Source organism: Eretmochelys imbricata, chromosome 14 (genome assembly GCF_965152235.1).
Source record: "Eretmochelys imbricata isolate rEreImb1 chromosome 14, rEreImb1.hap1, whole genome shotgun sequence".
Classification (NCBI taxonomy): domain Eukaryota; kingdom Metazoa; phylum Chordata; order Testudines; family Cheloniidae; genus Eretmochelys; species Eretmochelys imbricata.
In genome coordinates, this window is record NC_135585.1 from 31,203,923 (window position 1) to 31,348,101 (window position 144,179).

At 48.4% G+C, this 144,179-nt stretch overlaps 1 protein-coding gene and 1 pseudogene across 2 annotated transcripts; one reads left to right on the top strand and one right to left on the bottom strand.

Annotated features, from left to right (window-relative positions):
- The first annotated feature begins 13,805 nt into the window (after positions 1 to 13,805).
- LOC144275010 (C-type lectin domain family 2 member D-like) lies at positions 13,806 to 73,441 on the top strand. The gene is made up of 4 exons (XM_077834087.1): positions 13,806 to 13,955; positions 18,086 to 18,259; positions 19,210 to 19,313; positions 73,291 to 73,441. The coding sequence occupies exons 1-4, from the start codon at positions 13,806 to 13,808 to the stop codon at positions 73,439 to 73,441; spliced, it is 579 nt and encodes a 192-aa protein (XP_077690213.1).
- Positions 73,442 to 100,369: 26,928 nt separating this feature from the next.
- LOC144274485 (butyrophilin subfamily 1 member A1-like) lies at positions 100,370 to 122,468 on the bottom strand (annotated as a pseudogene). Its single transcript, XR_013347887.1, has 7 exons — positions 122,097 to 122,468; positions 118,145 to 118,492; positions 114,903 to 115,187; positions 113,246 to 113,320; positions 103,883 to 103,903; positions 102,921 to 102,953; positions 100,370 to 101,615 (listed from the first exon to the last, which is right to left on the bottom strand). The product of XR_013347887.1 is annotated as a butyrophilin subfamily 1 member A1-like (transcript).
- Positions 122,469 to 144,179: the final 21,711 nt, after the last annotated feature.

Consider the following 144,179-nt stretch of genomic DNA (forward strand, 5'->3'; position numbering starts at 1 on the left):
AGGAGCAGGGACTTGTCTTAGCTGATGCTGCCAGTCCGTAGCAGAATTGCTCTCAAATGCGCTACAGACCAGCAATTGTTCACAGTAATTATGCAGCAAGTATTTGAGAAGAATTGGATTGTTCGAGAGGATATTGAACTGCTCCGAGACAATGAATGGAGAGCAGCATCCACATTGGTCAGACATATAACTGGTTGTGACTTATTTGCTTGGTCATAAAAGAGAACAACAAAGACCAGAGTTTCCTCCCTGTCAATAGCTCCCTCCTCAGCCAATCAAGGTTGAGACTTTGAGGGGTGGGAGGCTAAGGGTTCTCATTAAATAGCCCAAAGAATGGCCCTGGTCACCACCGAGGCGATCATTCTTGGAGCCCTATTCCAGTCTCACCTCTCTGTGAGGGCCTCCCACAACCCCCCCGGACCCCGCTCCACACACAGAGCTCCTGGTGGTGGGAGGAGAGCAGAGGAAAATGACAAAGGAAGCAAGAAGAGAAAGGTAGGAGGGACAGAGGAAAAGGGAAAACAAAAAGGAGAAAAACCAACGTCCCCAGTGATTCTAAGGGACAAAGTCCTAGGTCGGAAATAAAATACTTCCCCCACAATCTAATGTTTTCCTTTCCTAAAAATCAACAGGCACCTGATGGATCAGACTGAAGAGGTTCCAAACCTCTCCGAGGCTCTTACCTTCTATACAGGGATGTCTGTTTTCGATCAAAACCACTACAAGAAAAGGAGAAAACTCCGAAGAGGGTCCTCCTTGCTCTCACGAATGTGAAAGTGAATGCTTTCTCAGTCCTCCAGGAGAGACCTCGAGAAGGAGATGTGCTGAAGCAAAGCCACAGGGATCTCCGAGCTTGCCCCTGTCCTGCACCCCTGTCCTGCCTGGCTGATGTCAAGATCTCTCTGTGAGATCATCGCCTCCCCGCCACCTTTGTCCAATAGGCTGAGGTCCTGCCAAAGGCCCTTGTGATGTCACTGCCACACCCACCCCTCCCCTGCAGTGCTGATGTCCTGCCCCTGTCCAGCCACATTGGATGTTTCAGCCGCTTCCCCTGGATCACCCCACTCAATGACTCTTCCTTGTGGGGATGACACCGACTACACAGTAGAACACAGAGCTTCTTCCCCAGGCCGCAATTAGGTTTTCACAAGTTAGTTGACTTTGTGGCCAGAAGCAACCGTTAGAGCATTTAATCTCATCCCCTGCGTATCCTAAGGCCTTCTCTATGTCAGAAGAGCTGGGCTTTTCTTTTACTCAAATGTTTTCCAGAAAGGCATCTAGATGGAGAATCTATCATTTCTCTTGGCAGTTTGTGCCAATGACGAATCACCCTCTTACAAATCCGGGTCTTATTGTCATTATACTTTTTCTGATTTCTGCTTCCATCCATGGGGTCTTGTCATGCCTTTCTCTGCTACATAAAAGAGCCCTTTTATACTCAACATTTTCTCTCCATGAAGTCAAGCAACTCACCCCTCATTTGTCTTTTGTGTATACTAAACAGATTGAGCTTTTTCAATGTCTCATTAGAAGGCATCATCCCCAACACTCAATTACGAATCTTTTCTGTACCCTCTCCAATTGTTTTAACATAATCTTCAAAATGTGGACACAAGAACTGGATTCAACATTCCAGCATCAGTCTCACCAATGCTCTTTCACTTCCCTTTCCATTCTCACTACTCTATCCAGCCAAGAATGGCTTTAACCTTTTTTAACACAGTTTCACATTGACAGACCGTGCTGAGCAGCTCGTCCTCTATGGCCCCGAAATCCTTTTCAGGGTTGCTGCTTTCCAGCGGATTGTCCCCCATTCTGTAGGGTGCCACCTGACCCCTTTGTTACTGAAGCTATGGGGTTGCATTTGGCTTTATTAAAACCTAATTATTTCGTAAGTATTTTAGAAGAACTAGCCCATTAGAGAGAGAATCCTGAATTACTCCGAGACAATGAATGGAGAAAAGCAGCAAGAGCAATCAAATACATGTTTGGTTATAGCCTATTTCCTTGGTCTGAAAAGAGAGTAAGGAGGACCTGAGTCTCCTCCCTCACAATAGTCCCAAGCTCCCCCAATCAGCATTGAGACTCTGAGAAGCAGAAAGGTGAGAGTCCTCACCAGATGTCTCGGGTCACCACCGGAGGGAGTCACTCTTAGAGGACCATTCCAGCCACATGTCTTTAGGAGCAACCCCCCATCCCCAACTCCACATGCACAGACAGGTCCTGGTGGTGAAAGGAAAGCAGGGAAAAGGACAAAGATGCAAGAGAAGACGAGAAAGGAGGGAGAGACAGGAAAAGGGAAAACAAAAAGGAGAAACCCCAGTGTCCCCAGTAATTCTAAGGGACAAAGTCCTAGGTCTGAATTAAAATGCTGCCCCCACAATCTAGTGTTTTCCTTTCCTAAAAATCAGCTGGCACCTGATTGATCAGACTGGTCAGGTTCCAAACCTCTCCGAGGCTCTTACCTTCTATACAGGGATGTCTGTTTTTGAGCAAAACCACTACAAGAAAAGGAGAAAACTCCAAAGAGGGTCCTCCTTGCGCTCACAAATGTGAAAGTGAATGCTCTCTCAGTCCTCCAGGAGAGACCTCGAGAAGGAGACGTGCTGAAGCAAAGCCACAGGGATCTCCAAGCTTGCCCCTGTCCTGCACCCCTGTCCTGCCTGGCTGATGTCAAGATCTCTCTGTGAGATCATCGCCTCCCCACCACCTTTGTCCAATAGGCTGAGGTCCTGCCAAAGGCCCTTGTGATGTCACTGCCACACCCACCCCTCCCTTGCAGTGCTGATGTCCTGCCCCTGTCCAGCTACATTGAATGTTTCAGCCGCTTCCCCTGGATCATCCCACGCAATGAGTGTTCATTGTGGGCTCAAGCCGAACAAAGTAAAACATCAGAGGCTTCTCCCCGTGCTACGCTCAGTTTTTCATAAATTAGCAGACTTTATGGACAGAAGAGACAATTAGAGCATGTCATCTGACCCCCTGCATATCACATGCTTTCTGGAGAGCATAGGAGCTAGTTTTTGACTACACACGTTCCAGAAAGGCATCTAGTCTTCATTAGAAGACATCAAGAGGTGGGGAATTCCCACCACTTCCCTTTCTAGTTTGTTCCTTTGGTGATTCATCCTCACGGTTGAATATGTGTGCCCTCTTTCTAATATGAATTGGTCTCTTTTGAGTTTCCAGCCACTGGGTCTTGTTATTCTTTTCTCTGCTAGATTAATGAGCCCTTTCATACCCGATATTTTCTCTCCATGAAGTCACTTCAACACTTCAATGACGTCACCTCCCGATCTTTTTTATAATCTAAACAGGCTGAGCTCTTTCAATAGCTTATTTGCAGGCATTTTTCTCCAGCCCTCAAAACGTTTCATTGCTTTTTGTTGCCCCATCTCCAATATTTCCAAATCGTTTTTCAAAGGTGGATGCCAAAACTGCATGCAGGATTCCATGATCAGTCTTCCTCATGGTTTCAGAGTAACAGCCGTGTTAGTCTGTATTCGCAAAAAGAAAAGGAGTACTTGTGGCACCTTAGAGACTAACCAATTTATTTGAGCATAAGCTTTCGTGAGCTACAGCTCACTTCATCGGATGCATACTGTGGAAAGTGTAGAAGATCTTTTTATATACATACAAAGCATGAAAAAATACCTCCTCCCACCCCACTCTCCTGCTACTAATAGCTTATCTAAAGTGATCACTGTCCTTACAATGTGTATGATAATCAAGTTGGGCCATTTCCAGCACAAATCCAGGTTTTCTCACACAGACCCCCACCGCACACACACAAACCCACTCTCCTGCTAGGAATAGCTTATATAAAGTGACCACTCTCCTTACAATGTGTATGATAATTAAGGTGGGCCATTTCCAGAACAAATCCAAATTTTTTCATGCTTTGTGTGTATATAAAAAGATCTTCTACACTTTCCACAGTATGCATCCGATGAAGTGAGCTGTAGCTCACAAAAGCTTATGCTCAAATAAATTGGTGAGTCTCTAAGGTGCCACAAGTACTCCTTTTCTTCCTCATGGTGTGTCACCTCCCTATGCTCCTCACTGCTCTTTTCATCCATCTAATGATGGCTTTAGCCCTCTTCACCACAGCATCACCCTGGGTGCTCATGTTGAATGGCTTGCCTAGCATGGCCCCAAAATCCTCTTCACAGTCAGTGCTTTCCTGGATACACTTCCCCACTCTGTAGGTGTGGCCTGCATGCTTTGTCGCTAGCTATAGGACCCTTCCTTTGGTTCTTTTCCAACTTGTTTTCTTTGAATGGCTCCACTTTATCAAGGGATCCGATTGCTCTGTGTCACTGCCCTCTCCTCATCATTAATTACCACTCTGCTACTATTTTATCACTCACCAATGTTAGCAGCAGTGATATTTTATTTGGGTTGCAGTTCATTGATATTTATTTTCAAGAATTAGTCCTTGAGAGCCTCTTCATATCCCTCGTGCCCATAACCTGCTCCACACAGCACAGTGAGAAAAGGCCGCCCAGCCCAGCTGTGCCCTAGGGGCTAAGCACAGAACAAATGTAGGAGCTTGTGTCATCCATAGCTTCTGAACAACATGTGGGGGTCATCAGCTTACAAAGACACTCTAGACCGGTAGCATAGACAGGCCCCAAATGTATCTAAGTGTCCCGCCTTGAAAAACAGAAGACAAAAAAACATAACCTTGAGTAGCTTTATTTTACAGTCGTGGAAACTGAGGCACACAGAAGCAAAGAGATTCGCTCATGGTCAAAAAGTCAGGAATAGAAAATGGCCAATCTGCTGATAGTCAGTCCTGGGCCCTAGCCGTGTTTGTCCTGGCCTCTCTGCTTCAGCTCCAGTAACAACCCGAGTGGAGGTTTTCTTCCTCTCCGTGTCCTTTAACTTCACGTCACTGGAGAAGAAAGATTGCTTCTGACCAGCTGGCTCTAATGCTTAAAAACCTTCATTTTTTTCTTTCGCTAGGAGGATAACGCTGGACGTTTTCTCTCATTCACTTTCCTTTGGAATAATTTCAATCCAGTCCAAAGGATTTCCTTTTCCATTGTGTCTTCAGTACCTTTCCTAGCAAACAGTTCCTGTTCGAGCACAGGTTTCCAGTTTCAGGCTGTCCCAGGGGGAGATAGCCATGAAAGGGGTAGTAGCTGAACTGAACCTATCCCCAGGTGAAGGGAATAAGTGCAGGGGTCACATGGGAAGGAGCAGCATGTAACTAGGATCCAGGCCTGTTGGGCGATATAAGAACAGCCTCTGCTCAGCCAGGAGAGAGACCCGCAATGGGAGCAGGCCTGGGAGGGGCTTGGATAGTCCTTTCAAGTCAGTTTCGGTACACAGTAGGGGATGGAACAGCCAAGCTGCTAGGGTTGGGAGCTGGGCCTCCTGGCAGTGTCCAGGAACGAAAGCACAGCACCTGCCAGGAAGGGAGTCCCCACAGAGGGACACCGTAATCTCCCAGGGAGGGAAAAGGCTCTCACTGCCATTTCTTAACCTCATGGGGTGTTCTCCTGCTCTGCCAACCCCACCCCTATTTCAGCATCTCCAGGTGCCTGAGGAAGCAGGCACCAGAGGCCATCCTGCAGCTGGGACAGAGATGGAGGTTGATGACCTACCTGCCCGTGGTAACCATGGTGCAGGACAGCCCTCAGGACATGCGAATGCAGCTCCAGATCTGCAGAATGCACCTTCCCTTTGCTGGCACGAGACCTTGCAGGTTGCGGGAGGTGAGACAGGCACTAACTTTTGGTAACCCTCAGTGGGATCAGAGGGTAATGGTTTGTAGAAAGTGGTGTTGGAGAGCTTTACAAAAACTAGGCAAGCCATTTACAACACACACTTTGTTTCTCTACAAAAGAAAAAGGACACTAAACTATCTAAACTACTACATGCCACAAGGGGTCACAACAGTGGTTCCCTTAACCCACCCAGCAATATTGTTAATGTCTCCAACTATACTCTTAGCCCAGCAGAAGAATCTGTCCTATCTCGGGGCCTCTCCTTCTGCCCCTCCACCCCCACGAATAAGATACCATTCTGTGGTGACCTAGAATCCTATTTTCGATGTCTCTGACTCAAGGAATATTTCTCACACCTCTGAACAACATACTAACCCACAGAGAGCTTCCTACCAAGACGACAAAAAGAAGGATTCTGGGTGGACTCCTCCTGAAGGTCGAAACAACAGACTGGACTTCTACAGAGAGTGCTTCCGCCGACGTGCACGGGCTGAAATTGTGGAAAGCAACATAACTTGCCCCATAACCTCAGCCGTGCAGAACACAACGCCATCCACAGCCTCAGAAACAGCTCAGACATCATAATCAAAAAGGCTGACAAAGGAGGTGCTGTCGTCATCATGAATAGGTCAGAATATAAACAAGAGGCTGCTAGGCAGGTCTCCAAAACCACTTTCTACAAGCCATTACCCTCTGATCCCACTGCGGGTTACCAAAAGAAACTACACCATCTGCTCAAGAAACTCCCTGAAAAAGCACAAGAACAAATCCACACAGACACACCCCTAGAATCCTGACCTGGGATATTCTATCTGCTACCCAAGATCCATAAACCTGGAAATCCTGGACGCCCCATCATCTCAGGCATTGGCACCCTGACAGCAGGATTGTCTGGCTATGTAGACTCTCTCCTCAGGCCCTATGCTACCAGCACTCCCAGCTATCTTCCAGACACCACTGACTTCCTGAGGAAACTACAATCCATCGGTGATCTTCCTGAAAACACCATCCTGGCCACTATGGATGTAGAAGCCCTCTACACCAACATTCCACACAAAGATGGACTACAAGCCGTCAAGAACAGTATCCCCGATAATGTCTCGGCAAACCTGGTGGCTGAACTTTGTGACTTTGTCCTCACCCATAACTCTTTCACATTTGGGGACAATGTATACCTTCAAGTCAGCCGGATTGCTATGGGTACCCGCATGGCCCCACAGTATGCCCGCATTTTTATGGCTGACTTAGAATAACGCTTCCTCAGCTCTCGTCCCCTAATGCCCCTACTCTACTTGGGCTACATTGATGACACCTTCAACATCTGGACCCAAGGAAAAGAAGCCCTTGAGGAATTCCACCATGATTTCAACAATTTGCGTCCCACCATCATCCTCAGCCTGGACCAGTCCACACAAGAGATCCACTTCCTGGACACTACAGTGCTAATAAGCGATGGTCACATAAACACCACCCTATACTGGAAACCTATTGACTGCTATACTTACCTACATGCCTCCAGCTTCCAACCAGGACACACCACACAATCCATTGTCTACAGCCAAACTCTACCATTCAACCGCATTTGCTCCAACCCCTCAGGCAGAGACAAATATCTACAAGATCTCTAGCAAGCATTCTTACAACTACAGTACACACCTGCTGAAGTGAAGAAACAGATTGACAGAGACAGAAGAGTACCCAGAAGTTACCTACTACAGGACAGGCCCAACAAAGAAAATAACAGAACGCCACTAGCCGTCACCTTCAGCCACCAACTAAAACCTCTCCAATGCATCATCAAGGATCTACAACCTATCCTGAAGGACACCCCATCACTCTCACAGATCTTTGGAGACAGGCCAGTCCTTGCCTACAGACAGCCCCCCAACCTGAAGCAAATACTCACCAGCAACCACACACCACACAACAGAACCACTAACCCAGGATCCTATCCTTGCAACAAAGCCCGTTGCCAACTCTGTCCACATATCTATTCAGGGGACACCATCATAGGGCCTAATCACATCAGCCACACTATCAGAGGCTCGTTCACCTGCACATCTACCAATGTGATATATGCCACCATGTGCCAGCAATGCCCTTCTGCCATGTACATTGGCTAAACTGGACAGTCTCTACATAAAAGAATAAATGGACACAAATCAGACGTCAAGTATTATAACATTCAAAAACCAGTCGGAGAACACTTCAATCTCTCTGGTCACTCGAACTCAGACCTAAAAGGGGCAATTCTTCAACAACAAAAAACTTCAAAAACAGACTCCAAGGAGAGACTGCTGAATTGGAATTAATTTGCAAACTGGATACAATTAATTTAGGCTTGAAGAAAGACTGGGAGTGGATGTGTCATTACACAAAGTAAAACTATTTCCCCTTGTTTATTTCCCCCCCTACCGTTCTTGTCAACTGCTGGAAATGGCCCACCTTGATTATCACTACAAAAGGTTTTCTTCACCCTCCGCCCTTCCCCGCCCACCCCTACTCTCCTGCTGGTAATAGCTCACCTTTCCTGATCACTCTTGTTACAGTCTGTATGGTAACACCAATTCTTTCATGTTCTTTATGTATATAAAATCTCCACACTGTATTTTCTATTGCATGCATCCGATGAAGTGAGCTGTAGCTCATGAAAGCTTACGCTCAAATGTCTTTGTTAGTCTCTAAGGTGCCACAAGTCCTCCTTTTCTTTTTGCGGATACAGACTAACATGGCTGCTACTCTGAAACAGTGTTAGTCTTGCAGATGCAGACTAACACGGCTGCTACTCTGCCATGCCTCCACCCACTTTAACCCAAAACAAACTCAGGTTTTGGGTCAAAGGGGGTAGAGGCATGGAAGAGAGTATATAGTGAACAAAAGATTGATTTTAAAAGTGTCAGAACAATATTGTGAAAACAGGAAATTCCTAGTCTTGACAATCTTTCACAAAAAACCCTTGCATTCCAAAAATAGTCACTTTTCTACAGAAAATCCTTCCTTTGGAAAAGATTTTCAACCGTGTCTAGAAATTGCTCCCAGGTCAGTGTCTCTCTGAGCGTGGGCTGCACTCATTTGCCCTCCCCTTCCCCTGGGGATGTGTATGAAGCACTAGTTAGAGGGGTACAGAGGAGGTATAAATAAAGATGATTAGGTCTTGACGAATACACATGTGGAGGGTGTGGGGGGAGAGAGACATGACTGATTGTATTGTCCTGAAGTAGTGAACAGCTTCCAAAGATTTGGTGAATGCTTCTCTGGGGGTCTGATTCTGCAAACCAACTTCCAGGAGCATCAGATGTGCATCTGACAAGGCCCTGCTCCCTCCTCATGTCCAGGCCACTTGGCCAGTGGCTTGGCATGAGTAACTCTGATGCTGGACTACCATTTTCCTACCCCTTCCTCTATGTGCATTGTGAGCAGCTGCACTGCTGCACATCCAAGTGGCGAAAGAACCATCAACAGGCTTCACTCTTCTTCACTCTCTGGTCACGCAATTACAGACATGAAAGTTGCGATATTACAACAGAAAAACTTCAGAAACAGACTCCAACCAGAGACTGCTGAATTGCAATTCATTTGCAAATTGGATACAATTAACTTAGGCTTGAATAGAGACTGGGAGTGGTTGAGTCATTATGCAAGGTAACCTATTTCTCCTTGTTTATTCCTTCCCCCTCCCCCCCACTGTTCCTCAGACATTCTTGTTAAACCCTAGATTTGTGCTGGAAATGGCCCACCTTGATTATCATACACATTGTAAGGAGAGTGATCACTTTAGGTAAGCTATTACCAGCAGGAGAGTGGGGTGGGGGAGAGAAAATGTTTTGAAGTGATAAACACCCATTTTTTCATGGTCTGTGAATATAAAAACATCCTCACTGTATTTTCCACTTTATGCATCTGATGAAGTGAGCTGTAGCTCACGAAAGCTTATGCTCAAATAAATTGGTTAGTCTCTAAGGTGCCACAAGTCCTCCTTTTCTTTTTGCGAATACAGACGAACACGGCTGCTACTCTGAAACCTGACTACACAGAGTGCTGTCATTTGCACAAAGATAAAATGGAGAAATGTTGTGTGTGTTTAACCTCTTTCAAACAGTGGGCTCTTAAATGTTGCAAATAATTTCTAGCTCAACCAGAAGTTAGGGGCTTGAGGTAGGAGTCTCCCAGGCATTGTCTTCACTGCAAAAGTGTGTTTACACGGAGATAGCTAACTTGATGTAAAATCCGAGTAGAGACATAGAATAGAAACATAGAATATCAGGGTTGGAAGGGACCTCAGGTGGTCATCTAGTCCAACCCCCTGCTCAAAGCAGGACCAATCCCCAATTAAATCATCCCAGCCAGGGCTTTGTCAAGCCTGACCTTAAAAACTTCTAAGGAAGGAGATTCTACCACCTCCCTAGGTAACGCATTCCAGTGTTTCACCACCCTCCTAGTGAAAAAGTTTTTCCTAATATCCAACCTAAACCTCCCCCACTGCAACTTGAGACCATTACTCCTTGTCCTGTCCTCTTCTACCACTGAGAATAGTCGAGAACCATCCTCTCTGGAACCACCTCTCAGGTAGTTGAAAGCAGGTAGTATCAAATCCCCCCTCATTCTTCTCTTCTGCAGACTAAACAATCCCAGTTCCCTCAGCCTCTCCTCATAAGTCATGTGTTCCAGACCCCTAATCATTTTTGTTGCCCTTCACTGGACTCTCTCCAATTTATCCACATCCTTCTTGTAGTGTGGGACCCAAAACTGGACACAGTACTCCAGATGAGGCCTCACCAATGTCGAATAGAGGGGAACGATCACGTCCCTGGATCTGCTTGCTATGCCCCTACTTATACATCCCAAAATGCCATTGGCCTTCTTGGCAACAAGGGCACACTGCTGACTCATATCCAGCTTCTCGTCCACTGTCACCCCTAGTCCTTTTCCTCAGAACTGCTGCCTAGCCATTCGGTCCCTAGTCTGTAGCTGTGCATTGGGTTCTTCCGTCCTAAGTGCAGGACTCTGCACTTATCCTTATTGAACCTCATCAGATTTCTTTTGGCCCAATCCTCCAATTTGTCTAGGTCCCTCTGTATCCTATCCCTGCCCTCCAGGGTATCTACCACTCCTCCCAGTTTAGTAACATCCGCAAATTTGCTGAGAATGCAATCCACACCATCCTCCAGATCATTTATGAAGATATTGAACAAAACCGGCCCCAGGACCGACCCCTGGGGCACTCCACTTGACACCGGCTGCCAACTAGACATGGAGCCATTGATCACTACCCGTTGAGCCCGACAATCTAGCCAACTTTCTACCCACCTTAGAGTGCATTCATCCAGCCCATACTTCTTTAACTTGCTGACAAGAATACTGTGGGAGACAGTGTCAAAAGCTTTACTAAAGTCAAGAAACAATACATCCACTGCTTTCCCTTCATCCACAGAACCAGTAATTTCATCATAGAAGGTGATTAGATTAGTGAGGCATGACCTTCCCTTGGTGAATCCATGCTGACTGTCCCTGATCACTTTCCTTTCATGTAAGTGCTTCAGGATAAGTGCTTCAGACAAGGCACAGGTGGCTTTAACCTCTGTGTCACTTGTCCAGGTAAATACCAGGCTGAGCGTATAGCATACCTGGACTAGCTACATCAAGGTAAAAGACACCTCTCCCTCACCTCTACTAGTACTTTACATTGAGTTCGCCAGCTGAGTGTAAACACATACGTTTTGAGCTGGGAGGTTGATTTTGTTTTGTTTTGTTTTGCTGCTTTTTGGTGGTGAGGGGGGAGGGCACTGAAGCCATAATAGTGACATTCTCTAGCCTGTGTTATTTGTATTACTGTAGCACATAGGAGCCCCAGTCATGGATCAGGAACCGATTGTGCTAGGTGCTGTACAAAATAGTACAAAAGACAGTCCCTGCCCCAAAGAGTTGACAATCTAAGTATAAGACAAGAGACAAATGGAGACAGACAGACAGGGGAGTGCAAGGAAATAATGAGACTGTATCGGTCGGTATGATAGGCAGTGGTCTGAGCGCCCCAGGAGACAGGCTGTTGAATTTTTGGTAGACACCAGGGCAAAGAAGAGCTTTGATTTGGGAATTGGAAATGGATAATGAGGTAGGTTTGCAAATGTTTAAGGGGCTCTCCTTCCGAGCATGAAGGGCATGCGGCAGAAAGCATGAAGGTGGTTGTCTGAAAATTTAACAAGTGGGTGTTGCTGGCAGCATGGACCGCTTGGAGGTGGGAATCAACACCTTGGTACAGTGAATGAGAGATGTCCGGTTGGGAGAGGACAGTATGTGAAGGGCCTTGAAAGAGAAGACAAGAAGCTTCTGTTTGATGCAATAGAGAAGGGGGAGCCAGTGGAGGGATGCAAAGAGGGGTGACATGGTGAAAGCAGTGGGCTCAGAGAATGATCCTTGCAGCTTGCAGCAATATTCTGAATGGAGATGAGCTGGGGAAGAGGGAAAAGAGAAGCATGTGGCTGTAACTGAGATGTCATGTGATCAAAGCCTGGATGGCAATTTTAGCTGTGTGGATGGAGAGGAAAGGCTGTATCTTAGAGATGTTATGCAGGAAAACACCACAAGACTTAGGCACAGCCCTGGATGTGAGGACCTAGAGCAGAGGTGGGCAAAGTACGGCCCACGGGCCACATCCAGCCTGCGGGACTGTCCTGTCGGCCCCTGAGCTCCCAGCAGGGGAGGCTAGCCCTAGGTCCCTCCCCGCTGTTCCCTCGCCCCTGCGGTCTCACCTCACTGTGCCGCTGGTGCTCTGGCCTGCTGCTCCTACCGGGCAGCGTGGCTGCAAGCTCCTGCTGCTCTGAGCAGCGTGGTAAGCGGGTGGGGGGTGGGTTGGATAAGGGGCAGTCAGGGGACAGGGGGCAGTTGGATGGGGTGGAGGTTCTGGGGGGGGCGGTCAGGGGATGGGGAACAGGGGGGGTTGGATAGGTGTGGGAATCCCGGGGGGGGCTGTCAGGGAGCAGGGGTGTGGACAGGGGTTGGGGCACTCAGGGACAGGGGTTGGTTAGGGGATGGGGTCCCAGAGGGGGCGGTTAGGGATGGGGGTCAGTCAGGGGGCGGGAAGTTGGAGGAGGTGGATGGGGGTGGGGGCCAGGCTACTTGGGGAGTCACAGCCTTCTCTACCCGGCCCTCCATGCCGTTTTGCAAACCTGATGTGGCCCTTGGGCCAAAAAGTTTGCCCACCCCTGACCTAGAGAGAGGTGTGAGTGGAAGATGACAGGTTATGGGCCTGAGAGACAGGCAGGATGCTGGCGTTGTCCACAGCGATGGAGAAAGGAGGTAATAGAGAGGGCTTGGACAGGAGGGGAGAGACAGAGAGCTCTGCTTTAGCCATGTTGGGCTTGAGCTGACAGCTAGGTAGGCACAAGGAGATGTCCCAGAGACAGGCTGAGGTGTTCATTTGGCCAGCAGGAGATGGGGCTGGTGCAGAGAGGGAAATGGGTGAGTTGTCAGCATGGAGAGGGGAGTTGAATTTGTGTTTACAGAGGAGACAACCCAGAGATGAGGGGCAGAGGGAGAAGAGAACAGAAGAGGGAGGCTGGCCATAAACCATGTCACATTTACTGGTTTGTTTGTTTGTTTTTTTTCTCAAGACCTCCCCGCTCCTTGTCACACACTGTTACACCGAAACAAACCAGTAAGGACCCTCCCCGCCCCATGTGTTTATATACTATTTGGTCAGCCCCAGGGGACCAAGGACAGAGCCTATGGAAGGGCCCCGGGGAGCTGGCAGGAGGGGGAAGCAGCGATCAGAGGGGTCGGGGGTGGGGGGAGCAGGGGAGGGCAGAGGGAGGACAAGGTTTCAGGAGGAGGACGGGCAGGGGGGGCAGGCCAGGGAGGGCGAGGACTGAGCCCCCGATCGGAGCTTTGCCCGGGGCCGGGCGGGACGCCGCTCGGGCACCCGGCCAGCCCGGGAGAGAGGGGGAAGGTTTGTGGGGAGCGGAGCGGCAGGGAGTCCAGGGGTTAAATGGAGGTGGGGATGAGGGCGGGGATCGGCCGCTGTTGCGGTGACCCCCGGGCACGGACGTATCCGCTGTTCAGACCCACGTGGGAATGAAGCTGGCGCGGGGGTCACAGGGAAGCCGGTCGCTCTTCGGTCGCTCTGCGTCTGCGAACTCACTCGGCGGGATCCACTGCGAGCCCGCCTGGCTGCTGGGACCTCAGCTCCTCCCCGGGCTGCGGCGCTGGGCGCTCTTCCTGGGGGTGAGACTCCGGGTCCCAGGGGTCCCTGCCCGGGCCGCGGGTGGGTGGGTGGGTGCTGCTGGCTGCTCGGCGGTGGCTGGCTCGCTCGCTGCACGGCGGGGTTTGCGGGACGGTTCCAGCCACCGCTGGACTGGGGCGAGGGGGGACCACGGGACCGAATGGGGAGGGGGAGGGGCCGGGGCTCGGGCCCAAATGGGGGGCGGGGCTCAGGCTCAGGGACCAAATGGGGAGGGGGAGGGACCGTAGCCCTAATGGGTGGCAGGGCTCGGGCTCGGAGCTGGGGACCTCATGGGGGGCGGGGCTCCGAAGGGGGGCGGGGCTTGGGCGGTGTCTGGGGACCGCATGGGGAGGGCAGTGCAGTGGCAGGGGCCAGTCCTTGGCCGAAGGGCTGGGACTCTGGGCCAAAGGGTGGTGATTCGGGGGGCAGGCCCTGGGCCGAAGAGCGGGGGGGGGTTCGGGAGAGCCCCCCCGGAAGGGAAAGGAGGGGCTGGGCAGAGGAGCGCTGGACACTGATTCAAGTCCCCCCTTCAAGGAGGGGGCTGGACCAGGGACAAGGTTGTTTCGAGCACCAGCCCCTCCCCTTCTGATATCCGACTCACACTTACTTCTAGGAGGATTGTGTGAGTGAGGAGGGTCTTCTCCCCCACCCCCCAGCTGGGTGCCTGTCACGGGTAGGAGGGGCCCGTAGGAGATCAGGTCTCTGAGGCCCTGGGGGCAGAGGGGCCGATAGGAGTTAAGGGGTTTTAATCATCATGGCACCGCCTTTGGCAGGGGGTTGGGCTGCTGGGCAGGGAACAAGAAACCACAAATGGCCTCCCCCACCGCTGACCTGTCCTGCTTTGTCCGTCTCAGGTTCAGATCGGCTGGAGAGTCTGGAGCAGGGACGGGGAGCCAGGGCCAGGACCTCTGCCTCGGCTTTGCTGCTGCCAAATCGGACCCACTCAGACCGAGCGGAGCCGACCCCAGCCCAGCACCTGCAGCAGCGTCTGTGGCCTGAGTGTCGCTGAGAGCAACAATGGGGCCAGCAGCTGGGTTGCTGAGAGCGAAGAGCCGCTGTAGGAGTTGTGTGTTAATGGCAATGGACACCTGGAGACTGGAGGGAACCCAGGTAATGGGGCATCTCTGCCTGGGGGCAGGCTGGAGAGAGACACTGAGACTGCCTGGGGTGCTGGAAGGGGGCGTGGCCCTCCCACTTTTTGTCACTGGCCCCGCCCCTCCCCCTCCTCTTCCCCCTGAGGTCCCCCCACCCCACCTCTGGCTGGCAGCTGGAGTCCAGGCAGTTGCAGGGAGCCGTGGATGACCCTCCACTTGCCTGGGGTGGGGGGCTCAGAGCAGCCCCAGGTCCGTATCCCTCCCCCCAGGCTCCCTGCCCAGAGCAGGGGGAGGGTCTGTAGTTCCCCACAGCTGCGTCTTACCATGGCCCGGCTGCTGCTCTGAGGCCCTGCTACCCAGCCAGAGCCGGATCTTGGTAACAGCCCCAGGGTAGCTCTAGGGAGACATGGAGCCTCCATCTGCCCTTGGTGGGGGGGTCTGCCTGACCCTCTGGGCTCCCCTCCCAGAGTGTCTGACAGAAGGAGCAATCGACAGAACGGTGCCTGTTCCAGGGCAGCTCCAGCCCCGGTGCTGTCAGTGAGACGTGTCCTCCCAGCCCTGCCTGACGGGTCTTTCTGTTTCAGACCCTCCTTGGAACTGCAAGAAAAGTCCAACCCGTAGAGTTGTCGTTGCACTGACAGTTGTATCGTCTGCTTTGATCGCTGCCATCATTGCTCTGGCAGGTGAGTTCCCAGCTTCCGCCCCGCTCCCTTCCCCTCCATCTACGATCTCCGTGCATCCCATTCCCCCGTGACCTACCACAGTCGCTCTCTCCTCCCGGCCTGTCTGGCTTCTGCCCCTGGGACAGAGGATTCCTGGGGGATCTTCCTCACCGACCCTCCTCCTGCTCCCTCCCAGACCCCTGCACCTGGGCACTCTCTGTGTCGGGACGATCTGACTGACATTAGCCCCCCCAGCCCATCTCTGAGCACTTTGGACCCAAGTCGCCTTTGCCATGCGCCATGAAACAGTCCCTCTCCAGGGTGTCCAATGGGACAGGGTGCAGTGCATCCCTGAGCCCTTTGCCTTCCCTGTGTTGCTCTGAGGTTACCAGCCTGGCCTTCCTGGATCTTCAGGTCACGCCTGTGGCCGGGCGGCAGGTGCTGCCGTGTTACTGAAATGAGCCGTAGAAGTCAGTCGAGACCCCTCCACCAGCGCAGTGTGGAAACCCCCCAATCGCTGAGCTTGGCCATGAAGGGTCCCGTAGCACCATTCACACCCCCGGGCTGCCCAGACAGACAGCGTGTGCTCGTGCAGAGGGTGTCTGTTTGCCGTGCACATGAACCCTGCTGTATCCCCCCGTCGTCGGGGACAGGGCATGCTGGAGACTGTTGGGGATGGGATTTCTCTACTGCCCTGGGATCTGATCACTGGGCCCCAGGAGGGTTTAGCAGCTGGCAGAGGGGATTGAATCCAGGTCTGTCTGCATTAGGAATCCTCTGTGCCGATGTCATGACATCCGTGCAGTTGAATTGGTGCAAACCGCTAAAGGAGACGCACTGCACTGGTGCACAAAGGAGCTTGCCTTGGTGCAGTTTGCTGCAGGAAGTTACCAGAGCGAGCCGCACTGCTCCAGCGCATCTCCAGGAGGTGTTTGCCCTGATGTCACTGCATCACTGTGATTATACTGGTGCAGATTGCTCTGATACAGATGGACCCTGAATCCCAGCTCCCTGCTGTAATGGCAGGCTATTGCAATGGGCAGCATTGGCTCTCACTGTGTAAGGTGGGAATCTGTGAGCTTAGGGTTGGTTACACACCTGCAGGTGCAGGGAGCTCTGCAGAACATGTGGCATCTGACCTGGAGATGGATGGTGGAGACAGCCTGTGCCATCAACTGTTAGTCACTGACTTCTCTGCTCAGTTCAGTAGGGCAGGGGTGTGGGCTACCGTGCACTGGACAGTGAAATCTACAGGGTCAGACATGCCTTGTGCGTGAGGTGAACACATGCTCATTTTCTGATCACCGCTGCCACGTTTCCTAACTCTTCCAGACCTAGAGTGTCTGTTCCTCGCTGAGCGCCAGCCACATGAGAAGGCTTGAAAACCAGCTACCGAGTTACTGTGGTGCAAACAAAAGTGACGTGCTCAAAAACATCTGGAGGGGTTTGAGTCCGACTCCTCTCAACTAGACAGGTCTTTCAAATCCTCTTTGTTGTCACTTATGGGTGACCCCACTGCTGCTCTTTCATGGCTCTGAAAGGGTTACACTGCCGTGAGGGCTTCCAGAAAGTGCCTTTCTTGCTGTTGTGTTTGGGGAGAGAAAAGTCTGCAGGTAGGAGGTGAATTAAGTTCCATCATTCCTGGCCCACAGTGCAACAGGTCGCTTCCGGTTGCTGTGCTTTCTGGCGCCCCCTTGTGGCTTTCATGGCCCTGCGTGAAAGTTCCCAAGTTCTTCTCAGTTGTTCACCTGCTGTTTATTGCGAGGTTGAACGTCCAGCTGTTGATCTTGTGCCTGGGGTGAAATGCTCTGAGCTGTGTCAGTCCCTCGCAGGCTGGGAGTGTCCCTGGAATCCTTCTTGACAGGCAAATTTACAGTGACAAACGTCTCCGTCCCCCTGCGTCTGATTGCCATGGTCCAGCCCCAGCTGGGGGTCCCAATGGGCTTGGCAAGCCGGTCAACTGACTGCCTGTTTGGCCACAGTCAAATACTCCAGCGAGAGCCCTGGGGGTAGGAGGCAGCCTGCCTTTCGGATTGCGTCTTGGAGCCTCACTTGTGTTTTCCGGAACCTGGTTTCATTGTTTTGCCTTTTTTTTCTGAGCTAAAATAACTCAGTGAAGTACATTTTTTAAAAAAAAAATTAGGTAGATCCGTATCTATCGAAAGCTAAACCTACTGGAGAGAATGACGTCTTGCTCTTTTTTGTTCCTGGCGGGAGGTAACCAATTCTGATAAATTTGGTATTTTAAAATATCTGACCACTCTTTGACAGATTTGACTGCTCAGTTGACCAATTTTTGTACCAGTCAAATGCCCAATTCTAGGTGTAACTCTTACCCTCCATGTGACTGTCTCATTCTCAGTACTGACATCTCAGCTTTCATCAGCTGATCTGTGCCCCCCTGCTGGCCCCTCGTGCCCGGACGGCTGGATGGGATACCGAGGGAAATGCTACTATTTCTCAGAGACGGAAGGGAGCTGGACCGACAGCCGGAGCCGCTGCTGTGCAACGGGTGCCTCCCTGGCTGGAATCGACAGTGAGCACGAAATGGTGAGAGACTCTCGAATTGCCATACACTGATCTTGGCACAGTGGTGGCTGCTGCAGTAGGACCTGGGCTCTGCCCCGTGGGGTGAGGAGCAGCTCTGAGCCCTCCCGTGCTGGGAGGCCAGAGTGAATGAACTTCCAGCTGCTGAACGCCAGCCCTGGCTGGGCCCAGGGCCCTACTGTCTGTGTGTGATCACAGGGATTTCCCATTCTCAGCTGCCTCCCTCCCCAAATAGGGAGACAGCTTCTGTCTAGGGCAGGGCTGGCTCAGGCATCTCCTGGCCTGCTGGCTGCTGGAGTGGGACTGAGAACCCAGCCAGTGCTCCTGTTGTGGGGATGGGAAAGGAGCAGCCAGCCGAGGAGGCGGGGGAGGAGGGGATCCTCTCACATTGACTTCAGCTTGACTCGCTCCCACTTCAGCTTGACTCGCTCCCTCCTCCTGCCTTGCTGTGGTGAGCGGGGGCTGATCTGTGAGAAGAGACGTCTCTGCAGAGAGCTCAGACCCAGCAGCTGCCCCCAGCCCAGGGGGACTTGGGGTATGGGTGACTGGGAGCACAGGGGTGGGGCTGCTCTGTGCAGGGGGAGGGTTAATACTGCCTGGGTGATCTTGTACTTTGCAAAAGGCAGAGGAACACCCCCCCAAAAAAAAAAAATAAACTGAGCACTCTTCAATATGGGGGGAGGGATAGCTCAGTGGTTTGAGCATTGGCCTGCTAAACCCAGGGTTGTGAGTTCAATTCTTGAGGGGGCCATTTAGGGGTATGGGGCAAAAATCTGTTGGATGATTTAATTGGGGATGGGGGTGGGACTAGAAGATCTCCTGAGGTCCCTTCCAACCCTGATACTCTATGAATATGCAGCTGGGATTCTCTGCGGCACAGAGCCCTGGAGGGGTGGGGGTGGGGAAGCACTGGAGCTGGGGCTGATACCTGCTGTCCCTCAGCTTTCTTGAAGGCATTCCTGCTGCGCCATCAGGGTGTCCAGGACCACTGGATCGGCCTCCGGAGGGAACAGGGTCAGCCCTGGAAATGGACCAACAGCACCAAATTCAACCACCTGTGAGTCTCTCTCACCCCTCTGTACTAATTCCCTGGGCTTGGGATTCTGGTGTCTGAGCTGTTTGAGTTCAGGTAGATCCACCATTCAGTGCTAGTGAAACAACCAGACACGACCCTGGTCAGTCTAACAAATTCTCTCTGTCCTGCTGGGGACTGTCCATTCTCCAGGACCCCTGTGGGCTGCTCAGCATAGAGGGTCAGGAACAGTCAGCGGTTCTGCAAAGCCCCCGCTGTCCTGAGCTCTGCTCCTGAGGGGCTGGGAGAGTAGCTGCTCCGCACTCAGGCCTGCACTGTGGAGAACGGCTCCCCTGGCTGGGACTGGTGTGAAATGCCTGGCCTCTGCCTGACTGCAGCTCCCTGGCTTCTGTGTTGCAGGTTTCACTTAAGAGGAGGAGGTGACTGCGTGTATCTGAACGACGAGAAAGGGGTCAGCAGCTAACGGTGCTACATGGGAAGACAGTGGATCTGTAGCAAACCTGAGGTGTATGTGATGGTGTCATCAATATAAAGGGAAGGGTACACACCTTTAAAATCCCTCCTGGCCAGAGGAAAAATCCTTTCACCTGTAAAGGGTTAAGAAGCTAGGAGAACCTCGCTGGCACCTGACCAAAATGACCAATGAGGAGACAAGATACTTTCAAAAGCTGGAAAGAGGGAGAACATCCAAGGGGTCTGTGTCTGTCTGGGTGAGGCTTTTGCCAGGGACAGAACAGGAATGGAGTCTTAGAACTTAGTAAGTAATCTAGCTAGATATGCGTTAGCTTATGATTTCTTTAAATGGCTGATAAAATAAGTTGTGCTGAATAGAATGAATATTCCTGTCTGTGTGTCTTTTTGTAACCTAAGGTTTTGCCTAGAGGGGTTCTCTATGTTTTGAATCTAATTACCCTGTAAGGTATTTACCGTCCTGATCTTACAGAGGTGATCCTTTTCTTTTTACTGTTTCTTCTATTAAAATGTTTCTTTTCAAGAACTGAATGCTTTTGTCATTGCCCTAAGATCCACGGGCTTGGGTCTGTGGTCACCTATGCAAATTGGTGAGGATTTTTACCAAACCTTCCCCAGGAAGTGGGATGCAAGGTTTTGGGGAGGATTTTGGGGGGAAAGACGTTTCCAAACAACACTTTCCCAGAAACCCGGTTAAACATTTGGTGGTGGCAGTGGAAGTCCAAGGGTCAAATAGTTTGTACCTTGGGGAAGTTTTAACCTAAGCTGGTAAAGTAAGCTTAGGAGGTTTTCATGCAGGTCCCCACATTTGTACCCTAGAGTTCAAAGTGGGGAAGGAACCTTGACAGATGGGAAAAGAGACTGCACTGGAAAGGGGCTCGAAATGAGACTCCTAGAAGTGAAACTTACACAACTCACACCTACTTGAACGAGCCAAGATCTCAAAATCAGGCAGTGGGGCCCTCAAGCAATAAGTGTGTCTTGTTTAAACTCGTTTAAACTTCGTATTCGCCTTCTTCTTTTGAACCTTTTAAACTCAGGGTCACGTTGTCAAGCTTTTCTCTGCAGCTGAGAGGGAGTGATCTCATGAGAAGGAGTCTTTCCTCATTTCCCCAGCATGTGGCTAAGGGAAGGCCTTGTTCGTTTAGACTCCAGAACAGCATTTCTCAAATGCAGCCAGCAGCCGATTGTTTTGCAGCCACAAGAGCCTCCAAAGTGCCCCAACTATCGCTCAGATGTTAAGTATTAAAGGTGTCTTCTAAATGCCATAAATCCTCATGCGTGCTCCCTTTTAAATAGTACCATGCCGGCAGAGCTGAGCTACATAGGTGTGGTTTTCTTTCAAGTCACAAAGTGTATTCTTTGGCTAAGAACATAAGAACGGCCATACTGGGTCAGAGCAAAGGTCCATCCAGCCCAGTATCCTGTCTGCCGACAGCGGCCAACGCCAGGTGCCCCAGAGGGAGTGAACCTAACAGGCAATGATCAAGTGATCTGTCTCCCGCCATCCATCTCCACCCTCTGACAAACAGAGGCTAGGGACACCATTCCTTACCCATCCTAGCTAATAGCCATTCATGGACTTAACTTCCATGAATTTATCCAGTTCTCTTTTAAACCCTGTTATAGTCCTAGCCTTCACAACCTCCTCAGGCAAGGAGTTCCACAGGTTGATTGTGTGCTGTGTGAGGAAGAACTGCCTTTTATTTGTTTTAAACCTGGTGCCCATTAATTTCCTTTGGTGGCTCCTAATTCTTGTGTTATGGGAACAAGTAAATAGCTTTTCCTGCGTCACTTTCTCCGCACCACTCATGATTTTATAGACCTCTAACCACTGTGTTTACATCTCATGTTATTGTAGCTCTGTAAGTGGCTATGGGCCATCTCACTGCATGGTGTTTGGGCAGGTTGCGATTGTTCATGGGGGTGGGGAGGGAGGTGAAAAAGGTAAAATGTGACTGGGTATCAGAAAGTATTTCAGATAATCTAGTGCCAGAAAATGACCTTGAATGTGACAGCAGGTGGCTCCTCTGGGACCTTCTGCTAAGAAAAGCAAAACATAGAAAGAAAAAGAAACACTTCAGCACCAGGGGGAAAGGCAGTTTCCTGTGTTTCCGAAGCCATCTGATTCCATTTCTGAACAAGTTGCAGTGTGAGAGAGAAATTCATCAAATTGAAATGTATGTCGTGCAACGTCCCTACAGCACTTGTGCAAGGAAGTTGAACCAAATTACTACGGTGAGCTTCAGAGGCGCAAGCTGTTAAATGATGCAAAAACCAAGCTGAAAAGACAACAGCAACGGCTCAGATTTTGTTGTTACTGTTATCATTATTATTACTGGGCTACGTTGATTGGGTTTTTTTGTCTGTGAAAGAAACTTTGGACATATTGGCAGATACATTCTTTCGTTATTAGTCATTATCCTTTCTATTATATAAAGCATTTTTAAATTTAGTTCAGAATTGTTGTACAGCTGTCCCCCTTTGACCAAAAAAGCAAAAGAACAACAAAAAAGACAAGACTGTGCAAAGCACTGGTTTGTTCTGTGCTTAGGTCCAGTAAAGATAAGACACAACTGTACCTTATATTTATTATTGAGTCTGCAAAAAATCCCTATGTAAATATGCACATGTAATTTATTTTTTGTTTTTCCTACAGTTAGTTCAGTATTGTCAGAGCCTCATTCTGAGACTGCCAAAAATTTGTGAGAACCCCAGCTCTAGAAAGTGTTAGAAAACAAAATCCTATGTAACCATTACTTTCCAGTATTTGCAAAAAGAAAAGGAGGACTTGTGGCACCTTAGAGACTAACCAATTTATTTGAGCATAAGCTTTCGTGAGCTACAGCTCACTTCATCGGATGCATTCAGTGGAAAATACAATGGGGAGATTTATATACATAGAGAACATGAAACAATGGGTGTTACCAGTATTTATTCACTCTCGCTTGCATCTCTGCTCTTTGATAATAAACTCATTCCTGTTCTCTGTATATCTAAGTGCTGGGTTCTCAGTAGAGTGGTTGGCCTGAATTGAATCTTACAAGCTGCTGTGGACCGCGCCTGTGGGATTAGAGTCACAGTTCTGCATGTGCTCCGGGGAACGGGCTGAGCACTCCCGAGGGACGCTCAGAGGCTTTGGGAGTGTCTATCACTAACCTGTTCACAGAGAGCGAGGCCTGCAGGGGGCTGGAAGGTCAGGCTTGCGCTGCCAGGGGTGGTAGTTTGAGAGAGCTGACCCACGGCAGGCCTGGACAAGGCTCCCCCAAAGGTGCCTCGTATGCCTGCTATGGATCACTCAAACGGGCAGACGTCCCCGGCTCATTCCACCCCTGCACCCCCCAGGTACAACCCGCACAAGGCATTCGACCAGGGTGAGGAGAACACCTGCAATGCCCTGTCACCTGACGTGCTGAATTTGCCTCTGAGCCCATTTTCCCTTCCAGCTTGGGACTCCAGAACCCTGCCTTGTTGAGCCAGACATGCTTGCCAGCTGCAAACACAGACCCAGGTCTGGGCCACACCCCCAACGCTGCAGACTTTCACCCAAAACTGCTCAGCAGGTCACCTGTCTCCAGCACCCAGCTCCCAATGGGATCCAAACCCCAAATAAATCTGTTTTACTCTGTATAAAGTTTATACAGGGTAAACTCAAATTGTCCACCCTCTATAACACTGATAGGGAGAGATGCCCAGCTGTTTGCTCCCCCAGGTATTAATCACTTACTCTGGGTTAATTAAAAAACAAAAGTGATTTCATTAAATATAAAAAGTAGGATTTAAATAGTTTCAAGTAATAACAGACAGAACAAATAAGTTACCAAGAAAAATAAAACAAAACACGCAAGTCTAAGCCTAATACATTAAGAAACGGAATACAGATAAATCTCACCCTGAGAGATGTTCCAATAAGCTTCTCTCCCAGACTGGACTCCCTCCAGTCTGGGCCCAATCCTTTCCCCTGGTACAGCCTTGTTCCAGCTCAGGTGGTAACTCAGGGATTTCTTATGACTGGCAGCCCCCTTTGTTCTGTTCCACCCCCTTTGATATCTTTGGCACAAGGCGGGAATCCTCTCACGGTCTCTCTGGGTTTCCACCCCTCCTTCTAAATGGAAAAGCACCAGGTTAAATATGAATTCAAGTATCATGTGACATGTTCACATGTCCTGTGAGCCCCCCTCCATTCTTTCAGGACTGGCCCGCACGTATGCAGTGAAGGCTTGCAGGTGAACAGAGCCATCTACAGTCAGTTGTCCTAGCTAATGGGAGCCATCAAGATTCTAAGCCACCATTAATGGCCCACACTTTGCATAACTACAGTTGGACCTCAGAGTGATATCTCATATTCCTAATTTCAGATACAAGAATGACACATTCATCCAAATAGGATGAACACACTCAGTAGATTTGTAAGGTCTCATTACAAAACTTATAGAGACCTTTTGCATAAAGCATATTCCAGTTACATCATATTCACACTTAAACATTTTTATAAAGCTTATGAAGTGCAATGTCACAGGGTCAATACCCTCAGAGGATACCTGCAGATAGAGGCTTCCCTGGCAGGTGGAAAGGCCTCAACTGCCCTGCTTCCCATGGCCAGAAGGCATTGTAGTGCAGCTATTCTCAGCTTACCCGGGCCTATGTGGAGCGGAATGTACATTAGAGCAGCCCCAAGGCTGCTCTGACTTAGACCTGGTCAGCACAAAGCCTGATGATCATTTGTCTACTCTCCGATCAGCACGGGCTGCCAGTGAGTTGGCCACCCAGGAAGCCTGGCCCTTCCCCTTGTCCCTGAGGTCCTGCCACTCCCCTTCTGCCCCCCTCCCTCTCCTTCTACCTACCTCTCCCCCGCAGGAGCCCAAAGCACCCTCACCACAGCCCACAGCCCCAGCACTAGACGGCAGAGGTCGGGGGGCGAGACCCCAGCCCCGGGGCACTGCAACCTCAGTGCCCACAGCCCCATGATACCTGCTGCCCATGCTGATCACACTGTCTGGTTTGAGATTTGATGTACGTTACCCTATTGTTCCCGTATCGTCTCCAAATCCCAGAGCTGTTGGCATGAAGACACCACTGGATACGGAACATTCATTCATTCCTAAATCTGCTCAAAGTTTGTAAGTGCAAAGAAGAAAGGAATAATAAAATATATATAAGAGAACCCCTGAGATGCCTAGCTCTGTAAACAGTGAGAGGTGAGGAAGCCCCTCTCGTGTGGGTGCATCGTAGGTGCCATATGCACACCCAGCACTTCTCAAATCTGAGATGTTCTAATCCACATCCATCTCCTTGCCCTCCCATTCCCCCATCTCCTCCACCTCCATCTCCTCCATGTCGCTGCTGTCAGGGTCGTCCTGGGTCTCCGTCGGAGCCCTGGCTTTTGGGCTATCTGCTGCTCCATAGAAATCCCTGGCAACATCTCCCATTGGCAGCTGCAATGTGATGTTCACAGCAAAGTACGAAGCATGGTTGAAATCTACAAGCGCAGAGCCCCGCGGCTGGGTTAGAGGCCAAGTGCACAGAGGTTTGTGCTGCTCATGCAGGTGGAGGGATGAAGGCAAAAACATCAAACTAGGAACCGAATTGGACAACCATTTCACTGTAGACAAAGATCTCATGCGCCTCAATCCCGACCAGCAGCTCCCTGCTAGCCCAGTTTTGTCAATACTCCTCAGTCCCACCCCAGAGCCCCCTGCGGTTCCGGCCTTAGGTCACCCCAGACAGCTCTCTTGATTCTCTTCACTCCTTCTGTGGCAGATACAGGATACACAGCGGGGCGGTGTGCGGGTTTCCTTGGCACTCACTTCGAGTGAGCTCCATAACTCAAGGCTTCACCGTTCATTAGTAACACGCCAATTGCAACCCCACACCAGCCAAACCCATTCGCAGCGCCAGCAGGGCTTCCTTTCTGTTCCTTACCCACCTTACAATTCTTGTACTGATCCCCGTCTTCTCTAATTTAGCTAAGAATTTCCCACGTGATACCGTATCAAATGCTTTACTGAAGTCCAAGTATATTAGATCTGCTGCATTTCCCTTCTCTAAACAACCAGTTCTCAGCTCAAAGAAAGAGCTCAGGTTAGTCTGGCCCCATCTACCTTTGGTTCCATCCCCTTTTCCATTTACCTCTGTTGGAGACCCCAGGGCATGGCCACTAGTTAAGTTGAGGGGATGGAAGGCCATAAGGGTCGAGGAGGTCTCCCTGCTAAAGGCCTAAGGGCTTCTTCTCAACCCCCCTTAATAGAATTTAGGCCTGGCTGGTTTGAGTAAGCTCTCTTGCTCTTAAAACAATGTTGCAGCCCCAGACAATGCCCCATAATGTAAGGTTTGCTGACACCAAGTTAAAGATAATAGGAGAGAGAGCTACAAGGCCAGACAGGATGTGCTGGTTCTTTAAGTTGCTAGGAATGCTTGTTAGAGGTTGCAGGAAATAAACATTGTTCTAACCCATATAAGAAAGGCAGAGTATTTGTGCAAAGTTTTGATTGGCTGATGTGTAGTGCAGTAGCGTTAAGGAATATAAAAGTGTGTGTAATGACCTGCTCTGATGTGCAGGATTTGAGATTCTATTCTCCCTGTACCTTGTTTGCAGATGCAAATAAACTTTTCTGCTTCTCCACCCCGTTGTGATTATTGAGTGACGCACACCGGGTAACGAACCCCCCCGCTGTTGTTCGCCTCTGGCACTGGGTGCCGGCAACAGCTTTTGGAGTCCCAACGTGGGGTGACGAGGATGCAATTTAGCCTTGCCCAGATCCCTTCTGGAGGTCGAGGATTGCAGCGACAACCGACGCCTAGCACACACCGGTGAGTTCATTGGGGGCCTCAGAGGAGACGCAGTTTGATCGACCCCGGAGGGCACGACGGTGCAACGCACTCACATAGTGGAGAAGCAGCTGTGGGAGACGGTGAGGAACCGGTTCCTTGGATATAGGGGAGGAGCAGCTGCGGGCGATGTTGGGGAACCGGTCCCTTGGATAAGGTAGGAACCTTTTGAAATCCGGATTATATGCTCTGTTGGAACCTGGGGACGCCCAGAGTTACCCTGTAGGTATGGGACAGGAACAGAGCACCGGAGGTACAGTACGATGCATGCCCCTAGAGTGTATTTTAGTAAATTGGAAGCTATTTGGATCAGATCCAATGGCTAAGGGTAAATTGAAGCAAATTTGTATGGTTCACTGGCCTCAGTACCAATTAGAGGACCAAGAACAGTGGCCTCCCAGAGGATCACTAAATCATAATACAATCCTCCAGTTACTCCTGTTCTGTCAGCGAACGGCGAAGTAGAATAAGCATTTGTATGCTTACTTATTTATAACCTTATAGTCTCGTACTGATATTTTACAATGCTGTAATTTAACCCCGATTGGCCCTGTAGGAATTAATGTCAGTCCCCGGATCCCCACCCCAAATGTAATGGCAGATCCGGTGTCTCCTTCGGCCCCTACACCCAGACAGAGCGAGACTCAAAGTAAGATTCCTAGTGAAGCTCATAGTGAGGTTCAGGCTCCATCTGCTGGATTATACCCGTTACTTACCAAGACTAAAATCGCCCCTAATGCAATAGAAAGGACAAGCTCTTACCATGCAGGTCTATACTCATGCACCTTTTAATCCTATGGACCTGGCCGCTTTCAAAGCACAGGCTGGAGAATTTTCTATCAACCCAAGCAAGTTGGTATCGGTTTTTGAGGGATGTCTTAGCAGCTACAAGCCAGGCTGGGATGATTGTAATGTCCTTCTGCAAACATTATTGACTGAGGTTAAACAAGAACAGGTCATAGCTAAAGCAAGGAAAAAAGCAAAAAGGCGATATGACCAAGACCGTAACAACGTCCCGATCCCAGATAATCAAGTTCCTATAAAAAATCCTAGGTGGGACCCAAATGACAATCAGGCTATGACCCACCTCACCTCCTCTAAGGAGCTGCTACTGTATAGACTCCGTCACGCAGCTGTCAGATAGAATAATTAAACTAAACCATAGAAGGTAGTGCAGGATCCAAAGGAAAGCCCTGGAGCTTTTTTTGCAGCGCATTCGAAACACGACCCAACAGTATACCAATGCAGATCCTAATAATCCACAAACTGAGGCAGTTATTAAAGGAGTATTCACAAGTAGGGCAGCCCCGACATTAAGAGAAAGCTACAGAAAAAGGAGGATTTGATAAGTATGACCATGGCACAGATTTTGGAAGCAGCAAATCAAGTGCATAGTTTAAAAAAAGTAAAAAAAACACAGCGCGCTTCTCTCCAAGGGGAGCTTGAACAGGGCCTCCAGCCCCAGCAGGAGGAAGCGTCTGCAACAGCCCCCGGGACCCAGCACAGTGACACCCCTGACCCCAGTGAGCTCCCCTGGGGCAGCAGCAGCCTGAGGGGAGAGAGGGAGAGAGACACAGCAGGGGAGAGTAATGGGATAGTTCTGGTTTTGCACCGTGCAGCTAGGGAGAGCTCAGCTGAGCACCCAGGGCAGGCAGGGTGTTAGGCAGCAGGCAAGGGGCTGACAAAAGAGGAACTAGAGAGTGCCTGAATCCTGTACAATCCTCTAGTAAAGCTCAAATCTTGACCGCCTCAGGAAGCAAAGCATGGCTCGGAAAACTCTCCTCCCATTGCAAAGCCATTCCAGAGTTGTTAAATGAATCTCTAACCAGCTCTGTTGATCGTCTGGTGGAACTGCCCATGCACCGTTTACACCACCAGCTTACTGCGCTTTCCTAGAGTCAGGTGATGGTGGGCTGGCCTTAGTTTTTGGTGAAGTTGCCGCCGATCTCGCCCGTTCCTTTTGCGCCTCTGACATGCCGTGGGTCGGGGTGTTTCTGGGGCTCTTCCTTCCAGCCCGCCCCTCTGGGTTTTTGGATGGCACTTCAGGTAAGAGATTCCATCTCCCTTCTGGACTGTTCAGTGGGGCTGGAGTCCTAAGCAGAAAAGGGGAGGCGGAGGTGTGTTGTCTGGGGGTTAGAGAAGGTAGAGCTGGGGCGGGGGGGGTGCATGGCGGGGGGCAGCTGCAGGGCCCATGTGTTCCCAACACCTCCGCATGCCCCTTTCTTCAGGCCCTGTCCCGCCCAGGGGCGCTGGAACAATTTGTACAGTGAGGGGGCAGAGAGCCACTGAGCCAAACTGTAAACCCTGGATAGGATGGAAACCGCTTCAAGCCGGGGGAGGGGGGCGGCAGCCCCGCTAGGTCCAGCACTGGTGGTCCTGCCCATGTCGATTTTACAGAAAATATTTGGGGGCTTTTTTGTCCAGTTTTTTTATTTTTATTTATTTATTTGCAAATCCCCAGCTGCTGGCTGAGCAGGTGAAACTTAGAGACGCAGAGAATAGGGATGGAGGGAAGAGCGCATGGAAAGAACATACAGAGGAGGGGGGAGAGGGATTATTTTGTAAACTTTCTTTGAATGCAGTTGAGCAGCTGGAGACAGAGAGGATTGGCCAGCGCCTTGCATGCAGCCAGCCCCACTTGATCACAAGCAGAGAATCCCCTGGCAAGCCCCAGGTTAGGGAACTGGGGGTGCGGGGTGGGGCAGGTTTGAAGCGTGTGTCTTCTCGAGCAGGGGGAGTCGACCTTGGGTTTTAAGGTCTTGGGGCTGGGGGGAGCATGTCCTCACTGCAGAGTTAACTGGAGTTATGGACACTGGGGGTTATAATCTGCTTGCAGAGATGTGCTGTGTAAATGCATGAGATGAAATCAGATCTGGTGCCGGCGTGAGAGGTGTGCATGGCGTGATGCGGGGTGTGTGTGTGAGTATGAGAAGCAGCCCTTGTTAATTGCACGCTGCCCATTCATGGCAGGGAAATCCCAGCACTCACCTCTAGATCTTTCTGTGATCTACCTACAGGAAGGAGTAGGTGGATGGGACACCCCTTCATTCCCTGTCTCAGGATCTTCTCAGGCCTTCCTCACCTCTGACTCCGCTCTCCCGGTTGATTGTTAGGGCTGAGCTCTGGCTCTTTGTCCGGCCAAGCCCCAGCAGAAAATGCACAAGCCCCATGCCTGTAGAACGAATTGTAAGAAGCTTGGGGTCACATTCTTTTAGATCAAAACCCCCTTTGTTCTGCCACAGCAAATATCTCAAACTTTTTGGTAGCAAGTTATTCGTTTAAAATCATTTTGTTTAAGAAGAGTCCTACCTCTCTTCGAGCCAGCATTGTTGATGTTCCTGGAGATGTTTTGCTCAGTCATGGAATGTCGGGGGTTTAAAAAACGCCATGATTTGCTTCAAAAAAGCTCTAAAAGTCTTGAGCAGGTTTTGCAAAATAATGCCCAGAGTTCGGCTCCTAAATCCAGAGGCAGCGCCCTGCAAATCTGCAGAGATCCGCTTCGTAGCTGTGGATCATGTGCAGAAACAAATGTTGTACCCGCACAGGGCTCTATAAACGTGGCCTGATGCACAAGAGTGTGAGACCTTCTCGCTCTAACTGCAGCTGCTGAAGGCCTGGCACTTCAGTGTCCTTACAGGACCAAGAATGGACGGAAGGACATGAGAATGATTGCATTGCACGCTTCCCGTTGTGCTGCCCTGCAGCAGAATTGCATGAAGTACAATGGGTGGGGAGTGGAGGGTTGTCAAGGGGAGAGGTACCTTCAGGCACAAGACCACTGATGTTCCCGGGGTACCCATGGCCTCTACCTCCACAGGAGGAAGAGCTAAAGAGCCTAACGATGCATTAATTAGAGGATTCCCTCCAATTAGTTCCCTGTGACTTAGGCAAATATTCCTCATTCCCACTGTTGGCAACTCCCCTGATCTTTGTCATGCATCTCACGGTATTTGGTGTTTGATTTTCTAAAAGCCCCAGAGCCTGGAGTCCTGTGATAAGCACATCCATTTGTTTAAACCAAAATATGGGGTTTATGTAGGACGACTTGAAAAAAGTGACTTCCCCTGATCCCTTCTCTTCCCTGACCCCACCCCCCACCCCGGCTCAAAACTCAAAGGATGAAAAAGCAGACCCCACCACAAATTTATTATTTTTAAAGATTTCATGATTTTTAAGGCAACCTGCTGAGATTTGAAGGCTGTGGGTTGGCAAAACTCTGCAAGATACAATAAAGTGGCATTCCAAGAGGACAGAGTTAAGGTTATATGGGAGAACCGGCACCTATAACTGAGCTCCTCCTGGTTAGCAGAGCTCTGTGGTTCGTTTTCCGCTGTAGTGCTAAGATTCTTTCCTAGTGTTACATGGGGAAGATCTCAGCTGAGCATTTCCTGGTTTTCTAACAGCTGAGTTTGGGGCAGTGACACCCCGGAAGGGCCTGGGGAGCAGAACTGCCTGTAGGTCAGCAAAAACAGGGTGGATTTGATTTTAAATCAAATTGATTTAAATCACTAGTCAGGACGACTCGATTTAATCATGGATTTCTACATAAAAGTGTATTCTTGTTGGTTGTTATAACCTTAATACATGTTCTTCACAACTCAGAGATAGATGTAGGTTTCATTTTTAGAAGGTACACACTATACATTTTTAAAGGGTGATTTATTCTGAAAACTTTTCAGATGAGTTTTACAGCTATCTCAGAAAATGAATGATTGTTTGGTTATTTTATTTACCCAAGGTTATTGAAGCAGATAGTTCCCCTCGCAATGACTTCATAAATATCTCCAATTCAACAGGTTAATCGTTAATGTTTGGAGGATTTTCTTGCCAGGCTGTATATCACCTCTCCATATTTATTTATTTATTTGAAAACATTTTTGCTGTTAACAAGCATGTTACCTCTGGAGACACAAATCCACAGTTTGAGAACTGCAAAATCAAGCATCTCTGATGGTATCTTCTAGACTGAGCACTGAATCCCATTGGGTAGATAGAAAAATTAACCTACATAATCTATACAGAAGCCTGTGGAACCCCATAAGATTGGGTCCTTAATCCATGAAGTATTGGAACTCATTTACAAAACTTTTCTTAAACATTACATGAATATATTGTCTCATACTATAGAATTAGAATTTATCCTCCCTATTCCATGATGAGAGATCTTTGAGCTAGAATGTATCTTAATTAAAACTATCTTTAGATAGCTTTTTGAGGGACAAAAACCATTTTATCAAAAAAATCCAATTTTCTGATTTTTTTTTTAAATCATTGATTTTTATCCACCCTGTTTGCAAGTGAATAGCAAAGCTGGTCCCAGCAGGGAGCCAGAGTGTCCAAATTCTTAGCTGGTGGGAGAGCCTGTCTGTGAGCATCTGTAAAGCATCTCACTTCAACAGTGACTGGTTGAATGATTTATTGTAAGGGACGCCCTTTCTCAGACCCTTTCCCTTTATTGTCTCCCAACCCCTCACGTCAGTCCCTGACCCAGGATTGCCAAGCCAAACTCAAATACTACTTGTTTGAAATCTCACAGCTCGCCAAGATTACCTAATTGTCCAGGTGGCTGAGCCCGTTTTCCACAGGGTCAGTCTGAGTTCAAGTCAATGCCGCAGGGCATTTCAAGCTGCTGTCCTGTCTGGTCCAGCCCAGGGGACAATATCTGATGCTTCCAGGAAAAGCGAGAACCCGCTGTAACATACATGGCTAGTTTTACCACGCTGTAAATGCAGGTGGGGAATTAATTACTGACCTCGGTGGCGTTCAGGCTATGTCCTGAAGCATGGGATTGGGCCAGAGGGACAGCTAGCGCTGGACACAGTGTGTAGGGTCTCGGAGTGGGAAGTTCCTTGGAGAATTCCACTGGGTGGGAGACTCAGCTGTGAAGGGAGGGGGCGGGCAGGAGCATCTCATAAACCCAAGATTGGAATAACTGAAGTATTGTTCCTTTTACATGGAGCCTCAGCTCTCTGGAACCTCTGCAAACACTTTAACCACATGTTTAACTCCATCTGTAGGAGTAGCCTTGGATCGCAGTGGGAGGGCTCAGGTGCGTAAGTGTTTGCAGGGTGGGCGCTCAGGGCAGTCCCTGAGACCAGGGCAAAGCGGTTGTGACGTGCCATTGTCTGGATTTGGGAGCCTGCCTGCACACCAAATTCACTAGGTGCTGGGTGCATGACTGCAAGGCGCTGGGCTGGGGAAAATCAGCCCCGGGTGGTTATTTTGAGTAGAAAACCAGAGCCACTTCTGGGGTCTTTCAGCTTCTAATGCCCTTTCTCTTCTGCAGCTGGATGTAAGCCTATGATAAAATCCTTCTCAATGCCAAGTCAGTGCCATAAATCACTGGGCTGGGTGCAGGAATCAGTAGGCGACGTTCTCTGGCCTGGGTTATGTCAGGGCTCAGACTAAATTATTCTTCCCAAAACTTTTGAAAGCTGAGCCCCCTCCTCAAGGCAAAGAAACCAATCGTGCCCCTCACCCATCAGCAATGTGTTAGTGACCCCACCCCCCATTTTCCTGTATACATCTTCAAACCCCACCCTTCCCACCATGGCTAGCCCTTCCCCACGCTTCAGGAGACGCTGGAGGAGATGATCCTAACCGTCCCCTCTAACCTTAAGAACCTGAGGGACCCCATCTTGGAGCATCTTAAAAATCCCAGTTCTCAGACTCTGGAACAGGGGCTGCTTTGCCGGGCTCACCTTTCTCCCTCCGTCAGGTTGGCCGATGGGGATAATGAGCCTGGAGATCTCATTCCCGCTGCTCTGAGTGCTGCCCATGTGCACTCGACCCAACTCAGCTCTTACTGTACCCCAGGAACGTCTTCATCTTCTGGGATCCTCATGGCAGCCGTGGGATGATTTAACGGACTCCCTTAGTCATGGGGCCTTTCTCTCTCTTTTGTTTCAGAGCCAGCGTCCTGGAATCGTCTCCTGGTGCGTGGAGTGGTGGCAGTGGTGGGGGTGCTAGTCTCACTATACGAATGTGGGTTTTGGAAAGGTAGCGGGAAAGTGTTTGCCTACTCGCGACTCGTCTTCAGGAAGCTGCTGACTCATCCCTCCCCGCAGCCTGGAAGTCGGCAGGATTCCCAGGAATCTGAGCTCCCCGCAGTGTGTGACAGGGACGGGGACCAGGCCCAGGGAACCAGAAACAGGAATCGAGACCCAGCCCTGGAGAATGGGGAAGGAGACCTGTTTGCGAATTCGTATCCAGTCTGCTGAATTGTTCATGTCCAGACCCTCCCCCCAGTTCTTAAAAAGTCGAAGCATTTCATTTAGACACTTTCCAAACAAACCATTTTGATTTTTCAGTTTGAAACAATTTTTTATTTAAAAATGTCCTTCACTTTTATTTTAAAAATTCAAAAGTTATAACCCTTGAAATGTTCCTGGGTCTTTTTTTTTTTTTAAAGCTTTTTGGTTCATCAAAAATTTGGAAAAATGTTAGTTTTGTTCAACCTGAAACCGTTTTTTTTTCCATCTCTTTTTTGGAATTGCCAGTGACCAAAAAATCCTGTTTGCCCAGCTCGAGGGGCGGGTGAGGATTTTGGTGGTTATATTGTGGGTCTCTAAGTCCCCTTGTTGCTCAAAGTTTTCTTACTGCAACAAATTAATTTGGGATGAGGGCAGGATGGGCAAAAGCTTCCTAAAAGTGGGGGGGGAGGCTGCTGGTACAAAAACTGTGGCCCACACCCTGTGCCACCCCTTCTCCTCGAGGTCCTGCCCCCTCAAACTGCCCTTTTCCCTGAGGCCGCCCCTCACACCGCCTTTCTCCCTGAGCTCCCACTTCATGCCGCCCCTTGCCCCCAAAACACTGCCCTCCCCACTCCCTTCTCTCCCCCATCATCCAGTCGCTCACACTTATGGCCAGTAAAAAGTGGTGGGCCCTGGTCTCCCCTGTTCCGGCACCCCTGGATGAGAGTGGGAGAGGATGAAGAACTCCTTTCAAATATAACTCCCCCCCACCCTCAGAAAAGCACAATTTGCCAGCAACAGCAAAACATGCACCTAACCAACCCGGGCCAGTCACGCTGTGTTGTGTGTGACATTTCCATCCTGGGGCGGTTTATGTCTTGGAGAATGTGAACCCTGCCGGCCTGGGTGTTTCTCTGCGTAATGTGACCTCAGTGCTCCTGATGAGAGCCATTGTTTGTAAATGTTTCAGTAGCAGACATATTTATCATTCATGTACAGACAGACATTTATTCACAATTAGAACTGGTCAAAAATAGGGAGGGTGGAGAGGCTCATGAAAATTGAAGAAGAAACCACTCCCCCCCCCCCCATATTCTTCAAACTTATTTGGAAATGTTTTTAATTATCAAATTTCTGTTTCGTTTTGGTGGGAAAAACTCCATGTTCTCTCTCAAGTGGGCAGAGAAATCCCAATTTTTTTTTTAAAGAGGTAACTTTTTTCAAATGATCAATGTAATCCAAAGTGGCATTTTTAGTTCAAAGGTTGCATTGTCAGTGTAAAACCCTTTTGAACCAGCTCTGTTACTGTATAACAAGATGAGTTTATTTTTCATGATGCATTGTTTGGGCCAGGTTCCAAGTGGCATTTCTGTTTTTGCACAGCTCTTCTCTTCTTGCATCTGCACCTCTCATAAGCTGTGGCCTTAATCTTGGGCCTGGAAACACTTACGTGCATGTTTAACTTTAATTGCTGCTGTGAATAATTCCATTTCAATGGGACAACTCTGAGATCGGCTTTACGCTACGGCCCTATATCGGTGTACCAATGTCATTTATTTAATTTTCTTTCTTTTATATGTGAAAGTTCTTGAGAGGTTAAAGCAGGTAAAATACATGAACAGGTTCGGACAGTTCGAGTTTGTCCGTGCAAAGTGACAGCAGAGATGTGGGATCTGCTAGTTTTCCATAAGTCTCTCAGGGTTACCCAGGATAACTTTGGGGATCTCTGTCTTGCATCAGGAATGTTCCCTGAAAGTGTCCAAACAGCTCAGAGCTACAGAACCATTCCCTGGATCCATTCTTCTAGCTGTCTTCCCCAGAAAGCAGTCTGGCAAGTGTTCCTGTCAGCTCATTGCTAAGTTATCTGTCAAAACACTAGAGTTTTCAGGTGCCTAAGTAGCCCCTGGAATCATGGTGAAATTATCCTCCCCGCCACCACCAAAGTTGGAAATGGTGCCCCGGAGTGCACGGTACCCTACTGCGCTTCCCCCATAGGAACTGCATGAACAGGCAACTCTGCAAGTTCTCTGCATGCCTCTGCAAGTGACCCCCATGCCTCTCCATTTCCTTGGCCACATGTATCCTGTCCCCATGCCAGTGGCGAATCCAGAAAAAGAGGGAAAAGTTCACCACTGCGACCACCTGAGGGCGGTGTTGGGTTGAGATCAGCTGGTCAAAGCAGGGACAGAATCTGAGACTTGAAGCTCCTTGAGCGACCTCTGACCTTTCTAGACCTGCCCTTCTATCAGACACAGTGATTCATAGATTCATAGATTCATAGATATTTAGGTCAGAAGGGACCATTATGATCATCTAGTCTGACCTCCTGCACAACGCAGGCCACAGAATTTCACCCACCACTCCTACAAAAAAACCTCACACCTATATCTGTGCTATTGAAGTCCTCAAATTGTAGTTTAAAGACCTCAAGGAGCAGAGAATCCTCCAGCAAGTGACCCGTGCCCCATGCTACAGAGGAAGGCGAAAAACCCCCAGGGCCTCTTCCAATCTGCCCTGGAGGAAAATTCCTTCCCGACCCCAAATATGGCGATCAGCTAAACCCTGAGCATATGGGCAAGATTCATCAGCCAGATACTACAGAAAATTCTTTCCCAGAAAATTCTTTCCCAGGTAACTTGGATCTTACCCCATCTAAAACCCATCACAGGCCATTGGGCCTATTTACCGTGAATATTTAATTACCAAAACCATGTTATCCCATCATACCATCTCCTCCATAAACTTATCGAGTTTAATCTTAAAGCAAGATAGATCTTTTGCCCCCACTACTTCCCTCGGAAGGCTATTCCAAAACTTCACTCCTCTGATGGTTAGAAACCTTCGTCTAATTTCTAATCTAAATTTCCTAGTGGCCAGTTTATATCCATTTGTTCTTGTGTCCACATTGGCACTGAGTTTAAATAATTCCTCTCCCTCTCTGGTATTTATCCCTCTGATATATTTATAGAGGGCAATCATATCTCCCCTCAGCCTTCTTTTAGTTAGGCTAAACAAGCCAAGCTCCCTGAGTCTCCTTTCATAAGACAAGTTTTCCATTCCTCGGATCATCCTAGTAGCCCTTCTCTGTACCTGTTCCAGTTTGAATTCATCCTTCTTAAACATGGGAGACCAGAACTGCACACAGTACTCCAGGTGAGGTCTCACCAGTGCCTTATATAACGGTACTAAAACCTCCTTATCCCTACTGGAAATACCTCTCCTGATGCATCCCAAGACGACATTAGCTTTTTTCACAGCCATATCACATTGGCAGCTCATAGTCATCCTATGATCAACCAATACTCCAAGGTCCTTTTCCTCCTCTGTTACTTCTAGTTGATGCGTCCCTAGCTTATAACTAAAATTCTTGTTATTAATCCCTAAATGCATGACCTTACACTTCTCACTATTAAATTTCATCCTATTCCTATTACTCCAGTTTACAAGGTCATCCAGATCCTCCTGTAGGGTATCCCTGTCCTTCTCTAAATTAGCAATACCTCCCAGCTTTGTATCATCTGCAAACTTTAGTAACACACTCCCACTTTTTGTGCCCAGGTCAGTAATAAAAAGATTAAATAAGATTGGTCCCAAAACCGATCCCTGAGGAACTCCACTGGTAACCTCCCTCCAACTTGACAGTTCACCTTTCAGTAGGACCCGTTGTAGTCTCCCCTTTAACCAATTCCCTATCCACCTTTCAATATTCCTATTGATGCCCATCTTATCCAATTTAACTAATAATTCCCCATGTGGCACCGTATCAAACGCCTTACTAAAATCTAAGTAAATTAGATCCACTGCGTTTCCTTTATCTAAAAAATCTGTTACTTTCTCAAAGAAGGAGATCAGGTTGGTTTGGCACGATCTACCTTTTGTAAAACCATGTTGTATTTTGTCCCATTTACCATTGACTTCAATGTCCTTAACTACCTTCTCCTTCAAAATTTTTTCCAAGACCTTGCATACTACAGATGTCAAACTAACAGGCCTATAATTACTTGGATCACTTTTTTTCCCTTTCTTAAAAATAGGAACTATGTTAGCAATCCTCCAATCATACGGTACAACCCCTGAGTTTACAGATTCATTAAAAATTCTTGCTAATGGGCTTGCAATTTCTTGTGCCAATTCTTTTAATATTCTTGGATGAAGATTATCTGGGCCCCCCGATTTAGTCCCATTAAGCTGTTTGAGTTTCGCTTCTACCTCAGATATGGTGATGTCTACCTCCATATCCTCATTCCCATTTATCATGCTACCATTATCCCTAAGATCCTCTTTAGTCTTATTAAAGACTGAGGCAAAGTATTTGTTTAGATATTGGGCCATGCCTAGATTATCCTTGACCTCCACTCCATCCTCAGTTTTTAGCGGTCCCACTTCTTCTTTCTTTGTTTTCTTCCTATTTATATGACTATAGAACCTTTTACTATTGGTTTTAATTCCCTTTGCAAGGTCCAACTCTACTTGACTTTTAGCCTGTCTCACTTTATCCCTACATATTCTGACCTCAATAAGGTAGCTTGCCTTACTGATCCCTCCCTTCTTCCACTCCCTATATGCTTTCTGCTTTTTCTTAATTACCTCTCTAAGATGCTTGCTCATCCAGCTTGGTCTACAACTCCTGCCTATGAATTTTTTCCCCTTTCTTGGGATGCAGGCTTCCGATAGCTTCTGCAGCTTTAATTTAAAATAATCCCAGGCCTCCTCTACCTTTAAACCCATAAATTCTTCAGTCCAATCCACTTCCCTAACTAATTTCCTTAATTTTTGAAAGTCAGCCCTTTTGAAATCAAAAACCTTAGTTGCAGATTTATTTTTGTTAATCCTTCCATTCAGTTTGAACTGAATTAGCTCATGATCACTTGAGCCAAGATTATCCCCTACAACCATTTCCTCTATGAGGTCCTCATTACTCACCAAGACCAAATCTAAAATAGCATCCCCTCTAGTCGGTTCGGCAACTACTTGCTGAAGGAATCCATCAGCTATCGCATCTAGGAAAATCTGAGCCCTATTATTATTACTAGCACTCGTCCTCCAGTCTATATCTGGGAAGTTAAAGTCTCCCATGATCACACAGTTTCCATTAGTATTTACTTTATTAAAAACATTAAAAAGGGCTCTATCCATATCCAAATTAGATCCCGGCGGTCTATAGCACACCCCAAGCACTATCCCAGGGGAGGCTCTAATAGTTTTCTTCCCCAATTTAATTTTTGCCCAGACAGACTCAGTCATATCCATTTCATCGCTTCTTATTTCTTTACATTCTATCTCATCATTGATATACAGTGCTACTCCACCACCTTTACCTTTATTTCGGTCTTTCCTAAACAGCACATACCCTTCAATACCTGTAGCCCAGTCATGACTACTATTCCACCAGGTCTCTGTTATACCTATAATATCTGGTTTCACTTCCTGCACCAGTAACTCTAGTTCCTCCATTTTGTTACCTAGGCTCCTTGCATTAGTGTACAAACATCTTAATTTTTGCTGTTTAGCCTCACTCACATTCTGTACCCTATTAGGCACGGTTATTTTACTACCAGTATAACCTATTAGACTTGTATCTACACTGCCCTTCCTCCTACCTACAGCTGTATCCACTCTTACTTCATTTTCTTTCCACTCTATGCTTAATTCTGGCGTGGAGATTACCTGGACATCTCCCAACCATCTCCCCCAAATTCCTAGTTTAAAGCTCTCTTAATCAGTTGTGCCAGCCTCCATCCTAGAAGTCTATTTCCTTCCCTACTCAGATGAAGTCCATCCCGAGAGAACTGTCCTCTATCCATGAATGCCTCCCAATGGCCATACATCCCAAAGCCCTCCTTATAGCACCACTGCCTAAGCCATCTATTGATAGTCATAATCTTGTCACACCTTTGTTGCCCTTCTCTAGGAACAGGCAGAATCCCACTAAAGATCACCTGAGCCTCAATTTCCTTAAGCGTCCTCCCCAGCCTAGCATAGTCTCCCTTAATACTATCCAGCGAGAATCTAGCCGTATCATTTGTTCCCACATGAAGGATAATTAGGGGATTCTTTCCCGCTCCCTTTAGAATCCTTTTCAACCTCAGGTCTACATCCCGTATCTTAGCACCCGGAAGACAGCACACCCTCCTATTTTCTGGATCAGCTCTGGTTACAGGCCTATCTATTCTTCTCAGTAAAGAGTCCCCAATCACATAGACCTGCCTTTTCCTAGTGACTGTACTATTCTCCAGTCTATCCCCTGTTCCCTCTGGCTGCAAGTTCTTTCCATTCCCATTCTCCCTTGTAATCCTTTTTAACCCATCCTGTATCCTCCTGGGGCTCATATTTGGTGTAATCTCCATTAACTCTTCCCCTTTTCCTATAGGACTAACCTCTCTTCTCTTCTTCCTTGCCCTGTCACCTTCAGTGACTACCTGCTGAGCCCCTTCCTCATTTTCCAACTCTGCAAACCTATTCTTAAGCTCTATTTCTCCTTCACTAGCCCGTCTTTTCCTCTGCCTAGTTCTTTTAGTCACATGCTTCCACTGACCACTTTCCTCACCCAGTCTCCCCTCAGAATTCCCTAGTCCTGCTTCCATCTGCAAGTCTGAGCTTTTCCCTTCAGATACCTCATGTCTTTGCTCCATAATCTGCTCAAACCCCTTCCTAAACTCTACCAGACTGTAAAGTTGAATGTGATAGTAACTAGACCCATTTTAAACCCTTCACCACACAAGACAAAGCCCGTAGGATTCATCATGAACTATTTATTTCTCCTCCCCTGGCTCCATGCAGCCACCAGCCACCTTGAAGCTTTCTCTCGTCTCTCCCAGGCTGTGCTCACTTGATTGCAGGAGCTCAGTGGAGGATCCAGCTTTGCTCTTTCGCTTCCATTCTTTACCTCTTTGGGTGGCTGCATTTGCAAGTGAGCAGCCTGATGGAAGCACTGAGTCCTCTGTCTCGGCAGGCAGGCCCAGCCGCGAAAGCCAAAGACACCCTGAGAACAGGGGGAGGTTCGCCTGAACTCTCAGGAGCGGAGGCGTGGCCCATAGGGTAGGGTTACCATATTTGAACTTTCAAAAAAGAGGACACTCCGAGGGTGGGGGAGGGAGTGGTAGCCCTGCCCCCTATCTACTCCCTCCCACTTCCTGCCCCCTGACTGCCCCCCACAGAACCGCCATCCCATCCAACCCCCCCTGCTCCTTGTCCCCTGATCACCCCCTCCCAGGACCCTGCCCTCTTTTTAAGTCTTCCTTCTCCCTGTCTCCAACTGCCCCCTCCTTAGACCCCTCCACCCTAACTGCCCCCCTTGAACTCCACCCCCTACCTGTCCCCTGACTGCCCCGCCCCCTATCCGCACCCCCGCCCCCTGACAGATCCCTGGCTCTCCCACACCCATCCAACCACTCCCTGTCCCCTGACTGCCCCCGCAGAACCCCCAACCCATCTAATCCCCCCTGCTCCCTGCCCCTGACTCCCCCCCAAACCTCCGCCCCATCCAACCCCTCCCGCTCCCTGTCCCTTGACTCCCCCGACCCCTCTTCATATGCCCACCCCCTGACAGGCTCCCCCCAGAACCCCTCATCCATCCAACCCCTCCTGCTCCCTGTCTCCTGACTGTCCCTTGGGACCCCATGCCCCTTCTCCAGCCCCCCCGGCCCCCGTACCCTGCTGCTCAGAGCAGTGTGTCTGGGGTGCGGAGCCAGACACAGTGCCGTGCTCCCCTGCAGAGTGCGCAGCTCCCCCCCCCCAGCCCCCAGAGTGCTGCATTGGGAGGGAAATCCCGGCCCTTTGGAGAGTTTTACAAATTCCTCCCTGAGGGCAATTTAGAACCCAAAAAGCCGTACATGTCCGGGAAACTCCGGACGCATGGTAACCCGACCACAGGGACTCCAGGATCTGCAGCTGCTACCACCTGTATGGTGAATCCTCCGACTCATCACCAACCAGCTCTTCCCCATTCTGCAACCTGGCCCCATGGTCTGACCGTGCAGGAGAACAGAAACCCTTTGGGACAGCAGGAGAGTCTTCTCAATGCCGCACTCTTCGCATGGCTTCCCGCGGTCATCGTGAAACACGACTACCCTGCCCCCAGGAGTGTCTCAAGGAGCTGCCGGCGCAGTCACTGGGCACCCACTCGTAATGCTCTCGGGCAGTGGCATTGCAGAGGGAGCTGAGCAGACCATCCCTCTGTGACTTCCTGAATTGCTTCCAGGACGGATTCTCCTCTGCGCTAGGGAGAGTCCCCGAGGAAAAGCAGCTGTGGTGGGGGAGGGGGCAAGACAAACACTCCCCATGAGCCCTTGACTAGCAGGCAAGCAGGACTCTGGGAGCCAAGGCATCGGTGTGTCTTGCTGGGAGAACAGAGCTGGAGAGCAGAAAAGGGCACTGGAGGAATTGTAGAAAAGTCAGTGTCATGGCCGGGTCATGGGCAGCCAGACCTAGTGGTCAGAGGCAGAGTCCACACTCACAAGACAGGAGTCGAGAGTCAGCTGGGTCAGGACACTGGAAGAGCAGAAGCAAAAGACCAAATTGTGTTCAGCACCTCAAGTCAGATGAGTCACCCCGAGTCCGGATGCCAGGAAATCAAGCCTGGGGAATGGGAGCAGGAACAGCCAACACACGGTCCAGAGCCGGGGAGGAGCTCGGGTGTTCAGACAGCTTCTTGTTCCTGCTGCTGGTTTAAGGAGGTCCTGGGGGCCAATTAGCTGCTCTGGGACTCTGCCAATAGGAGCCTCAAACTGGGTCTGGACTTCATCAGTCCTAGGTAAGCAGTTTTTCGTAGGCTTCCAGGTGGCGTACTGGAGGGTGGCTGCTCCCAGGAACCCTGCAGACCCAGGTTAATGACCCAGGGGTCAGGGCAGTGAGTGATCTCTCCCCGCTCAAACCTCCTGCACAAAACAGTCTCCAGGGTCCCGGGCGCATCCTCTGAGAAGAAAGAAACACAGTCATGAGGACAAATAGGCTATGGAACAGGAGCCCCCTCTTTGTTGCAACAGCCCCAAGTGCCCAGAAGAGTGGACGGTTCTTACCTCCAGGAGATGCCTGGGATCTTCCATCTAAGCCTCAATGGGACCCCTGTTGCTTGGTCTGACAGGAGGAGAGCATGTGTCCCCACTGCTCCCTGCACTGGGCTGGCTGCAGCACACATCTGTGTAAGAGGCTGGGCCAGAGAGATGTTACAATCAGGGTCCAGGCAGCCCAGAAGGAGAACAGAGGGTCTGAAACCAGAAGACGAAGCAATCAAATCAGCGGATTCGACAGAGAAGTTTTCTACCCTACAGGGACATCAAAGAAGGTCTGTTAGGAAAGCTGAGATGTTAGTCTGGAAACTGCTAAGGCAAAGATTGTGACTTTTTAAGATTCAGTTTTAGTCACTACAAAGTGTGTTGTGTTTTGTTTCTCTCTTTGAAATGTGTCTCTTTCGCTTGCTTAGTATCACTTAAATCTCTTCTTTGTTACTATGCTTCCCAAACCACCTCAGTGTTGTGTGTTCGAGTGAAGTGAGATTCTCCAGCCTACCCAACAGGCTGAGCTGTGCCCTGTCTCTTTGAAGGTAGCGAATAATTTCTGAGCGGTGCTGGGCCCAGGGTCCCAGGGCAGTTCACCGGACATATCCTGTGAAGCCCAAAGAGACCAAAGGAGCAGGAGAGATTCTGGCCCCACTGACCCATGGGAACTTCCCACAGAAGAGCCTACACAGGGCTCTAGACACGGCACTTTGGGTGTGTACCAGAGTTCACTCACCGCTAGATGCTGGCCAGGCCTCGTGTCACCGCTTTCTCCCTGGGCGAGCAACCACGCTGATACTCACTCTTGCAGTTTGTTGGCTGGGAACTCAGCCCTCCAACCAGGTGACTGTCCTTTACTCCACTCCTTCCTGGGTTGTGCTCCTTGCAAACAAAGTCCCAAAATGTCTTGAACAGAAACAAGGCCTTCCACCATCATGGGGAGTTCTGCCTCAGCCTGATTTCGGTTCGGGTTGCCCTTCTTGGGTTTCTCTGGTCTTCTATGTCCCCTTCCTTTGGGACGGTGAGAGAAGCCAGTCCTACCCTGGACTCCAGGGTTTGGCCCAAGGCCGTCTACTGAACAGCTTACTCTGCTTCTGGACTTTTGATGCTGTTTTCCCTTGTTTCCTCTCAGGTGGGGCTCACTTGATCATCAATTTGGCCTAGCCCCAGGCTAGGCAGCCATAGGCCAGGCCACCCTGTTAGATACCTCCCTCCTTCAAATCCGGTCCAGCCCGGCTGACAGGTTTGCTGAGGGGAGGGGGAAACCCCATTGCTGATCAGAAGGAGGTCAGAGTCTGTTCTCTAGGAGCTGAAGGTCCGTTTGTCCTGCTGCGGGAAGTGGAGCTGGAGGGCGGAGATGTTAGGTGAAAGAGACTGCATGATGGAGTTGGAGACTGAGGGACGGGAGCCTCCTCCCAGAAACCCTGCCAGGAGAAGAGGTTTGAGGAGGAGTTCTCTGGGGAGCCTCTTGCTTGGAAAAAAACAAGGGTGGCACATTGATGAAGATGTCTCTGTCCCAGGGATGGGGGAAGCTCCCAGCCAGGCTATGCAGCAGGGATCCCATTTCTCCCCCAAGAAACCCAGATGCCCAAAGAAGTCAAAGGCTCTTACCTCCAAGAGAGAGCAGGGTCTTCCGTCTCAGCCTCTTTGAGAACTACCACTGCTTGGCTTCCTCGGACAAGGGACCTGTCCCCACTGCTCCCTAAGGTGGTTCAGCTTCTGACTGCACCCATCTGGGAGGCTGTCACACGCCCCAGGGCCTAGAAGACACGGGGGGAGGAGGCTCCTCTTCATCTCAGACTCAGAGAGCCCAGAGAAGGGCCAAAGGAAGAATAAAGGGCAGGAGATGAAGCTAGCCCTGAGCCTCTGTCCCATCCTCACCTCTTCAAATGTGGAGCTTCCTGAGCTTCAGTTGGGCAGACAGTCTGACACAAAGGTCCTTCTGCGCCATATGGGGCAGGAAGAACTCTGCCTGGGAGCACAGGGAATGGGATGGGGGTGAGATCAAGGAAAGAGGGGAGGGATATGGGTGTGAGGGAAAGAGCTCCTGCCCCACATGAAGGAATTTGGGGGGGCCGAGGGAAGGACACAGCTCCACAGAGAGGGGAGAGAATTTCTGTGAATGCAAGGGCCTCCGTTTCCGCTTCCACTAGCCTGGCATTTACAGTGAGACAGAGCAGTACCTGCAGCAGGGAGCGGGACTTGCTGAACAGGGAGGGGAACCTTGAAGAGCGTCAGATGAGCCACAGCCCTTGCAGCGCCTCGGGCATCTGGTGCAAGTGCCGGATGATGTGAAGCTGGCCCATGACCTTGGCTGTGACATCCTCGTGCTGCAGGGGAACGAGAACATGGCAGAGACTGAGACACTCCCCAGGAATCAGGGAGGATGAAGGGCACCTGGAACCAGCACCATCATTTCCACCCAGCAGCTGCTCATGTCTGAGTGGTAGATTCACCCTCCTGACCCCCAGGATGGAGGCTTGCTGTCCTCTCTAGTGACCTCCAGTGCCAAACCCCCTCCTTGTTGGGTGAGCTCCTGCCACCTCCCCATCAGTGCCCCTGACAGCTGTTCCACCTCCAACCCACCTGGGGACACCGCTCAAATTCGGAGAACCCTCCCCTCCACCCCTACCTCCATCCCCACCCAGGTAGGGCAGGGAGGGGGCTCTAGAAGGGTGGCGGGGGGCGGGAGGGATTCTGGCAGCAGTGAAGTGGGATGGGGAGAGCTTGAGACCTTTCCCCAACACACCCCAGTGACAAAAGCTGAAACCACAGGATGGCAGCCCTGTTGAACGGGGCAGGTCAGCAGCCCCTGCCAACTGAATCCTCCCAATCTCTCGAGAGCGGGTCCAGCCCTACCAGCAGCAAGACCAGCTTCCCACGCCCATGTGCCTCAGTCAGTTACCATCACCAGTCAGTCCTTGGCCTCCCAGGCTGCCAGGGATGGGAGCAACTCTCGATGGTGGCTGGGGTGACATGGACACTAGGCCATGGGGAAATGGGTGCAGCTCTGTGGGGCAGGAAAGGTTCCCAGAGGGCACTTAGGGGACTCTCCTGTCCTTCCCAGGAGTGATAGCAGAGCACCACATCCTAAGAACAGAAGTCCATGAAGTCCAGAAGTCCCCACTAGGCTCCTTCCTACCAGGCCAGCGCATGGCGAGAGGATGGGAAGGAGGCCCTGGGCCCCACCCCAAGCTTCTGAGTCGATTGCAGCTGTTTACCGTGTCCCCCATCAGTTGCTGGGCTTCCCCCAGGAGGGAGTAGACGAGCACCAGCCCAGCCTGGCTGACACACAACAGGGGGTCGTGGATGGCCAGCAAAGCTGTCTGCACGAAGGATCTTCTCTGCCCGACGGAGAAGAATTTTCCAAAGACCTAAAACCAAGAGGACATGAGGCTCGAGCAGATTGCCCAGAGCCAGCCTCCAAGTCCCGGCGGTACAATGGCGTCTCATGCCCCAAAGGGCGGGGAAGAAAGCTGCTGTGGCCAAGGCAGTTCATTCCCCAGGAGGCTTTCAGGCTCCCAGGGCTCAGGGAAGCCCCTTTATTAAAAGGTCGCAGATGCTGAGGGACCAAAGCCTCCAGTGGCTCTTTCGGGAAGGCAATTTATGGCAGGGGCCAGGATGGGCTGGAAATGGATCTCTAACGTGTGTGAGCAGGCCCAATCTGCTGTGCAGGGCACAGAGATGACAGGGGACCCTGTCTTGCTTCCAGCAGAGAGATCTCCTGCACCTCAGCGGCTAGAGGAGTCTGCGTGTGTTGTTACATGGGGAGGGGGTTGGAGCTGACAGATCAAAGGTCTCTTCCCCAAGCTCAGTGATTTCTCTAGTTGCTGGCTATGGCCTCTGCAACTCCTTGGTTTCTTCAAGGGGAATCCAACCTGCAGCCTGACAAGAACAAGGAGACTCATGGCCCAGTCCCAGTGTGGGACCTTTAGCACCAGCGTGTCTCACTGGTTGCTGGATGAGGAACTCTGAACTGGAAATAAGGAGCGGGCTCTTTTCCTGTCTCCAGGAGGCATCCACTGCAGGGAACCCAGCCAGCTACACTCCCTGAGCTGTGTCATGCCCTGGCCTTTACTCATGCCCTGGCCCAGTGCCCTTACCTCCCCCACTCTGGCTGTATTCTTGTAGCCCAACAGCCTGCTGTCCTGGTGCCAGTCGTAGCACCAGAGATCTTCCGCCTCATGTATGGTCAGGCCTGGAAGAAAGAGAGAGAGAGAGACTTTTCTCCTCATTCTGGTTGCAGTTTCTGTGTCCTTCCAATCCCATTGGTGGCTGCACAGTGGAGTGGAGAAGAACAGAGGCAGAGAGAGACTTGTCCTCCAGCTGGGGTCAGTCTGAGAGAAATGGTCTGGGGTTCCATTATCAACCTGTGGTCACTCTCAGTCCCCTATTGGGTTCCGTGTCCCAGCTGGGTTCCTTACCCCTCTGTTGGAGCAGCAGTTGGTAGAGCCGGTAAGTCCCCTCCCTGGCCTGCCGGCTGATGTCCTTGTCTGGATCGCTGACAAATAGAGCCAGCTGGGCCACATGGTGCCCCATCCGAGGGAACTCGGCTGAGATCTAATGGAAGGGAGACCAGAGGGGACTCCATCAGCATTTTCCTCTCACCTCCCTGTCCGCCCTGGGCCAGAGGGCTCCTTCCCCTAAGCCCCTCTGCAGGAGATGCTGGGGGAGAGGAGCTTGAGATCTAGCCTTCATTTGCTCTGCTGCCAAGGGAGCCCGGGATGCCAAGCAGGGGCTGGAGCATGGTCCCCTTAAAGGCCCAGGGACAACACTGAACCAGGACAAGAAGAACTTGACTCAAGCTAGCTCAGTCCTGCTCTGACTCTGCCTCCCCATGAAGAACCCTCCTAAGCCACAGCCCCGGCAGCAGCAGCAAATCCTGCAGCCCGCTGGAGCCAGCCCGCCTCCGCCTGGAGCCAGCAAGCTGGGCTCGGAGCTCACTTACGTCAAACTCAGGGAGAGTGACTGTGTATCTCAGCAGGGCTGTGCTGCTCCTGATGGCCCTGGCTCGCTCCTGCGACACCCTGGACACGACCCAGAGGTTGACATGCTGTGGGGAAAGGAGGCAGGTCAGACTCAGTGGCCAGCTGCTCCTGCTTTGCAAATGAGCCCCGCAAGCCCCCAGCCCCAGGGGCCTGAGACATTCTGCGCAGGGGAGAATATCTGAGTCCTTGATGGCAGAGCTTTAGAAGGGGATTCTTTCCCCCAGGATGCAGCTTGTACCCTTCAGGTCACAACTTCTCCGCGTCTCTCTAGATTGGGACAATGTTCGGGGTCAGGGCTGGTTCCATCCTCCCAGAATTCCTGATTCCTGAACAGTTCACCAGAAAGAAGACTGAACCCTCGGCCCTTCCCTGCTACGCAAATCCTTGCGGGGATGGAGGGAGTGACTGAGAACACAATCCCCACAGGAATTTCAGAGCAGATCAGAGGGAAGGGCTGATTCCCTGGGGCCCTCCTGTTTCTCTTGGAAGGAGCATGTGCCTCTTCTCTGAGAACTATCTCCCTAATCTCATGGGCTCTGTGTGTTGGAGGGGAGGGGAAAGGGTGGATTTTCAGACTCTCACTCCCCAAGACAGCCAGGAGCCCAGTGCTTAGTGCTCAGCAGAACCAGGCAGAGCTCTGGCTTGGAGTCCCAGCTCCTTACTCTGTTCCTCAAGAAGGAAGGACCTGACACTACATTGCACTGACCTCCCCAACCAAGGACAGCCCACTGGGGACCCAGCTAGGAGGACAGAGTAGAAAATGGATCTTCAAGTCTCTCCTTTCCAGTCCCCCAAAGAGTTACGGTGAAATGGGGCTCACCTCCAAGATGAAGTGGAGCCTGTCTGTGTCTGGGGACTCTGCCAGCAGGTTCCCCAGCATGGCATCCAGGACCTCTGGGACGACTTTGTGCAGAGTCTGCAAAGCATGGGTCAGACTTAGGGAACCTGGGCCTAAACCTGCCACAGGATGGGAAGAGGGGTCTCTGGGAAGCACTGGGGAGACTCCCAAACACATCTCCCGGTCTCTCTCCTTCACATCCCACTGCAGGCAATTCGCAAGAATTGATGACCCCTGGACCTTTAATCCATGAGCTTAGCAGGTCTCTGCAGAGGGCCTTGTAGGCAGAAGAGTAGGAAACAGCCAAGTTGCTATGGATGGAAGCTGGGCTTCTGGGCAAAACACGGCTTATGAAAGAAAGAAAGAAAGAAAGAAAGAAAGAAAGAAAGAAAGAAAGAAAGAAAGAAAGAAAGAAAGAAAGCAATCCCCCAGGGAGGCGTAATCTCTTCCCTGCTGGAGGGAAGGATCCAAGCCTGCAGCTTGTTCCATCTCCACTACCCCACCCCTAAAGATGGAGCTCCAGTGAATCAAGAGAGCAGGGACCAAGGACTACTCTGGAAGAGGAGGAGGATGGAGGAGGAGGAGGTACCTGGATGCCGGTGGTGTCCTTCTCCGTGCCCAGGGTGAAGACGGAGAGAAGGGCAGCTCGCAAGAGGTGGGTCTCTAGGGCTGGCTCCAGGGCAGGTTTCATGGTGCTGGCAAGAGAGAGGAGCTGCTATTAGACTGTGCAGTACGGGGGTGGGACTGTCGCCAACACAGACACCAAGCCACAGGGATAGAGGCACAGGCTGGCGAGAATGGAAACTGAGGCACTTAGCTAGGGAATGACAAGGCCAAGGCGTCACAGACAGACAATGGCAGGACAGGAATAGCTGCTGTTCCCTGGAGCCTGCTGCTCCTCCTGTATCTGATCCCCAGAGTGAGCTCCTCCCCAAGGCCCCTGTCATGTTATGGGAGTGAAAAGAAGAGCCCCACAAGGAGAGAGTGACCCTTCCCACGCCACCATCTCTGCCAGAGGCGCCACTCTTGGGAGGTGACCTGGGAGGGACAGTGACGGTGACTCCCAGCCTTGGGCCTGAGCAGCACTGGGGTGAGGGGAGCAGGCGGGGTCGGGGGGTGGGGCTGTCTCGGTACCAGAGGTTGCCCACTGCAGCCAGGGAGTGGGCGAGGACGGCGCTGGGTGACGAGTCATCGGGAAGCTCCTCGATGAGCTCCTGTGAGACGCGAAGGAGACAAAGGAGCGTATGAGATTCAGGCCCGACTGACACCTCCCAATGACGAGATGACACAGCCAGTGCCCCACATGGCCAGCAGGATTCCCCACCACCTCCTGCTCCTCCAATTCCTTCCTGCCCATCAAACTTGTCCCCCTTCCCGGATTTCTGCAAAGCTCACTCCCAATCCCCTTCTCTCCTCCTCCCTGTCAAAACTGCCCCCATTCAGCCCCATCCCGATGACCGAGCTGGGACCATGTGATTCCTTGGCCCGCACTCTCAGCTGTCCTCCAGCCCCACAATTCCCCCCCTGCCCACTACTGACCAATCTCACAATTTCTCCCTTCTCTTCTCCCAAGTCTTCAGCCCCAGCAATCCTTGTCCTCTGCTGCCCCCTCCAACACCACCCAGTCCCTACCCATGAGCCCGGACATACCCCTGCCAAACCCATGTCTATCTCCTCCCTCCAGTTGCCGTATGGCGTGTCTCACTCACCACAATCCTCTTCACCACAGCCGCCTTGCAGCAGCGCGGCTCCAGCATGTCCTCGCCTCTCTCCCATGCAGCCAGACATGCGGGGTAGATGGCCTGAAGGAACAGGAGCTGCTGCCCCTCATCCTGTACCCACCGGGAGTGGGGTATAGCAAGAGAGAACCTGTTAGCTAGGGACCTTCCTACCCCACCCAAACCAGCTCCAGGGCTCAGGCCTCAATGGGGGATTGTGTGGACCCGCCTATTGTTCAAATCCCCCACCACTCCTACACAAGCAGGATCAGGAAGTGGGACAGTGCCTGTGGGGGGAAACGACCTCGGCTGTTGTGGGACAAACACCCCCATCTTGGGGGTCCCACATCATGGATGTAAAAGGGCCCCATTAGGGGTGGTGGATCAGGAGGGACAAGACCCTCGGCAGGGGGTGGGGATGCTGGGAAGGGACAGGGCAATCTTGGTTCAAGCCCAGGTGGGGAACATTTGTACCTTATCTCTGCACTGGAGCTGCTCTCGGATGATCTTGAGAGCAGCTTAATCTTTGGCCATGTGCACCCCATCCTCCTGCTCCGAATCCAGGGGGGTCCCTGCACCAGGGAGGGAAGGACAGGGGCGTGGTGGGCAGAGCAGGATTCAAGACCCCCCTTCCCACCTCAGGCACCCAGGGCAGATCGGGCCCCAAACCTCCCTCTCAGGGATGCCTTCAGGCCCCAACAGCTTCAGAAGCCCAGAGCAGAGCCCCTCCTCCACTGGCCAGGACTCCAGGGCAGGTGCCGATTCTCCCAGCCCCGGAGCAGCAAGGACCAAAGTGGCAGCAGCTCTTCACGCCCCCACCCCCAGGTCCCCGTGCGGAAGGGGCAGCTGTGTGATGGCTGCTGCTGTCCGTGGGGTTCCCGTGGCTCAGGCCAGACACCTGGGATGGGGACCCCCCCCCCGTATCCCTGGGAGAGCGTCTGGGACCAGGGTGTTCACATCCCGTCCTCACCCCTCCCTCAGCCCAACCTGGCTCCTCACCTGGAACAAAGCAGTGGCCTCCATCAGCCTGGCTGCTGCCAGAGGCCCAGGTGCTGCCGCTGTCCCATGCTGAGCTGCCGGTGCTGGGACAGGGACCTTCCACCTCCTGGCCGGCGGGGGCTGGAAGGGCCTCAGAGACCGGGCAGGGCGATGCCTTCTGATGGGAAGGAGGGCTGGGCTCCTGGGGCCGCTGCTGCCCACACAACAAGCCCCAGAGCCACCCTGCCCGGCGCCCCTCCTGGGCTGGGTCCTGTCTGCAAAACCGCAGCCTGGGCCAACTCCACTGGGGCCTGGTCGGGGCCTCTCCCAGCTTGGCGCCTGCGCCGGGAGCCGGGTTCCTTTTCCAGAAGGCCGGGCACTTCCGCCGTCTGGCCTGGACGGGACCTGCTTCCCCGCCAGCGGGGACGCAGGGCTTGCTCTGCCCCTTGGGAAGGTGGCAGCTGCTTCCCTCAGGCTCTGGGGCCACCTGCAGAGCCTTCCTCCGCAACATCCGCAGGAGCCTGGCCATCCTGGAACCGAGCGGGGAGCAGGGGTGAGACTGGGCTCAAGGCAGCCTTTCACTCCTGGGCCTTTTCCGTCCCTCCTCCTCCCTCCTCCAACCACAGCAGCCCCTTCTGCCCCCACAGGAGTGCAGGGAGTGCCATCTACACACAAGGGCGGGAGATCATTGCATGATATTCTCCCAATGTTCCCCCTCTTAATCCCTGCTGCTGCAATATCCAGGAAGTCTCATCCTTTTCCAGCAATGGGGTCAGTTCCTAAGACCATCAGTTCCTCTGGACAAGCAGTCCCCTCCTGTCGTCCCAGGCCACTCTCCCACCCAGGCTAGAGAAGGAACAGAAGCCAGGAGTACGGACTTCTCCTGGGAAACCATTCCCCATGGCAAAGTTACAAAGAGCCTAGGCACAGGAAGACCAGGACCCTCCTCGTTCCCCCTTGATTTCCAGACTCAGCAGCTCACAGGGTCTGGCCCAGCTCCGAGACTCTCAGCCTGGGGAACGGTGTCCCACAAGGGAAGGGCTGGGAGCCCCATTGCTGGAACCTTTCCAAACACACTGGAGACCGCTCTGGAGAAGCCCCTGCCTGGCCTAAGAGTGAGGGGCTCTTGGGGGCTGTTTGCAAAGGAAATCCCCTTTGGAGATAGTCTCTCCCCATTTCTGCCTCTCCCTAGACAGACAGGGGAAGCCACCGAGGAACCCGAATGCCACTCACTTGCTCTCAGTGATGGTATGATGGATGGCGGATGTTCAGGGTCAGCAGACTTCCCACGCCCTCCTCCTCACTCTCCAAGCCCAAGGCAGGCTGGAGAGGGTGGTGACCTCAGGAGTTACCCTGCCCAGCCAGCAGGCAGGGTGATGACACTAGGGCGATCGACTAGCTGTGAAAACAAGAGTCTGTCTTATTGCCAAGGGACGGAGAAACTCAGCCAGCAGCAGGGGGGTGCAGAACACTGCCCGAGGGCGGAGGTGACAGCGCCTCCAGGATTCTGACATCCCAGCACTTTACACACCTTCCTGGAGCCTCCCAAACCCACTGAGCTGTAGCCATGGGACCCTAACCCGACTGACGGCAAACGGGCCTCAGCTGGGAGCACAGGGTCACACTGAGTGTCAGAGCCATGGATGAACCCCTTCACTAACCACTGCCGCACACTCCCTCCACAGCTGGCAATTGCAACCAGGCCCTAATGGCTGGTCCCCCTGCCTTTGAGAGGGAGGGTCACTCCTGCTTCCATTGCTGCCTCTTGATCTGTGGGACTTTGGGCAAGTTGCTCCCCCTCTCCATGGCTCTCTGGGACTCACATCCCTGAATGGGCTTTAAAAAAAACAATGGTTAAAGTTTGGCCCCAACTAGTTCTTATTTCTCGAGACTAGCCATTTCAGCAAAGTTTAGAATTCTTGACATTCAACACCTGGAAACATCCCTTTCTCCTTCGCAGACGGCCTTAACATCCCTTATCTCACCCAGGCTCCCTGCTGCCTGGAGTTAGAGAATTGACCCTATTCCCACTGGACCTACCCAAGGTGTCACACAGCAAAGCGGTGACGGAGCCAGAAAGAGAAGACAACAATCCTGACTCCTGTTCTAACTAACAGACAACAACCCACCCAGAGGCAGGGATAAAGCCCAGGAAATAAGGTGTGAACATTTTCATGGAAACCGTTTTCTGTCTGAAAATCCATTCAGATGAAACCACTTTGTTTCTTGAAATCATAAGAAGTAGGATGAAAATTCTTTGCAAAAATATTTGTTTGCAAAACAAGAGCATCTCCTGTTTGTCACAGTGCATTCAACTGTCTCGTCGTACACAAAGGGGAGACACTATGATCTAGCAAAAAGAAAAAGGAGGACTTGTGGCACCTTAGAGACTAACCAATTTATTTGAGCATAAGCTTTTGTGAGCTCCAGCTCACTTCATCGGATGCATCTGTAGCTCACGACAGCTGTAGCTCACGAAAGCTTATGCTCAAATAAATTGGTTAGTCTCTAAGGTGCCACAAGTCCTCCTGTTCTTTTTTGCAAATACAGACTAACACGGCTGCTACTCTGAAACCAACTATGATCTAGAAAATTAGATGAGATGCTTCAGTCTGAGCTAAGTAGTTGCTGCTCTTCACAATTTCAAAAGAATAAAATACAAATAAAAGAGAATATTAGGTCGTAATCTGATATGGCTCAGTGTGATCGGACACCTCCTAGTCTGTACTGCTCCGAGTGACACTCTTCAGTGGATCCCCAGCATCCACCCATGGCGAGGTAGGTGCGAGAGGATTGTTATTCGTACTTGACAGAAGGAGAAACAAAGGCTGAGAAAGGAGCAGGGACTTGTCTTAGCTGATGCAGCCAGTCCGTAGCAGAATTGCTCTCAAATGAGCTACAGACCAACAATTGTTCATAGTAATTATGCAGCAAGTATTTGAGAAGAATTGGATTGTTCGAGAGAATATTGAACTGCTCTGAGACAATAAATGGAGAGCAGCATCCACATTGGTCAGACATATAACTGGTTGTGACTTATTTGCTTGGTCATAAAAGAGAACAACAAAGACCAGAGTTTCCTCCCTGTCAATAGCTCCCTCCTCAGCCAATCAAGGTTGAGACTTTGAGGGGTGGGGGGCTAAGGGTTCTCATCAAATAGCCCAAAGAATGGCCCTGGTCACCACCGAGGCGATCGTTCTCGGAGCCCTATTCCAGTCTCACCTCTCTGTGAGGGCCTCCCACAACCTCCCCGGCCCCTGCTCCACACACAGATCTCCTGGTGGTGGGAGGAGAGCAGAGGAAAATGACAAAGGAAGCAAGAAGAGAAAGGTAGGAGGGACAGAGGAAAAGGGAAAACAAAAAGGAGAAAAACCAACGTCCCCAGTGATTCTAAGGGACAAAGTCCTAGGTCGGAAATCAAATACTTCCCCCACAATCTAATGTTTTCCTTTCCTAAAAATCAACCGGCACCTGATGGATCAGACTGAAGAGATTCCAAACCTCTCCGAGGCTCTTACCTTCCCTTCTATACAGGGATGTCTGTTTTCGATCAAAACCACTACAAGAAAAGGAGAAAACTCCGAAGAGGGTCCTCCTTGCTCTCACAAATGTGAAAGTGAATGCTCTCTCAGTCCTCCAGGAGAGACCTCGAGAAGGAGACGTGCTGAAGCAAAGCCACAGGGATCTCCGAGCTTGCCCCTGTCCTGCACCCCTGTCCTGCCTGGCTGATGTCAAGATCTCTCTGTGAGATCATTGCCTCCCCGCCACCTTTGTCCAATAGGCTGAGGTCCTGCCAAAGGCCCTTGTGATGTTACTGCCACACCACCCCTCCCTTGCAGTGCTGATGTCCTGCCCCTGTCCAGCCACATTGGATGTTTCAGCCGCTTCCCCTGGATCACCCCACGCAATGACTCTTCCTTGTGGGGATGACACCGACTACACAGTAGAACACAGAGCTTCTTCCCCAGGCCGCAATTAGGTTTTCACAAGTTAGTTGACTTTATGGCCAGAGGCAACCGTTAGAGCATTTAATCTCATCCCCTGCGTATCCTAAGGCCTCCTGTATATCAGAAGAGCTGGGCTTTTCTTTTACTCAAATGTTTTCCAGAAAGGCATCTAGTCTTTATTCGAAGAGATCAAGAGATGGAGAATCCATCATTTCTCTTGGCAGTTTGTGCCGATGACGAATCACCCTCTTACAAATCCGGGTCTTATTGTCATTATACTTTTTCTGATTTCTGCTTCCATCCATGGGGTCTTGTCATGCCTTTCTCTGCTACATAAAAGAGCCCTTTTATACTCAACATTTTCTCTCCATGAAGCCAAGCAACTCACCTCTCATTTGTCTTTTGTGTATACTAAACAGATTGAGCTTTTTCAATGTCTCATTAGAAGGCATCATCCCCATCACTCAATTAGGAATCTTTTCTGTACCCTCTCCAATTGTTTTTACATAATCTTCAAAATGTGGACACAAGAACTGGATTCAACATTCCAGCATCAGTCTCACCAATGCTCTTTCACTTCCCTTTCCATTCTCACTACTCTATCCAGCCAAGAATGGCTTTAACCTTTTTTAACACAGTTTCACATTGACAGACCGTGCTGAGCAGCTCGTCCTCTATGGCCCCGAAATCCTTTCCAGGGTCGCTGCTTTCCAGCGGATTGTCCCCCATTCTGTAGGGTGCCACCTGACTCCTTTGTTACTGAAGCTATGGGGTTGCATGTGGCTTTATTTAAACCTAATTATTTCGTAAGTATTTTAGAAGAACTAGCCCATTAGAGAGAGAATTGTGAATTACTCCAAGACAATGAATGGAGAAAAGCGGCAAGAGCAATCAAATACATGTTTGCTTATGGCCTATTTCCTTGGTCTTAAAAGAGAGTAACGAGGACCTGAGTCTCCTCCCTCACAATAGCCCCAAGCTCCCCCAATCAGCATTGAGACTCTGAGAAGCAGAAAGCTGAGAGTCCTCACCAGATGTCCCGGGTCACCACCGGAGGGAGTCATTCTTAGAGCACCATTCCAGCCACATGTCTTTGGGAGCAACCCCCCATCCCCAACTCCACATGCACAGACAGGTCCTGGTGGTGAAAGGAAAGCAGGGGAAAAGGACAAAGATGCAAGAGAGGACGAGAAAGGAGGGAGAGACAGGAAAAGGGAAAACAAAAAGGAGAAACCCCAGTGTCCCCAGTAATTCTAAGGGACAAAGTCCTAGGTCTGAATTAAAATGCTGCCCCCACAATCTAGTGTTTTCCTTTCCTAAAAATCAGCTGGCACCTGATTGATCAGACTGGTCAGGTTCCAAACCTCTCCGAGGCTCTTACCTTCTATACAGGAATGTCTGTTTTTGAGCAAAACCACTACAAGAAAAGGAGAAAACTCCGAAGAGGGTCCTCCTTGCGCTCACAAATGTGAAAGTCAATGCTCTCTCAGTCCTCCAGGAGAGACCTCGAGAAGGAGACGTGCTGAAGCAAAGCCACAGGGATCTCCGAGCTTGCCCCTGTCCTGCACCCCTGTTCTGCCTGGCTGATGTCAAGATCTCTCTGTGAGATCATCGCCTCCCCGCCACCTTTGTCCAATAGGCTGAGGTCCTGCCAAAGACCCTTGTGATGTCACTGCCACACCCACCCCTCCCTTGCAGTGCTGATGTCCTGCCCCTGTCCAGCTACATTGGATGTTTCAGCCGCTTCCCCTGGATCACCCCACGCAATGAGCGTTCATTGTGGGCTCAAGTCGAACAAAGTAAAACATCAGAGGCTTCTCCCCGTGCTACGCTCAGTTTTTCATCAATTAGCAGACTTTATGGACAGAAGAGACAATTAGAGCATGTCATCTGACCCCCTGCATATCACATGCTTTCTGTAGAGCTTAGGAGCTAGTTTTTGACTACACACGTTCCAGAAAGGCATCTAGTCTTCATTAGAAGACATCAAGAGGTGGGGAATTCCCACCACTTCCCTTTCTAGTTTGTTCCTTTGGTGATTCATCCTCACGGTTGAATATGTGTGCCCTCTTTCTAATATGAATTGGTCTCTTTTCAGTTTCCAGCCACTGGGTCTTGTTATTCTTTTCTCTGCTAGATTAATGAGCCCTTTCATATCTGTTGCCGGCACCCAGTGCCGAGAGGCTGAACAACAGCTTGAGTGGTTCGTTACCCGGTGTGCTGCACCCAATAATCACAACGGGGTGGAGAAGCAGAAAAGTTTATTTGAAGCTTCAAAAAGGTACAGGGAGATTTGAATCTCAAATCCTGTACAACAAAGCAGGAAGTTACACAGGCTTTTATACATCCTTTTTCCCAGCATACTTATCCAATAGCAAGCTGCTCCAAGTGTCCATATAGCCAGCCAATCCAGTTCCCAGCTTGTTCCCTGATTCTCTGTATCATTTGTTAAACTATACATAAAGCTGCTTTATTCAGCATTGTTCTTCCATATCTCCCCTGTTTGGCCTTGCTTAGTTTCAGGCAGTCTGACTCTGCAACATACTGTTGCAGATTCTCAGCATAACTGCTGTGTGTGCCTCCAGGCGGGGGGGCCAAGGACACTTGGGCCTAGCACGCAGAGCTGCTGCGAGTGCCTCCAGGCAGGAGGGGGGCCAAGGACACTGGGGCCTAGCGCGAGGGGGCTTCATCGACACTCGTGGTCTTCCATCCCCTCGAGTTACCCAGTGGCCATGCCCCAGTGTTCCCAACATATCCAATATTTTCTCTCCATGAAGTCACTTCAACACTTCAATGATGTCACCTCCCGATCTTTTTTATCATCTAAACAGGCTGAGCTCTTTCAATAGCTTATTCGCAGGCATTTTTCTCCAGCCCTCAAAACGTTTCATTGCTTTTTGCTGCCCCATCTCCAATATTTCCAAATCTTTTTTCAAAGGTGGATGCCAAAACTGCAAGCAGGATTCCATGATCAGTCTTCCTCATGGTTTCAGAGTAACAGCCGTGTTAGTCTGTATTCGCAAAAAGAAAAGGAGTACTTGTGGCACCTTAGAGACTAACCAATTTATTTGAGCATAAGCTTTCGTGAGCTACAGCTCACTTCATCGGATGCATACTGTGGAAAGTGTAGAAGATCTTTTTATATACATACAAAGCATGAAAAAATACCTCCTCCCACCCCACTCTCCTGCTACTAATAGCTTATCTAAAGTGATCACTCTCCTTACAATGTGTATGATAATCAAGTTGGGCCATTTCCAGCACAAATCCAGGTTTTCTCACACACACCCCCACCGCGCACACACAAACCCACTGTCCTGCTGGGAATAGCTTATCTAAAGTGACCACTCTCCTTACAATGTGTATGATAATCAAGGTGGGCCATTGCCAGCACAAATCCAAATTTTTTCATGCTTTGTGTGTATATAAAAAGATCTTCTACACTTTCCACAGTATGCATCCGATGAAGTGAGCTGTAGCTCACAAAAGCTTATGCTCAAATAAATTGGTTAGTCTCTAAGGTGCCACAAGTACTCCTTTTCTTCCTCATGGTGTGTCACCTCCCTATGCTCCTCACTGCTCTTTTCATACATCTAATGATGGCTTTAGCCCTGTTCACCACAGCATCACCCTGGGTGCTCATGTTGAATGGCTTGCCTAGCATGGCCCCGAAATCCTCTTCACCGTCAGTGCTTTCCTGGATACACTTCCCCACTCTGTAGGTGTGGCCTGTATGCTTTGTTGCTAGCTATAGGACCCTTCTTTTGGTTCTTTTCCAACTTGTTTTCTTTGAATGGCTCCTCTTTATCAAGGGATCCGATTGCTCTGTGTCACTGCCCTCTCCTCATCATTAATTACCACTCTGCTACTATTTTATCACCCACCAACGTTAGCAGCAGTGATATTTTATTTGGGTTGCAGTTCATTGATATTTATTTTCAAGAATTAGTCCTTGAGAACCTCTTCATACCCCTCGTGCCCATAATCTGCTCCACACAGCACAGTGAGAAAAGGCCACCCAGCCCAGCTGTGCCCTAGGGGCTAAGCACAGAACAAATGTAGGAGCTTGTGTCATCCATAGCTTCTGAACAACATGTGGGGGTCATCAGCTTATAAAGACACTCTAGACCGGTAGCACAGACAGGCCCCAAATGTATCTAAGTGTCCCGCCTTGAAAAACAGAAGACAAAAAAACATAACCTTGAGTAGCTTTGTTTTATAGTTGTGGAAACTGAGGCACACAGAAGCAAAGAGATTCGCTCATGGTCAAAAAGTCAGGAATAGAAAATGGCCAATCTGCTGATAGTCAGTCCTGGGCCCTAGCCGTGTTTGTCCTGGCCTCTCTGCTTCAGCTCCAGTAACAACCCGAGTGGAGGTTTTCTTCCTCTCCGTGTCCTTTAACTTCACGTCACTGGAGAAGAAAGATTGTTTCTGACCAGCTGGCTCTAATGCTTAAAAACCTTCATTTTTTTCTTTCGCTAGGAGGATAACGCTGGACGTTTTCTCTCATTCACTTTCCTTTGGAATAATTTCAATCCAGTCCAAAGGATTTCCTTTTCCATTGTGTCTTCAGCACCTTTCCTAGCAAACAGTTCCTGTTCAAGCACACATTTCCAGTTTCAGGCTGTCCCAGGGTAGTAGCTCAACTGAACCTATCCCCAGGTGAAGGGAATAAGTGCAGGGGTCACATGGGAAGGAGCAGCATGTAACTAGGATCCAGGCCTGTTGGGCGATATAAGAACAGCCTGTGCTCAGCCAGGAGAGAGACCTGCAATGGAAGCAGGCCTGGGAGGGGCTTGGATAGTCCTTTCAAGTCAGTTTTGGTACACAGCAGGGGATGGAACAGCCAAGCTGCTAGGGTTGGGAGCTGGGCCTCCTGGCAGTGTCCAAGAACGAAAGCACAGCACCTGCCAGGAAGGGAGTCCCCACAGAGGGACACTGTAATCTTCCAGGGAGGGAAAAGTCTCTCACTGCCATTTCTTAACCTCATGGGGTGTTCTCCTGCTCTGCCAACCCCACCCCTATTTCAGCATCTCCAGGTGCCTGAGGAAGCAGGCACCAGAGGCCATCCTGCAGCTGGGACAGAGATGGAGGTTGATGACCTACCTGCCCATGGTGACCATGGTGCAGGACAGCCCTCAGGACATGCGAATGCAGCTCCAGATCTGCAGAATGCACCTTCCCTTTGCTGGCACGAGACCTTGCAGGTTGCGGGAGGTGAGACAGGCACTAACTTTTGGTAACCCTCAGTGGGATCAGAGGGTAATGGTTTGTAGAAAGTGGTGTTGGAGAGCTTTACAAAAACTAGGCAAGCCATTTACAACACACACTTTGTTTCTCTACAAAAGAGAAAGGACACTAAACTATCTAAACTACTACATGCCACAAGGGGCCACAACAGTGGTTCCCTTAACCCACCCAGCAATATTGTTAATGTCTCCAACTATACTCTTAGCCCAGCAGAAGAATCTGTCCTATCTCGGGGCCTCTCCTTCTGCCCCTCCACCCCCACGAATATGATACCGTTCTGTGGTGACCTAGAATCCTATTTTCGATGTCTCCGACTCAAGGAATATTTCTCACACCTCTGAACAACATACTAACCCACAGAGAGCTTCCTACCAAGACGACAAAAAGAAGGATTCTGGATGGACTCCTCCTGAAGGTCGAAACAACGGACTGGACTTCTACAGAGAGTGCTTCCGCCGACGTGCATGGGCTGAAATTGTGGAAAGCAACGTCACTTGCCCCATAACCTCAGCCGTGCAGAACACAACGCCATCCACAGCCTCAGAAACAGCTCAGACATCATAATCAAAAAGGCTGACAAAGGAGGTGCTGTCGTCATCATGAATAGGTCAGAATATAAACAAGAGGCTGCTAGGCAGGTCTCCAACACTACTTTCTACAAGCCATTACCCTCTGACCCCACTGCGGGTTACCAAAAGAAACTACACCATCTGCTCAAGAAACTCCCTGAAAAAGCACAAGAACAAATCCGCACAGACACACCCCTAGAACCCTGACCTGGGATATTCTATCTGCTACCCAAGATCCATAAGCCTGGAAATCCTGGACGCCCCATCATCTCAGGCATTGGCACCCTGACAGCGGTATTGTCTGGCTATGTAGACTCTCTCCTCAGGCCCTATGCTACCAGCACTCCCAGCTATCTTCCAGACACCACTGACTTCCTGAGGAAACTACAATCCATCGGTGATCTTCCTGAAAACACCATCCTGGCCACTATGGATGTAGAAGCCCTCTACGCCAACATTCATAGAATCATAGAATCATAGAATATCAGGGTTGGAAGGGACCCCTGAAGGTCATCTAGTCCAACCCCCTGCTCGAAGCAGGACCAATTCCCAGTTAAATCATTCCAGCCAGGGCTTTGTCAAGCCTGACCTTAAAAACTTCCAAGGAAGGAGATTCCACCACCTCCCTAGGCAACGCATTCCAGTGTTTCACCACCCTCTTAGTGAAAAAGTTTTTCCTAATATCCAATCTAAACCTCCCCCACTGCAACTTGAGACCATTACTCCTCGTTCTGTCATCTGCTACCATTGAGAACAGTCTAGAGCCATCCTCTTTGGAACCCCCTTTCAGGTAGTTGAAAGCAGCTATCAAATCCCCCCTCATTCTTCTCTTCTGCAGGCTAAACAATCCCAGCTCCCTCAGCCTCTCCTCATAAGTCATGTGTTCTAGACCCCTAATCATTTTTGTTGCCCTTCGCTGGACTCTCTCCAATTTATCCACATCCTTCTTGTAGTGTGGGGCCCAAAACTGGACACAGTACTCCAGATGAGGCCTCACCAATGTCGAATAGTCCATTCCACACAAAGATGTTCTTTGTGTGGAATAGTCACCATTCCACACAAAGATGGACTACAAGCCGTCAAGAACAGTATCCCCGATAATGTCACGGCAAACCTGGTGGCTGAACTTTGTGACTTTGTCCTCACCCATAACTCTTTCACATTTGGGGACAATGTATACCTTCAAGTCAGCGGGATTGCTATGGGTACCCGCATGGCCCCACAGTATGCCCGCATTTTTATGGCTGACTTAGAATAACGCTTCCTCAGCTCTCGTCCCCTAATGCCCCTACTCTACTTGGGCTACATTGATGACACCTTCATCATCTGGACCCATGGAAAAGAAGCCCTTGAGGAATTCCACCATGATTTCAACAATTTGCATCCCACCATCATCCTCAGCCTGGACCAGTCCACACAAGAGATCCACTTCCTGGACACTACGGTGCTAATAAGCGATGGTCACATAAACACCACCCTATACTGGAAACCTATTGACTGCTATACTTATCTACATGGCTCCAGCTTCCAACCAGGACACACCACACGATCCATTGTCTACAGCCAAACTCTACGATACAACCGCATTTGCTCCAACCCCTCAGGCAGAGACAAATATCTACAAGATCTCTGTCAAGCATTCTTACAACTACAATACACACCTGCTGAAGTGAAGAAACAGATTGACAGAGCCAGAAGAGTACCCAGAAGTTACCTACTACAGGACAGGCCCAACAAAGAAAATAACAGAACACCACTAGCCGTCACCTTCAGCCCCCAACTAAAACCTCTCCAATGCATCATCAAGGATCTACAACCTATCCTGAAGGATGCCCCATCACTCTCACAGATCTTTGGAGACAGCCCAGTCCTTGCGTACAGACAGCCCCCCAACCTGAAGCAAATACTCACCAGCAACCACACACCACACAACAGAACCACTAACCCAGGATCCTATCCTTGCAACAAAGCCCGTTGCCAACTGTGTCCACATATCTATTCAGGGGACACCATCATAGGGCCTAATCACATCAGCCACACTATCAGAGGCTCGTTCACCTGCACATCTACCAATGTGATATATGCCATCATGTGCCAACAATGCCCCTCTGCCATGTACATTGGCCAAACTGGACAGTCTCTACATAAAAGAATAAATGGACACAAATCAGACGTCAAGTATTATAACATTCAAAAACCAGTCGGAGAACACTTCAATCTCTCTGGTCACTCGAACTCAGACCTAAAAGGGGCAATTCTTCAACAACAAAAAACTTCAAAAACAGACTCCAAGGAGAGACTGCTGAATTGGAATTAATTTGCAAACTGGATACAATTAATTTAGGCTTGAATAAAGACTGGGAGTGGATGTGTCATTACACAAAGTAAAACTATTTCCCCTTTTTTATTTCCCCCCCTACTGTTCTTGTCAACTGCTGGAAATGGCCCACCTTGATTATCACTACAAAAGGTTTTCTTCACCCTCCGCCCTTCTCCTCCCACCCCTACTCTCCTGCTGGTAATAGCTCACCTGCTGGTAATAGCTCACCTTTTTGAGACCATTACTCCTTGTCCTGTCCTCTTCCACCACTAAGAATAGTCTAGAACCATCCTCTCTGGAACCACCTCTCAGGTAGTTGAAAGCATCTATCAAATCCCCCCTCACTCTTCTCTTCCGCAGACTAAACAATCCCAGTTCCCTCAGCCTCTCCTCATAAATCATGTGTTCCAGACCCCTAATCATTTTTGTTGCCCTTCGCTGGACTCTTTCCAATTTATCCACATCCTTCTTGTAGTGTGGGGCTCAAAACTGGACATAGTACTCCAGATGAGACCACACCAATGTCGAATAGAGGGGGACAATCACGTCCCTCGATCTGCTCGCTATGCCCCTACTTATACATCCCAAAATGCCATTGGCCTTCTTGGCAACAAGGGCACACTGCTGACTCATATCCAGCTTCTCGTCCACTGTCACCCCAGGTCCTTTTCCGCAGAACTGCTGCCTAGCCATTCAGTCCCTAGTCTGTAGCTGTGCATTGGGTTCTTCCGTCCTAAGTGCAGGACCCTGCACTTATCCTTATTGAACCTCATCAGATTTCTTTTGGCCCAATCCTCCAATTTGTCTAGGTCCCTCTGTATCCTATCCCTGCCCTCCAGCGTATCTACCACTCCTCCCAGTTTAGTATCATCCGCAAATTTGCTGAGAGTGCAATCCACACCATCCTCCAGATCATTTATGAAGATATTGAACAAAACCGGCCCCCGGACCGACCCCTGGGGCACTCCACTTGACACCGGCTGCCAACTAGACATGGAGCCATTGATCACTACCCATTGAGCCTGACAATCTAGCCAACTTTCTACCCACCTTATAGTGCATTCATCCAGCCCGTACTTCTTTAACTTGCTGACAAGAATACCGTGGGAGACAGTGTCAAAAGCTTTGCTAAAGTCAAGATACAATACATCCACTGCTTTCCCTTCATCCACAGAACCAGTAATCTCATCATAGAAGGCGATTAGATTAGTCAGGCATGACCTTCCCTTGGTGAATCCATGGAATAAAGTCCTTATTTACTTTCTCCACACCAGTCCTGATTTTATAGACCTCTATCGTATCCCCCCTTAGTTGTCTCTTTCCCAAGCAGAAAAGTCCCAGTCTTATTAATCTCTCCTCATATGGAAGCTGTTCCATACCCCTAGTCATGTTTATTGCCATTTTCTGAAGCTTTTCCAATTCCAATATATCTTTTTTGAGATGGGGCGACCACATCTGCGCACAGTATTCAAGATGTGGGCATACCATGGATTTATATAGAGGCAATATGATATTTTGTGTCTTTTTATCTATCCCTTTCTTAATGATTCCCAACATTCTGTTTGATTTTTTTGACTGCCACTGCACATTGAGTGGATGTTTTCAGAGAACTATCCACAATGACTCCAAGAATTCTTTCTTGAGTGGTAACAGCTAATTTAGACCCCTAAAAAGTATGGCTCTGGTTTGGGAATCCCCGTCACATTCTCAGCCATGAAGACTGATGCAAAGAATTCATTTAGTTTCTCCGCAATGGCCTCATCATCCTTGAGTGCTCCTTTAGCATCTTGATTGTCCAATGGCCCCACTGGTTGTTTAGCAGGGTTCCTGCTTCGGATGTCCTTAAAAAATTTTTTGCTCTTAGTTTTTGACTCTTTGGCTGGCTGTTCTTCAAATTCTTTTTTGGCCTTTCTAATTATATTTTTACACTTCATTTGTCAGAGTTTATGCTCCTTTCTAGTCTCCTCATTAGGATTTAACTTCTATTTTTTAAAGGATGCCTTTTTGCCTTTCACTGCTTCTTTTACTTTGTTGTGTAACCACAGTGACACTTTTCTGGTTCTCTTACTATGTTTTTTAATTTGCGGTATACATTTAAGTTGAGCCTCCATTATGGTGTCTTTAAAATGTTTCCATGCAGGTTGCAGGGATTTCACTTTTGGCGCTGTACCTTTTAATTTCTGTTTCACTAACCTCCTCATTTTTGTGTAGTTCCCCTTTCTGAAATTAAATGCTATGGTGTTGTGCTGCTGTAGTGTTTTCCCCACCACAGGGATGTTAAACCTTTACTAGTGTGTCTTTAAGTGAGGTGTTTGGGAAAATCTCTGCTTGGTAAACAAAGGCTGTTGCACATCTTCCCCACATTGAGGGGGGAGAGAATTAATTAATGAGCTTGCATTGTACAGATCCTGTGCAGTGCAAGATGGTATAATTCTGGGCTCATACTCCAATAGGGGTGCAAGGCTGGGGAGCTGGGAAAATGGATGTTGTCTCCTGTTTGTCCTTGAGTGGCTTAGGTAAAGCACTGAGGTAACTCAAAAGGAGTACTTGTGGCACCTTAGAGACTAACCAGTTTATTTGAGCATGAGCTTTCGTGAGCTACAGCTCACTTCATCATTCATCTGATGAAGTGAGCTGTAGCTCACGAAAGCTCATGCTCAAATAAACTGGTTAGTCTCTAAGGTGCCACAAGTACTCCTTTTCTTTTTGCGAATACAGACTAACACGGCTGTTACTCTGAAACCTGAGGTAACTCAGTTAGGTGTGTGGCGTCACCTGCTGTCATGTTGGGTGATAACAGGGCCTGGAGGGGCTGGCTGTGTATCACCAGTAGAGTAGTGTGAGAAAGGACAACTCAGCTGAATTGTTAGGAGGCACAGCAGTTCCAACCACTCCCAGACTACACCCCGGGGAGTGACAACCTCTCACAGCGGGCAATGACCCTAACTCAGGCTGAGCAGAGGGAACCTTTTCCCTGTGCCTTCCCCAGCAATCCTCCCACCCTTTGCCCAGCCCAGTGCTGCCACGCTCTCCCTGCCAAAGTTACCGACTGGGTGTGGGAGACCTTTCCTTCTCCTGCTGCACCTCCCCCTGGCATTTTTCTGGCTCACTCAGCTTCTCTCCCTGGCAGCCAGGCCCAAATGTGGAGCAGAGGGGGCAGGACAGAGATGCTTCTCACGTTTGAGGGTGGCTACTCTGGTTTGCTGCCTTTGTGTACAGAGCCTGGCTGGGGAAGGGGTGGCTCGCCTCCTGTCTCACTGCCTGGACCTGGCTGCCAGGAAGAGGGGGCTGGTTGCAGGACCAGAACCCAGCCTAGTGGTATTGTTTTCACAAGAGCCTCCAGGGCTGTAATGTTACCAGGGGGCTCGTTCCAGCTCAGCAAACAGCAGGAGTCAGTTCCAGGAAGGGAAACACCCAGGTGCTGCTACAGGGGGGGCTTGTTTCTGAGCTCGGGAAAGTGAACCTTACCCTGTTACACTGTCCAGAGGGAGCCATGGCTGCAGGGAGCTCTGTGGAAAGTCTCCAGGATGAAGCTACTTGTCCCATCTGTCTGGAGTATTTCACAGAACCTGTCACTCTGGAGTGTGGGCACAATTTCTGCCGAGCCTGCACCAGCCAGTGCTGGGGAGAATCAGACACAGGCATCACCTGCCCTCAGTGCAGACAAGCTGTGCAACAGAGAAACCTCAGGCCAAACAGGCAGCTGGCGAATGTCCTAGAAATAGCCAAATGGCTGAGTGTCCAGGCAGCGAAGGATCAGGAGTGTGTGTGGAACGCCAGAAGGCTCTGACACTGTTCTGTGAAGAAGATCAAACCCCCATCTGTGTGGTTTGCCATCTGTCCCGGACTCACCGAGCTCACACTGTGGTCCCCATAAAGGAGGATAACCAGGAGTACAAGGTAGGGAATTGCTGTCAAGTTCAATGAGTAACAGCTTTGGATTTTTATGCCAGGTGGAAGTTGCCTGTCAGAGGTGTGACTGCATTGTTCAACTCTGTAAGGCCTTCATTGTATGGGAGATGCTATAAACAATAAATGAGACAGCTGGGTGGCAGGAAGGGCAAACAATTAAGACTTGAAAAATTTCTAATGGGGGAAAGTTTTACCTGAGAAGCAGAATCCTTTTCAAACCCAGCTCCCACTGGTGAACTAAGGGAACTCTCTATGGAACAGAAGCTGTTAAATGATTAGTGAGGTTTAAGTCACCTGCAGGCCTGTCTATGTGAGACTGTTGCCTTCAGACTGGAGAATATCAAGTTAAAAAGCTGATGTTGTCATTGCTGATTTGTATCTTAGCATTTATCATCATTGTTGTTATTTGCATCCCAGTAGCCACTACAGACCCCAGATGAGATTTGACCTTGATTTTGCTGGAACCTGCACAAAACAGTGTGAGGGACAATCCCGGCTCTGAGCAGGGATAATCTAATGTATAGGCTAATCTGAGAAGAAAAATGCAGAGTGGGATGGGAAATGGAGGGTCAGAGCGGGGAAATTAATTGCCTAAGGTCACCCAGCAGGAGAGTGACTGGGTGGGCAATAGGACCAAAGTCTCTCAAGGCCCACACCAGTGCCTGAACCATGAGACCATGCTGTTGTGGCCCTAGCAGCGATGAAGTCTGTTAGAAGGGGAAGACTCTTTGAGAAAAGTATGAATCATAGAATATTAGGGTTGGAAGGGACCTCAGGAGGTCATCTAGTCCAACCCCCTGCTCAAAGCAGGACCAATCCCCAATTTTTGCCCCATATCCCTAAATGGCCCCCTCAAGGATTGAAGTCACAACCCTGGGTTTAGCAGGCCAAAGCTCAAATCACTGAGCTATCCCTCCCTCCAAGCCAGTAAGGAGATGAAGTTTCTCCTTGGGATTCTGAATTTCCATGAGGGGTTAAACTGAGATGCACTCTCACCCCTAAAAATAAAAATCAAACCACCCAAATCATTTCTGTTGATTCAGGATAAAATCCAGCTCTATTTGAAGATTCTGAAGGAAGAGAGAGAAAATTTCCAGGGATTTAACTTGAATAGAGAGAAGAAAAGCCAGGAGTATCTGGTAGGTTCCTGTTATTAACCTGCATTGACATGGGATGTGAGGTTGGTTTGTAGGCAGATTCCCTTGTGGCCTTAGGAAATGTTGGCTTTTATCTACTACTCCGTTACCACGGATGCTCTGTGTGTATGTGTGTACTCACCTCCATACAGATGGCCTGAAAAATCCTCTTCTCCATCTTCAGATTCTAAGCTTTCATTTCTGGTAATGAATTCTTGTCCACCTTTTGTGGCTTTGATGAAAATCTAGCCAAAATGATCTGAATGTATCCAATGCACAGTTCTGTACCTGTCTGCACCTTTTGTTCAATTGATTCATTTTTTCTTTCCATACATCTGTGTCAACGTAGTTCTGTGTAGAGCTGAGTAAACAACAGGACTTTTCATTGACTGGAAATTGGGAAAAAAATGGTCAAACCAAAAATAATTTTAAAAAATTTAGCAAATCAGTGTTCCATTTTTTCTTGGGCAGAGTGTTTTCCTTCAATTTTGACCATGAAGAAGGACTTTTTGAAGCAAAAACTAATTTCAAATTGAATAATCAAAACATTTTCTTGATTTTTTAAATGATTTCTTTATTTATCTGCTTATTTATTTCTTTATTTATCCATCCAAAAAAGGTGGGTGACATTGAGAAGAATTCATTAAATATTTCAGAGTCAATGAATCTGCCTTTTCCCTCCAAAAAAGTTTAGCGCAAAAAATGTCACTCAGATCTAGTCTAGTGCTAAATCTTGCCTCCGGCAGCCTTGGATCTGCATTTTTAAAGGCCCCTGGTAACACGATATCCTAACCATGTCAGACATGAGAATATACCTTTAAGAGATATAGGGGCCAAATGGGAAGGTGTGAGAAAATCCTCTTTCTATTAATCACAGGTCACAGGCAAGTGTTAGATGTCTTAGAATGTGCAAAGAAATTCTCCCTCCTGCACACTCAGCACTCCATGAAAGGACCCCAGGCTCCATTCACATCCCAAACAAGCCCTTTCCCTATTTTCTTACAGAAACAGACAGAAACAGAGAGGCAGAAGATTTTATCTGAATTTCAGAAACTGTGGCAGTTCCTGGAGGAAAAAGAGCGACTCCTGCTGGCCGAGCTGGAAAAACAGGACAAGGAGATTGTGAAGATACAGAATGAAAATGTTACTAAACTCTCTGAGGAGATTTCCCATCTCAGTGAGCTGATCAGTGAGATGGAGGGGAAGTATCTGAAGCCAGTAAGCAAATTCCTGCAGGTGAGACAGAGTAAGAAATACCCCAGATCCCACCACAGGGACAGGACCATTCCCAAATTGTGGGCACTGGAGTCCAGCTGTCAGTGAATTCCTGAAATGTGCATTACAATTTTTCTATGACGAATTAGAGATATATAGATATGAGAGATGGAAAAGCCCCATTAGCTGAGATAATCCATGGTTCTGGGGCTAGACCAGAGCTTCTTTTTTCAAGATTTGCAAAATCCCTTCCCTGCAATCCTCAGTGTGTTTCAAGTGGGTCTCAGATTATTTTTCTCTTTTTCCCCTCTAGGATGTCAGAAGTACCTTGAGCAGGTACATGGCTCTTTCTCACTCCCACACACACTTCACATGCTGGGAAAGGACTTGGAAGCCATGTTAACCCCGCTTCTCTCCAGGGCTACATGGAAAAATGTGTGGGGCAGGTTCACATTTTGGATACAAATCTCTTTAATGAATTTAATCCTGATGTTCTCACTGTCTTTCTGTCTGGAATAGCTCACAACTGTGAATGCCAAATTCAGGTCAGATGCCAGAAAACAGGGCAGACACCCTAAACTGGTGGTATATTCTATAATTAGATTTCACCAAACCAGTAACGAACATGCACTCCTGGATCTCTGTATCAGTCTTACCATGGAGTCAAAGACAGTCCCCTTAGGATCTCCAGCCCTTCTTGGCACCCAGACAAACTGGGCTTTGTGATATTGGTCACTATACCAAATATCACATCACATTAGGTTACTCCCAACCACAAACGGTCAGTTACTTACCCTGGTCAAATTTGTACTCTGGATCTCACCAAAGACAAAGCTGAAGTAAATTCACTAGTAAACTAAAGATTTATTAGCTAAGAAAAAGAACTGAGACTTATTGAGAGGTTTAAGCAGGTAAAATACATTAACAGGTGAGTCAAAGTTTATAATTCCAAGATGATAGCAGAGATGTAGTAGTCTGCTAGTTTTCCAAAAGTCTCTCAGGGATACCCAAAATCACTTTGGGGACCTCCTTCCACTCACTCAGTATTCTACCCTCTTCGAATCTAAAACAGTTCAGAGATACAGGATCATTCCCTGGAATCAGTATTTACGGCTTCTTTCCACAAAAAGCAATCATCCAAGTGTTTTCATCACAGCATGCATTTTTCCTTTGTTGACTAAATGCAGACTGAGCCTGAAGATTTCCATTGTCGAATGCAATGACCCATGCTTTGAAGTCAGCATGCTTCTTCATTTCCTGTTCCAAGGCTCCAATCCTGTCTGATGGGCAATTAAATCACAGAGATATTACATTATGTATGTCCCTGTACTTAATTGACCCTAGATCAAAAGTGTGTGTTAGCATCAAGATGAGAATTTACTTGATGTGTAAAGTTCATGAGAACTAATGGATTGTTACATGCTATTACCTAACAGTATGCATTATGTATGAGATAGCAGAAAACAGGTTACAGATGAGAAGACAATATCATTCACATTTCCTTTGAACTAGATTAATACTCAAATGAATTAGTACACTTAACATTTCTTTGATATTCACACAGAAGTGAATTGGCCTATGGCTTTGACCTGAGCTGGCCTGGTGGTGTCACACTGACCTTTTTTAGATAAGACTCTGGAATTATCCATTCAGGGGGAAAGATTAACCTAAAGTATTTCTTAGAGATGTCACACAAACAACAGCCCCCCAACAGTTAAAAACACAGAACATAGGGAATACTTATAGGATGGGGGACTCTAATGTGGGAAGCAGTTACTCTGAAAAAGATTTGTGGATCATGGTGGATAATCAGCTGAACATGAGCGCCCAGTGTAATGCTGTGGCTAATTGGGCTAATCTTATCCTTAGCTGTCTAAACAAAGGAACATCAAGCAAGAGTAAGCAGGTTATATTACCTTTGTATTTAGCATTGGTGCAACCACTACTGGAATACTGTGTCCAGTTCTGGTGTACTCAATTCACGAAGGGTGTTGATAAACTGGAAAGGGTTCAGAGAAGAGCCATGAGAATGATTAAAAGATTGGAAAACATACCTTATGGTGAGAGACTTGAGCAGCTCAATCTATTTAACTCAAAGAGAAAGTGAAGGGGTCACACCTTATCACGCAAGAGAATGTGATCTACCTACCTGATCACACAAAAGAATGTGCTTAAGGAGCTGATAAGCCTACCTATAGTATATAGGAAAAGCATCTGCAATATCTTGGGAGACTAATCTGAGAGACATACAGTCACATTCCAGGGTGCAGTCCAGACCAGAGAAGGGTTGTGTCACTGCCTGCCCTGCAGCCTTGGGTCCCTCACAATGCTTTGCTGTTGTAGCTCCCCCACTGGGCTGCTCTCAACTAGCCTACCAGCATGCAGGACACACCCTGAGTGTTTCTATGTTGCTTCAGCCCTGGTCTAGTATCTCTGACCCCAACAGCCTCTCAGTAACATGCCAGCCACACTCCGGCTTCCACCAGCCTTGGTTACTACTTGCAGGGTGATCCTACCATATTCCCAGTCCTGAATTTTCCCCAAAACATGTGCTCTGCAATGTCCAACCCTCTCCTGAACAGTTCAGATATTAAGGTTCATTGCTCTTGTACAAAGTAATTATTCAACAATTTGCTACTTTAACTGGAGTTGCCAAACAGTTCAGTTTAAACACAGCACTGGATTGGTCTAGATTAAAAAACAAACAAACTAACTAACAAAACAAAAGAAGATAGGATTTAAATTAACTCACAGATAAGAGAGAAAATTAGAAGTGGTTTTAAGCAAATAGAAGTAAAAACATGCATCTAGAAGTCTAAAACAATCTAGCAAGTTTTGGTTCAAGGTTTTGTTCAAGAGGGACTTTCTCAGTTACAGTCTTCCAGGCAAGATTATGACTGTCCCTTTCCTTGGTCAGGATCTCTCCCAGAGGCCCAAAGATGTGTTGTTTTAGGTGAAAGAGAGACTGTGTGGGGTTTTCTGCCCCCCTCTTTTATGTGCAGTGTTGTTGTAGCCCAGGATATTAGAGAGACAAGGTGGATGCATGGACTTGTATTGGTGAGCGAGACAAGCTTTCAACCTTACATAGAGCTGTTCTTCAGCTTAAAAGCTTGACTCTCTCATGAACAGAAGTTGGTCCAATAAAAGATACTACCTCATCCACCTTGTCTCTCTCTCTTTTATAGTCCACGTGAACCTTTGAAATGAATAGGTACCTTGATGAAGAAAAGAAATTTGACAGTAAAGGGCTCTTTAGTTTAGCAGACAAAGGAATATGAAGATACAATGACTGGAAGTTGAAGCTGGGTAAATTCAAAAAACATAAGGCTCGTATTTTTAACAGTGAGGATAATTTACCCATGGAACACCTTACAAAGGTTTGTTGTGGATTCTTCATCACCAGAAATTTTAAAATCAAAATTGGATTTTTTTTTTTTTTGGAAATATATGCCCTAGTTCAACCGCAGCTGCCCCGCTGCCCCCTTTCAAGCTGGGGCCTGTGGCAGGTGCAGGAAGGAGAATCATGAGGGGCTGTGAGTGCAGCAGTTCCCTGCACTGTGCGAGAGCGTCTCTCCCTGCCTGTGACTGATGGGAAATGTCCAACTCCTACCTGACACCAGCTCCCTGGCTTCTGTCTTGCAGGTTTGTGATAAGAGGAGGAGGAGACTGCGCGTATCTGAACGATCTGAGTGCGGTCAGCAGCTTGCGATGCACCAGTGAGAGACACTGGATCTGCACCAAACCCGATGCATTTACACAGGCACAGGAGGCTGCCGTGGCAGGGGGCTCGTAAGAAGAGTACTGTGGAATTAGTCCCGGAAAAGCCAGACTGATCTCTTTACAAGATCACATCTGAGCAATTCCAGAATATTGGGGAATGCTCTGCGCATGACTGGGCAGAGCACTGTGGATGCAGGTGAAAACCAGAGATGCTATTTGCACATCTTGTCCCCCAACCCATGCCATCTCTTTTTCCGCCAGTGGAATAGCTCAAATCCAGCCTTTCCAAACTACCTCAGCTGGACAGGAACTCTGCCTAACTGAGCCAAGGCACCAGCCTCCACTTGCACTGCCCTGACATTCCCCCACAGATCAGGCTGGCTCACCTGTGTGTTAACATAGGTATTAGCGTTATAAGACTGTGTTCAGCCTTTATTGAATGCTTGTGAGCTGCTGCAGCATTAATCTAATTTCTTCTGACCTCTGTATCCCACATTGTAAGGTAATGTTGGAGAGTTTGTTTTGGGAGCCTCTGTGACTGTGTAAATCACCAGACAGGAGAGTGAATTAAGGCATTAAGGAGTATGAAGTGCTGATCATCAGCAGCTCAGAGCAAAAGGGAGGAGGTGGGATACAAGAAGGAACTGAATCTAGCTCGTTGATGCTGGGGGGCAAGGTTTTCTAGGCATAAGCAAGAGTTCCCCAGCTGCTTAGCCTGGGTTAGCCCTAAAGGACAGAGTTTATAATGGATCAGTGATACACAGACTGCAGCTCATGAGCTGCAAGTGAGTCTTTAATGTGTCTCCTGCCGCTCTTTGTAGCACATGATATCAAAACACTGTGATTTCATTGTTAACCAGTCAGGATGCTTTTACTATGTTATTAGCCACTAAGTTATTTGCTGCGAGCATTTGTATAAAAAACTAAATATTTCCCCTGCCCTTCTGTTTAAATAGGAGAAGTACTATAGTAAATGAAACAATGAATTCACGCTACTGTGGCTCTTTTGGGTAAGGCTGATCACTAATTTCGCTCCTGAACCACTGAGGTCGGAGCACCACTGCTATAGATGCTTCTGTTACCTTTTTGAAACTTTGTAGCTTAGTTGTGTAGATATGTTCACCCGCTTTAGCCTTGTAAATAAATCTTATTTCCTTTTTAATAAATTATCATAGAATAAGACTGGCTACATGCGCTGTCTTTGGTGTGACATCTAAGGTGCAGTTCACCTGGGGTGCCTGGACCTGTGGGACTGGGAGTAACCTGAATACTGTCGTGATTCTGAGTGCAAGAGACCATCTGTCTCACAAAGGCAGGCTCACCTGTGTTGCGAGACACATCGGAGTACCCAAGGGGACTGCATGGCTAGGCTGTTACGATGTCGGAGGAGATTACCCTGCATGTTTGGTTGGTGAAATCTATGTCTAGAATTCTCAACCAGTTTGGATTTGTGTCCTGGTTCCCAGCAGTCTGCCCTGAGGTTGATGCGCACTCTCTCAAGACACTGCAGACAGCACTACTGCACGGCCTTGGCTCCAGTTCCCTCCTTCCAGGAGAGAGGAGCTGAGCCTGCCCAGAGATGCAGTTTGGGGGAAAGACGTATGTGACCCAGGGACCCCTTGGTGCCAACTGGCAGGCAGCACAGAAGGTTTTACAGGAATCTCCTGGGTCTGATCTTTACATCAGTCATTTTAAACCTTTCCAGATGACTGTACCTCTTTCAGGAGTCTGATTTGTCACCTCACTTAAAAAGTGAAATTCCAGTTAAAAACTACTCTCTTACAAAAGCAGACATAAAAAATACAGAAGCATCACAGCCACTATTACTGAAAAAAGAAAAGGAGGACTTGTGGCACCTTAGAGACTAACCAAATATTATTTGAGCATAAGCTTTCGTGGGCTACAGCTCACTTCATCGGATGCATAAAAGTGGAAAATGCAGTGAGGATGTTTTTATACACACAGATCATGAAAAAATGGGTGTTTATCACTTCAAAAGGTTTTCTCTCCCCCAACCCCACTCTCCTGCTGGTAATAGCTTATCTAAAGTGATCACTCTCCTTACAATGTGTATGATAATCAAGGTGGGCCATTTCCAGCACAAATCCAGGGTTTAACAAGAACGTCTGAGGACCAGAGGTGAGGGGTGGGAACAGAGAAAACCTTTTGAAGTGATAAACACCCATTTTTTCATGATCTGTGTGTATAAAAACATCCTCACTGCATTTTCCACTTTTATGCATCCGATGAAGTGAGCTGTAGCCCACGAAAGCTTATGCTCAAATAATATTTGGTTAGTCTCTAAGGTGCCACAAGTCCTCCTTTTCTTTTTGCGAATACAGGCTAACACGGCTGCTACTCTGAAACCTGTCATTATTACTGAAAAATGGCTGACGTTCTCATTGTTACCATATAATAAAATAAATCAATGGAAATAAAAATCTTGTACTTCCATTTCAGTGTATAGGATATAGAGCAGTGTAAACAAGTCACTATCTGAAATTTTAGTTTGTACTGACTTCGCTAGTGCTTTTTATGTAGCCTGTTTTAAAACTAGGTAAATATCTGGATGAGTTGATGTATCCCCTGGAAGACCTCTGCATATCGCCAGAAGTACATGTACCCTGGTTGAGAACCAGTGGTCTACAGAATAGTTCACCAAAGGGGGCATGTGAGGTCTGTATCAAGGGCCAGTAGCCCAATGGTCACCATAATCGGAGAAAGACCTTTGTACAGATACTATGTAAGGAGCTGTGTCTTTAGACTGACAATGATGCCCTTAAGGTCTTGGAGTTAAAGCAGGTCATGGGAGGTGATGTACCTCAGATCCTCCTTTCAGACAGGAGGCAACTGAGGTTCCCTCCCTGTCTGGCCATCTGTGTATTGTGTGCCTGATGTTGGATGTCTCTTTGCGCACTGAGCCAGGTGCAAAATTAGATTGCAAAATCCACAAAAAAGGGAAATCTACAGGAAGAAACTAACAGCAGGGGGCTGTGTGTGTGTGTCCATCTGTGGTGTTTAAGCATAAAGACAAAGGATCGGTCTGATCTCTCTCGGTGTGCAGAGACATACTGGATCCTTGCCCTTGGAGACAAACTGACAGTATGCATGTCTCATGAAAGAAGGGTCCGAGCCTGCCTGGCTGTGAAGTGCTGCAAGGATTTCGGGTGAGCTGTACTTGGTTAGACAGGAGAATATCTTGTTAGTTCAGTCTCGGCTCTAGAACGTATGTTGTGACTTTGATATATGTAACCATTTGTTTCCAACACTTTCACTTGACTCTTGGCTTTGTTGAACTGAGGCGTGATTTCGCTGTGAGCCTATGGCAGTGCTGTGTGTTAAGTGGAGCAGTGATCTGAGCTGGACCTGGTAAGCTGGGGCAGAGGATGTTAACTGTTCCTTTGGAAATAGTGAATCTGTGAATCCTGCCAATGCCCAGGGGACCAGGGACTAGACGCTCCAGACTGATGCTCAGAGGGCTTGAGGGCAGAGTGGGCCTATTGCTACCCTGCAGTTGACTGCAGGCCCAGCAGCGAGTGTGTGTGGCCAGTGGAGTTGGGGAGCTGACCCCTGGCAGGCACAGACAAGGCTCCCTCAGGCAAAGGGCAGGTGGTGGCGAGGTGCCTCCCAGCCCTGGGTACCCTGGGAAACATTGCAGGGTATTAACTTGCTGCAGGTTTGGGGCAGTTAGAAATTACACCCCAAGGCTCCAGCCCAGTGAGAAGGACCGAGGAGAGGAACTGTGACTGCGAGGGGCACCTGAGTCCCAGCACCGCCCAGAGTTCTGCTCTGCCTAAAGCCCCAGTCCCGCCCCGTGAGTAGGGCTTTACCAAATTCATGACCATGAAAAATGCATCTCAGCCTGTGAAATCTGGTCTCCCCTGTGAAATCTGGCTGCGGGAGGAGGGGGGGTATATGTCACAGAACTGCCACCCTTACGTCTACGCTGCCTTCAGAGCTGGGCGGCCAGAGAGCAGCAGCAGCTGGTCTGGTGCCCAGCTCTGAAGGCAGCACTGCTGCCAGCAACAGTGCAGAAGTGAGGGTGGCATGGTGGGGGGAGGGGCCAACCTTATGGGTGGGGTGATGCGGGCAACTGCCCCGAGCGCGGTGGTCAGGAGGGAACCCCACCAACCGCCAGCTCCAGGCCCTTTTAACCTCTGAGTGCTGGACCCTGGAATGGGGGAGGGGCAGGGCTGGGAGCGTCCCGGGCAGGGGCTCCTACCGTGTGCCAGGCTCTAGCTGCAAGTTCGGGCTGGGCTGGGGAGGAACAGGACCTCGTCCCCTGCATGGGCTGCTCCCAGGGCCAGATCAGAGCCACCGCCAGGAACCTCCCCCAGCAGCAGAAAGCTCCATGGCTGCCGGCCGGGAGCCCAGCTCTGAAGGTAGCACCACTGCCAGGAGCAGTGCCGAAGTCAGGGTCGCAATACCGTGACACCCCTCCCCCAATAGCCTTGAGACCCCCCCATGACCCTCTTCTGGGATGGGATCCACACAGTTACAACAGGGTGACATTTCAGATTGAAATAGCTAAAACATTGTGTAGAGAGTTGTCACTTTGGATGGGCTATTACCAGCAGGAGAGTGAGTTTGTGTGTGGGGGGGTGGAGGGTGAAATGTTGTCACTTTGGATGGGCTATTACCAGCAGGAGAGTGAGTTTGTGTGTGGGGGGGGTGGAGGGTGAGAAAACCTGGATTTGTGCTGGAAATGGCCCAACTTGATTATCACTTTAGATAAGCTATTACCAGCAGGACAGTGGGGTGGGAGGAGGTATTGTTTTATGATCTCTGTGTGTATATAAAGTCTGCTGCAGTTTCCACGGTATGCATCTGATGAAGTGAGCTGTAGCTCACGAAAGCTCATGCTCAAATAAATTGGTTAGTCTCTAAGGTGCCACAAGTACTCCGTTCCTTTTGCACAGAGCCTCAGCTCTTTGGAACCTCTGCAAATGCTTTAGCCACGTGTGGAACTAGCTGTCACCTGCAGCCCCCAACTAAAACCTCTCCAACGCATTATCAAGGATCTACAACCTATCCTGAAGGACGACCCATCACTCTCACAAAGCTTGGGACACAGGCCAGTCCTTGCCTTTAGACAGCCCCCCACCTGAAGCAAATACTCACCAGCAACCACATACCACACAACAGAACCACTAACTGAGGAATCTATCCTTGCAACAAAGCCCGTTGCCAACTGTGCCCACATGTCTATTCAGGGGACACCATCACAGGGCCTAATCACATCAGCCACACTATCAGAGGCTCGTTCACCTGCACATCTACCAATGTGATCTATGCCATCGTGTGCCAACAATGGCCCTCTGCCATGTACATTGGTCAAACTGGACAGTCTCTATGTAAAAGAATAAATGGACACAAATCAGATGTCAAGAATTATAACATTCATAAACCAGTCGGAGAACACTTCAATCGCTCTGGTCACACGATTACAGACATGAAAGTTGTGATATTACAAAAGAAAAACTTCAGAAACAGACTTCAACAAGAGACTGCTGAATTGGAATTCATTTGCAAATTGGATACAATTAACTTAGGCTTGAATAGAGACTGGGAGTGGTTGAGTCATTATGCAAAGTAACCTATTTCCCCTTGTTTATTCCTTCCCCCGCCCCCCACTGTTCCTCAGATGTTCTTGTTAAACCCTGGATTTATGCTGGAAATGGCCCTGCTTGATTATCATACACATTGTTAGGAGAGTGATCACTTTAGATAAGCTATTACCAGCAGGAGAGTGGAGTGGGAGGAGAGAAAACCTTTTGAAGTGATAAACACCCATTTTTTCATGGTCTGTGTGTATAAAAACATCTTCACTATATTTTCCACTTTATGCATCTGATGAAGTGAGCTGTAGCTCACGAAAGCTTATGCTCAAATAAATTGGTTAGTCTCTGAGGTGCCACAAGTCCTCCTTTTCTTTTTGCGAATACAGACTAGCATGGCTGCTACTCTGAAACCTGACTACACAGAGTGCTGTCAGTTGCACAAAGATAAAATGGAGATATGTTGTGTGTGTTTAACTTCTTTCAATCAGTGGGCTCTTAAATGTTGCAAATAATTTCTAGCTCAACCAGAAGTTAGGGGCTTGAGATAGGAGTCTCCCAGGCATTGTCTTCACTGCAAAAGTGGGTTTACACGGAGATAGCTAACTTGATGTAAAATCCTAGTGGAGACAAGGCACAGGTGGCTTTAACCTCTGTGTCACTTGCCCAGGCAAATTCCAGGCTGAGCATATAGCATTCCTGGACTAGCTACATCAAAGTAAAAGACACCTCTCCCTCACCTCTACTAGTACTATACATTGAGTTAGCCAGCTGAGTGTAAACACATACGTTCTGAGCTGGGAGGTTGATTTTTTTTTGTTTTGTTTTGCTGCTTTTTGGTGGTGGTGGGGAGGGCACTGAAGCCATAATAGTGACATTCTCTAGCCTGTGTTATTTGTATTACTGTAGCACATAGGAGCCCCAGTCATGGATCAAGACCCCATTGTGCTAGGTGCTGTACAAAACAGTACAAAAGACAGTCCCTGCGCCAAAGAGTTGACAATCTAAGTATAAGACAAGAGACAGATGGAGACAGACAGACAGGGGAGCGCAAGGAAATAATGAGACTGTATCGGTCGGTATGATAGGCAGTGGTCTCAGCACCTCAGGAGACAGGCTGTTGAATTTTTGGTAGACACCAGGGCAAAGAAGAGCTTTGATTTGGGAATTGGAGATGGATAATGAGGTAGGTTTGAAAATGTTGAAGGGGCTCTCCTCCCGAGCATGTAGGGCATGTGGCAGAAAGCATGAAGGTGGTTGTCTGAAAATTTAACAAGTGGGTGTTGCTGGCAGCATGGACCAATTGGAGGTGGGAGTCAACCCCTTGGTAGAGTGAATGGGAGATGTCAGGCTGGGAGAGGACAGTATGGGAAGGGCCTTGAAAGCGAAGACAAGCAGCTTCTGTTTGATGCAATAGAGAAGGGGGAGCCAGTGGAGGGATGCAAAGAGGGGTGACATGGTGAAAGCAGTGGACTAGGAGAATGATCTTTGCAGCTTGCAGCAATATTCTGAATGGATATGAGCTGGGGAAGAGGGAAAAGAGAAGCATGTGGCGGTAACTGAGATGTGATGTGATCAGAGCCTTGATGGGAATTTTAGCTGTGTGGATGGAGAGGAAAGGCTGTATCTTAGAGATGTTATGCAGGAAAACTCCACAAGACTTAAGCACAGCCCTGGATGTGAGGACCTAGAGCAGAGGTGGGCAAACTACAGCCCGCGGGCCACATCCGGCCTGCGGGACTGTCCTGCCCGGCCCCTGAGCTCCCGGCAGGGGAGGCTAGCCCCCGGTCCCTCCCCTGCTGTCCCCCCGCCCCTGCAGCCTCAGCTCACTGCGCCGTCGGCGCTCTGGCCCGCTGCTCCTACCGGGCTGCGAGGTGGCGGGGCTGCGAGCTCCTGCTGCTCTGAGCAGCGTGGTAAGCGGGTGGGGGTGGGGGGGGTTGGATAAGGGGCAGTCAGGGGACAGGGGGCAGTTGGATGGGGTGGAGGTTCTGGGGGGGGCGGTCAGGAGATGAGGAACAGGGGGGTTGGATCGGTGTGGGATTCCCGGGGGTGGGGGCTGTCAGGGAGCAGGGGTGTGGATAGGGGTTGGGGCACTCAGGGGACAGTGGTTGGATACAATATGGGGTCCCAGAGGGGGCGGTTAGGGATGGGGTCAGTCAGGGGGCGGGAAGTGGGAGGGGGTGGATAGGGGGTGGGGGTCAGACTGATCTTTGAAAACAGCGTGAGAAACCTCAAACCCTGTAACTGCCATTTCTGGGTGGGATCTGGGGTCCCGCCCACCTCAGGGCCAGGGGGCACAGGAGGAGGAGGAGGGGAGGGTGGCGTGGCGTTGATAGCCATGGAAACAGAGTATTAGGGAAGGTTTCTGGCTGTAACAACCGTAACACAAAATGTCCACTGGAAACCAAAGGACAGCACATTGTTCATCACAGAGAGCAGGGTTCCCCTTGAAAGCCTCCTATCCCCACACCCAGAGAACGGGCTGCATGCAGAGCAGACTCAGGAGAGGGGTTGGGGAGAACACGTGGGGCGGGAGGGGAGAGATTGAAATTGAGGTGAGGAAAGGAAGGAGGGAGGATTGAGAAAAGGGGGAACAGGAGAAACGCAGGAAGGGGACGGGGGAGAGAAAGAACTAGGGTAGAAGCAGGAACTGGAGAAGGAAAGAGAGAGAAGAGAGGAGGGAGAAGAAGAAAAACCCGAAAAAATCAGGGAGGGAAGGTGGGAGCAGCCCCCAGCGACTGCGATAAAGAAAACCCAGAGCTGGGAATGAAACCCGCAGTCACGGCCCCTGGAATCAAAGTGCACCTCTGAGAGGTGAACCACTGAGGGGGGTTGGGGGGTCAGATTGCACCCTTCAGCATGGCCCCCCTCCATGCACCATGTAACCTAAACCAGCTCCCCACATCTGCCTGGAATCAGGGAGGTGTTTGCTGCTAGCCAGAGACGCCCAGGTGGGATATGTGAGCCGTGGCTCCAAGGCTCCCTGGCTGGCCACCAACCAGTTGTTCCAGCAGCCCCGGGGCTGGATCGGCTAGCAGGAGGCGCTCGGGGGAGGGGCGGAGAGGAGCAAGTGCAGGCGGGGGAGGGGCCTTGGGGGAGGGGATGGAGAGGAGTGAGTGGCGGCCATGCGGGCGGGACCTCGGGGGAAGGGGGCAGGAAGAGGTGGAGCGAGGACGGGGCCTCGGGGTGGAGCACCCACCAGGAGAAACAAAAGTCTGCACATGTGACGGGCCGGGCCTCCTCTTCGACCACACAGCCTCGTGCCTGTGTCACACTCTGTGCTCCCCCCTCCGGGGGACCTGCAGGCCGCTGGTCAGCCACTTCCCTTAGTGGCTACTGCAGCATATTGTCTGGCCATTTTCTCATGGCCCCAGCATCCTCTTTGCCCTCGCCTCAGGGCTTCAGCCTGCAAGCCCCAGCAGCCTCTCTCGCTCCCCCATTCCCCGTACACTGCCCCCTAGGTCAAGTGGCTGCAACGCGGCTGTTAGCCCATCCTGGGTCTTTGTCCCAGCCCTGCCACCAGCCAGCCATGGGCCCTGCATAATCCAGCAGGTTTTGGTCATTGCCTGACTGCTGCGTATGATCTGCAAGCTCTGGTCCTCTTTGGCCCCTGGCAACCAGCAAGCAAGAAGTGGCCATGAGCCAGGAGGCTCCTATCATGGCTCTAAATCACGTGCTTGACCCCCTGGGTCCTTTACTGCCGTGGCAGGTTATTTAGACACTGCAATGGCCCATACTGTCTGTTCCCTGCTGCACATGTAGGAGGGGTGAACTAAAGGGCTCTGTCCCCTGAAGGGATTTGGCGCGCTTTGTGCTAATCTGATCAGTGTCATTACAAATGTCCCGCCACGCCGGTCAAGTTTCATTCATTTCAACAGCGGATGTAGTCAAGGCTCTTGGTGCCTTGTCCAATCCAGGATCAGTATGCTAATATAGTATATGGCCACGCCCCTGTGTGTATTGCAGTCCCCTTGCAGCTGGCTTTTTCCCCGGGTTTTTCCTTCCACTAGCAATGGGAGAAGACATGATGTGTGTGAAGGGGGGAGTTCGGGCTCCCCCCTCAGCTAAAGCACAGAGAGGGCGAGATGGAGCAGGGACCTGACCTGCAAGGAGTGCTGCAGCCATGAAGTCCCTGGACGAGGGAAGCTGTGATCTTCCTACGTAGCAGTGGCTTGTGACACTGACTCCCAACCCCTGCTCTGCAAAGAGGGACACGGGCTTGGTTGGAGATCAGAGGTTATTTGGGAGACCCTGATATTGCAGCAGCCCTATTGTTGTTTTTACAGCCCCCAAAGGTGGGCTAAAGGGCCTCCCAGGACACATGAATGATGTACTATTATTTGCAGATTTAATAATTTTATTAAGATGATGCTGAAATAAAAAGAAAACGGTACAAAGTTTAAGCATAGAAGTTTCTGGTTACCACGGAATAAGGTACAGATTACCAAGGGGTGTGAAATTCGGTTTAGGAACAGATGGCGTAAGGAATACATAATCTGCAATCTCCCCGATTGGGGGTAAAAGTTTAACGGGTCAAAGTACAGACATTGAGATATGGGGTCATGTTGTTCATATAATGGCTATATTCAGGTGTGGAGTATAATGAGTGGATACAATGATGAGGATGGCTTTACATTCATTTGGTGGGATTTAATGTTCAGTGATTTATGGCTCCCAGCAGAACAGAATCCCATTGTGCTCGGTGCTGTATCTGTATGTAGTAAGAGACTGTCTCTGCCCTGAAGAGCTGTGCTAGGTGCTGTAGAGACACTTAGTTAGAACTGCATGGTCTCTACCCTGAAGCTGGTATGATCCAGTTTCACATGTGGCACCAGGAAAGGGATGAACAAAATATCTGAAAGGAGGATAGGTGTGTTACTGCCTCAGTTTCCATAGATACAGGTTTTTTAGGTCTACTTCTGAGTCCCCAGCTTGCCTAATCCCTATGGTATATCACAGCCCCAGTGCATGAAATGCAGCCACCTCTGGGTTGGGGCAGCTGGCAATAGCCATGCATCAAGGTTGCCCAGGGATTGCTTACCAAGTACTGAAATATAACTGCCTCTGGGGTTTGGGTGCAGCAGCTGGTTGACAGCCATATAGTAACAATGCACAGCAATCGCTCGTCCAGTGCTGAAATGCAGCCATCTCTGGGGTGGGACTCATCAAATGTTTAAATGTATATCAACGTTTTTTGCAAAAAATTTTAGTTGCACTTTTTCCTCTTAGAACAAACTCAGGTTTTGGGTCAAAGGGGGTGGAGGCATGGAAGAGAGCATGTAGTGAACAAGAGATTGATTTTAAAAGTGTCAGAACAATATTGTGAAACCAGGAAATTCCTACAGTCTTGACAATCTTTCCTGAAAAACCCTTGCATTCCAAAAATAGTCACTTTTCTACAGACAATCCTTCCTTTGGAAAAGATTTTCAACCGTGTCTAGAAATCGCTCCCAGGTCAGTGTCTCTCTGAGTGTGGGGTGCACTCATTTGCCCTCCCCTTCCCTTGGGGATGTGTATGAAGCACTAGTTAGAGGGGTACAGAAAATCATAGAATCATAGAATCATAGAATATCAGGGTTGGAAGGGACCCCTGAAGGTCATCTAGTCCAACCCCCTGCTCGAAGCAGGACCAATTCCCAGTTAAATCATCCTAGCCAGGGCTTTGTCAAGCCTGACCTTAAAAACCTCTAACGAAGGAGATTCCACCACCTCCCTAGGTAACGCATTCCAGTGTTTCACCACCCTCTTAGTGAAAAAGTTTTTCCTAATATCCAATCTAAACCTCCCCCACTGCAACTTGAGACCATTACTCCTCGTTCTGTCATCTGCTACCATTGAGAACAGTCTAGAGCCATCCTCTTTGGAACCCCCTTTCAGGTAGTTGAAAGCAGCTATCAAATCCCCCCTCATTCTTCTCTTCTGCAGGCTAAACAATCCCAGCTCCCTCAGCCTCTCCTCATAAGTCATGTGTTCTAGACCCCTAATCATTTTTGTTGCCCTTCGCTGGACTCTCTCCAATTTATCCACATCCTTCTTGTAGTGTGGGGCCCAAAACTGGACACAGTACTCCAGATGAGGCCTCACCAATGTCGAATAGAGGGGAACGATCACGTCCCTCGATCTGCTCGCTATGCCCCTACTTATACATCCCAAAATGCCATTGGCCTTCTTGGCAACAAGGGCACACTGCTGACTCATATCCAGCTTCTCGTCCACTGTCACCCCTAGGTCCTTTTCCGCAGAACTGCTGCCTAGCCATTCGGTCCCTAGTCTGTAGCGGTGCATTGGATTCTTCCGTCCTAAGTGCAGGACCCTGCACTTATCCTTATTGAACCTCATCAGATTTCTTTTGGCCCAATCCTCCAATTTGTCTAGGTCCTTCTGTATCCTATCCCTCCCCTCCAGCATATCTACCACTCCTCCCAGTTTAGTATCATCCGCATAAATGTATAAATAAAGATGATTAGGTCTTGACGAATACACATGTGGAGGGTGTGTGGGGGGAGAGACATGACTGATTGTATTGTCCTGAAGCAGTGCACAGCTTCCAAAGATTTGGTGAATACTTCTCTGGGGGAAGCAGTGAAACTGACTACACAGAGTGCTGTCAAAAGAAAAAGAGTACTTGTGGCACCTTAAAGACTAACCAATTTATATGAGCATAAGCTTTCGTGAGCTACAGCTCACTTCATCGGATGCATTCAGTGGAAAATACAGTGGGGAGATTTATATACACACAGAACATGAAACAATGGGTGTTACCATACACACTGTAAGGAGAGTGATCACTTAAGATGAGCTATTACCAGAAAAAAATGGGGGGGGGGGAGAAAACCTTTTGTAGTGATAATCAAGGTGAGCCATTTTCAGCAGTTTACAAGAACATCTGAGGAACAGTGGGGGTGGGGGGAGAATAAACATGGGGAAATAGTTTCACTTTGTGTAATTACCCATCCACTCCCAGTCTCTATTCAAGCCTAAGTTAATTGTATCCAATTTGCAAATGAATTCCAATTCAGCAGTCTCTCCTTGAAGTCTGTTTCTGAAGTTTTTTGTTGTTGAAGAATTGCCACTTTTAGGTCTGAGTTCGAGTGACCAGAGAGATTGAAGTGTTCTCCGACTGGTTTTTGAATGTTATAATTCTTGACGTCTGATTTGTGTCCATTTATTCTTTTACGTAGAGACTGTCCAGTTTGACCAATGTACATGGCAGAGGGCCATTGCTTGCACATGATGGCATATACCATATTGGTAAATGTGCAGGTGAACGAGCCTCTGATAGTGTGGCTGATTTTATTAGGCGCTATGATGGTGTCCCCTGAATGGATATGTGGACACAGTTGGCAACAGGCTTTGTTGCAAGGATAGGTTCCTGGGTCAGTGGTTCTGTGGTGTGGTGTGTGGTTGCTGGTGAGTATTTGCTTCAGGTTGGGGGGCTGTCTGTAAGCAAGGACTGGCCTGTCTCCCAAGATCTGTGAAAGCGATGGGTCGTCCTTCAGGATAGGTTGTAGATCCCTGATGATGCACTGGAGAGGTTTTAGTTGGGGGCTGAATGTGATGGCTAGCGGCGTTCTGTTATTTTCTTTGTTGGGCCTGTCCTGTAGTAGGTGGCTTCTGGGTACTCTTCTGGCTCTGTCAATCTGTTTCTTCACTTCAGCAGGTGGGTATTGTAGTTGTAAGAATGCTTGATAGAGCTCTTGTAGGTGTTTGTCTCTGTCTGAGGGGTTGGAGCAAATGTGGTTGTATTGTAGAGCTTGGCTGTAGACAATGGATCGTGTGCTGTGGTCTGGGTGAAAGCTGGAGGCATGTAGCTAGGAATAGCGGTCAGTAGGTTTCTGGTATAGGGTGGTGTTTATGTGACCATCGCTTACTAGCACCATAGTGTCCAGGAAGTGGATCTCTTGTGTGGACTGGTCCAGGCTGACGTTGATGGTGGGATGGAAGTTGTTGAAATCATGGTGGAATTCCTCGCGGGCTTCTTTTCCATGGGTCCAGATGATGAAGATGTCATCAGTATAGCGCAAGTAGAGTAGGGGCATTAGGGGACGAGAGCTGAGGAAGCGTTGTTCTAAGTCAGCCATAAAAATGTGGCATACTGTGGGGCCATGCGGGTACCCATAGCAGTGCTGCTGATTTGAAGGTATACATTGTCCCAAATGTGAAAGAGTTATGGGTGAGGACAAAGTCACAAAGTTCAGCCAGCATGTTTGCCGTGATATTATCGGGGATACTGTTCCTGATGGCTTGTAGTCCATCTTTGTGTGGAATGTTGGTGTAGAGGGCTTCTACATCCATAGTGGCCAGGATGGTGTTTTCAGGAAGATCACCGATGGATTGTAGTTTCCTCAGGAAGTCAGTGGTGTCTGGAAGATAGCTGGGAGTGCTGGTAGCATAGGGCCTGAGGAGGGAGTCTACATAGCCAGACAATCTCGCTGTCAGGGTGCCAATGCTTGAGATGATGGGGCGCCCAGGATTTCCAGGTTTAAGGATCTTGGGTAGCAGATAGAATACCCCAGGTCGGGGTTCCATGGGTGTGTCTGTGCTGATTTGTTCTTGTGCTTTTTCAGGGAGCTTCTTGAGCAAATGCTGTAGTTTCTTTTGGTAACCCTCAGTGGGATCAGAGGGTAATGGCTTGTAGAAAGTGGTGTTGGAGAGCTGCCGAGCAGCCTCTTGTTCATATTCCGACCTATTCATGATGACAACAGCACCTCCTTTGTCAGCCTTTTTGATTATGATGTCTGAGCTGTTTCTGAGGCTGTGGATGGCGTTGTGTTCTGCACGGCTGAGGTTATGGGGCAAGTGATGCTGCTTTTCCACTATTTCAGCCCGTGCACGTCTGTAGAAGTCCAGTCTGTTGTTTCGACCTTCAGGAGGAGTTCACCTAGAATCCTTCTTTTTGTAGTGTTGGTAGCAAGGTCTCTGTGGGTTAGTATGTTGTTCAGAGGTGTGTTGGAAATATTCCTTGAGTGGGAGACGTCGAAAATAGGATTCTAGGTCACCACAGAATTGTATCATGTTCGTGGGGGTGGAGGGGCAGAAGGAGAGGCCCCGAGATAGGACAGATTCTTCTGCTGGGCTAAGACTATAGTTGGATAGATTAACAATATTGCTGGGTGGGTTAAGGGAACCACTGTTGTGGCCCCTTGTGGCATGTAGTAGTTTAGAGAGTTTAGTGTCCTTTTTCTTTTGTAGAGAAGCAAAGTGTGTGTTGTAAATGGCTTGTCTAGTTTTTGTAAAGTCCAGCCATGAGGAAGTTTGTGTGGAAGGTTGTTTTTTTATGAGAGTATCCAGCTTTGAGAGCTCATTCTTAATCTTTCCCTGTTTGCTGTAGAGGATGTTGGTCAGGTGGTTCCGCAGTTTCTTTGAGAGTGTGTGGCACAGGCTGTCAGCATAGTCTGTGTGGTATGTAGGTTGTAATGGAGTTTTTACCTTCAGTCCTTTTGGTATGATGTCCATCTGTTTGCATTTGGAAAGGAAGATGACGTCTGTCTGTATCTGTATGAGTTTTTTCATGAAGTTGATAGATTTCCACTCCATATGGCTAAATTCAGTGCCTTGCACCATGACAGGTTTCAGAGTAGCAGCCGTGTTAGTCTGTATTTGCAAAAAGAAAAGGAGTACTTGTGCACCTTGTTTGATGCAATAGAGAAGGGGGAGCCGGGTTAAATGGAGGCGGGGCTGAGGGCGGGGGGCATGTGCATCGGCCGCTGTTGTGAGGAAATCGGGCGCTGGCGTTTCAGCTGTGGCTGAGGTCGCGCTGTGGCTGTGAACTCACCCGGCGGGATGCGGCTGCAAGCCGGCCTGGCTGGTGCGCGGGACCTCACCTCCTTCCCCACGGCTGCGCCACTGGGCGCTATTCCTGTGGGTGAGACGCTCCCGGTCCCAGGGGTCCCTGAAAGAGCCACCCAGGGCTTGGGAGGGAGGGAGGGTGCTGCTGGCTGCTCTGCGGTGGCTCGCTCTCTGCGCGGCGGGGTTTGCGGGCTGGTTACAGTCACAGCCGGGCTGGGGCGAGGGGGCACGGTGGGCCCAAATGGGGCGGGGGCCGGGAGGGGAAGGGCTCGGGGCTGGGGACCGAATGGGGGTCGGGCTCGGGCTCAGGGCTGGGGACCGAATGGGGGCGGGGCTCCAAATAGGGAGAGTGTGGCTGGAATGGGGGCGGAGCTCGGGCAGGTGTCTAGGAACCGCATGGGGGTGGGGCTCCAAATGGGGGGCTCGGGCGGTGGCTGGGGACCGCATGGGGAGGGCAGCGCTGTGGCAGGGGCCGGTTCTTGGCTGAAGGGAGGTGGATTCTGGGCCAAAAGGGGGCGATTCGGGGGGCGGGCCCCGGGCCAAAGGGCGGGGGGGGTTCGAGAGCCCCCCCGGGAAGGGAAAGGAAGGGTCGGGCAGAGGAGCGCAGGACACTGGTTCAAGTCCCGCCCTGCCAGGAGGGGGCTGGGCCAGGGACAGGGCTGTTTCGAGCCCCAGCCCCGTCCCCTTATGATATCCTACTCACACTTACTTCTAGGAGGATTGTGTGTGTGAGGAGGGTCTTCTCCCCCACCCCCCAGCTAGGTGCCTGTCACGGGTGGGAGGGGCCCGTAGGACATCAGGTCTCTGAGGCCCTGGGGGCGGAGGGGCCGATAGGAGTTAAGGGGTTTTAATCATCATGGCACCGCCTTTGGCAGGGGGTTGGGCTGCTGGGCAGGGAACAAGAAACCACAAATGGCCTCCCCCACTGCTGACCTGTCCTGCTTGGTCCTTCCGGTTTCAGATCAGCTGGAGAGTCTGGAGCAGGGACGGGGAGCCAGGGCCAGGACCTCTGCCTCGGCTTTGCTGCTGCCAAATCGGACCCACTCAGACCGAGCGGAGCCGACCCCAGTCCAGCACCTGCAGCAGCGTCTGTGGCCTGAGTGTCGCTGAGAGCGACAATGGGGCCAGCAGCTGGGTTGCTGAGAGCGAAGAGCCGCTGTAGGAGTTGTGTGTTAATGGCAATGGACACCTGGAGACTGGAGGGAACCCAGGTAATGGGGCATCTCTGCCTGGGGGCAGGCTGAAGAGAGACACTGAGACTGCCTGGGGTGCTGGAAGGGGGCGTGGCCCTCCCACTTTTTGTCACTGGCCCCGCCCCTCCCCCTCCTCTTCCCCCTGAGGTCCCCCCACCCCACCTCTGGCTGGCAGCTGGAGTCCAGGCAGTTGCAGGGAGCCGTGGATGACCCTCCACTTGCCTGGGGTGGGGGGCTGAGAGCAGCCCCAGGTCCGTATCCCTCCCCCCAGGCTCCCTGCCCAGAGCAGGGGGAGTGTCTGTACTTCCCCACAGCTGCTGCTCTTACCATGGCCCGGCTGCTGCTCTGAGGCCCTGCTACCCAGCCAGAGCCGGATCTTGGTAACAGCCCCAGGGTAGCTCTAGGGAGCCATGGACCCTCCGTCTGCCCTTGGTGGGGGGGTCTGCCTGACCCTCCGGGCTCCTCTCCCAGAGCGTCTGAGGGAAGGAGCAATCGACAGAACGGTGCATGTTCCAGGGCAGCTCCAGCCCCGGTGCTGTCAGTGAGACGTGTCCTCCCAGCCCTGCCTGACGGGTCTTTCTGTTTCAGACCCTCCTTGGAACTGCAAGAAAAGTCCAACCTGTAGAGTTGTGGTTGCACTGATAGTTGTATCGTCTCCTTTGATCGCTGCCATTATTGCTCTGGCAGGTGAGTTCCCAGCTTCTGCCCTGCTCCCTTCCCCTCCATCTACAATCTCCGTGCATCCCATTCCCCGTGACCTACCACGGTCCCTCTCTCCTCCCGGCCTGTCTGACTTCTGCCCCTTGGACAGAGGATTCCTGGGGGATGTTCCTCCCCGACCCTCCTCCTGCTCCCTCCCAGACCCCTGCACCTGGGCAATCTCTGTGTCGGGACGATCTGACTGACATTAGCCCCCTCAGCCCATCTCTGAGCACTTTGGACCCAAGTCGCCTTTGCCATGCGCCATGAAACAGTCCCTGTCCAGGGTGTCCAATGGGACAGGGTGCAGTGCATCCCTGAGCCCTTTGCCTTCCCTGTGTTGCTCTGAGGTTACCAGCCTGGCCTTCCTGGATCTTCAGGTCACGCCTGTGGCCGGGCGGCAGGTGCTGCCGTGTTATTGAAAGGAGCCGTAGAAGTCAGTCTAGACCCCTCCACCAGCGCAGTGTGGAAACCCCCCGATCGCTGAGCTTGGCCATGAAGGGTCCCTTAGCACCATTCACACCCCCGGGCTGCACAGACAGACAGCGAATGCTCGTGCAGAGGGCGTCTGTTTGCCGTGAACATGAACCCTGCTGTATCCCCCCGTCGTCTGGGGCAGGGCGTGCTGGAGGCTGTCGGGGATGGGATTTCTCTACTGCCCTGGGATCTGATCACTGGGCCCCAGGAGGGTTTAGCAGCTGGCAGAGGGGATTGAATCCAGGTCTGTCTGCATTAGGAATCCTCTGTGCCGATGTCATGACATCCGTGCCGTTGAATTGGTGCAAACCGCTAAAGGAGACGCACTGCACTGGTGCACAAAGGAGCTTGCCTTGGTGCAGTTCGCTGCAGGAAGTTACCAGAGCGAGCCGCACTGCTCCAGCGCATCTCCAGGAGGTGTTTGCCCTGATGTCACTGCGTCACTGTGATTATACTGGTGCAGATTGCTCTGATACAGATGGGCCCTGAATCCCAGCTCCCTGCTGTAATGGCAGGCTGTTGCAATGGGCAGCATTGGCTCTCACTGTGTAAGGTGGGAATCTGTGAGCTTAGGGTTGGTTACACACCTGCAGGTGCAGGGAGCTCTGCAGAACATGTGGCATCTGACCTGGAGATGGATGGTGGAGACAGCCTGTGCCATCAACGGTTAGTCACTGACTTCTCTGCTCAGTTCAGTAGGGCAGGGGTGTGGGCTACCGTGCACTGGACAGTTAAATCTACAGGGTCAGACATGCCTTGTGCGTGAGGCGAACACATGCTCCTTTTCTGATCACCGCTGCCACGTTTCCTAACTCTTCCAGACCTAGAGTGCCTGTTCCTTTTAAATAGTACCATGCCGGCAGAGCTGAGCTACATAGGTGTGGTTTTCTTTGAAGTCGCAAAGTGTATTCTTTGGCTAAGAACATAAGAACGGCCATACTGGGTCAGAGCAAAGGTCCATCCAGCCCAGTATCCTGTCTGCCGACAGCGGCCAATGCCAGGCGCCCCAGAGGGAGTGAACCTAACAGGCAATGATCAAGTGATCTCTCTCCCGCCATCCATCTCCACCCTCTGACAAACAGAGGCTAGGGACACCATTCCTTACCCATCCTAGCTAATAGCCATTAATGGACTTAACTTCCATGAATTTATCCAGTTCTCTTTTAAACCCTAGCCTTCACAACCTCGCCTTCACAACCTCCCCAGGCAAGGAGTTCCAGAGGTTGACTGTGCGCTGTGTGAAGAAGAACTTCCTTTTATTTGTTTTAAACATTAATTTCATTTGGTGGCCCCTAGTTCTTGTGTTATGGGAAGAAGTAAATAGCTTCTCCTTAGTCACTTTCTCCACACCACTCATGATTTTATAGACCTCTAACCACTGTGTTTACATCTCATGTTATTGTAGCTCTGTAAGTGGCTATGGGCCATCTCACTGTGTGGTGTTTGGGTAGGTTGCGATTGTTCATGGGGCCAGGGGGGGAGAGGTGAAAGAGTTATAAATGTGACTGGGTATCAGAAAGTATTTCAAATAATCTAGTGCCAGAAAATGACCTTGAATGTGACAGCAGGTGGCTCCTCTGGGACCTTCTGCTAAGAAAAGCAAAACAGAGAAAGAAAAATGAACACTTCAGCACCAGGGGGAAAGGCAGTTTCCTGTGTTTCTGAAGCCATCTGATTCCATTTCTGAGCAAGTTGCAGTGTGAGAGAGAAATTCATCAAATTGAAATGTATGTCGTGCAACATCCATACAGCACTTGTGCAAGGGAAGTTGAACAAAATTATCACGGTGAGTTTCAGAGGCGTAAGCTGTTAAATGATGCAAAAACCAAGCTGAAAAGACAACAGTAACGGCTCAGATTTTGTTGTTACTGTTATCATTATTATTACTGGGCTAGGTTGATTGGGTTTTTTTGTCTGTGAAAGAAATTTTGGACATATTGGCAGATACCTTCTTTCATTATTATTTGGACTTCTATTATGTAAAGCATTTTTAAATTTAGTTCAGAATTGTTGTACAGCCGTCCACCTTTGACCAAAAAAGCAAAAGAACAACAAAAAAGACAAGACTGTGCAAAGCACTGGTTTGTTCTGTGTTTAGGTCCAGTAAAGATAGGACACAACTGTACCTTATATTTATTATTGAGTCTGCAAAAAATCCCTACGTAAATATGCACATGTAATTTATTTATTTGTTTTTCCTACAGTTAGTTAAGTATTGTCAGAGCCGCACGCTGAGGCTGCCAAAAATTTGTGAGAACCCCGGCTCTGGAAAGTGTGAGGATTTTGTTTTCTATTTAACCATTGCTTTCCAGTATTTATTCACTCTCGCTTGCATCTCTGTTCTTTGATAATAAACTCATTCCTGTTTTCTGTATATCTAAGTGCTGGGTTCTCAATAGAGTGGTTGGCCTGAATTGAATCTTACAAGCTGCTGTGGACCGCACCTGAGGGATTAGAGTCACAGTTCTGCGTGTGCTCAGTGGAACGGGCTGAGCACTCCCGAGGGACGCTCAGAGGCTTTGGGGGTGTCTATCGCTAACCTGTACACAGAGCGAGGCCTGCAGGGGGCTGGAAGGTCAGGCTTGCCCTGCCAGGGGTGGTGGCTTGAGAGAGCTGACCCATGGCAGGCCTGGACAAGGCTCCCCCAAAGGTGCCTCGTATGCCTGCTATGAATCGCTCAAACGGGCAGACGTCCCCTGCTCATTCCACCCCTGCACCCCCCAGGTACAACCCGCACAAGGCATTCTGCCAGGGGCGAGGAGAACACCTGTGCTTCTGTCCCATTCCTGCTGCTTGCTCGGAGCTAGGCTGCCTGCGATGGGTTTTCAGTGTTTGCTACTTTCAGGGGGTTTAGTGTGTGAGTGGGTGCGGGAGGGGAAAAGAGAGTCAGAAAGTTGTACCCAGAGGGTTTAGGGAAACATCAACCTCCACAGTCCCATGAAAGCCGTGGCAAGTAAAGTATGTGAACTACCACCCCGCACAGCCTCACGTTCCCCCGCGTATGTCAGCCCGTGATGCAAGGAGGGGGGTGCACCAGACGTCTCTCTTTTCCTTGCTCGCCTGGACCCAACCCCAGTGACGATAGGGGGGATTTCTGGTTGGCTGTACTGGGCCTGCTACCCAGCAGTGTCTTGAGCCCACTCCCGGTGAAAATTCTCACCCTTAGTCTCCCAAATAGGGTGCAGTTCGTATCAGGCCATACTGCGGTTGGCATTAGCACCGCTCACCCCAGGGCCCTGGGCAGCAGAAGCTTCAGTTACTCAGTTGGTTTTAAGAGCCATGGCAGGAGAGAGGAGGTAGGAGCCCCTTAAAACGATATTGGGCACAGACAGGCTCTTGAGAAGTTTGATTTACCCCCTGCCCCCTCGCGCCCCCTCATCCTGCCCCGGCTCTGACCTCCCACCCACCTCCGAACAGCTGATTGGCAGGTGCCTGGTGGGTGCTGAGCACCCGCTGTTTTTTTGGTTTTTTTTCTGTGGATGCTTCAGCCCTGGAGCACCCAGGGAGTCAGCGCCCACAGCAGGTGTGTAAGACTAAGTGACGCGTGTGTGTGTGTGACAGAGAAAGAGAGAGAGGAGTTAGATAATTTCTGTATTGATAACCGCAAGAGTTCAAAATGAGTCAGGCCTCAAAACCATGAGACCTGCTTAAAAACCATGCGACTTAAAATACTAAATGCAGAGTTTTTTATCTGCTGGTTTGTGAGCCTTTGGCAGTCATGGTTTCTAGCATGCTCTGCAAGGGTTAAAGACTTCTTTTGGTCCCCCTTCCCTAAGAAAAACATGAGAACTGAGATTCTGGCCTGCTCACAGGACTCTAGGAGCTGGGGCTTTAAGAAAAACACCAAATATCATGAGCCATAAAAGGGGAGAATGGGCAGTAAGTTAGAGCTGGTTTAGAGAAAGTGCAACTAGAAGTCAGAAGGAAGCAGATGAGGAACTCTGTGTTGGAGGTGTATCTGAGTCCCCCGGCCTCCTGGTGTAATGTGGATTATACTCTGCCTCTGCCTCCCAGCTCTGGGTCACCTAACCTGGAGGGGAGGGAAGCCCAACCCCAATGGAACAGGATCAAGTCAGAGAACTTTTGCTCCGTCCCGCTCCTCGACACGCCTCTAATGGGCTGGACGATGCGCCTCATATGACGTATCACGGTGCTGCCAGATCTAGCGGCGTATTTAAGGAGGACACCCCCACGTAGCTCCAGCGAAAAACCTGGGGCAGCACAAAAGCAGGGAGCGCTGCGGGATCCTGACCGGCTGGAGCCTCTGCTCTTCGCCCGCTCCCCGGGGTCAGACAGCTGGTTGCATTTCAGGCCGGTGTTGCTGACCTGACCAGCTGAGCGGGGCTGCAGCAGCGGGATCCTCTCCCCGAGCCTGGCGGCTCCCGGCAGGGCAGCCTGTCCGTTCGCTGCTCCCTCTGCCTGCCAGCCGGGTTCGCTCTGAGCCCGCTCCAGGGGACACGAGCCTGGGCGAGCTGCGAGCTGGTCTCCGGCTGCCCGCGGAGCCATTGGGGGCTGGGGGTCTCCGCCAGCAGGTGAGGAGGGGCTGGTGTTGTGCACGGATCGGGGAGGGGGCGAGCAGGGAACTGCTGGGTGTGTGGGGGAAGAAATGGGTGGGTGCATCAATCACACTGGGGAACCTGGGGTCTATTGGGGAGGGGGCTGTGCGCTGATCGGGTGGGGGAGGGGGTTGGGCGGGGGCCAGGGCCAGCTTCTCCAAGCAGCAGTCACTGGTGGGGGCTAGAAATCATCTCTCTGCATCGTGCCCCGAGGTGACAATTAGTCTGTCTGCTCCAATCACTCTTTATCCCGAGTCTGGAACAGTGTTAACAGGAGAGAATAAGGGACCCCCCCCCCACCACCACCACCACCTCAGACTGTCCCCTAGCTCAGTGGCAAGAGGCTGCTCCCAAGAGGTGGGAGATGCTTGTTCAAATCCCTTCTCCTACCCAGCTACAAGGGGGACTTGAGTTGGGGTCTCCTACTTTCCAGGTCAGTGCCAGAACCCCTGAGCTAAATGTTACCGGGAAGCACTTGCTCCTCTCTTCTAGTTTGTGGGCGCTCACCTGTGGGGACCAAGCTGGTAGGGGTCCTTTGAACATGCCCACTGGCTTGAGGCCCCAAAGCAAGTCAGGCGGAGGCTGGCTCCTGGATCATACTGGGGCCTAGAGGGAGGGAGCAGCACATGTGCTCGGGGCGCACACAGACACCTCGTAAACTTTTACTCAGAAAATTGAGGCACCGAGCAAGTTCAGGCCCTTCCAGGGTTTGGTGGCAGCTGAGCTGGGGTTTGGTTCTGGGATGGAGGTGCCTGAAGTGGCCATTAGCCTCTTAAGTCCCCTTGTGAATCCAGCCCTACCATTCATTGGGACAAGTCCTCAGCTCCCTGCAGCGGTCCCGTTACCCAGGTCACACGGTGCAGGTTTCCTCTCACCCATCAGACTTCGTTTTTAAAGGAAAGCTGAGATGCAGGAGATCAAGGTGGCGCTTCCAATGAACAAGTACCAGGTCACCCACCCCATGAGATTCAGCCTCGTATGGTCCTTGCTCCAGACCCCCAACTCTGTGGGTCTCAAGCAGGGGTACACGTATCCCTGGGGTACACAGAGCTCTTCCGAGGAGTATGTCAACTCATCTAGATATTGGTCTAGTTTTAGAACGGGCTATATAAAAAGCACTAGCGAAGTCAGTGCAAACTAAAATTTCAGACAGACACTGACTTGTTTACACTGTTCTATATGCAATACACTGACATGTAAGTACAATACTTATTTCCAATGGATTTATTTTATAATTGAATGGTAAAAATGAGAGTCAGCCATTTTTCAGCAATAGTGGCTGTGGCAACATTTGTATTTTCATGTCGGATTTTCAAAGCAAGTCATTTTTAAGCCACGTAAAACTTGGGGTACGCAAGAGAAATCAGACTCCTGAAAGGGGTGCAGTGGTCTGGAAAGGTTGAGAGCCACTGCCCTAACTCATCTCACAGCCTGGGACGTCTTCTCGACTGACGCTCCTCAGGAAAGTTAGAGATGAAGGACAACACCAGAGCCCAGCTTCCCAGTACAGGGAGGGGGAGGAAAGACTCACCCCTGGGCCTTTCCTTGTTACAGGGACCCACAGTGACATGGACTCTCTCTCACTCTGCAGCTTCTCAGGCTCTGCAGATGGGAACAGCTGCGGGTGGATAAAAGGCAGCCAGGTTCTGTCTGAGACGTGTGCCGCGGAGCTCAAATGGATCTGCCAGAAAGAAGTGGCCGTGATATAAACAGTGCAACTGAGGATCCACATTTGTGTATCTGTAATGTGAATTACCCCCCTGTGAAGTCTCATGGGTAGGGCCCTACCAAATTCACCCATCCAGTTTGGTAAATTTCACGATCATGAGATTTTTAAAAGTCTTTTAAATTTCACAGTTTTAGCTATTTCAATCTGAAATGTCACCCTGTTGTAACTGTGTGGATCCCATCCCAGAAGAGGATCATGGGGGGTCTCAAGGCTATTGGGGGAGGGGTGTCACGGTATTGCGACCCTGACTTCGGCACTGCTCCTGGCAGTGGTGCTACCTTCAGAGCTGGGCTCCCGGCCGGTTCCTGGAGGTGGCTCTGATCTGGCCCTGGGAGCAGCCCATGCAGGGGACGAGGTCCTGTTCCTCCCCAGCCCAGCCCGAACTTGCAGCTAGTTCCTGGCACACGGTAGGAGCCCCTGCCCGGGATGCTCCCAGCCCTGCCCCTCCCCCGTTCCAGGGTCCAGCCCTGCCACTAGGATAGTCCACTAGGATGCTGGCAGGGGGGTAAGCCTTGGGCAACAGGGTCTAAAGTGGCAAAGAAATAAGCCACTGGGCGTTTCTTTTCTCCGTGCATCTGAGTGAGAACTCCAAGTGCACACCTAGATTGTACGTGGCAGAAAAGGGTAAAAGGCTTAGAATAGTCAGGCAGCCCTAAGGCAGGGGCAGAAGCCAAACCCTGTTTGAGGGAAACAAAGACTATCCTAGCTCTGTATCTAGTTAATGTTCACCTGAATTTCCCCCAAATCGAGCATTTGATTCTTGACAATGTTTCATACAGAGAAACTCCAGGCAGGGAGTGAGTGTCCTATGATGAGCACATTTCCAATGCCCACCCTGGTAGCTTACTAGCTCTCTCCATTGCTTTCTATGTCATTGTGTAATGTCCTACAAGGCTTCCTCAGGGCTTCAAGGTTTCCTTCTTGAAACTAATATAGGTAACAGGCCCCTGATCTGATTACCCAAAACCCCCAACCAGAACCTACCTACCTGCCTACTTACTTATTTTTTAATGAATTAACCCTGAAATTCTTACCATGCTGTATCTTTGGTCTGGGTTTGTTGCTAGAAGGAGCTTCTCAGTAATATGAAGATGGAATAAAAACATACCAGATTGATGACAAAGTTCAAACATGTTGGCCTTGTCTTGACACAGAATGTAATATGGGGTGATTATTTCTTTCCTGCATGGGGGGCAATGTTTAAATGTTTATGGCAATGCCATAAAATTATGAAAAAAGGTACCAAGTGGTAATATTGCACAAAATTACCCCCTCCACACAAAAAATTAATAGTAAATTATAAAAATACTGTAAAGACACATCTGTCTCCAACATGTGTCTTAACCACAAAATACAGGTTGTGTGTCAATGCTCATAAAAATTAAAAAAACTTACACATATAAAAAAATTGGGATCCCTTTAGTTTCCAGGAAACGCAAACCCATGAAAAAAGGTTAACACTTTCATAAACATGCACAAAATGTAGGTATCAACAAAATCACATTATTTAAAAAAATGCCCAACATGTAAAAATTGAGCTCCCTATGGAAGACTCCAGCAGAAACCATCCCTCTACTAATAATCAAGCCATAAAAGACCCATTCAATCCCTAACACTCTTAAGAAAGTATAACTATATTTGTAACTTGTGCAGAGGTCTGTATAAAGTTTCTGAATGCTTGGGTAATTATAACTTTAATAAAACTTATAAAATAAAATAAACCTTGCATTGGTAAATGTATGTGTGGTCACTACCTTTGGTCTTTGTGTTCCTAAAAACTCTAAATCTAAAGCAAGTAGCAAAGGTAACTTTCACTGTGTTAAGCTTAAAACTGTAGCTGCCAGAGCCGAATCCACGGTGGTGTAATACCACATTGCAAAATTCACTTTAAATAAAATTAAAGGCTACCCCCCGATAGCTGCAGCCCTCAATACCAGCTCCAGCACCACCTTCAGCACCATCCCCACTGCCTGCAGACCGACTTCCATGCTACCACGTCCAGCAGCCACTGGAAAACTCTGGGGTTGGGTGGCTCTGAGCAATGCATGGGGTGAAATGGGCAGATGTACCATGTGCATTCCACCCCCATAAAACAGCATTCAATAAGATCAACATTTTGACTAGGGGGAAGGAGAACTGGAGGTGCCCTTCTGACTTCCAGTTCCACTATTAGTGAGCCCATGGAGCTTGGACTTTAGCTATTGGTCCCCTTTTGCACAGGAAGAAAAGGAGTACTTGTGGCACCTTAGAGACTAACCAATTTACTTGAGCATAAGCTTTCGTGAGCTACAGCTCACTTCATCAGATGCTTATGCTCAAATAAATTGGTTAGTCTCTAAGGTGCCACAAGTACTCCTTTTCTTTTTGCGAATACAGACTAACATGGCTGCTACTCTGAAACCTGTCCTTTTGCACAGGGTTGCACTTTATTTCACACTGCACACTTCTGAAGAATTATTTGTGGACAGGAAGTTATGGTGCCTGCAATGGTCTTTGGGTTATTTCAGGATTTTGTTTTGTTAATGAATTGGCTGGCTTGGACAATACATTGGCATATGAGTGTCAGGAAATAAAGGAAGAGTCAGGAAGTTGTATCCAAAGATTTTAAATAAAATATCAGATTCTTTTAAAAGCAACAGCAAATAACCAAGAGCAAATCAGCACATAGGAAACAGACACAATGCCAATGTACAGCATTACAGTCCCTCATCACATCTCCACATCACCCAGTGCTGCAAGGATGTAGGTGTGTAAGCCATCCCTTGTTTCCCTTGTTCACCTGGACCCAACCTCTGTGATGACAGCAGGAGCGATGGAAGCTCCATAAAAGTGTGGGGGGCCACCGGCACCTAAACTCTGGCCCTGCCCTCCCCCACTACCCCTTCTCCCAATGCCCTGCTCCCACATCACCCCTTCCTCCTGAGCCCCCACCCTCACACCACCTCTCTCTACCCTACCCCTACCCCTGCTCACTCATCTCTGCCCCCCCCCCATCGCTTCCTCTTACGGCTTGTTAAAAGTTGGAGGGCATAGTCCCCCATTTTTAAAAGTGATGGGGCCATGGACCCCTGACTCCCCATTCCAGCACCCCTGGATGACAGGTGCACATTCTGGATGTCTGTATGGGACTGCAAACCAGCAGTGTCTTTCTCCTCGCAGATGCTAGGCAGAGCACAGCAGACCACAGCCATATGGATGGCACTGGCTATGTTGGTGTCCAAATGGTCTGTAGGTGGCACCATATTGCCTTCAGCCTGCCAAATGTGCACTCCATGTCCCTAGAAATCCTAGTGCCAAACACGAAACTACAGCATTCATGTCAACACACGTGTATGGGGTACGGATCATGTGCAGCTCGGCAGTGTGGACTTTTATAAGTGGACTTGACTAATGTGTGCACATGCCTGCAAGGCAGGATGGAGCACACGCTGCAGTGTAGACACACCCTTAGCTACTAACCTGACCAGTGGCTAGAGTTCTCTTGGATTGCAGAGGCTAGTGACAGACAGGCTGCACAATCTTAGGACCAAGGAAATTGGCTTGTCTTCCTCCATCTCTGCTCTCAATGGCTCTTAAATCCAGGGACACCACCCCTCTCCCAGGTTTATAGAAACTGTGCATTACAGGCTCTGCAGAAACATTGGAGACCTCCAGCATCTTAGGATGAGGATGTGTGAGGCTAGACTGGCTGATGACAAGTGTCCCAGAGGGGTATTTCTTCCTGTGTCTCAGGGACACAGTCTGAGCTGTGATTGCAAATCCCAGACCCAGAGCCAAGGGTGGATTTTCTCCCCAGCAAAGGAAGCCGGTGGGAAAGTGAATATCAGTACCCCTTTATCAGCATCAAAAAATGCCACCTTCCCCACTTCATAGTCCAGAGAAACCCGGATCCTCTTGGGCACCTGCTTCAGGGCCAATGGGGAGCGAGGAGAAGTGACAGCGAGGTACTGATTCCCCCAATGGCCCACAGCCCAGATCCCCTCCTCAGTGCTAAATATGATCTCTCCTTTCCTCCTCACAGACTCTCTAGCGATCCCCACAGCCCAGTATCCCCCACGTCCCACCTCCACCTCCCAGTAATGTCTCCCTGAGTTGAACCCCTCGTAGCCCAGCACACAACGTTCATATTCAAATCTCTTAGGATTGTCGAGGCAATCCAGCCGTGTGAATAGCCGTTTAACACTTTTGCAATCCACAGACAGGAGAAGATGGGGATGAACTGTGTCTGGATCCAGAGTCACATTCTCTGGGAAAGAAAAAATCAGAGCATTAAGGGCAGAGCTCAGCCCTGCGGGAGAGTTTGATCATGTCAGTGACAGAATCTGCCCCAGATGGAGTGTGACTTAGGGAATCGCCTTCCTCCAGAATTTACCAGGTTGGAATGGGGAGCAGCTCTGAGATCTCAGCACAGTGCAGGGGAGAGTCACTCCCCTGACAGAGATGTGTCAGTAACAGAGTGAAGGGATCAGCTGGGCCAGGCCTCAGAATCAGGGTCTATCCCCTCCTGGCCCCACCTCTCCCCATGGAGGGGACTAGTATCCCTGGGGGGACACAGGAATCCTGGTATCCCCAGGGGGACACAGCAGATTATATGAAGTCAAGAATATTGACACAGCTCCCCCCCCCCCCGCCCCCCGAAGTGCTTTATTTCCAGCATGAGTCCTTTTGTTTCCCAGCTGCTTCTTCCTTTCAATGTGATATGGGCCTCCTCACTCTCCTCCCCTCTCCAAATGCTGGATCTCTGAGTGCTCCTGCCTCAGACAGCAACAGGCCACATGGGGCAAGGACTTGACATGCCTCAGATTTCACTGCTCAGCAGCAGGTCCCGTTTCTCCCAAGGGCGGCTGCTCTGGGGAACTGCACTCACCCACCCTCCTGTTAATTGCTATCATCTTCAAAACTGCTCATCATCCCACCCTTCCCTTCCCTTCCTCTCCTTCCCACCACCACCTTCACTCCCCCACCCATCTCTCCTCCACTGCTCGCTCTGGCTCATGTGCAGGAAGCAGGATCTTCCTCCCCTACATTTTATTTCCTCACTTACCCCAGCCCCTCTAGCTGTAATTCTAGTCAACACTTTTCCCATCTCCATCATCATGGTATCTAGACACCAGACACAGAATTCAGTTGCTCCTTGTCTGCAGAGCATAGCTCTGTCCCTCTTCCAGGCAGTGAGGGCTGAAGAAGAGTGAGGAGGAGACATGAGCAGGAGCAGGAAGGCAATTGATGGGAAGACAGGGCAGGTATTGGCCCTGGGGTAGCAGCTGGGCAGGGTCATGTTCCATTGTACAATGACTGGGAGGTGCTCTCAGAAAGCCCTTCAGGGGGCAGGGCACATGCAGACAGAGGAGTGGGAGGAGCTGTGTACGATCTGGATGCATTGTGTTGTGGCAGGACATAAGCATAAAACCTGCCTCACATCCTGATGCGCACCGACATACAGGATGCTTGTGAGGTCTGCCCTGAACTACTCACTGCTGCAATCAAGGAGAAGGTGCAACATTTTCTTATGAAAGGTGATGGACATTGATACAGTATGATCTTCAATTACCTTTTTCCAGAGGGGCAGCAAGCTTTCTCCAGCCTGAAACCAACCACATAATCAGAGATGAGAATTCCCCAGAACAAATTCTCTAGGATTCAATAGGGTACAGAATGATACACTGAGGGAAAAATAGATTTATAATGTCTATCAGATGTTTATAATAAAATAAAGAATCAGAAACACACCTAGATTGTGTAAGTGCTTCTCTCACAGAGGCTACACCTTTAACACACTCTTTTGTATTATGTCAGGTCCCATTAACTATGCAACTGTCAAAAAACTTACGATCCGATTTTTCAACGGACACATTCGAATTAGGATGCAAAATACCTGGTCAGAAAAGCCTGAACCTGGTCCCACCGAGGTCAGTGAAAAATCTCCCATCTATTTTAGAGGGAGCAGAATAGAACATATATGTGCAGCAATCGTGAAAAGATGGCTGCACGTGCTTAACTTTACAGATCGGAGTCACTCCACTGAGTCCCATGAGTTCTACTCAGACACAGCAAGTCAAATCTGAAAGCTAATCCTAATTTTTGAATTAAAAGTGTTTTTCTTGACAAATTGCCTTTTTCAGAAACAAACATTTTTCTTCAAAACATTGCCAATTTAATTTCAATTTTACGACAAAGATCCACTTTCCACTTCTTTTCTGCACTATTTCTCAGTATTGTCAAGATCAAAGTTAAATCTGACAGCTCCTTTCTTTTCAAATCCCTTATTTTATTTTGTTTATTCTGTGTGACATTGATCAGCCTTACCTCTATTCCACATTTTTTAAAATTGAAATTGAAAAAAGAAAAACAACCTCCCCCAAGAAATAAATAATCAGAAAAACAACCCTCCCCCCAAAAAATCAATCAACCTAACAAAAAACTAAATAAACGTCAACACCACAATGACAACAAAACTCTCTGATCAGTATACAACTGCGTGCAAAAAATAGAAAGAAGCAAAAGAAGACTTACCAAGCTCTGCAGTAAGTTTCCCTAAAAATGTAGAGAAATAAATATTCATTATTATATCCAGTTTTATCATCCAGAGCTTCTATCCCCCTGGATACACAGTTGAAAGGCTGTATTCTCTATGTATGAAATTCAAACTATAGGTAAAGAGGGCAGTCTCTGAGTTATGGGAGTGTCGGGCAGAGAGATGTTACAATTGACAATACTTAGCTGTGATGATTCAAAAAGGGCTTGGTTTTAAACCTGAAAGTTGCTAGGAATTTTTTCCTCCCTGGAATAGATGCATTTATTTACTTACCTAGCATGGGGTGTTTCTGTAGGGCCCAGCACTATAGAGCTCAGGTGCACTGCACTTTGTTAGCAAAAAGAGATTTCAGTAAAGATACCACAGGCAGGACACAGAGCACCTCTGAAGCCTGGCAATGGCCAGTGTACTCACTTTGATCTGAGCTGCAGCTCCTGCACATCCCCTATCTGGAATCTACAAAATCCTGGCCCTGGCGGCTTCACTCCCATTTCTCTGCTGACCTGATACTTGTCATGTGACAATGGTAACGCTCAACAGAGTCATTTTCTATATCACTGACCAGATCATGTTGTTATAATAAGGAAACAGAGCTATCCCTAAAACTCCTCAGTCTCTATCTCCATTTCTCCCTGTACTTCACTGTCCAGCTTCTGCAACAAACCCTCCCTAGCCCCAGCTTCTGGCTTCCTGCACAGATTTATAGTACATATAGCCACACACACACACCTCTTTCTCAGCACTTGTTGAGGTTATTTTGGCAGGTGTTAATGGGATTTTGATCCAAAGAGGATCACAGACTTTATTAAAGCCAAGCATCTGCCTTCAGGTTCAGTAGAAAGAATCATTATGGCCTTTGGTGTTGTGATCCAGCTAGAAATAATGAAAACTACTGCCCAATGCACTGGGCACAAAGCCAACCCAGGTAGATTAACAGGGCTATCACTGATAGTGAACTCAGGGGCTAAAAGACCGTGTGTGTGTGTGTGTGTGTGTGTGTGTGTACGTGCGGGCGTGCGTGTGTGTTTGTTGGAGGTAGAAAACCAAAAGAAACCTGGCAAAGGAGTTATGGGTGTGAACGGAAGCAGATAGGGCTCCTTGGGCACAGAGCTCACTACAGTGGAAGATTGGGGATTTTCTGAGCAAGGAAACTGTCTGCTGTTGTTGGTTTCTACTGTGTTCTAGGATAAAAGACTTTCCTCTACATATTTTGTAAATAACAAGATGACACCAAGAATAGACCTAACTTGTATCTATCAGAAACAACTCTGCACAAAGGGGAAAAACTGATACCAAGCTGGCATGAAGCCCTTCCCCGCTGTGCAGGAGGGCACAGAGTCCCCCTTGTTTCCCACTTCATGTCACCTCCCGCAGGAGGGGAATTTCACCCTCAGTGAAGATACATCTTAAATCATGTTCTCTATGTTCTCATCTCCTACCTACTGAATTATCATCAATACATTATTGTGATATTTCATGTGAGTTTCAAGTTGGTGTTCCTTTATTACCAATAATCACAACAACAAAAATTAACAGCAAACAACTTCATAGAACAGTTTCTATTAGGAGAAAACATTTGAAAAGCAAGTTGTTTAAGAATATTTACAGTTAATGTAGATTGAAAGAAATGTTTTCATTATATGAATCCTTAGCACCTTGATAAACATTAAATTTATGTTTTACTAATCATGTGACTACATTGGAGTTCAATATCAAAGAGTGAGTATTTCCAAGTTGTGAAAGTTCTGAATTCCCAGCAGAATTAGAGCCCAGTCCTGCTTCCTGGCATATCCTACATATCCAGCAACTTTGTTGGGAGCTTTAGGGGTGCAAGGAGTGTAATTTCAGGCCCTAATATTATCAACTGTATTGTTCTAGGACTTGTGCATTTAGTGCTTGATCCTTCACTCCCTGAAGTCAATGACAAAGCTCTTATTGATGATAGTGGTGTTTCTGGTTCTAAAATCTCTCCCATAATAAATAATAAATAATAATAATAATGAGGAGACAAATTTGTGGAAAATTTTACTTGTTGGAGGAAAGATAATGACACCAATGTCGGTATCACATTTCCCAAATAAATAAATAAACAAATAAATAAAATAAACAGCGATAAATAAAAATTATTACTAGAAAATAAGAATGGCCATACTGGGTCAGACCAAAGGTCCATCTAGCCCAGTATCCTGTCTTCCGACAGTGGCCAATGCCAGGTACCCCCAGAGGGAATGAACAAAACAGGTAATCATCAAGTGATCATCCCATAGCCCATTCCCATCTTCTGGCAAACAGAGGCTAGGGACACCATCCCTGCCCATCCTGGCTAATAGCCATTGATGGACCTATCTTCCATGAACTTATCTAGTTCTTTTTTGAACCTTGTTATAGGCTTGGCCTTCACAACATCCTCTGGCAAAGAGTTCCACAGGTTGACTCTGCGTTGTGTGAAGAAATACTTCCTTTTGTTTCTTTTAAACCTGCTGCCTATTAGTTTCATTTTATGACCCCCTAGTTCTTGTGTTATGAGAAGGAGTAAATAACACTTCCTTATTTATTTTCTCCACACCAGTGATGATTTTATAGACCTCAATCATACCTCCCCTTAGTTGTTTCTTTTCCAAGCTGAAAAGTCCCAGTTTTATTAATCTCTCCTCATACGGAAGCTGTTCCATACCCCTAATAAATTTTGTTGCCCTTTTCTGAACCTTTTCCAATCCCAACATATATTTTTTGAGATGGGGTGACTACATCTGCATGCAGTATTCAAGATGTGGGTGTACCATGGAATTACACAGAGGTATCTATCCCTTTCTTAATGATTCACAACATTCTGTTTGCTTTTTTGTCTGACGCTTCACATTAAGTGGATGTTTTCAGAAAACTATCCATAATGACTCCAAGTCCTGGTCTACACTAGGACTTTAGGTCGAATTTAGCAGCATTAAATCGATGTAAACCTCCACCCGTCCACACGATGAAGCCCTTTTTTTCAACTTAAAGGGCTCTTAAAATCGATCTCCTTACTCCACCCCTGACAAGTGGATTAGCGCTTAAATCGGCCTTTCCAGGTCGAATTTGGGGTACTGTGGACACAATTCAACGGTATTGGACTCCGTGAGCTATCCCAGAGTGCTCCATTGTGACCGCTCTGGACAGCACTCTCAACTCAGATGCACTGGCCAGGTAGACAGGAAAAGAATCGCAAACTTTTGAATCTCATTTCCTGTTTGGCCAGCGTGGCAAGCTGCAGGTGACCATGCAGAGCTCATCAGCAGAGATGACCATGATGGAGTCCCAGAATCGCAAAAGAGGTCCAGCATGGGCTGAACGGGAGGTACGGGATCTGATCGCTGTATGGGGAGAGGAATCCATGCTATCAGAACTCCGTTCCACTTTTCGAAATGCCAAAACCTTTATCAAAATCTCCCAGGGCATGAAGGACAGAGGCCATAACAGGGACCCAAAGCACTGCCGCGTGAAACTTAAGGAGCTGAGGCAAGCCTACCAGAAAACCAGAGAGGCGAACGGCCGCTCCGGGTCAGAGCCCCAAACATGCCGCTTCTATGATGAGCTGCATGCCATTTTAGGGGGTTCAGCCACCACTACCCCAGCAGTGTTGTTTGACTCCTTCAATGGAGATGGAGGCAATACGGAAGCAGGTTTTGGGGATGAAGAAGATGATGATGAGGAGGAGGTTGTAGATAGCTCACAGCAAGCAAGCGGAGAAACCGGTTTTCCCGACAGCCAGGAACTGTTTCTCACCCTGGACCTGGAGCCAGTACCCCCCGGACCCACCCAAGGCTGCCTCCTGGACCCGGCAGGCGGAGAAGGGACCTCCAGTGAGTGTACCTTTTAAAATACTATACATGGTTTAAAAGCAAGCATGTGAAAGGATTAATTTGCCCAGGCATTCATGGCTCTCCTGGATGTACTCTCAAAGCCTTTGCAAAAGGTTTCTGGGGAGGGCAGCCTTATTGCGTCCTCCATGGTAGGACACTTTACCACTCCAGGCCAGTAGCACGTACTCGGGAATCATTGTAGAACAAAGCATTGCAGTGTATGTTTGCTGGCGTTCAAACAACATCCGTTCTTTATGTCTCTGTGTTATCCGCAGGAGAGTGATATCATTCATGGTCACCTGGTTGAAATAGGGTGCTTTTCTTCAGGGGAGACTCAGAGGAGCCCGTTCCTGCTGGGTTGTTTGCCTGTGGCTGAACAGAAATGTTCCCCGCTGTTAGCCACAGGGAGGGGGGAGGGTTGAGGGGGTAGCCACGTGGTGGGGGGAGGCAAAATGCGACCTTGTAACGAAAGCACATGTGCTATGTATGTAATGTTAACAGCAAGGTTTACCCTGAAAGACTGTAGCCACTGTTTTATAAAATGTGTCTTTTTAAATACTGATGTCCCTTTTTTTTTCTCCACCAGCTGCATGTGTTTCAGTGATCACAGGATCTTCTCCTTCCCAGAGGCTAGTGAAGATTAGAAAGAAAAAAAAAACGCACTTATGATGAAATGTTCTCTGGGCTCATGTTGTCCTCCCACACTGACAGAGCACAGAGGAATGCGTGGAGGCAAATAATGTCAGAGTGCAGGAAAGCACAAAGTGACCGGGAGGAGAGGTGGCGGGCTGAAGAGAGTAAGTGGCGGGCTGAAGAGAGGGCTGAAGCTGAAAGGTGGTGGCAGCGTGATGAGAGGAGGCAGGATTCAATGCTGAGGCTGCTGGAGGATCAAACTAATATGCTCCAGAGTATGGTTGAGCTGCAGCAAAGGCAGCTGGAGCACAGACTGCCACTACAGCCCCTGTGTAACCAACCACCCTCCTCCCCAAGTTCCATAGCCTCCACACCCAGACGCCCAAGAACGCGGTGGGGGGGTCTCTGGCCAACCAGCCACTCCACCACAGAGGATTGCCCAAAAAACAGAAGGCTGGCATTCAATAAATTTTAAAGTTGTAAACTTTTAAAGTGCTGTGTGGCATTTTCATTCCCTCCTCCACCACCCCTCCTGGGCTACCTTGGTAGTCATCCCCCTATTTGTGTGATGAATGAATAAAGAATGCATGAATGTGAAGCAACAATGACTTTATTGACTCTGCAAGCAGTGATCGAAGGGAGGAGGGGAGGGTGGTTAGCTTACAGGGAAGTAGAGTGAACCAAGGGGCGGGGGTTTCATCGAGGAGAAACAAATAGAACTTTCACACCGTAGCCTGTCCAGTCATGAAACTGGTTTTCAAAGCTTCTCTGATGCGCACCGCACCCTCCTGTGCTCTTCTAACCACCCTGGTGTCTGGCTGCACGTAACCAGCAGCCAGACGATTTGCCTCAGCCTCCCACCCCTCCATAAATGTCTCCCTCTTACTCTCACAGATATTATGGAGTGCACAGCAAGCAGTAATAACAGTGGGAATATTGGTTTCGCTGAGGTCTAAGCGAGTCAGTAAACTGCGCCAGCGCGCCTTTAAACGTCCAAATGCACATTCTACCACCATTCTGCACTTGCTCAGCCTGTAGTTGAACAGCTCCTGACTACTGTCCAGGCTGCCTGTGTATGGCTTCGTGAGCCATGGCATTAAGGGGTAGGCTGGGTCCCCAAGGATACATATAGGCATTTCAACATCCCCAACAGTTATTTTCTGATCTGGGAATAAAGTCCCTTCCTGCAGCTTTTGAAACAGACCAGAGTTCCTGAAGATGCGAGCGTCATGTACCTTTCCCGGCCATCCCACACTGATGTTGGTGAAACGTCCCTTGTGATCCACCAGAGCTTGCAGCACTATTGAAAAGTACCCCTTGTGGTTTATGTACTCGGCGGCTTGGTGCTCCGGTGCCAAGATAGGGATATGGGTTCCGTCTATGGCCCCACAACAGTTAGGGAATCCCATTGCAGCAAAGCCATCCACTATGACCTGCACATTTCTCAGGGTCACTACCCTTGATATCAGCAGATCTTTGATTGCGTGGACTGCTTGCATCACAGCAGCCCCAACAGTAGATTTGCCCACTCCAAATTGATTCCCGACTGACTGGTAGCTGTCTGGCGTTGCAAGCTTCCACAGGGCTATCACCACTCGCTTCTCAACTGTGAGGGCTGCTCTCATCTTGGTATTCATCCACTTCAGGGCAGGGGAAAGCAAGTCACAAAGTTCCTTAAAACTGCCCTTACGCATGCGAAAGTTTTGCAGCCACTGGGAATCGTCCCAGACCTGCAACACGATGCGGTCCCACCAGTCTGTGCTTGTTTCCCGAGCCCAGAATCGGCGTTCCACCGCATGAACCTGCCCCATTAGCACCATGATGCATGCATTGGCAGGGCCCATGCTTTCAGAGAAATCTGTGTCCATGTCCTGATCACTCACGTGACCGCGCTGACGTCGCCTCCTCGCCCGGTATCGCTCTGCCAGGTTCTGGTGCTGCATATACTGCTGGATAATGCGTGTGGTGTTTAATGTGCTCCTAATTGCCAAAGTGAGCTGAGCGGCCTCCATGCTTGCCTTGGTATGGCATCCACACAGAAAAAAGGCACGGAACGATTGTCTGCCGTTGCTCTGACGGAGGGAGGGGCGACTGACGACATGGCTTACAGGGTTGGCTTACAGGGAATTAAAATCAATGAAGGGGGTGGCTTTACATCAAGGAGTATTTCAGGCAGGACTTCACGGAGGGTTCCAATAAGAAATGGTGCACCTAAGTAATTGTTCTTATTGGAACAAGCAGGTTGGTCTGGCCTCTGATTGATACATGGCTAGATTTACCTTGCTGCACCTTCTCTGAGTGACTGCAGTGTGACCTAGAGGAATGAGTCCCCTAGACGGGGCGGGGGGGGGGGGGGAAGCGAATGAGTACAAAACAACTCTGGTCTTTTTCTTGTTTTGATCCACTCCATCTATCTTTTACATCTTTGGCTGGCAGCAGACGGTGCAGAAGGACTGCAAGCCATCCACATCTCATGGCTGCTCGGCAGGAGATGGTACAATAGGACTGCTAGCTATCCTCATCTCTTGCCTGCCCAGCAGAAGATGGTACAATAGGACTGCTAGCAATCCATACCGCCTCCTGCTCACCATAAGATGGTTCAATAGGACTGACTGCAGGACTAAAGAGAATGACCTGGTCAAGTCACTTCTAATGTAGTCCCTGCACCCATGTCTGCCCAGGCGCTCCTGGCTGATATGGCCAGGAGCACCTCGAACATGACGATGACGGCTACCAGTCCTACTGCACCCTCTGCTGCCACAAGGCAAGGGGTTGCTGCTACTGTGTAGCAATGCAGTACCACGTCTGCCAGCACCCAGTAGACATACGGTGACGGTTACCTGAGCGGGCTCCATGCTTGCCGTGGTATGGCGTCTGCACAGGTAACTCAAGAAAAAAGGCGCGAAATGATTGTCTGCCCTTGCTTTCATGGAGAGAGGGAGGGAACGGAGGCCTGACGATATGTACCCAGAACCACCCGCGACAATGTTTTAGCCCCATCAGGCATTGGGATCTCAACCCAGAATTCCAATTGGCAGCAGAGACTGTGGGAACTGTGGGATAGCTACCCACAGTGCAACGCTCCGGAAGTCGACGCTTGCCTCGGTACTGTGGAAGCGCTCCACCGCGTTAATGCACTTAGAGCATTTTCTGTGGGGACACACACACTTGAATATATAAAACCGATTTCTAAAAAAACGACTTCTATAAATTCGACCTAATTTTGTAGTGTAGACATACCCCTAGATCTCTTTCTTGAGTTGTAACAGCAATTTAAACCCAACATTTTACATGTGTAGTTGGGATTATGTTTTCCAGTGTGCATTACTCTGCATTTATCACCATTGAATTTCATCTGCCATTTTGTTGTCCAGTCACCCAGTTTTGAGAGATGCTTCTGTAGCTCTTTGCAGCCTGCCTGGGACTTAACTATTTTGAGTAGTTTTGTATCATCTGCAAATTTTGCCACCTCACTGTTTACCCCTTTTTCCAGATCATTTATGAATATGTTGAATAGGACTGGGCCCCAAACAGACCCCTGAGGGACACCACTATTTACCTCTCTCCATTCTGAAAACTGACCATTTATTCTTACCCTTTGTTTCTTATCTTTTAACCAGTTACAAAACCATGAGAGGACATTTCCTCTTATTGGATGACAACTTATTTTGCTTAAGAGCCTTTGGTGAGGGACCTTATCAAAGGCTTTCTGAAAATCTAAGCACACTATATCCACTGGATCCCCCTTGTCCACATGCTTGTTGATCCCCTCAAAGAATTCTATTAGATTTATGAGACATGATTTCCCTTTACAAAAAACATGTTGACTCTTCCACAACAAATTATGTTCATCTACGTGTCTGACCATTTTGTTCTTTACTATACCAGTTTTCCCAGTACTGAAGTCAGGTTTACTAGCATGTAATTGCCAGGATCACCTCTGGAGCCCTTTTAAAAAATTGGCATCACATTAGCTATCCTCCTGTCATTTGGTACAGAAGCTGATTTAAATGACAGGTTACAGACTACAGTTAGTAGTTCTTCTATTTCACATTTGAGTTCCTTCAGAACTCTTCAGTGAATACCATCTGGTCCTGGTGACTTATTACTGTTTAGTTCATCAATTTGTTCCAAAACCTCCTCTAATGACACCTCAATCTGGGTCACTTCCTCAGATTTGTCACACAAAAAGAATGGCTCAGGTTTAGGAATCTCCCTCACATCCTCAGCTGTGAAGACTGATGCAAAGACTTTAATTTAGTTTCTCTGCAATGGCCTTATCGTCCCTGAGTGCTCCTTTAGCATCTCGATCGTCCAGTGGCCCTGCTGGTTGTTTAGCAGGCTTCCTGCTTCTGATGTATTTTTAAAAATTTGCTATTATTTTTTGATTCTTTGGCTAGCTGTTCTTCAAATTCTTTTTTGTCCTTCCTAATTATATTTTTACACTTCAAGGAGTTTCTTTTCCCTTGTGTGGACAGTTACAGGACTGTAAACTTTGGGGTATACATAAATTCACCAGTGGACCAAGGGTTCTGTTTGAGTTCAGTGAAAGCTCTTCACAGATACTGTACAAATGATGAGACTTTGATGGGTTTCACATCCCCAGAACAAAGATGAAAATTTTTCACTTTTCTCTAATTTTATGTGTCCCGTTATATATAAATGTGAAGGCTCAGCTGGTGTAACTCAGTGAAGTTCCTTTGCAAGGACATTTCCATACAAAACCATTATTTTTTGTTGCTTCTACATTTTTCATGTTACTTTTTAGTTTTTCAGATGTAGCCTTACTGCTTTTATTAGAAGAAAATCTTGCATTATATTTTCCTTTATAATGTTTACCTTTTATTTTAAATAAATAAATAGTGATACCAATGAAACATGCGAAAATCATCAGGATCACCAACAGAGCCACCATCCATGGATTCGCCTTTGGGAAAAAGGCAGCTGTAAAAGAAAACCCCAGAGGGACTCACATCACTCTGTAAGTAAGGGCAAAAATCAAAGGATTCCACATCATATAAAGCTACCTCCAGCAGGAGTAGTCTAAAACAAAGGTGGAAATACAGCCCTGTCTGCAGTGCACAGAGCACCAGAAACCTATATTACAAGGACTCCAACCAACACAGGCATCAATTCACAGATCAGCGTATGAATCAGCCTGGTTTAATTCACTGCTGTTGTTGCACAAAGAGACAACCTTGTTCAATGCCTAAAGCACTGGCTTCAGACTCAGGAGACTGAATTATGTTCCCCACACTTCTGGTGCCCTGCTGTATGAGCTTTACTATGTCATTTCCCCTCTGTTGCTCTATTTCCTGTCCAGTCTTTTGCTTGTCTTGTTCATTTAGTTTAGAACTATCACTGTTTATTTGTACAGTGCTCAGCACACTGGGGCTGCAATCATGGGCGGTGCGTAATGGAGGCTTGGGGAGAGGCCGGGAGCGGGAGTGCAGTGGCGGATTACCGCACAGACCCACAGGGCCTATGCCCAGGGGTCCTGGCCAATTTGGGGCCCCCGGAAAAATCCCCACTGCTACAGCCTTGGGGCTGGAGGAGCTCTCACTCCAGGGCCACAGTGGGGACACAGAGCCTTTCTGGACTCGGGGTCGCAGCGGACAGGGTGGAAAGGAACAAGCGGGGTGTGGGCCTCGGGAGAAGAGGTGGAGTGGGGGTGGAATGGGGGCAGGTTCGTGGTTGGAACAGGGGCAGGCTCACAAGGGAAGGGGTGGAATGGGGTGGGGCCAGGTAGGGCCTTGGGGGGAATGGTGGAACGGGGGATGGGCTCTGGGCTTGGCGCTCTGGCCAAGGCCAATTGCTCTGCTGCAGTCCCGGCCATGGGTGAGAGCTCAGCCCCAGCTGGGGCTATGCTCTGAGCCCCTCCTCTCCATGGTCCCAAAAGAGCTCTCATGCAGAAGCAAAAGCAGAAGCTCCCCCTGCAGTTCCCAGCTGCCTCTCCTCATAGTCACAGCTCCCAGCTTGCCGGCTCCGGCAGCTGTCACACAGGGCGACACCATGTGACCAAGCAGGGCCAGCAAATCCTGGCAAAAGTCTGGGGGAGCGTGTGACCCCATGTGTCCCCCCGTGTCAGCACTGCAGGGAGGAAGGTCTCGGGTTTCAGCCCCACTCCTGAAGCCCCAAGCCCCAGCAGGTGCTTCCCATGGGGCTGAAGCCCTGAGACCCCCCTCCCCACAGATTTGAAGCCCCAAACTCCTGCAGTCATGCCCCAGCTCTCAAACTTCTGAAGATTGTCATATGTGTCTTGGAGAGTCAGTAAATTTGGCCACCTCTGCTATACAGTATAGGTGGGATCTTCAAAAGTGTCTGAATTATTTAGGAGCATGAGTCTTGTTGACTTTCAGGATACTTTTGAAAATTCCACCATTGGTTTGTTTCTTTTGTAGGGTTTTTTTTCTAAATATCATACTCTAGCCTTCATTGCTATTGATACATTTTAATGTAGTTAACCAATCTGCTGTTGTCTTTTTTCTGTTGCTGATCACAGTGTGTTGCTTTGGTGGTAACTGACCTGATATATAAAATAATGTTGATTCCTTTTTTTGGTTGGTGTGGGTGCTCCTGATTACACAAGACAAGTTCTGGTGTGAATTCTCTGTAATAACGATGGAATTTTCAATGTCAAACAGCTCATTGGCTTCTTTGGAATTTGTTTCAGAGAGCGATGGTAAATGCTGTCCACTGGCATCTCTCCACAGCACCTCAGGCTGTGGGTACCAGCCAACCGATCGACACACCACACGGATCCCTCCATCCTGATAATCCTCAACAGAGATGTGAGGAGCAGTGCCTGAAGCTAGAGAAAATTAATAAATCAGTATTAATTTATGCACATGTTCAGCCTGGAGGATAAACGTTTAAACTTTCCTTTTATTCCCTATACTCATGGACTCAGGAAACAATATGAGCAAGAAATTATAATTATTTCATGGAGCGGGAAGGGAAAACTTTTTCCTTCACTAGTTTTCCATTCCAGGATCTACACATGGCAAAACATTGTATTTCATGATTTCATGAATCCCTTAGCTGGTAAATGATCTTAACACTAACTGATAAAGAAAAAGATTGAGAAAAATAAAAGTTATATTTCAAATGTACCTTCAGGTGAAATATCTCTTCTTTGATCATATACAGTCTGCTTTAGCTAGCCCTATGGGTACATGTCATAAATATAAAGGGAAGGGTAAACCCCTTTGAAATCCCTCCTGGCCAGGGGAAAGCTCCTCTCACCTGTAAAGGGTTAAGAAGCTAAAGGTAACCTCGCTGGCACCTGACCAAAATGACCAATGAGGAGACAAGATACTTTCAAAAGCTGGGAGGAGGGAGAGAAACAAAGGGTCTGTGTGTCTGTCTGTATGCTGGGTCTTGGCCGGGGATAGACCAGGAATGGAGTCTTAGAACTTTTAGTAAGTAATCTAGCTAGGTATGTGTTAGATTATGATTTCTTTAAATGGCTGAGAAAAGAATTGTGCTGAATAGAATAACTATTTCTGTCTGTGTATCTTTTTTGTAACTTAAGGTTTTGCCTAGAGGGGTTCTCTATGTTTTTGAATCTAATTACCCTGTAAGATATCTACCATCCTGATTTTACAGGGGGGATTTCTTTATTTCTATTTACTTCTATTTTTTATTAAAAGTCTTCTTGTAAAAAACTGAATGCTTTTTCATTGTTCTCAGATCCAAGGGTTTGGGTCTGTGGTCACCTATGCAAATTGGTGAGGCTTTTTATCCAACATTTCCCAGGAAAGGGGGGGTGCAAGTGTTGGGAGGATTATTCATTGTTCTTAAGATCCAAGGGTCTGGGTCAGTAATCACCTAGGCAAATTGGTGCGGCTTTTTACCAAACCTTGTCCAGGAAGTGGGGTGCAGGGTTTTGGGAAGTATTTTGGGGGGAAAGACGCGTCCAAACAGCTCTTCCCCAGTAACCAGTATTAGTTTGGTGGTGGTAGCGGCCAGTCCAAGGACAACGGGGGGAATATTTTGTACCTTGGGGAAGTTTTGACCTAAGCTGGTAAAGATAAGCTTAGGAGGTTTTTTTCATGCAGGTCCCCACATCTGTACCCTAGAGTTCAGAGTGGGGGAGGAACCTTGACAGTACATGTCAAAGACAGAGGAGAAAAGTCTGTCCATGTCTGGTCAAGTTTAACCCAGAGCTCAGTATGTGTGGCTGCTCCTAAGCCCCTCTTCACTGGTGAAAAGCAGTGGAGGAGGAATGGGCTTTCACAGGAGGAATTGTTCTCCCTCCTTAAAGTTTTAGCAGCCTTCACCAGAATGAAATGAGATAGCACCAGAGTGACAAGGAGCCAGCAGAACACTAGCCACTCATTTTCAGACATGGAGTAGCTAGTGTACCCCTTATCCAATGTACTTCATGTTTGGATGAAGAATCATTCCTCGCAACGGACTTGGGGAAATTTTTCAAAAGCACCCAAATGACATAGGAACTTAAATCCGATTTACAAAAGTGACACACTGGAGTTACTGCTAGGAAATAAATGGAAGGTAACAGGAAATTTTGAATAGTAAAATGCAAATAAGAATCACTGAGAACCCTCTCCAAAGGAAATACAGGCACATAGAACTATAGGATTGGAAGGGAACTCAAAAGGTCATCTAGTCCAGCGGTTCTCAGCCAGGGGTCTGTGGCCCCACAGGGGGCTATGAGCAGGTTTCAAGGGGTCCACCAAACAGGGTCAGCATTAGACTTGCTGGGGCCCAGGGCAGAAAGCCAAAGCCCCCACCCTGCTGTGCATGGCTGAAACCTGAGACCTGTCACACGAGGTTGAAGCTGAAGCCTGAGCAACGTAGCTTCACAGGGCCCCCTGTGGTGTGGGGCCCTGGGCAATTGACCTGCTTGCTATCCCCTAATCCTGGCCCTGGCTTTTAAATGCAGAAAAACAGTGATTGTGGCACAATTGGACTGTAGAGTTTTTACAGCAAGTTGTGGGGGAGGGGGCTCAGAAAGAAAAATGTTGAGAACCCTTGATCTTGTCCACTCACCCACACTGAGACAAGATTAAGTACTCCTAGGCCATCCCAAACTCGTGTCTGTGTAACCTCCTTCTTAAAAAACCTACAATGACAAGAATTCCATGACCTGCCTAGGTTACCTGTTCCAGTGCTTAACTATCTTCATAGTTAGAAAGATTTTCCTGCTATGTAGCCTAAATCTCCTTTTTTTCACTGCAGCATCATGCTGTTGGCTCCATATTCACTTTGTGATCCACTAAAATCTCCATATCCTTTTCTGCAGCATTGCTGCCCAGACAGTTATTCCCATATTGTATTTGTGCATTTATTTTTTCCTTCCTACGTGTATTTCTCTTTGCACGTTTTTACTCAATTTCATGTTGTTGATTTCAGACCAATACTCCAGTTTATCAAGATCATTTTGAATTCTAATCCTGCCCTCCAAAGGGACTGCACCTTTCCCAGCTTGGTGACATCTGCACATTTTATAAGTGTACTCTCTACTGCATTATCTAAGTAATTAATGAAAATATTGAATAGTACCGGACCGAGGAATGACCCATGTGGGATCCCATTTGATACATCCTCCTAATTTAACAGCAAACAACTGATAACTATTCTTTGGGTTCAATTTTTTAATCAGGTTGTGCACCCACCTTCTAGCAATTTCAGCCAAACCACATTTCCCTGGTTTGCTTATGAGATTGTCATGTGGGATTGTGCCAACAGCCTTACTAAAAATTAAGATATATCACATCTATTGCTTCCCCACACGCTACTGACCTGACACCTTTAGTTCCAATAGGGCTTCTTCATAATCCATACCCTCTTGAACAAAACAGCTATACTGTCCTTCATCAGAAGGTCTGATATTGAAAATTCTCAAGGCAACATTTCCATCGGTGAGACCATCTTTAAAGAGCTCTGTCCTCCACTGATATTCTGACATCTGCTGCCCATACTGGTCCTTTCCATCACTATAGCGATGAACAAATGGAGAGAGTTGGGAACGGAACCACGTCACCTCCATGTTCTCAGCGCTCATCTTGGGGGACAGGTGACAGGGTAACACAATCTCTTCTCCCACAGTGGCAATGACAGGCTGGTCAGGTCCAACCACTTTAAAACGAGCTAAGAAATGTACCAGGATACAAGGAAGATAAACTCAGAGAAAGCATGGGAAATTCATATACATTTCTTTAACAATACACACAAACAACAAGATCTATTTCATGTATTTTATATTCTATGGGGCATGAAATTATATATGGAGTTTACAAGAAATAATGCATTTCCACAACTGTAAATTATTCGCAAAAAGAAAAGGAGTACTTGTGGCACCTTAGAGACTAACCAATTTATTTGAGCATAAGCTTTCATGAGCTACAGCTCACTTCATCGGATGCATTCAGTGGAAGTGAGCTGTAGTTCACGAAAGCTTATGCTCAAATAAATTGGTTAGTCTCTAAGGTGCCACAAGTACTCCTTTTCTTTTTGCGAATACAGACTAACACGGCTGCTACTCTGTTAAATTATTGTTATACCAGATGTAGGGTGAAACCTCATTGAATCTAGTGGGTGTAATAGCCACCCTTCATTCAGAATAAATGTTAGAAGCAATGAAGCTCCTTTATGGAGTAAAGTAGCTGAAACTTTCAGAGCCACCACTCAAATTACATGCCATGTGCAAGTCTGGTCAAGAGCTGAGCTATGTGGGCATAGTGCAAATACAGAGGGATGGGTATTGCTTTGGTAGAGCTGTGTGCTTGTGTGTGAGAGCAGAAGCAGAGAAAAAACACTAAAGAAGCAGACAGAAAAGGCTGCAAAGAAGGGCCAGAGACAGCCAGAAAAGCACTTGAAGCATGTGAAAGCTAAGAGAGAACTTGTTGGGCAAAGTTTTGGTTGAAAGAGGCTTGGAATTGTGAGCAAAGAAATTGCCTCCTGCTGTTTGATTCCTACTGTGTTCAATGATGCGGGACTTTGTGTACATTCTATGTAAATAAAAAGGATTTCATCAAATAAATACCTGACTCCATCAGCAATTTCTCTTTCTAATGGAAAGAACCCATAAGACCCTGAATACTGGCTACCCACTCATGTCTAAAGGGTTATTATTATGTTTATGTAAGCAGGGTCTGAATGAATGCTTCCCTGACAGCTAGCTGGGAGTGGGAGAGACTCCTGGTGTGTTTATGTAAATACAATTTGTTCCTGCTCTGTTTACATATTCAACAGATGCAGAGGTGTCAAAGTGATCAACTTTAACTGGTGTTGGGTACAAATCACCTTAGTACTGAATGCAGGAGTAGTGAAATGCTGTTACCAATGTTGTAATTATTGTGGGAATACAGAGAAGCAGTACTGTGCTTAACCTGTCCCAAATAAGGGGGACCATCCTCAGTTGAAAGAACCTTGTTAAGCCAGAGGCTCGAATGTCAGCGCTCTGTGAAAGTAAGAGGGGTGGGGACAAGTATCCCAGTGAGAAGGCAGCACACCCTCACCAAGGGTCCTACCTAGACTGGTTCAACCTGTTCCTCCCCACAGGTCAAAGAATAGCATTAAATAGGCTTCATTAGAACCCTCTTTGTTAATTTAATTGTTCGATCAGAGCTGAAATCATTTGTGGTGCGACTGTGTTTCTGCCCTGCCCGCTAAGAGCTAAAATTACTAAGAAACTGATGTGCAGAGGACACAGCAGAGAGGCAGATGGCAGCAGAAGGTGACTGACAGCTGGTGAATGAGTGGCTGTTGAGGCAGAGAGGCGCAACAAGCAGCCAGCAGGGCAGTGGCAAAGAAGCATGATGAGTGGCTAGCAGGGCGGCTGGTGGAGAAGCAAGGTGAGCGGCCAACAGGGTGGCTGGTGGAGAGGTGTGCCAACAGCGGTGACCAAGCAGCCAGCAGGCTGACAGTGGAGAGGCGCGGTGAGCATGGTGAGCAGGCATCTGGCAGGGTGGCTGGCAGAGAGGGGCAGCGAGCGAGTGCCCGAGCAGCGCTACAAGTAAGGAGCCTCTTTACCCCCTCTCCACACAAGGTGGGAGGTGAAGTCTGCAGATGCACCTCTGAACTCTGGGTCTGCACTAACCAAGGACAGCAACTGTGAGTGGGGTGCAGAGAAGGTTTGGGCATGTGAAGGGGGCTTTTGGGTTGCTGGACTTAAGAACCTGAGGGGAAAGGACACTGCCCAACCTACTTGGGGTTGGGTCGTTTACCCATGGTTTATTTTTATGGACCCTAGTTGCAGTGTTTTCCCAAATTAACACTGAGTTGCTTCCCTCCTTTTATTAAAGTTTCTTTTCTATACTCAGACTCTATGCTTGTGAGTGGGGAAGTATTGCCTCTCAGAGGCACCCAGGGGTGGTGTGTAAATTTCCTAGGATACTGGGTGGAGGATTGAGCCAGTTCTGTGTTGTATCGACAGAAAGGAACCCCTAGATATTGAACACGGCCCTGACTGCTGCTGGCTCCACCAGGCAGAAAGATTATATTTTTAAAAATACTGAAATACATTCCCAGCACTTGTCATGGGGAGCAAGTGAGAGGATCACAAAATGTCCCCAACCCCAGTTACAGGGTGATAAGGTTCAGTCACTCTACATTGTGCTCTGAAATGTGCCACAACATAAAGAAAATTAACTCAGAGAGAAAAATTACTTTTCTTTTGCCTCCTCAGTCCTGTCAGCCTCATGCAGTAGTGTGCTATGCAAATAAAATAGGATTAGATCTGATAAACTAGGCAACACAATTTGGAGGAAATTTTAAAGGGCTGGAAACCTGATCCCAATCCCATTGAACCAATGGAACAGTTCTCATTTACTTCAATGGGATTTGGATCAGTCCTAATGGGCTCTCCTTTTGTTGCTCAGGTTCATAGGCTGCGAAATCCTTTAATCTCCAGAGGGCTAGTTTCAATTTAAGATAGTGCAAAGTGTAGCATCCTACTTGGTTAGCTGTGCTCTGCACATGGAACACTGTGTACCTGAGCTCTGTGATATGCTCTTACTTCCAGTATATTTTGTGTGCACTTCAAAGCACTGGTTTTTGACATATGAAGCATTAAGTGGTTTGGGATCAGATTAGTGCCTCTTTCCTAATGTGATGTCCCAGAGACTGAAAGCAGATGGAGTGTCTGAGCTAACAACCCCACGGGTTCTAATGGGACACTTTCAATAAAGGGTCGTCAGCTGTGTATCTCATTTACCCTCTTGTTCAACCTACTGACTTATAGTCCCTGCTCTCTCTAGGTGATTGAGAAGGGAATGAGTGGAAGAGGACGTCAGTGCATTAAGATGAGTTAGACAGTTATTAGTCCTGAAGGTTTGGACAGGCAGGGAAGACACTTTTTAAAAAAACACTGTTGTTTCTGTTTGGAATTTGGGGTGTTTTTTGTTTAGCCTTCTGTTTACAACTAAACATCTTACTGGGCATCTTTTCAAACCCCTGCTATTTATTTACTTAGATTTTTATCCTCCTTCAGTAACAGAGTGTTATCCATTGCTGACAACTTTTAAAAATACATGCATGAATAAGCAAACCTAAAAACTATCCCAAGAACAATGCAACAACCCAGCAACAGGATAAGCAGAGCAAAATTGAATAAAGAAGTTGCCAATCTTGCTTTGTGGTTCTATTTACACACTGTAAGTAGTTCCATTGTCTTCAAGTGAAGCCCATTTGTAAGTCACTGTAAGCCTAGATAAATCATATAAGAAACTACAGAAAGAGATGGGATTCCTACCTGATTCCAACCTGTGAAGAGAACAAGTAATGAAGAAAATAATCAAATCAGGCAGAGAGCATCTGGCTGTGGTGCTATGGCAGAATGAGAGAACCTGCATCCTCATGGGAACTTGGTCTAGATAACAGGATGGACATGGAGAAAAACAAACAAACATCATAGTAAACAAAACAGTGATTATGAGATGCTGGTTATTGGATTTTGAGGGACAGAAGATCACAGAGGACACAAATAAAATGGGATATATGCATTGCCAAGTAAATTTATTGTGTTATGCAGTTAGAGCAGCCATTCCATTAAAGTTGAAAACATGTTTCTATTATGAGTCTGAGTTTGTCCCATTCCCACCCAATCCACACTGCTCCCCACCTCGAGGTCGCTGCTTCCCCCACTCCTCTATATCCTGCTTCTCCCCTCTGGGTCCTCCCTGTCCAAAGGTTCCTGCTTTTCCTCAATTCCACTTTCCCCTCTCCAGATGCCTGCTTTCCCCAACTCTGGTTCCCTGATTCCTCTCTCCCTCCATTTTGCCCTCTCCAGGGGAGAGCCCTAATCACTAGGCTATTGACTAGCCTGAGATGGAAAAAGAAAAGGAGTACTTGTGGCACCTTAGTGACTAACCAATTTATCTGTAGCCTGAGATGGAGTTTTTTCAATCTTTCCTGGTGGATCTGTTCCACTTTGAGTAAATAATGAAATATTTATTAGAGCAGGAACTTGAACCTGAGTCTTCTACAGCCAAGAGGAGGGCTCTAATCACCAAGCCACCCTCTCTCCTCCACTGTAGCACTGCTGAACATATAATTTAATACAGAGTGGAACAGCTCCAACAAGAGAGCCTGAGAAACAGAGACAGAGAAATGTACAGGAAATGAGCCAGAAAAGTCACAATACATTCAACTGCAGTGAGAGTCCTGGAGCTTCTTTTATTCCTTTGATAAATTCAGAACTTCTCTTTACATCAGCAGGAGACTTGCCATGGTTAACTCCAGCTGCTAATTACTAGTTCTGCCTCACTAGTATACCATAACAGAAATATCCAAGAAAAAAAGCTCAGAGACATGGGATGCTTTCATGGAAGTATCTGAATGATCCTATTACATGCATTCCTCTTCCCCCCTTCTCCTTCCTCTCTACCCACTTCCTTCCCTCCCCATCTCTAGCCCTCTCCTCTGAACTTTGCTTCTATTCTTTACTTAACTTCATAATTTTTCTTTAACTAGTTGATTTTCCATAAGCAGATTTTGTTTGTAAATTGTTTAATGCAAATAATTGAGGTATATTTTGACCGTATATATATAATTAAATGTTTCAAGTATGGCTAACATTAGGTAGCAAATGGTTAATATATTATGAGAATTTAATATAGTTTATTATGTTTGTTTTTTCTCTGTATATATATATTTTAAAAAGTTAAAAAAACAAAACAAAGAAAATAAGACTCAACTCCAGGAGGTTTACAAGGAAAAGGTACCAGGAGGGGGACTGCCTCGGAGAGAAAATAAAATCACGCTGCTCTGTAGAACCTTGCTGATCCACGGATGCAAGGAGTCCCCAGGTCCAGCAATGCACTGGAATCATGAGGGGTTAGGGGGTAGATGTTCCCGGTACACTGGAAACATGAGGAGGGTGGGGTGAGGTAGATGTTCCCGGTGCACTGGAATCATGGGGGGCGGGAAGGGGGCTACATGTTTCTGGTAAACTGGAATCGTGAGGAGGATGGGGTGGGGTAAATGCGAGCAAAGCAGCTGTGTCCATATCATAATGCTCCAACCTGCCAGCAGCAGCAGCCAGAGCCCAGAGCTGCTTCCTGAGCCTGGATGGAGGGGCTGCCTCTGCTACTGAAATCAGGTTCAAAGAAATAAAAGTTCAAAGAAATAAAGCTAAGGGGAAGAGCGGGCATGAAATGGTTGATTTTCCCTGTGCAGCTTGTTGCTAGACTGAGAACTGAATTCCAGCATTGCAGTGACTGATCAGGTAACGTTGTTTTAATTCATCGTGTCTGTATTTTCTGCAGGGTATTTTGCTGTAGTGAGATCAGACACATTTCAGCTTCTTCTGCTATCAAAAAGCTAAGCAGTTTGCTTTCCCTTTTAACTTTGAAAGAATCAGTGAAGGAAATAAAATGGTGCGAACCCACCCTTTGCCTGGGGCTCTTGATCTATTGAATTAAGCCTCCTTTTCCACAACATCCTTGCTGTAAACCCAGAGGCACAGTCTGACTTCTGTATTTGCAGGGTAGAGGGCTTAATAAGTACAGGTCTGACTTTGGATGCCCTCTGCAAGTCCCCCAGGAGTTCACCCGGCTGTGAACCAAGCAGCACTTGGGGATGCAGGGGGAGCAGCAGCGCAGAGCTCGGGGAGGAAGCCCCTGGACACCCGGCTCCCCTCCCCTCCTGCCAGGCGCTGAGGGCACTCGGCTGCTGTGGGGACATCCCATGTGCATCTCTGTCAAGGGGAAATGACTCTGGCGGGCTCTGGAGCGCTCTGATAAAAGCTCCTGCAGCTGCCTCTTTCCTTCCCCTTTTCTCTGAAAACCATGTTTTTTCCCCAGCAAAGTGACCACCCCGGCTGCAGCCCCAGCACAGAACGGGTGCTCTGGCCAGCATGAGCCTCCTGCTGCCTGCACCAAGACCGGTAGGGCCAGATTTAGGGAAAATGGCACTCTGGGTGAACTTGTATTTTGCTGCCCCCCACATCACCCCTGGCCCCACAGGCTTACTGGGATCCCCCCACCACCTCTGGGCCCTGCCGCTTCCCCAAGTTTGTATTGAAGAGGTGCCACAGCTCAGCCCTGGCACAAATTAAGAATTGTCAGGCGGCTGATACCAGCAGCTCCTGGCCGAGTGCCCAGCTCTGAAGGCCACGCCACCACCACCAGCAGCACAGAAGTAAGGGTGGCCTGGTATATGCTGTATTGCCACCCTTATTTCTGTGCTGCTGCTGTGGCTCCTGCTGCCTGATGCTCTGCCTGCGGCTCAAGGTCGGTTTCATGCCATCACAAGGAGGCTGCATCTTGCCAGAGCCCAGGGCCCTCCTGCAGCTCTCTGGACACTACTGGCTCCCCGGGGTGCCATTTCAGATTTTGTGGGGTGGGGGCAACTTTAACCATGGTTCCAGAGACTACTTAGGCACCTGAAAACTCTTGGGTTTTTTGCAGATAATAACTTAGGAATTAGCTGACAGGAGCACTACGTCTAATTGTTACATAAAGAAAGAAAAAATATATACAAACTCCAATTAAAGCCACATTTTAAGTTTATATGTAAATTTAGATCAGGAGATAATACAGCAAGATATTCCCAATCCCAAACCTTGAGGTATCAGTTCTGAAGCTTTAACACAGATATCAGAAACACAAGTTTGATACGTTGTACACTATCGTTAATAATAAAAATAAATAAAATCTGACAGACCACTCTGTGTTCCTGCCATTATCTACTCTATTTTAGTCAATTGTTTTTCACTCCCCCAAAAAAGTATTTACTTAATTGTAAAATACATGATTAAGGTTTTTTCTCTTTTATTAAGAATGGGAATTTATTTTTCTACTTATTTTGGCATTTATGTTTACCAATCACAACCATGTATGTGACTCACGAACATTTGACTCCATCATTGCTATTAGGTATCATAGTTGGAACTGCATTTATTTTCATATGAATTTTAAGGTTTTTTTACAGATATAACTAAAAATACTACTTGAAAATAAGTGACTTTCATCTGCCCAGGGTCTAAAGTTATGTGTTTAGCTAATGTTTTTTAACCTGGCAGTGCTCAGGTGAGTACAAGCTAAAGTTATATTCTAGGAGGATATTATTATTTGATTATACCATTTTAAATAATTAATGACAAAGCACAAAATAGTAATAAAAATAAGGAAAATTACTGCAGCCAGGACAGATTAGACATTTTAGAACTCACTACTCAATGAATTAAATATAAGCATAAGAGGGAAATAAAATTATGAAATGCCCGCCCCCCCACACAGCAGACAGGAGGCTCCCAGGAGCAGCTTGGCCGGGGCGGTTCCAAGCAGGGAGGTGGGAGGGGACAGATGGCCGGCCGCAGATGGCCAAAGAGCAGCGCGGGAAGGAGGGACAGGACACCGCTGCTCCGGAGGCACCAGCCAGCACATCATAGAATCATAGAATATCAGGGTTGGAAGGGACCCCTGAAGGTCATCTAGTCCAACCCCCTGCCCAGAGCAGGACCAATCCCCAATTAAATCATCCCAGCCAGGGCTTTATCAAGCCTGTCCTTAAAAACTTCTAAGGAAGGAGATTCCACCACCTCCCTAGGTAACGCATTCCAGTGTTTCACCACCCTCCTAGTGAAAAAGTTTTTCCTAATATCCAACCTAAACCTCCCCCATTGCAACTTGAGACCATTACTCCTTGTTCTGTCATCTGCTACCACTGAGAACAGTCTAGATCCATCCTCTTTGGAACCCTCTTTCAGGTAGTTGAAAGCAGCTATCAAATCCCTCCTCATTCTTCTCTTCCGTAGGCTAAACAATCCCAGTTCACAGAATCACAGAGTTGGAAGGGACCTCAGGAGGTCATCTAGTCCAACCCCCTGCTCAAAGCAGGACCAGTCCCCAGTGTTTGCCCCAGATCCCTAAATGGCCCCCTCAAGGATTGAACTCACAACCGTGGGTTTAGCAGGCCAATGCTCAAACCACTGAGCTACCCCTCCCCCCTCAGCCTCTCCTCATAAGTCATGTGTTCCAGTCCCCTAATCATTTTTGTTGCCCTCCGCTGGACTCTCTTCAATTTTTCCACATCCTTCTTGTAGTGTGGGGCCCAAAACTGGACACAGTACTCCAGATGAGGCCTCACCAATGTCAAATAGAGGGGAACGATCCCGTCCCTCGATCTGCTGGCAAATGCCCCTACTTATACATCCCAAAATGCCATTGGCCTTCTTGGCAACAACGGCACACTGTTGACTCATATCCAGCTTCTCGTCCACTGTAACCCCTAGGTCCTTTTCTGCAGAACTGCTGCCTAGCCATTCGGTCCCTAGTCTGTAGCGGTGCATGGGATTCTTCCGTCCTAAGTGCAGGACTCTGCACTTGTCCTTGTTGACCTTGTTGAACCTCACCAGACTTTGGGCTACTGCAGTGGCTGCAGCTCTTCTGCACGGCTTGGCACTACTAGAAACCTGTTCCACAATGCGTGGGACTGGGAAGCAAATTCCCTGCTGCAGAACTGCTTCCCCACATCGGAGCCTGAGTTTTGTGGAAGACTTAGTGCTGGTTCCCATGTGATGCTGGACATCACCCAGACTAGGAACAAGTACTCCGGAGATCCCAGGTCCGTGGCCATGTGCCTCAGGCCACTGCAACAGGCTGCCCACCATAACAGCATACCCAGGGAAGACTCACAACTGAAACACAAATCAAAGGAGAAAACAAACACCTACCCCGTCTCAAGTGTCTGTAAGAAACATCTCAGCAGTTCCAGGATCCTTGTAAAAAGAAAAGGAGGACTTGTGGCACCTTAGAGACTAACAAATTTATTTGAGCATAAGCTTTCGTGAGCTACAGGTCACTTCATCCTTGTAGGTTCCCATCTCCCCTTGCCTTAAAGATACAATTAACGAAGAAGATTCTAAACTATGAATTCAAGTATCAGGGGGTAGCCGTGTTAGTCTGTATCCACAAAAACAACAAGGAGTTCAGATGCAGACGTGTTTTTTTTACCCACGAAAGCTTATGCCCAGATAAATCTGTTAGTCTTTAAGGTGCCACCAGGGCTGGGTCAGATCAACCCCCAGGAACTTCCCCTGCCTGCAGGAAGCTCTGCACTGTGAAGGGGTCTCTGTGGGGGGGTTCCAGGTGAGAGGGGATGAAGGTCAGTGGGGGGGGCTGCGTGTGGGGGTTCTAGATGCATGGGGGTTGGGCAGACAGGGGGAGCAGCTCCCCATACATTGACCCCTTCTCCCACCTGCACCCCACACTGAGCCCCTCTGCATTGGGAGCCCTATACACCCAGAACCCCTCATCAAGCAACCTGAACCCAACCCCCACCCCCAAGCCTCGCCCCCTGCATCAGGAGCCCCTCGCACCCAGAATCCCCCCACCAAGCCCCCCGAACCCTGACCATTGAGCCTCATACCATGCATAGTGAGCCCCCCCCCGATCTCTAACCCACTGAACCCCAAACAGCGGCAGCCTGACCCACCAAGTCCCACTCCCCCAACCCCCCCCCCCCCCGCACACGCACACTGAGCCCTAACCACCTTCACCTGGACTCCCCTGTAGAGTCCCAGTCCCCCTGCACCCAGAACCCCGCACCAAGCCCCTGTATATCCAGATTCTCACACACACCTGCCCCCCACTCCCACTCAGCTGCCCGCACCCAGATTGCACCACACAGAACCCTGGTACTCTTGAGGAATTCTGTACCGAAAAAGTGAATATTTTAAAATTCTGAGAAGTTAGGCATATTTTATTTTTCAAAATGACACAGTAACACAATAACAATATAATCACACCATTTTCAATTATTTTGGTAATTTATTTCAATGTATTTGGTGATTATGCTGTGTTATCTTGAAAAATAAAATTTATAGAATTTTGCAGAATTTTAAAATATTGTTTGCACAATTTTTATTTTTTTGGTACAGAATTTTTAAATTTTGGTGCAGAATTCCCTCAGGAGTACTATTTGAAATCGTCAGCCTCCATTCAAATCTGGTTTGAGCTTAGCCAAAAGAGGAGTTTCACTGATTTTCTGACTGATTGCCCCACGCTAGCTCAGAGGACCAATCAAGGGTAGGGAAAGGCTGGGTGGAACAACAGGTTTTGAGGCTAAGTTTTGGGGTGACTTTACTTCTGCAGCGTTTTGCATTCCAGAGTCTCCTTGTGCTGTAGCGTTAACCCTCACTTCCACGCTGGGGAGTTTTGGCAGACCTAACTCAGGATTTCTGAGGTTTGTCCACTGGGGAGAGTGACTTACTGCAGGGCAACTACCAAGGAGCAGGGTTACCAACCACTCCCTTCTGCTGGCTGCTTGGCAGTTCCTGAGCCTGCTTCAGCATCTGGACCTGCTCTGTGATATCTGCTGCAGCCACTGCCTTCAGTCACCCTCAGACTCTGCTACAAAGGGGGTGGGGGGAAGGGTAGACAGAGGGAGCCCAAATGGGAGGGGAGAGATGACAGAATGTGTTCAGGGGCCAAACTGTTTCCAGAAATGGGTCAGACAGGTGGAAGCAGGGAAAGGAGAGAGTCAAAGGGGCAAAGTCAGGGGTAGGAGCCTGGGTTAAGAATTGCAGGGATGCAATGCCAGACAGGGGCAGGGGGGATAAAAGTTGTCACAAATGGAACATGTTTCCAGAACTGACCATCATAGAATATAAGGGTTGGAAGGGACCTCAGTGTTAGGATATAGATATTCAGGCCTGTCTGTAAAGGCCTATACTCTAAGAATTTAGGTGTATTCTTATCACTTGGCTAGTTATAGAGGAATAAAAGAAAGAATCAAAATCACTGTCTGCTGGTGTAAGGTCCTTCTCTTACTGTGACAGTCTGAGGCCCTGTTCTTAGGCTAAGGCCTTTGGCTAAGCAGCAGAGGCAGCCATAAGCTGGGAAGCGAATGGTCACATCCTCACATTCCAAACTAGTCACATTGAAAGAAGGTGCTATTGCGCTGTTAGGAATAAAATCCTGTCCTGATAATGCCTATCGCCTCCAGAGAAAGAGCAGTGCCTAGAAGATGTAAAAGGAAACTTAGTTTGATAGCATCCTGTCTGGCAAGAACTCACTTATCAATAGCTGGGATGTGAAATCCTCATTTCTGTATTTGTTCTATCACTGTAGTCCCCTTTTCCCCATTGTTTGTATAATCTTTGTCTGGTTCTGTGATTGTTTCTGTCTGCGGCATAATTAATTTTGCTGGGTGTAAACTAATTAAGGTGGTGGGATATAATTCATTACATAATCATGTTACAATATGTTAGGATTGGTTAGTTAAATTTCAGGAAAATGATTGGTTAAGGTATAGCTAAGCGGAACTCAAGTTTTACTATATAGTCTGCAGTCAATCAGGAAGTGGATGTGTGGGATGGAAATGGGAACAGGGAATGGGGGTGGGGAAATTGGAATCATGTTTTGCTAAAGGGGGAAATGGGAACAGGGAATGGGGGTGGGGAAATTGGAATCATGTTTGGCTAAGGGCAGGAATGGGAACAGGGACACAGGTGTAAGGCTCTGTGGTGTCAGAGCTGGGAAGGGGGACACTAAGGAAGGAAACTGGAATCATGCTTGCTGGAAGTTCATCCCAATAAACATCGAATTGTTTGCACCTTTGGACTTCGGGTATTATTGCTCTCTGTTCATGCGAGAAGGACCAGTGAAGTAAGTGGGTGAAGGAATAAGCCCCCTAACACTCAGGAGGTCATCTAGTCCAACCTCCTGCTCAAAGCAGGACCAATCCCCAAATAAATCATTCTAGCCAGGGATTTGTTAAGCCAGGCCTTAAAAACCTCTAAGGATGGAGATTCCACTACCTCCCTAGGTAACCCATTCCAGTGCTTCACAACCCTCCTAGTGAAATAGTTTTTCCTAATATCCAACCTAGATCTCCCCCACTGCAACTTGAGACCATTACTCCTTGTTCTGTCATCTGCCACCACTGAGAACAGTCTAGCTCCATCCTCTTTGGAACCCCCCTTCAGATAGTTGAAGGCAGCAGGCTGCTATCAAATCCTCCCCCTCACTCTTCTTTTCTGCAGACTAAATAATTCCAGTTCTCTCAGCCTCTCCTCATAAATCATGTGCTCCAGCCCCCTAATCATTTTTGTTACCCTCCGCTGGACTCTTTCCAATTTTTCCACATCCTTCTTGTAGTGTGGGGCCCAAAACTGGACACAGAACTCCAGATGAAGCCTCACCAATGTCAAATAGAGGGGGAATGATCATGTTCCTCAATCTGCTGGCAATGCTCCCACTTATACCGCCCAAAATGCTGTTAGCCTTCTGGGCAACAAGGTCACACTGTTGACTCATATCCAGCTTCTCGTCCACCTAGGTCTTTTTCTGCAGAACTGCTGCTGAGCCCTGGTCTACACTACGAGTTTAGGTCGAATTTAGTAGCGTTAGATCAATTTAATCCTGCACCCTTCCACATGACAAAGCCATTTTTGTCGACTTAAAGGGCTTTTAAAATTGATTTCTGTACTCCTCCCTGATGAGGGGATTAGCGCTGATATAGACATTGCCAAATCGAATTTGGGGTAGTGTGGATGCAATTTGACGGTATTGGCCTCCGGGAGCTATCCCACAGTGCTCCATTGTGACCGCTCTGGACAGCACTCTCAACTCGGATGCTCTGGCCAGGTACACAGGAAAAGCCCCGGGAACTTTTGAATTTCATTTCCTGTTTGGCCAGCGTGGCGAGCTCATCAGCAGAGGTGACCATGCAGTCCCAGAATCACAAAAGAGCTCCAGCATGGACCAAATGGGAGGTACTGGATCTGATCCCTATATGGGGAGACAAATCCGTGCTATCAGAACTCCGTTCCAAAAGACAAAATGTCAAAATATTTGAAAAAATCTCCAAGGGCATGATGGACAGAGGCTACAACAGGGACACACAGCAGTACTGCGTGAAAATTAAGGTGCTCAGGCAAGCCTACCAAAGAGGCAAACGGCCACTCCGGGTCAGAGCCCCAGACATGCCGCTTCTATGATTGGATATTAGGAAAAACTTTTTCACTAAGAGGGTGGTGAAACACTGGAATGCGTTGCCTAGGGAGGTGGTGGAATCTCCTTCCTTGGAAGTTTTTAAGGTCAGGCTTGACAAAGCCCTGGCTGGGATGATTTAACTGGGAATTGGTCCTGCTTCGAGCAGGGGGTTGGACTAGATGACTTTCAGGGGTCCCTTCCAACCCTGATATTCTATGATTCTATGATTCTATGATGAGCTGCATGCAATTCTAGGGGGTACCCCTACCACTACCCCACCCCTGTCTGGGGACTCCAGCAAGAGGGGAGTCTCAAGCAAAAGGGATGAGGATTTTGGGGACGAGGAAGATGATGATGAGGAGGATGATAGCGCACAGCAGGCAAGCGGAGAATCCCTTCTCCCGACAGCCAGGAATTGTTTATCACCCTGGAGCCAACCCTCCCAAGGTGGGCTCCCAGACCATGAAGCCGGAGAAGGCACCTCTGGTGAGTGTACCTTTGTAAATATAATACATGGTTTAAAAGCAAGCATGTCTAATGATTAATTTGCCATGAAGACTTGGGATGCATTTGCGGCCAGTACAGCTACGGGAAAAGTCTGTTAACGTGTCTGGGGATGGAGCGGAAATCCTCCAGGGACATTATTAAGGGGACATTCAGAGGTGGCCGTTCCTGCTGGGCTGTTTGCCTGTGCTGAAAAGAAATCATCCCCGCTTTTAGCTACGTGGTGGGGGGACCCGTTCACGCTGAGCTGTTCGCGTTTGGCTGGCAGGGATCTTCCCTGATACTAGTCACATGGTGGGAGGAGGGGTGAAGCAATCATCCCAGAGAATTGGGGGGCGGGGGTTTAGTTGGGTTTGTGCTGCATGTCAACCCGAAAACTGCAGCCCCCTCCTTTTAAATGGCCAGCCCAACGGGTGCTTGGTATGGGAAAGGAGGGAGCTGCTGTGTGAAACCATTTCCACATGTTATGAAGGTTGAAGAAGCTGAAAGACTGTGGCTTACCATGGCCGCCTGCAAGCCGAATTCTGTTGCCTGGCCCTGCGTGTGTGATCTCTCACACCAAACCGGCAGACCCTCAATATAAGAGGCAAAATGCAACCTTGTACCGAAAGCACATGTGCTATGTAATGTTAACAGCTTGGTTCACCATGAAAGAGTCTACCCATTGTTCTCTAAAATGTGTCTTTTTAAATACTAATCTCCCTTTTTTTCCTCCCACAGCTGCAAATGTTTCAATGCTCCCCCTATCATCTCCATCCCAGAGGCTAGCGCAGATAAGAAGGTGAAAAAACGCACTAGCGATGAAATGTTCTCTGAGCTCATGCAGTCCTCCCGCACTGAAAGAGCTCAGCAGAATGCTGAGGCAAACAATGGCAGAGTCCAGGAAAGCAGAAAATGAACGCAAGGACAGGAGAGATGAGCAAAATGAGAGGTGGTGGCAGCGTGATGAGAGAAGGCAGGATGCAATGCAGAGGCTACTGGGGGATCAAACTGGTATGCTCCGGTGTCTAGTAGAGCTGCAGGAAAGGCAGCAGGAGCACAGATGGCCGCTGCAGCCCCTGTGTAACTGCCCGCCCTTCTCCCCAAGTTCCATCGCCTCCTCACCCAGACGCCCAAGAATGCGGGGAATGGCTCCGGGCACCCAAACACTCCACCCCAGAGGACTGCCCAAGCAACAGAAGGCTGGCATTCAATAAGTTTTGAAGTGCAGTGTGGCCTTGTCCTTCCCTTCTGCCCCACCCCTCCTGGGCTACCTTGGCAGTTATCCCCCTATTTGTGTGATGAATTAATAAAGAATGCATAATCTTGAAACAACGACTTTATTGCCTCTGCAAGCGGTCCAATCCTCTAATTTGCCTAGGTCCCTCTGTATCCTATCCCTACCCTCCAGCGTATCTACCACTCCTCCCAGTTTAGTGTCGTCTGCAAACTTGCTGAGGGTGCAATCCACACCATCATCCAGATCATTAATGAAGATATTGAACAAAACCAGCCCCAGGACCGACTCTTGGGGCACTCCATCTCAGCACTCCCACCCTTCCCCCAGAGTTCCCAAAGGCAGGGTTGAGCCCCATGTCTAGACAAGGCTGCCCTTCTCTGTCTGGAATGATGCAGTCAGCTTCTAAGGGAGGTCTCATTCAGTGACAGATTTTACACCCACACCATCCTATAGTGCAAGCTTATTCTTTATGATCCTATGGCTTCAATGCTGACTGAGTTCCTGGGTTGTCCATCCCCTGAGCCCAGGGCGTGTTCCCAGGGAAGGTCAAGTGATGAATTCAAATGGGGAGCAATGAAAGCTCACTTCTGCAGGAAAAGAACTATAATCAAATAAAAAGAATGAGGAGTCCTTGTGGCACCTTAGAGACTAACAAATTTATTTGAGCATAAGCTTCCATGGGCTAAAACCCACTTCATCGCAACACCCCTTGTTTCACGTTCTCTGTGTATAGATATATCTTCCTACTGTATTTTCCACTGCATGGATCCCATGAAGTGGGTTTTAGCCCACGGAAGCTTATGCCCAAATAAATTTGTTAGTCGCTAAGGTGCCACAAGGACTCCTCGTTCTTTTTGCTGATACAGACTAACACAGCTGCCACTTTGAGACCTATAGTCACTGGAGCAGAGTTCTGCACCCTGCATCTTCTATCTGCCAGTGCCCTGACCACTAGGGTACAGAGTCATTGTTGCTTTCTTCACTTTCTTGCTCTGGCTCAGTGACTTTTCATTATTTATTCACAGTGGAACAGCTTCACCAGGAGAGACTAAGGGAACCTCTCATCAGAACATTCTATAGCTCAGTGCTTGGGGCTTTCATCTAAGGCAGATGTGAACAAACTATGACCCGCAGGCCACATCCGGCCTGCCTGTCCTCAAGGGACCGTCCTGCCCGGCCCTTGAGCTCCCGGCCAGGGAGGCTAGCCCCCGACCCTTCCCCTGCTGCCCCCCCTCCCCCGCAGGCACTCCGGCCACGGTGGCGGCACAGCTGCCAGTCCTGCTGCTCTGAGCAGCATGGTAAGGGGGCAGGGAGTGGGGGGGGCGGGTTGGATAGGGGCAGGAGTCCCAGGGGGCGGTCAGGGGACAAGGAGCAGGGGGGGGGTTGGATGGGTCGGGGATTCTGAGTGGAATTCTGAGGGGGGCAGTCAGGGGGCGGGAAGTGGGAGGGGGCGGATAGGGGGCAGGGCCCAAGCTGTTTGCGGAGGCCCTCCGTACAGTTTCACAACCCTGATGTGGCCCTTGGGCCAAAAAGTTTCCCCCCCGGGACCTAAGGAGCCACTTGCACTCAGTAGGAGACCCTTTCTCCCCACCAAGCAGAGTGTAATTGAACCTAAATCTCCCACTCCCACTAGTCTAAAAGTTATAAAGGATCTGCCTCTGGATTTTGCATGAGTCCCATTCCAGTATGCTCAGAACACATACAGTGGATCAGGCCCCACAGGTGTCCCACTGCCTGTCTTCTGGTTTAAGGATCCCATTGATGCTTAGACATGAGTTAGGTGTCTGGATGCCTAGAGTGAGGCAGCAGTGCTCATGCCCAGAAGCAGAAACTTAGATGCCATGTTGGCATTGAGTGAGTTTCATCTGCCTAGAGGGGTAGGTGGCAGCTAAGCAGGGGTTGTCTGGATTTCACTGGCACCTAATTCTGGGAGTTAGGCACCTAAATCTGGGCTTTAGGCACCTAAGTCCCTTAGTGATCTGGGTTTTCACCTCTCTGTGCCTCAGTTTCTCTATCTGTAAAATGGGGATAGTGAAATTTATGTCCATTGTAAAATACTTGAGGTCCAATGATGAAAAGACAGAAGCTGACAGGCATGAGATTGTTTTTCAACATGAGTGACTGGATCAGTTTCAGAGGAAGAAGAAGGATTGCAAGTGCTTTGGAGAATAGGACTAAAATTCAAAATGATTTGGACAAACTGGAGAAAGGTCTGAAGTAAATCAGATGAAATTCAATAAGGACAAATGCAAAATACTACACTTAGGAAGGAACAATCATTGCACGCATACAAAATGCGAAATGACTGCCTAGGAAGGAGTACTGCGGAAAGGGATCTGGGGGTCATAGTGGATTGCAAGCTAAATATGAGTCAACACTGTAACGCTGTTGCAAAAAAACCAAACATCATTCTGGGATATATTAGCAGGAATGTTGTAAGCAAGATATGCAAAAAAAAAAAAGGAGGACTTGTGGCACCTTAGAGACTAACAAATTTATTTGAGCATAAGCTTTCGTGAGATAGCTTACTTCATTGGATGCATTCAGTGGAAAATATAGTGGGGAGATATATACACAGAGAACATGAAACAATGGGTGTTACCATACACTCTGTAACGAGAGTGATCAGGTAAGGTGAGCTATTACCAACAGGAGAGTGGGGGGGGGGGAACTTTTGTAGTGATAATCAAGGTGAGCCATTTTCAGCAGTTTACTAGAACATCTGAGGAACGGGGGGAGGGCGGGGGAACATGGGGAAATAGTTTTACTTTGTGTAATGACCCATCCACTCCCAGTCTTTATTCAAGCCTAAGTTAATTGTATCCAGTTTGCAAATTAATTCCAATTCAGCAGTCTCTTCTTGGAGTCTGTTTTTGAAGTTTTTTTGTTGAAGAATTGCCACTTTTAGGTTTGTAATCGAGTGACCAAAGAGATTGAAGTGTTCTCCGACTGGTTTTTGAATGTTGTAGTTCTTGACGTCTGATTTGTGTCCATTTATTCTTTTACATAGAGACTGTCCAGTTTGGCCAATGTACATGGCAGAGGGGAATTGCTATCACATTGGTAGATGTGCAGACATGAGAAGTAATTCTTCCGCTCTACTCTGTGCTGATTAGGCCTCAGCTGGAGTATTGTGTCCAGTTTTGAGCGCCACATTTCAGGAAAGATGTGGACAAATTGGAGAAAGTCAGGAGAAGAGCAACAAAAATGATTAAAGGGCTAGAAAACATGACCTATGAGGGAGGATTGAAAAAATTGGGTTTGTTTAGTCTGGAGAAGAGAAGACTGAGGGGGGGCATGATAACAGCCTTCAAGATTATAAGGTTGTTACAAGGAGGAGGGAGAAAAATTGTTCTCCTTAACCTCTGAGGATAAGACAAGAAGCAATGGGCTTAAATTGCAGCAAGGGCGGTTTAGGTTGGACATTAGGAAAAACTTCCTAACTGTCAGAGTAGTTGTCAAGGTTCCTCCCCCACTCTGAACTCTAGGGTACAGATGTGGAGACCTGCATGAAAGACCCCCTAAGCTTATTCTTACCAGCTTAGGTTAAAAACTTCCCCAAGGTACAAGGTTTGCCTTGTCCTTGAACAGTATGCTGCCACCACCAAGCGTTTTAAACAAAGAACAGGGAAAGAGACCTCTTGGAGTCATCTTCCCCCAGAATATCTCCCCCCCCCCCCCCCAAGCTCTACACCCTGTTTCCTGGGAAAGGCTTGATAAGATCATCACCAACTGGTACAGGTGAACACAGACCCAAACCCTTGGATCTTAAGAACAATGAAAAATCAATCCGGTTCTTAAAAGAAGAATTTTGATTAAAGAAAAGGTAAAAGAATAACCTGTGTAAAATCAGGATGGTAAATACCTTACAGGGCAATCAGATTCAAAACATAGAGAATCCCTCTAGGCAAAACCTTAAGTTACAAAAAGATACAAAAACAGGAATACACATTCCCGCCATCACAGCTTATTTTACAGGCCATTAAACAAAAGAAAATCTAACGCATTTTCTAGCTAGATTACTTACTAACTTTACAGGAGTTGTAAGGCTTGCATTCCTGGTCTGTTCCCAGCAAAAGCATCACACAGACAGACCAATCCCTTTGTCCCCCCCTCCAGATTTGAAAGTATCTTGTCCCCTCATTGGTCATTTTGGGTCAGGTGTCAGCGAGGGTACCTTAGCTTCTCAACCCTTTACAGGTGAAAGGGTTTTGCCTCTGGCCAGGAGGGATTTTATAGCACTGTATACAGACAGGTGGTTACCCTTCTCTTTATATTTATGACAGTGGTTAAGCACTAGAATAAATTGCCTAGGGAGGTGGTGGAATCTCCATCATTGGGGATTTTTAAGAACAGGTTGGACAAACATCTGTCAGGGATGGTCTAGATAATACTTAGTCCTGCCTTGAGTGCAGGGGACTGGACTAGATGACCTCTCAAGGTCCCTTCCAGTTCTAGGATTTCTATGATTCTATGATTCTAATTTCTGCTAGCCGGACTGGGGAAACTGGAAAGGGAGACCGTGAAGAAATGAGGTGAAAATGCCACCAAATTTTCCAAAGAAATTTCCCATCTTAACAAGCTGATCAGTGAGATGGAAGGGAAGTGCCAGCAGCCAACAGCCAGCAAGTGAATTCCTGCAGGGGAAGAAGCTTATCTAAGAAATGCAGGTGGAGAAGCTTATCTAAAAAAGAAAAGGAGGACTTGTGGCACCTTAGAGACTAACCAATTTATTTGAGCATGAGCTTTCGTGAGCTACAGCTCACTTCATCGGATGCATTCAGTGGAAGTGAGCTGTAGCTCACGAAAGCTCATGCTCAAATAAATTGGTTAGTCTCTAAGGTGCCACAAGTCCTCCTTTTCTTTTTGTGAATACAGACTAACACGGCTGTTACTCTGAAGCTTATCTAAGAAATGCAAACAGACCTGGAGAAAGGAGGGGCTGTGGGCAGCTGGGTTAAAAAGCTGAGCACAGAAAGCGTGCATTCAGAGGCAGCCTGAACCTTTTCGAGCAGGCCTGAAAAATGACACATTTTCACCCCTATGACATATAGTCAATTCCTGTCCACCATTATCTCCTGACTCTGCACAGGACTGGCCTAGTGAGCGGGGCTAGGGTCAGTGAGATGATCTTAGAAAGACTTTACTGACTTAGTGTGTGTGTGTGTGCATGTGCATCTGTGCATGCATCCTCTTTTACGCGGCTCCTGCTGCAGAGAAAATGATAGTCCAGTAGTTCAGGTGTTGGTTAACCTGAGAGACCCAGGCTTAATTCCTGCTCTGTGTGAACTCAGACAAGTCACTTCTTCCGCCTGTGCCTGACTTTTCCTCTTCTAAAGTAGGAATAAAAACCCTTCCCCACCTTCCAGAGGTGTTGTGAGACTGAACGTATCAAAGCTTGGGAGCTGCTCAGATAGTGCAGGGATGAGAGCCGGAGAAGCACCTGCAGTAGCTAGAAGTGGAGCCATTTCCTTCCCACATCAAAGCTCTAACAAATCACATTGGGTTGTTTCCAACTTTCCTGATTTCACCCTGACTCTTTCAATAGCTGGCATTTCTCTTAATGCCCCAGCTCTTGCAATCCTATGGTGAGAGGAGAATCTCAGCTCTCATTCTAACAACAGTCAGTTTCTTGCTCTTGTGGTGGAGTAGAAAAACTTGAGAACACGACTAGAAGAAAATCTCAGTGCTCAGAAAACCAAAAAGTCCAAAATGTATTTTTTTAGAAAATAAATCTCATGTTTCCTTTAGTTAATCTCATGATTTTTGAACACTTGGTGCTTGCAAAATTGCATTGGCATTGATCAGTTTATGTTTTCCGGTCTTTCTTTCTTTCTTTCTTTCTTTCTTTCTTTCTTTCTTTCTTTCTTTCTTTCTTTCTTTCTTTCCAAATAGTGCAAATATATCAAAATACCAGATTTATCATAACACACAAAGTAAGTAAAGAGGGTTAGACTAAAGGGAGGGGAGGAGAAGCAACTTACCTATGTTAAGGGTCTACATTAATATAGACCTCTAAAAAGTGAGCCCAAATGTCTTTGAATTTTTCAGGCCTTCCCCCTGTACAGAATGCTGGTCATTCATTAGGTGTGAGCTCAGCCATATCACTGAGCTGGGCATAAATGTTTGGTGTTGTCAAGGTTCCTCCCCCATTCTGAACTCTAGGGTACAGATGTGGGGACCTGCATGAAAAACCTCCTAAGCTTATCTTTACCAGCTTAGGTCAAAACTTCCCCAAGGTACAAAATATTCCACCCGTTGTCCTTGGACTGGCCGCTACCACCACCAAACTAATACTGGTTACTGGAGAAGAGCTGTTTGGACGCGTCCTTCCCCCCAAAATACTTCCCAAAACCTTGCACCCCACTTCCTGGACAAGGTTTGGTAAAAAGCCTCACCAATTTGCCTAGGTGACTACAGACCCAGACCCTTGGATCTTAAGAACAATGAACAATCCTCCCAACACTTGCACCCCCCCTTTCCTGGGAAATGTTGGATAAAAAGCCTCACCAATTTGCATAGGTGACCACAGACCCAAACCCTTGGATCTGAGAACAATGAAAAAGCATTCAGTTTTTTACAAGAAGACTTTTAATAAAAAATAGAAGTAAATAGAAATAAAGAAATCCCCCCTGTAAAATCAGGATGGTAGATATCTTACAGGGTAATTAGATTCAAAAACATAGAGAACCCCTCTAGGCAAAACCTTAAGTTACAAAAAAGATACACAGACAGAAATAGTTATTCTATTCAGCACAATTCTTTTCTCAGCCATTTAAAGAAATCATAATCTAACACATACCTAGCTAGATTACTTACTAAAAGTTCTAAGACTCCATTCCTGGTCTATCCCCGGCCAAGACCAGCATATAGACAGACACAGACCCTTTGTTTCTCTCCCTCCTCCCAGCTTTTGAAAGTATCTTGTCTCCTCATTGGTCATTTTGGTCAGGTGCCAGCGAGGTTACCTTTAGCTTCTTAACCCTTTACAGGTGAGAGGAGCTTTCCCCTGGCCAGGAGGGATTTCAAAGGGGTTTACCCTTCCCTTTATATTTATGACAGGTGTGGACTGAGTTGTCCATTTTTGCAGGACTAATTTTCCAGTAATCAAAGCTGCACACTGGAACCACACCCCCTTCTTACCAAATATTCCTGATACATGGAGGTTATGTCCAAGAATAAAACATAAGAGGGAGGGCTCCAACTTAGCATCCAATATCAATTTGGTCCTTTTACCCACCTCATCCCAGAATTTCCCAAAGCATATGAGCTATTGTAGCACCAAGACAGTTAAATTTCTAATAGTGATCAACATTTAGGAAGCCCTTTACCATTAGCCTATGTGGGGACCAGTTTATTTGAAAGGTGGTCTGCAGTTGCTTTCTTTAACAGTAGATACAATTGTATTCCATTGGGTTGGAGATATCTGTGTATCCAAATCTCTATTCCAAGCAGCTCTTGAGTTATCAGTCTTTGACTGAGCTTTTTAGGCCAGAAAACCGTAAAAGGATATCGCTGGCTGAATAAATCCAGGAAGTTTCCTACAAAATAATGAAAGTTCTGGAGGTTCTGGAGCTCCCAATACATCCAGTCCAAATACATTGGTAAACCAATGTTTTAACTGTTATTTAAATGTTCCAGAGCAGGGCAAGGCAAATTGTTACTGTAGGTCTACAAATGGTTTAAACTGATTACTGTCAATTAGCCAAGACACAGTCATAATTCCTCTCTCCATCCAATCCTTCCACATCAAAGTTTTGCCATTGATTTTAAATACAGGATTACACCATAGAACCGCTTCTACATGGAAGGAAGAATGGAAGCAGAACTTTCTAACTACATTTGACCAGGCTTGTTCTGCAGCAACTCTTGTAGGAGCTCATGAGCCAATAAATCTATAATAATTTGAACCTACAATCATAGGCCCCGACTTTCACTGTTCCCGGTGGGTGGTTGACCCCACCCCCGCCCCTGGCCCTGCCTCTGCACAGCCCTCACCCCACCCCCATCCCATCCGTTTCCCAAAATCCCCGTTCCATTCCACCCCCTTCCCAGAAGACCCAACCCCTGCCCCCCCTCTTCTCTGCCTCCTCCCCTGAGCCCACCATGTCCCCGCTCCTCCCTGCTCCCTCCTGGAAAGTCCTAAGTGCCGCCAAACAGCACTGGGAGGTAGGCAGAGGAGTGGAGACATGGCTTGTTTGTGGGGGGGAAGGAGTTGAGGTGGGATGCAGGGTGAGGGGAGCTTGGCTGCCAGTGGGTGCAGAGTGCTCACTAATTTTTTCCTGTGGGTGCTCCAGCCCCGGAGCACCGGTGGAGTCGGCGCCTATGCCTACAATGCATGAAAAGGGGAGAGAGAGTACTAATTCTCGTTCAATGTAAATTCACGGTGGGGTTAGTACAGTTATATGTAACAGCCCCAAAGATGACTTAACAAAAAGGAGGTAGAATAATTAAGGCTAAGATGTGTAATAAACTAAAATTCATGGAAGCCGTGACCTGTCTGTGACTTTTGCTGCCGCAGCTTCATGGTTTCTCCTGCCACCATGGTGGCTGGGAGCTGCGGGGGTTCCCCCTGCCGCTCCCCGTGTGCAAGGCTGTCATGCATGTGCATCGCTGGAACCTTGCCAGGGCCCTGCTGGCTGCCAGCTCTAGTCCCTTGGCCCCAGGGGCTGAAGCAGAAAAGGTCACAGAGGATTCCTTGACTTCTGTGACCTCCATGACATAAACATAGCATTAAGGACAATTAGTCAAGTAGGGGAAATGAAATCCCCACAGAGATAGGGGGACGGGGGAGCTGTAATTTGTTCAGAGCCAGGCTAGGTTTCTTGCCTGCTCCTGAAAGAAATATTCTAAAAATATTATTGAATTTCTTAAAATAAATGAGGAATGGAAACAGGGAGACAGCTCAGGACTTATGACATTCTGGGAACAACAGTCATTTCCAAAGCAGCCTTAGTGTCAATGAGCATCAGACTTTTAAAACACTGATTCCAGTTTAGGTAAGTTTTTAGCATGTAAAAAGAAAAGGAGTACTTGTGGGACCTTAGAGACTAACAAATTTATTAGAGCATAAGCTTTCGTGAGCTACAGCTCATTTCATCGGATGTAGCTCACGAAAGCTTATGCTCTAATAAATTTGTTAGTCTCTAAGGTGCCACAAGTACTCCTTTTCTTTTTACGGATACAAACACGGCTGCTACTCCGAAACCTGTTTTTAGCAAGTGAATTTCACTTCACTCCTTAGACATATAGCCCCAGCTCCTGCAAGCTCATCATCACAGGCAGATGCTAATGCCCATATGAAGCCCCCGTGACTCTCCACACCAGCACAGGGGGCTGACTGCAGGATCAGAGTCCTAATGGTATTGTTTTCACAAAAGCCTCCAGGGCTGTAATGTTACCAGCTTTCCTGCTTTTTCAATTCTCAATCAGTTTCTCAACTTTCAATGAACTAGTCATTGAACTAAACTAGTTGAATAAACTCTAAAGAAGAAAATATTCTCTCTTCACCTGCATAAGAGAACACTGCTCTCAAAAGCCGGTTTAGCATTTCAACAAACTCTGGTTCCAGGTTCCTAGCCTGTGACTTCCACCAGTTCAGTGGTTTGCCTTTCTTTAAAACTTCTCCGGGACATGTGTACTGCTTGAATATTATTTTATGTATATCTAATTTAAATGCTTTTAGTAGATTAGAGATCGAGTTTAGGCCATAACATATGTTGTCATAATTTTCAATTTAATTTTCATTTGATACATTTTGATCCCTCAGGGAGCACTCAGGCCATAGTCTTAAACTTTTCTCTGGAACCACGAGGGCTAGAAATGTAATTCTACTTTAAATGAAATCTGAAATTTGCACAATCTCAAAACTAGAGATGCCAGGCTTCAGAAAAATTACCAAATATTGTGAGACAAAATAAAATCCCCAAACTCACAAGAATATTATGTGAGCTGACAATACTGTAGCTGGACAAAAAAAGTTCAACAAAAATGATTTTTCACATGATTTTTAGGAAAATATTCAAAATGATTTTTCTGATCATTTCAATGAAATTATGCTAAATGAAAAAAATATTTCACATTGATTCAAAACGAGACATTGTAATTAAATGGAATAAAAGATTTTATTAACCAGTTCTCCTATCCTTTCTAAAAAGATACACAGAGGGGGAAATGATAGTTGAAGAAAAAGAAAAACTGAAAACAAAATTTTGTTTTAATAATATTTGATTAAAAATTGAAAAATCCATAAAATATTTCAAATAAAATAGAAATAATTTTAAAATACATTTTCACAATAATAATTCCATTTTTCCCAACTAGCTTTACTTCTATGGATTTCTTTATGAAATCTCACCTCCAATGGATTTTCACACAAAAGGAGCTTATCTGTCACACAATATATAAATTTGCCTCTTTTTTATTATGTTATGAAATCCCCTATTCAGCAACACTCTCAAACACAGGATCAAACTTAGACACATGCTTAATTCCCATGATTTAATCAGGGGAAAAGGACGCAATTTTCTATTTTGATTGATTCTGGAAATAATTTTCCTTTTTTCCCTTGAAAGTATCAGAAGCAAAAAGATTCAGCCCCACAGTCAGCTCTAGAAAACTGAAATGACAACAGGCAGAAAAATAGACTGATAACCGCTGGATTTGGCGCAGT

Coding starts and splice junctions, on each gene's coding strand:
- LOC144275010 (XM_077834087.1), top strand. CDS start 13,806: ATGAAGCTGGCGCGGGGGTCACAGGGAAGCCGGTCGCTCTTCGGTCGC. Junction 13,956..18,085: donor GCTGGGCGCTCTTCCTGGGG/GTGAGACTCCGG, acceptor CTGACATCTCAG/CTTTCATCAGCTGATCTGTG. Junction 19,314..73,290: donor AGCACCAAATTCAACCACCT/GTGAGTCTCTCT, acceptor TCTGTCTTGCAG/GTTTGTGATAAGAGGAGGAG.